Genomic DNA, 144179 nt, shown 5'->3' with positions numbered 1-144179 from the left:
ATCCAATTCAGATGGAACATACCACCGGATCCAGCTAAATGTTCTCTCTGCAGAACGTGACGCCCAGACGGCTCCTCACTATGTCAGCGAATTCTGATCCTCTATATGAATATAATAATTATTATTATAAACCTGCCGGACACTGTATCCTCTAAATATAATAAACTAGTATACACTAGGGCTGCACGATATATCGCAAAAACAATCGAATCGTGATTTCTGCTCTTTTGCCATATATCTATATGGCCCCCGGGAAAATTTGCGATTATCTGCCCGGGCGGATCCCGTGTGTGGTTGCAGCACGGGCCGGCCAGGGCAGATGAAAACAAATTTAAATATTAAAAGTCTGTTTCCCAACCAGGGTGCCTCCAGCTATTATGAAACTACAACTCCCAGCATGCCCGGAAAGCCAAAAGCTGTCCGGGCATGCTGGGAGTTGTAGTTTCACAACAGCTGGAGGCACCCTGGTAGAGAAACACTGATCTAAGTAAAGGGCACAGGGATGAAAAATAATAAAAACATTATGCTCACCTCTTACCGGTCCCTGCATCTGTACACCTCCGTGCGGTCCCGGTGTCTCTATACAAGCTGTAGGACCTTTACCTTCAGCCAATCACTGGCCGCAGCGGTGTCACATGTCAAGCCAGTGATTTGCTGAAAGGTCTGCAAACACACACAAACCTAGCGTGTGTGCTGTCGGGGAGGAGGAATGTGACGGGAATATGTGACAAGGGGTGGAGGGGGCAGAATGTGACAAGAAGGGGGGGAGATGTGAAATGGGCGGTGGGCATAAAATGGGTGAATAGTTGTAAAATTGAGGAGATTGGACATGAAATAAGGCGATTTCACTATTTATTACATTGCATCACATATCGAAATCACAATATTTAGGCCCATAATCGCAATCGCACATTTTTCTCATATCGTGCAGCCCTAGTATACACTACACTCTATGAATATAAACCTCACACACCGTGCCCCCAGCAGTAGCACCCCCATCATCCACCAGCTGATGCTATTACCACAGAACAGGGGGGTAGGGGGAATGGGGGGGGGGGCGGGGGGTTCATTGGCAACACCCCCCAGCAGTAGCACCCCATCATCCACCAACACCCCCCCATTCCCCCTAGGGTAATAGAATCAGCTGCTGGATTATGGGGGTGCTACTGCTGGGGAGGGTGCTGGTGGATGATGGGGGTGTTACTGCTGGGGGGTGCTGGTTGATGATAGGAGTGCTACTGCTGGGGGGGGGGGGTGCTGGTGCATGATGGGGTGCAGCCTCATCATCCACCAGCAACCCCTCCCCCAGAAATAGCACCCCCATCATCCACCATGACCAGCAACACCTCCCCCCAGAAATAGCACCCCCATCATCCACCAGCACCCCCCCCCCCTGCTGGATGAGGGATGATGGTGGTGCTACTGCTGGGGGGTGCTGGTGGATGATGGGGTGCAGCCTCATCATCCACCAGCAACACCTCCCCCCAGAAATAGCACGCCCATCATCCACCATGACCAGCAACACCTCCCCCCCCAGAAATAGCACCCCCATCATCCATCAGCACCCCCCCCCCCTGCTGGATGATGATGGTGCTACTGCTGGGGGGTGCTGGTGGATGATGTGGTGCAGCCTCATCATCCACCAGCAATAGCACCCCCATCATCCACCAGCAACCCCCCCTTGATGATGGTGGTGCTACTGCTGGGGGGGTGCTGCTGGTGTATGATGGGGTGCAGCCTCATCATCCACCAGCAACACCTCCCCCCCAGAAATAGCACCCCCATCATCCACCAGCACCCCCCCCCCCCATTCCCCCTATGGTAATAGAATCATCTGCTGGATTATGGGGGTGCTACTGCTGGGGGGGGGTGCTGGTGGATGATGGGGGTGTTACTTCTGGGGGTGCTACTGCTGGGGGGGTGCTGATTGATGATAGGAGTGCTACTACTGGAGGGGGGGCGGGTGCTGGTGCATGATGCTGGTTACTGCTGGCGGGGGGTGCTGGTGTATGATGGGGTGCAGCCTCATCATCCACCAGCAACACCTCCCCCTAGAAATGGCACCCCCATCATCCACCGTGACCAGCAACACCTTCCCCCCAGAAATAGCAACCCCATCATCCACCAGCACCCCCCCCCCCTGCTGGATGATGGTGGTGCTGGTGGATGATGGGGTGCAGCCTCATCATCCACCAGCAACCCCCCCCCCCTTCTGGATGATGGTGGTGTTACTGCTGGGGGGAGGGTGCTGGTGGATGATGGGGTGCAGCCTCATCATCCACCAGCAACACCTTCCCCCAGAAATAGCACCCCCATCATCCACCACGACCAGCAACACCTCCCCCCCAGAAATAGCACCCCCATCATCCACCAGCACCCCCCCCCTGCTGGATGATGGTGGTGCTACTGCTGGGGGGTGCTGGTGGATGATGTGGTGCAGCCTCATCATCCACCAGCAATAGCACCCCCATCATCCACCAGCAACCCCCCCCCTTCTTGATGATGGTGGTGCCACTGCTGGGGGGTGCTGGTGGATGATGGGGTGCAGCCTCATCATCCACCAGCAACACCTACCCCCAGAAATTGCACCCCCATCATCCACTGTGACCAGCAACACCTCCCCCCAGAAATAGCACCACCATCATCCACCAGCACCTCCCCCCCCCGCTGGATGATGGTGGTGCTACTGCTGGGGGGTGCTGGTGGATGATGGGGTGCAGCCTCATCATCCACCAGCAATAGCACCCCCATCATCCACCAGCAACCCCCCCCTTCTGGATGATGGTGGTGCTACTCCCGGGAGGGGGGGGTGCTGGTGCATGATGGGGTGCAGCCTCATAATCCACTAGCAACAACCCCCTCCTCCCCAGAACTCCCACAGCACCCCTTTTTCTCTGTACCTGGCTGACGCAGACTGGTTGCTGGCTCGGCTGCTCCTACTGTCCCCGGGCTCACTAGTGTGGGTGGCGGCGCGTCATGTTAGCGCCGTCCATCTAGCTCCACCCGCTGATGTCCCGTCACAAGCCGGGACGTGTGCTGGAGCTAGGATTGGGGAGGAGCTTGGTGCTGTCAGCGCTGAGGACCGGGGGGGGGGGGGGGTGTGATGGGGTGCTGTCAGAGGACCAGGGGGGGGGTTGCTGTCAGAGCTAACTGAGGACCGGGGGGGAGGGGCTGCTGTCAGCGCTGAGGACCGGGGGGAGGGAGTGCTGGCAGAGTGGTGTCACCCCATCAGCCTGGTGTCACCCGGTGCAGTCCGCAACCCCCGCACCCCTGTCACAACGCCACTGTGTAGAGAAAAGAAAAGCAAAAAAAAGTGTGTGCATACATATATATATATATATATATATATATATATATATATATATATACATACAGCAACAGAAGAATGCAGCAGCACACTGCCAGCACAAAGATATAGATGAAACATGAATATGCAGTTAAAACATGGAGAGCTATACAGCTCTGGTGTAATAGATGCAAATGTGAAACTATGAAATAGTGAGGCACTTAGCTCGCAAATTTGTCTCCGCCGGCGGTCAAATAGCTTGGACCGTCCCACCGCAATAAGGTGGCCTCATGGGACGGACCCTACACTGTGAATATGCCTCTGTGTGAACAGTTCAGTAAGCATGGCAGGGTCTGGAACATCCAAGGCACCTTATATACACACCTGATAGAGGTGGGTGGGGTGCAAGGCCAACATGGAGGTAGCCACTCCCCCGTATGTGCAATACAGACAAAGAATAAGTCAGCCAGCACTTTAGTTGATACCAAACTATTATATGGACCTGGCCTACAGGTGCACGCTACTAGGCTAGATATACAGCAACAGAAGAATGCAGCAGCACACTGCCAGCACAAAGATATAGATTAAACATGAATATGCAGTTAAAACATGGAGAGCTATACAGCTATGGTGTAATAGATGCATATGCGAAACTATGAAATAGTGAGGCACTTAGCTCGCAAATTTGTCTCCGCCGGCGGTCAAATAGCTTGGACCGTCCCACCGCAATAAGGTGGCCTCATGGGACGGACCCTACACTGTGAATATGCCTCTGTGTGAACAGTTCAGTAAGCATGGCAGGGTCTGGAACATCCAAGACACCTTATATACACACCTGATAGAGGTGGGTGGGGTGCCAGGCCAACATGGAGGTAGCCACTCCCCCGTATGTGCAATACAGATAAAGAATAAGTCAGCCAGCACTTTAGTTGATACCAAACTATTATATGGACCTGGCCTACAGGTGCACGCTACTAGGCTAGATATACAGCAACATGAGGCCACCTTATTGCGGTGGGACGGTCCAAGCTATTTGACCTCCGGCGGAGACAAATTTGCGAGCTAAGTGCCTCACTATTTCATAGTTTCACATTTGCATCTATTACACCATAGCTGTATAGCTCTCCATGTTTTAACTGCATATTCATGTTTCATCTATATCTTTGTGCTGGCAGTGTGCTGCTGCATTCTTCTGTTGCTGTATATCTAGCCTAGTAGCGTGCACCTGTAGGCCAGGTCCATATAATAGTTTGGTATCAACTAAAGTGCTGGCTGACTTATTCTTTGTCTATATATATATATATATATATATATATACACACACATGGTCTGAACGGGAGCAGAGAGAACACAAAAAAATTAGCGTGCGTATTCTATGGTCGTGTTCAGACCATTCGGCTTTAACGTGGATAAAGTAAATATCCAAAAGGACTCGCGATTAATGAGATGTTGGAACCGGTTTGGTCTGTCTGAAGGGACGGACTCTAGAATATCTAAATGTAAAGAAGATAAATCACTGTTGTGCACTAAAGTAAAGGGTTTCTTGTCATTTTACTTTAGTGCACAACAGTGATTTATCTTCTTTACATTTAGTTATTCTAGAGTCCATCCCTTCAGACAGACCAAACCGGTTCCAACATCTCATTAATCGCGAGTCCTTTTGGATATTTACTTTATTCACGTTAAAGCCGCATGGTCTGAACGAGACCATAGAAAACGCACGCAAATTTTTTTGTGTTCTCTCTGATCCTGGTCAGACCATGTGTGTGTGTATATATATATATATATATATATATATATATATATATATGTACGCACACCCTTTTTTTGTTTGTTTTTTTCCTAATTTTTTCACACTTTACAATTTCTTTATTCTTTTTCTATCTGTCTCTGTAATAATTGGTCTTTTCTCTACATAAAGTTAACACCGAGCACCGGTGTTTGGATATGCGTATACAACTCAAATTGAAAATTGCCTTACATCTATATATATGAAACTCAACGTGTGTGTGTGTATGTATGTATGTATGTATGTGTGTATGTTCCATTATCACGTCCAAACGGCTAAAGATATTAACATGAAACTTGGCACACATGTTACTTATATGTCAACAACAAACATAGGATAGGTGATTTAACCCTTACTCACCCCCATTTGCCAGGGGCGGGGTTTATGTTTAAACCCATACAAGTCCCATACAAGTCAATGGGAAATATATGTTACTGCATAACTTCCAAACGGCTGGAGATATTTCGATAATACTTGGTCACATGTTACTTATATGTCCACTTAAAATATATAGTATATAGTTAATTTAACCCTTAACTACCCTCATTTGTGAGGGTCGGGGGTTTTGTTTAAAGTCCCATGCAAATCAATGGGAAATGTATGTTCCCACATAACTTCCGTACGGCTGGAGATATTTCAATAACTGATACACATATTACGGATCGGGATAGGAGGTCGACATAGGAGGACGGGATAGGAGGTCGGGATAGGAGGTCGGGATTGGAGGACGATATAGGAGGTCGAGATAGGAGGACGATATAGGAGGTCGAGATAGGAGGACGGGATAGGAGGTTGAGATATGAGAACGGGATAGGAGGTCGTGATAGGAGGACGGGATAGGAGGATCTTTATAAAGATATATTTTTTTATTTCTATTTTATATTTTCAAAAATTTTTTGTTGTACGTTGCATTTTAAATATAGGATGCATATAGAGATTTTTACTATTGTGAAAATTAATCTTTTTAAACTGATTTACCTGTGAAGTACAATCTGTATGTGTTATACAAGTTGCCTGGTGTTTTGGATTGGTTCACTGGGGACCATCCCTCTGACGTACCTTCCCATTTCCCAGATAAATTCACTGTTCACGTGTCTCTAACTATGCCTGATGAAGCTGCTGTTGCAGTGAAATGCGTTGCATGATGGGACAATAAACTACCTTGCTTTTATCCTTTCGTGTGAATCACTTCTGTCCAGCGCCAAGCACAGACCGGTGATCCTCTTTGAAGCTATCCATCCGATTCCTACGTTTGACTGGTCAGCTGCGGACACCACCACTACATGCGCTCACCATTGTTGTGTATGTGGAAACACAACCTCCATAGGTGAGCGGTGAATTTACTCTATATACCTCCAGTGGCGTTGCTAGGGTTGGTGTCACCCGGTGCGGTAGAAAATGGTGTCACCCCATACCTACCCCCCCCCCCTCCACATAATAAAGTTTTTAGCCTGTTTTGACGGATACCACTAGTGTAGCGCATTGTGAAAAATTCCAGTATAATAATTAAATATACCAATTGCCACAGAATGGAAAAGCGCTAAAGAGGTTTTCACCATTTAAAACTACAACTCCCAGAATTACTTAAAGGGGTACCCCACTGGAAATGATTTTCTTTTGAATCAACTGGTGCCAGGAAGTTAAAATCTGAATCCTTCAAGTAAGTAATTTACAAACCTGTTTAACTTTCTGGCACCAGTTGATTCAAAAGAAAATGTTATGCAGCTGAGTACCCCTTTAAGCAGTGGTGAGGTTATGCTGGGAGTTAAGTTTCACTCATCTTAACTGCAGAACTTACAAGTGACTACAGCTCTGATAGGACATAGTGAGGAGAATACACAATGATATCAGTGATTACAGGTGACGTCTTCTCTATAGTGAGGAGAATACACAATGATATCAGTGATTACAGGTGACGTCTTCTCTATAGTGAGGAGAATACACAATGATATCAGTGACTATAGGTGACGTCTTCTCTATAGTGAGGAGAATACACAATGATATCAGTGACTACAGGTGACGTCTTCTCTATAGTGAGGAGAATGAACAATGATATCAGTGACTACAGGTGACGTCTTCTCTATAGTGAGGAGAATACAGAATGAGGTCAGTGACTACAGGTGACGTCTTCTCTATAGTGAGGAGAATACACAATGATATCAGTGATTACAGGTGACGTCTTCTCTATAGTGAGGAGAATACACAATGAGATCAGTGACTACAGGTGATGTCTTCTCTATAGTGAGGAGAATACAGAATGAGATCAGTGACTACAGGTGATGTCTTCTCTATAGGGAGGAAAATGAACAATGATATCAGTGACTACAGGTGACGTCTTCTCTATAGTGAGGAGAATGAACAATGATATTAATGACTACAGGTGACGTCTTCTCTATAGGGAGGAGAATACACAATGATATCAGTGACTACAGGTGACGTCTTCTCTATAGTGAGGAGAATACACAATGATATCAGTGACTACAGGTGACGTCTTCTCTATAGTGAGGAGAATACACAATGATATCAGTGACTACAGGTGACGTCTTCTCTATAGTGAGGAGAATACACAATGATATCAGTGACTACAGGTGACGTCTTCTCTATAGTCTTTCCTTATCTAATTCAGATGGAACATACCACCAGGTCCAGCTAAATGTTCTCTCTGCAGAACGTGACGCTCAGACGGCTCCTCACTATGTCAGCGCATTCTGATCCTCTATATGAAAATAATAATTATTATTGTAAACCTGCCAGACACTGTATCCTCTAAATATAATAAACTAGTATACACTAGGGCTGCACGATATATCGCAAAAACAATCGAATAGCGATTTTTGCTTTTTTGCCATTTATCAATATGGCCCCCGGGAAAATTTGCGATTATCTGCCCGGGCGGATCCCGTGTGTGGCTGCAGCGCGGGCCGGCCAGGGCAGATAAAAACAAATTTAAATATTAAAAGTCTGTGTTTCCCAACCAGGGTGCCTCCAGCTGTTATGAAACTACAACTCCCAGCATGCCCGGACAGCTTTTTGTAGTTTCACAACAGCTGGAGGCACCCTGGTAGAGAAACACTAATCTAAGTAAAGGGCGCAGGGATAAAAAATATTAAAAACATTATGCTCACCTCTTCCCGATCCCTGCATCTGTACACCTCCGTGCGGTCCCGGTGTCTCTATACAAGCTGTCCTTTACCTTCAGCCAATCACTGGCCGCAGCAGTGTCACATGTCAAGCCAGTGATTGGCTGAAAGGTAAAAGTCCTCAAAGGTCTGCAAACACACACAAACCTAGCATGTGACGGGAATATGTGACAAGGGGTGGAGGGGGCAGAATGTTAAAGGGGGGGAAAGGGGGAATGTGACAAGGGGGCAGATTGTGATGGGGGGGCAGAATGTGACAAGGGGGGGAATATGTGACAGGGGGAGCAGAATGTGACAAGGGGGGGGAATATGTAACAAGGGGGGATATGTAACAAGGGGGGGCAGAATGTGACAAGGGGGGGGGGGAATATGTGACAAGGGGGGGGGGTGAATATGTGACAAGGGGGGGGAGGGGGAATATGGGCGGTGGGCATAAAATGGGTGAATAGTTGTAAAATTGAGGAGATTGGACATGAAATAAGGGGATTTCACTATTTATTTATTACATTGCATCACATATCGAAATCACAATATTTAGGCCATAATCGCAATCGCACATTTTTCCCATATCATGCAGCCCTAGTATACACTACACTCTATGAATATAAACCTCACACACCGTGCCCCCAGCAGTAGCACCCCCATCATACACCAGCTGATTCTATTACCACAGAACAGGGGGGTAGGGGGAATGGGGGGGCGGGGGGTGCCCTGGCAACACCCCCCAGCAGTAGCACCCCATCATCCACCAACACCCCCCCATTCCCCCTATGGTAATAGAATCAGCTGCTGGATTATGGGGGTGCTACTGCTGGGGGAGGATGCTGGTGGATGATGGGGGTGTTACTGCTGGGGGGGCGGGTGCTGGTGCATGATGGTGGTGCTACTGATGGGGGGGTGCTGGTGGATGATGGGGTGCAGCCTCATCATCCACCAGCAACACCTCCTCCCCCAGAAATAGCACCCCCATCATCCACCATGATCAGCAACACCTCCCCCCAGAAATAGCACCCCCATCATCCACCAGCACCCCCCCATTCCCCCTATGGTAATAGAATCAGCTGCTGGATTATGGGGGTGCTACTGCTGGGGGAGGATGCTGGTGGATGATGGGGGTGTTACTGCTGGGGGGGGCGGGTGCATGATGGCGGTGCTACTGATGGGGGGGGTGCTGGTGGATGATGGGGTGCAGCCTCATCATCCACCAGCAACACCTCCTCCCCCAGAAATAGCACCCCCATCATCCACCATGATCAGCAACACCTCCCCCCAGAAATAGCACCCCCATCATCCACCAGCACCCCCCCCTGCTGGATGATGGTGGTGCTACTGCTGGGGGGTGCTGGTGGATGATGGGGTGCAGCCTCTTCATCCACCAGCAACACCTCCCCCCCCAGAAATAGCACTCCCATCATCCACCAGCACCACCACCCCCTTCTGGTTGATGGTGGTGCTATGCTGGGGGGGGGGGGGGTGCTGGTGTATGATGGGGTGCAGCCTCATTATCCACCAGCAACACTTCCCCCCCCCCAGAAATAGCACCCCCATCATCCACCAGCAACCCCCCCATTCCCTTTATGGTAATAGAATCAGCTGCCGGATTATGGGGGTGCTACTGCTGGGGGAGGGGTGCTGGTTGATGATAGGAGTGCTACTGCTGGGGGGGGGCTGGTGCACGATGGTGGTGCTACTACTGGGGGGTGCTAATGGATGATGGGGTGCAGCCTCATCATCCACCAGCAACACCTCCCCCAGAAATAGCACCCCCATCATCCACCAGCACCCCCCCCCCCTTTCTGGTTGATGGTGGTGCTACTGCTGGAGGGGGTGCTGGTGTATGATGGGGTGCAGCTTCATCATCCACCAGCAACACCTCCCCCCCCAGCAGTAGCACCCTCATCATCCACCAGCACCCCCCCTTCTGGATGATGGTGGTGCTACTGCTGGGGGGGGGGTGCTGGGGGATGATGGGGTGCAGCCTCATAATCCACTAGCAACAACCCCCCCCAGAACTCCCACAGCACCCCTTTTTCTCTCTACCTTGCTGACTGGTGCAGACTGGTTGCTGGCTCGGCTGCTCCAGCTGTACCCGGGCTCACTAGTGTGGGCGGCGGCGCGTCATGTTAGCGCCGTCCATCTAGCTCCGCCCGCTACGTCCCGTCACAAGCCGGGACATGTGCCGGAGCTAGGGTGGGGGTGGAGTTTGGTGCTGTCAGACGGGGGTGCTGTCAGCGCTGAGGACCAGGGGGGGGGGGAGGCTAGGTGCTGACAGCGGCTGAGGACCGGGGAGGGGTGCTGGCAGAGTGGTGTCACCCCATCAGCCTGGTGTCACCCGGTGCGGTCCGCACCCCCCACACCCCGGTCGCAACGCCACTGTATACCTCACAGGTTTATCTTTTAATACACCATGGAGCGCTGTATCTTTCTTTGTTTGTTTTAGCTCTTACTAGCCTGACTACGTCCAGTCTATTTCCTTCTGTGCCACGCTTGACCTCAGCCGCCAGTGTGGTCGAGTCGTGCCAGGGGTAGTGACCTGGGTGCCGCTTGCCACAGCAAGTCCATCCCGCTTTGCGGCGGGCTCTGGTGAGAACCAACGGCACCTTAGACTCCGCTCCCTGGCACGGCCCACATTAACTGCCACACAGGTACAGCGGATCCACTACATCTCCAGCTCCAGACCACCATGGCATTGCGGATCTACTACCTCCTGAGTTCCAGTCGACTGCAATGAGGCTTACAGTAAGATCCGGCCATGGACCCCGCTGAGGTACCTCTGCCAGAGGATTCGGATCTTCCTTCCGTTGTGGCCCGTCAGTCACAACAGTTGACCCATCAGATGCAGCAATTAAATCAACTGTCCGCCATGGCACAGCTACTTCTGACCAGGCAACAGCAGTCGCAACTTGCTCCAGCTTCTCCACCTGTTCCTTCAGTTCCTTTTGGATCAAAGCTTCATCTTCCCCTTCCCACAAACTTTGACAGAGATGGGCAGAGGCTGTGTAGAGGCTTTGTGACCCAGTGCTCCATGCACCTGGAGCTCATGTCAGATCTGTTTCCGACGGAGCATGCAATAGTGATGTTTGTAGTTAGTCTTTTGTCAGGAAAGGCACTGGCCTTGGATACTCCTCTCTTGGATCGTGTTGATCCAATTACCTCTAACCTCACGGCCTTATTAGCTTAATTCCGCAGCGTTTTTGAAGAACCCACATGTGCCTCCTCTGCCGAGACAGCTCTTCTTAACCTAAGACAAGGGACTACCTCCGTGGGAGGCTATGCAGTCCAGTTTTGCACCCTTGCTTCACAATTAGCATGGAACGATGAGGCTACATTTAAAAAAGGACTCTCCAGTGGAATAAAGGACGCTCTTGCTGCGTGAAATCCTCCGACTAACCTGTGTAAACTGATCCCTTTGGCAGCACGTAAATTTGTTTCTTTACTGTGCCAGTCCGGAGCACTTTCTCAAAGATTGCTCTTCCCATCCTCAGTGTCTGGTAAAATGCTTGCACCTAGGATATGTTGGAGAGGTGTCCCTGGGAGTGAATACGATCTCTCCTTTTTGAATATCTCTGTTCAAGTTCACGTTTCTGCTCAGACTTAATTTTTCGCTTGTGCATTTTTGTTCATCTCTTTCGTCACCGGACATAATCTGGACTGTAGAGTGCTTTACCGCACAGAGTCTCTTCTCTTGCAGTTGGGAGTCTTGCATATGGAAAGGATTGAATTCTATGTGCTTCCACATTGTACTTCACAGATACTTCTCGGTCTTCTTTGGCTCCAGTGCCATTCCCCGCAGCCTTGACTGGAAATCCCGCTGGGGACAGTGCTGTCAAAATCTTTGTCTTGTGCCGGTCCAGCCTAAAATTGTTTCTTCCTTTCCTCATATGCCTGGTTTGCCTTCCCCTTATCAAGATTTTTCTGATGTCTTTTGCTAAAAACAGGCAGAGACCTTACCTCCGCATCATCCGTACGACTGCGCAATTGATTTACTGCCTGGGACTATGCCCCCTCGTGGTAGAATCTATCAATTGTCAGTCCCAGAGACTCAAGCCATGCAAAAATACATCTAAGAGAACCTCCAAAAAGGATTTATCCGAAAGTCCTCTTCACCTGCAGCAGCCGGGTTCTTCCTTGTGAGCAAGAAGGATGGTACTCTCCGTCCATGTATTTACTACAGAGGTCTCAACAAAATCACAGTCAAGAATCATTATCCTCTTCCTTTGATCACTGAACTTTTTGGTCATCTTCAGGGTGCCACAGTCAAAATCTCGTGATGCCTTTCGGTCTTTGTAATGCTCCAGCTGTTTCTCAGGAATTCGTCAATGATATCTTCCATGACCTTCTCTATACCTATGTAGTCATGTATCTTGGAGGAGCATCGTACGCATGTTCGTCTGGTCCTTCGACGCCTCCGGAGGAATCATTTCTATGCTACACTGGAGAAATGCCTTTTTGAGAAATCCAGTCTCCCATTTCTTGGTTACATTGCCTCTCATCAAGGTCTGCAAATGGATCCAGTAAAACTGTCTGCGGTCTTGGATTGGCTTCGCCCTACCGGCCTTCGGGTTATTCAATGTTTCCTGGGATTTGCCAACTATTATCATCAGTTCATCCCACATATCTCTTCTGTGGTAGCTCCCATTGTAGCTCTCACCGAAAAAAGAACTCTTACCCTAAGTTGTGGCTTCCTGAGGCCGAAGAGGCTTTCTCCAGCCTAAAGTCTGCCTTTGCTTCAGCTCCCGTGCTATCAAGACCTGATCCGGTAAAACCTTTTGCCTTGGAGGTTGATGCATCATCCATTGGAGCGTGTGCCATTCTTACCCAGAAAAGCGCCAAGGGTAAAACTGTAACCTCTGGATTCTTTTTTAAAAGTATCTCACCAGTGGAAAGGAACTACTCCATTGGAGATCGTGAACTGCTTGCTATAAAACTCTCCTTAGAGGAGTGGCGACATTTGTCAGAGGGATCTCCTCATCCAATCAGTATCTATTCTGACCACAAGAATCTCATGTACCTTCAGTCGGCTCAACGTTTGAACCCTCGTCAGGCAAGGTGGTCATTGTTCTTTTCAAGATTACATTTTTTCATTCATTTCCATCCAGCTAACAAGAATATCAGAGCTGATGCCCCCTCCAGATCTTCTGACGTTGTGGGTTTGGATCCTACACCAAGACATATTATCCCTCTTGATCGTCTGATTTCAGCACCTCCTGCCAATCTTCTACATGTACCTCCTGGTAAAACTTTTGTACCAGTCAGATTGAGATGCAAAGACCTAAACTTGGGTCATTCTTCTTTATTGGCTGGCCATCCTTCGCAAGACTTTTCTTCTAATCTCCCGGCACTATTGGTGGCCTCGTCTGGAACATTATGTCTCTGAATTTGTTCGTTCCTGTATCACTTATGCTCGAGACAAGACCCCTCGACGGAGACCCACAGGACTCTTGCCGCCGTTGCCCATTCCTGAGACTTCATGGACTCACATTGCTATGGATTTTATTACCGATCTTCTGCCATCACATAATAAAACAGTCATCTGGGTGGTGGTTGATCGGTTTTCTAAAATGGCTCATTTCATCCCACTCCCCAGCTCCACAACTGGCAAAGCACTTCTTACTTCATATCTTCCGACTTCATGGTCTTCCAGAAAATATCATCTCGGATCGCAGAGTTCAGTTTGTGTCCAAATTCTGGTGAGCTCTCTGTTCCTGCCTTGGCTTTGGATTTCTCCTCTACCTACCACCCCCAGTCCAATTGCCAGGTGGAGAGGGTAAATCAAATCTTGGAGACTTATTTACGTCATTTTGTTTTAGCTCATCAGGACGACTGGGTTGATCTTCTCTGGGACGAATTTTCCTACAATCTTAAAGATTCTGAGTCCACGAAGACATCTCCGTTTTTTATTGTTTTTGGTCATCATCCCCGGTTTCCTCTTCCTGTTCCAGTTTCTTCCAGTGTCCCAGCTGTAGACGAGCTTGTCCGAGATTTCTCTTCCATTTGGCGACAGACTCGGCAGTCATTATTTCTGGCCTCCTCCGACATGAAAACCCAGGCAGACAAGAAAAGAAGACTTCCTCTATCCTTCTCTCCTAGAGATAAAGTTTGGTTATCTTCTAAGTACATTCAGTTCAAAATCCCAAGTTACAAATTAGGTCCTCGTTTCCTAGGACCATTCAAGGTAATACAAAAAATTAATCCAGTTGCTCACAAACTATGTTTCTCTACCCCTTTCTCTACGCATTCCTAACTCCTTTCATGTATCTCTCCTCAAGCCTTTGGTTATCAACCGTTACTCTCAAAGAAAAAATTCTGCTCCCACTCCTGTCTCTGGTTCCTCAGATATTTTTCAGGTTAAAGAGATCCTGGCTAGAGTTGAGCGGACTTTTGAAAAATTCGATTCGGCCGATTCGCCGAATTTTCCGAAAAAGTTTGTTTCGATCCGAATTTTTTCACGGCGAATCTACATTAAAAAAAGGCTATTTCTAGCCTAAAGACAGCCTCAATAGGGGTATAGAACACTTTGCTGTGTTCTAAAACGCATATGGAGTGTGCTGGGGTAGTGGAATAAAACTGTTATTCAGAATAACAGGCAGATTACCAGCAATGCTTTTAGAATCACTGCCGCGGAGCAGCACAATCACAGTGTGAGGAGACTATATAGTGGCTGAATGGCACAGCGAGAAGGTGTTGGCAGCATGAGGACACCATATAGTGGCTGAATGACACAGCTTGGAGGTGTTGGCAGCATGAGGAGACCATATAGTGGATGAATGGCACAGCCCGGAGTTGCCAGCAGCATGAGTAGGCACTAGGCCTTCACAATCCCTAAGATTAAAAGATGAATTTATAAATTTAAACCGAAGATTTTGGATAGCTGGTGCTACCTACCATAACAAAATTTTTATTCCCAGACCCAGGCACACCCGCGGCATCAGTAAACCATATATTGCCTGAATGACACAGCCTGGATTTGGCTGAAGCATGAGTACACACCAGTGCTTCACAATCCCCTAGAAAAAACAAAACAATTTTTTAAATTTAAAAATGAAGATTTTGGATAGAATGATAATTCCCAGACCCAGGCCCAGCAGCGGCATCAGTAAAACATATATTGCCTGAATGACACAGCCTGGAGTTGGCTGATGCATGAGTACACACCAGGGCTTCACAATCCCTAAAATAAAACACAACAATGTTTGACATTTTTGAAGAAGATTTTGGATAGCGGGTGCTACCTATGATAAAATTTGAATTTCCCAGACCCAGGCCCAGCAGCGGCATCAGTAAACCATATATTGTCTGAATGACACAGCCGGGAGTTGGTTGATGCATGAGTACACACCAGGGCTTCCCAATCCCTAAGAAAAAACACAACAATTTTTGAAGATTTTGGATAGCGTGTACTACCTATGATAACATTTGAATTTCCCAGACCCAGGCCCCACAGCGGCATCAGTAAACCATAAATTGCCTGAATGACACAGCCTGGAGTTGGTTGAACCATTGAAATGTGTGATTTTTTTAATTTGAAATTTAAATCAAAGTTTGAGTGTCCCGGACCCAGACGTGTGGGTACAAAGGACCAAATATAACCAGCCCCCACAGGGCTCATGTGGCCGTGAGATGTAGGCACAAAGTCTCCATTGCCCTGACCGGCCATTGTTTCCAAGACTTTTCGCCAAGGCAAACCATGTGAAGAGCAGCGTGACACCGCTGTGCCCTGCACACATGGTATGCTGAAGGGCCACTGAGACTTGTCCGGGCTGTGGAGGCTTAGGACACAGTGCGCCACAGTCGCACACTGTCACAGGACCAACGAGCTGACAGAGTGGAGCAGGAAACAGCATGAGTACACAAGAGGGGTTCACAACCCCTAAAATTAAAAGGTGAACGTTAAACCTCTATTGAAGATGCATGTTAGGAAGTGCTACTAGAGATGAGCGAATCGAAGTTGACGAACCCGAATTCATTTTGAATTTCATGAAAAATTTGATTCGTAAGGAATACGAATATCGCCGCGATTCTATCGCGCAAATCACTTCATTAAACTCCATTTTACAGCGTTCCAGGCTATTGGAGATCTAAGATGGCGGATCAACATGTGAGTACATGGGGCAGGGGATTATGGAAGGGCGGGAAACAGCGGCGGGAATGAAGATAGGCGGGCTGACCCTGAACCACATCTGAGATGCAGCCTATCAGTGTTCACTGACCCCTATGATGTCACAGGCCCTATATAATCGGCGGCCATCTTGCCTCTCTTCATTTCATCTATGCACTCAGATGGAGAGGACGGGACTGCGTGTGTGTGAATAGCTCATACCACAGCGTTACACTGCAACTGCTAGTCACATCAGCATTAGGGAAAGGCAGGAGTGCGGAGTGCTTTGCTGTTACACTGAGAAGGATCATTGATAGCTAAAGCTCCTATTCACATTATTGAGCATTGCGGCAGAGAGGGGCAAATAGCTGTCAGCTGCCTCATACAGATCTCCAAGCTGAACTTTCTGAAGCATCTTATCTCCTCATTTCAGCCCAATTGAGTTTTTTTTTTTTTTGCTCCACAAATCTTCTGCTGCTCAGAATTGCAATTTAGGGTTATATCCCTGGATTTTTTTTTTTTGTGATGCTGCACTGTTGGGTCCTGCTGCTGTTCAGAAATACATAATTGTTCAGTTGACTGTAGTGCATTTTGTACCATTTTGTACCTGTTGATCTGTCAAGGGGCTGGCTACATACTGTGCAAGTCCAAACAAGTCCAAACACCGGCTGTTTTTTTTTTTTTTAAATAGTTTTTTCTGCGTATATTTACGCATATATAACTGCCCTCATCAGTGCATACCGCATAGGTACATCCAAGTATTGTACCATTTAGTACCTGTTAAGCTGTCAAGGTGCTCCTTACCGTCAAAGTCCAAACAATAGTATCCACCGGCTGGTGTTTTACAAAAATCCAGATTTTTTTCTGCTAATAGTTAGGCATATTACTGCCCTCATCAGTGCATACCGCATAGGTACATCCAAGTATTGTATCATTTAGTACCTGTTAAGCTGTCAAGGTGAAGGTGCTCCATACCGTCAAAGTCCAAACAATAGTATCCACCAGCTGGTGTTTTACAAAACAACAGATTTTTTTCTGCATATAGTTAGGCATATTACTGCCCTCATCAGTGCATACCGCATAGGTACATCCAAGTATTGTACCTGTTAAGCTGTCAAGGTGCTCCTTACTGTCAAAGTCCAAACAATAGTATCCACCTGCTGGTGTTTTACAAAAATACTGATTTTTTTCTGCGTATAGTTAGGCATATTACTGCCCTCATCAGTGCATACCGCATAGGTACATCCAAGTATTGTATCATTTAGTACCTGTTAAGCTGTCAAGGTGCTCCATACCGTCAAAGTCCAAACAATAGTATCCACTGGCTGGTGTTTTACAAAAATACAGATTTTTTCTGCTAATAGTCAGGCATATTACTGCCCTCATCAGTGCATACCGCATAGGTACATCCAAGTATTGTATCATTTAGTACCTGTTAAGCTGTCAAGGTGCTCCATACCGTCAAAGTCCAAACAATAGTATCCACCGGCTGGTGTTTTACAAAAATACAGAGTTTTTTCTGTGTATAGTTAGGCATATTACTGCCCTCACCATGCATACCGCATAGGTACATGCAAGTATTGTACCATTTAGTACTTGTTAAGCTGTCCAGGTGCTCCATACCGTCAAAGTCCGAACATTAGTTTCCACTGGCTTGTGTTTTACAAAAATAGAGTTTTTTCTGCATATAGTTACGGATGTTACTGCCCTCATCAGTGCAGACCGCACTGCCGTGTCTGTGGGGGGTATGCGGCCCATAGACTGGTTTGAGTGGCATTGGGGCCGCTCTGCCAGTGGGTCCCCCCCCCCCCCGTGGGCACTGGTGTCGCGGCGGTGGTGGTTGCCGCCCAGTGCTACGCCATTTTATGCTAGGGACGTTAGGGACCCACTCTAAATAGGTGGCCTTGACGTGGCGAATGGGCTTGTACTTTTTGATCAAAAATGTATACTAACAACCTGTTAGTTTTTGATATTATGCTGAGAAGCAATTAGATCATTATACAAGATTGTAGATGTGCGACCATGTCTGTTTCTTCTACCTTAATTCACATTGTGTTTTCTATCCCCTCCTTTTTTTTGTTTGAACATGTGTCTGCACTCTTCCCCACCCCCTCAGCCCAACTCTATATAAGTAGTAGTTAGCTACACAAGGGCCATTTCTTTCCTATCAGCCTCCCAGTCTGACTGGGAGAGCATGGTAAGTGTGCTGTTACACCTTGTTCACACTGGTGTGGTGCTGTGCGGCATCCGTTACTGCCGTGGCGCCGTGTCTGTGGGGGGGGGGTGCGGCCCATAGACTGGTTTGAGTGGCATTGGGGCCACTCTGCCAGTGGGTCGTTCCCCCCCCCCCCCCCCCGTGGGCACTGATGTCGCGGCGGTGGTGGTCGCCGCCCAGTGCTACGCCATTTTATGATAGGGACGTTAGGGACCCCCTCTAAATAGGTGGCCTTGACGTGGCGAGTGGGCTTGTACTTTTTGATCAAAAATGTATACTAACAACCTGTTAGTTTTTGATATTATGCTGAGAAGCAATTAGATCATTATACAAGATTGTAGATGTGCGACCATGTCTGTTTCTTCTACCTGAATAAATATATATATATATATATATACATATATATATATATATGCACAGCGGGGGTCAGTATAGATATATAATCGCGTGAATTCGGGTAGAAAACAGACATGGCTCACATCTACAATCTTGTATAATGATCTGATTGCTTCTCAGCATAATATCAAAAACTAACAGGTTGTTAGTATACATTTTTGATCAAAAAGTACAAGCCCACTCGCCACGTCAAGGCCACCTATTCAGAGTGGGTCCCTAACGTCCCTAGCATAAAATGGCGTAGCACTGGGCGGCGACCACCACCGCCGCAACACCAATGCCCGCAGGGGGAACGACCCACTGGCAGAGCGGCCCCAATGCCACTCAAACCAGTCTATGGGCCGCACCCGCCCGCACACAGCGCCACGGCAGCAACGGATGCCGCCCAGCACCACACCAGTGTGAACAAGGTGTAATTGCTCACTTAACATGCTCTCCCAGTCAGACTGGGAGGCTGCTAGAAATGAAATGGCCCTTATGTAGCTAATTACTACCTATATAGGGTTGGGCTGAGGGGGTGGGGAAGAGTGCAGCACATGTAAAAAAAAAAGGAGAGGATAGAAATCACAGTGGGAATTCGCGTAGAACACAGACATGGCGCACATCTACAATCTTGTATAATGATCTGATTGCTTCTCAGCATAGTATCAAAAACTAACAGGTTGTTAGTATACATTTTTGATCAAAAAGTACAAGCCCACTCGCCACGTCAAGGCCACCTATTCAGAGTTGGTCCCTAACGTCCTTAGCATAAAATGGCGTAGCACTGGGCAGCGACCACCACCGCCGCGACACCAATGCCCGCAGGGGGAACGACCCACTTGCAGAGCGGCCCCAATGCCACTCAAACCAGTCTATGGGCCGCACCCGCCCGCAGACAGCCAGTGTGAACAAGGTGTAATGGCTCACTTACCATGCTCTCCCAGTCAGACTGGGAGGCTGCTAGGAATGAAATGGCCCTTATGTAGCTAATTACTACCTATAGATATAGATGTATAATAATGCTGGGGGGGCAGTACATTTATTCAAGCACAGCGGGCACTAAGTTTGATATAGCGCAGTAGGGGGAAAGATATATAGTAACGCTGGAGGGGCCAGATATGTACCCCCCCAGCCATTCTATACATCTTTGCCCACCACAGCGCTTCTATATTAAAACCCTGCCAGGAGCCCAGATTGGCTCCTCGGTCCATTCAGGGCTCCTGGTGGACTGGCGGGGAATTAAAAAATGAAAGTTTACTGTACATTGTAGGGGATGGGAATGTGGTGTCTCAGTGCCGCATTTCATGTGCTGCTTATTTGTCTATGGGTCCCCGTGGCTGGAGTCCCTGGGACTTGGTGGTCTCTGTTGGTCGGTCCGCCCCTGGTCGCCTCTATTGTAGTGTATAGATTCCTAATTTATCCATGGAATAATGTATATAGTGTTGTTTCTGCGTGTAGATGGTTGGTTGCTTGTTTCCATGGTGTCGCAGGGCCTTTGGGTCATGTAATGCGTTCCAAGCCTCATTCTGGATGCGTTCCAGGCCTCACTTTGGTATCTCTAGCCTCATTTTGGGTTTTTGCAATGTATATGGATCCTGTGATGTAAGCAATCCCATCATACCATGTTAAGTGAATGGCAGACATTCGGACCAATCAGATTCGCCACGCCCCCTGCCCATATAAGGGAGCGGCGGCCATCTTATCTTTCTCTTTCTCCTGGCTCTTGATGAGAGAAGACCTATATTGCAGTAATCGCAGTGAGTTAGGCCTGAGCCTTGCGGCAACGGCTGAATCATCTAAATTATAGAGTGTATCATCCCCTAAGCACTCTGCAGTATCACCAGACTCAATATTTCCCCTAAATCCGGACGGATCTGCACATCATTTCCTAAATTCAGAGACTATAAGTTTCATGCAAGGTCCGCAACTTCTGCCAGTCGCTAAGCAACCTAAGAACTGTTATATGAGACTGTTACTACGTATTGGATATTGCAAGCACTGCAGTAAAGTTATTCAAGTTCAAGTTAAATCTACTTGTGGACCTTAAGTCGTTTCATTGCACCTATCGCTTCTGGGAAGGGCGGCGATAGGCCGGAACATAGATTCAGCATACCGTCCCTCACCCTGGCATCACGAGTGACTGTGTTAATATTAACCCCTCATATACCAACATCATACCATCCCTACCATACACCCCCCCCCCCCCCAAGGGCTACCACAGGAACATGCCCACTCCCCTGCTTAATAACATCTGATCGGATCGGGTCTCAGAAGTGAGACCCGGTGCGATCAATCCCGCAGCCCCTCTACTACTACCCCAACATGGAACAGACCCTGTTCCATGATGGGGGTAGTAGTACAAGCACTAATGTAGTCAGAATTTGCAGAGACTTTTTTCTGTCGCACAGAATACATTTTGTGCGACAGAAAAAAAAACTGTGACAGAAAGAAAGGGAAATTGGGCGACAGATTAGTAAATAGCATCAGAAAAAAAAGGAGTAAAGGACTTGCAAAAACCCAAACCGACACTCCAGGAGGATTGCAAAGGATAGCAAGAGGAAGCATCACAGAAGTTCTTAGAGGCTACCTGAAGGGGCGGAGCCAGGACAAATCAGGGAGATAACTTAATGCAATAAGCCCATCCTTCTCTGCTTACCAGTTATGATTACAGACGTTCCCATGGACCCTAGGCAGCTATCTTTCTTTCATCCAGAAATACTCTTGGTAAGATTCACAGGTTTCTTAATCTCTTCAGGACGCCGGGCGTATGCATACGCCCTGCATCCCGAGTCCTTAAGGACGTGGGGCGTATGCATACGTCTGTGGGAATTCCGGTCCCCGCCACTAGCTGGTTAGGGACCAGACCGAGATGCCTGCTGAAATCATTCAGCAGGCATCCCGGCACATCGCCGAGGGGGGTCCTGAGACCCCCCATGTCGGCGATCGCAGAAAATCGCATGTCAATTCAGACATGCGATTTTCTGCTATTCCGGGCTGATTGGGTCTCTGGTGACCCGATCACCCGAAACATAGGGATGATCGGAGCTGTCAGTGACAGCCCTGATCATACTGAGGGATAGCAGCGAGTGCTGCGATCTCCTCCTCCTATCCCCTGCCATTGGTCAGAACCTATTTCTGACCAATGGCAGCGCAGGACAGTGGGTTGCCATGGCAACCCCCCATTCTGCCCACCCCTGGATGTCGGGCAGAATGGGGGGAGAAGATGGAGGCCGGTACCTTACCTGAAGATGGCGTGGGGACCGAAGATCATCCTGGAGACAGCGGAGATCCCAGCTCAGGTAGGGAAACGACGGGAGGGGGGGAATGAAAGTGAAAGTAAAGTGATCTTTACTGTGGCAACCACTAGGAAGGCACAACTGCAACTCCCAGCATGCCCAGACAGCCAAAGGCTCTCTGGGCATGCTGGGAGTTGTAGTTTTGCAACATCTGGATGGTCACAGTTTGGAGACCACTGTTACAGTGGTGCCCAAACGGTAGCCCTCCAGATGTTCCCAAACTACAACTCTCAGCATGCCTAGACTTCCCAGGTATGCTGGGAGTTGTAGTTCTGTAACATCTGACCCTTCAGATTTTGCAATTTTCATGAAATTTTTGAAAATTGCTGCTCTACTTTGAAGCCCTCTAAAATATGTCCATTTTATGATGCCAATATGAAGTGAACATATTTGTGAATAAAAATAAAATTTATTTGGAATATCCATTTTCCTTACAAGCAGAGAGCTTCAAAGTTGGAAAAATGCAACATTTTCAAAAATGTCATGAAATTCAGGGATTTTTGAACCAAAAAAGGATGCAAGTAACAACGAAAATTTACCACCAAAATAAAGTAGAATATGTCACAAAAAAACAATCTCAGAATCAGAATATTCGGTAAAAGCATTTTAGAGTTATTAATGTGTGAAGCAACGGTGGTCAGAATTGCGAAAAAGAGCTCAGTCCTTAAGGTGAAAAAGGGCTGCATCCTTAAGGGGTTAATTGATTAAGTTACCTCATGTTTAATGTGGACAGAATTATGTTATGTATATGAGCAAACCGGGCATGTATATAACCTCAATTATGAGATGTATTAGCAGTTTATAAGTAGGCATGAGTGAACTTCCAGTAATTCAATTCGTCACATACTTCTCAGCTTGGCAGTTGATGCCTTTACCCTGCATAAATTAGTTCAGCTTTCAGGTGCTCCGATGGGCTGTAAAAGGTGAATACAGTCCTGGAAGAGTCTCTCCTAGGACTGTATCCACCTTTTCCAGCCCACCAGAGCACCTGAAAGCTAAACTCATTTATGCAGGCTAAAGTCCGCAAACGCAGAGCCGAGAAGTCCGTGACAAATCAAATTCCTGTAAGTTCGCCCATTTCTATTTATAAGGCATACCCCCTTCTACTGCAGATGAACGGGGCACGACTTATAGGGATCAATGCAATGATCATATTGACTATTAGCATAGTCTAATGGGATTTCTCTCCTCCTCCACATGACATAATAATTTACACAAGGAAGCTTAATTTAAGTCTTCCTAATTATTAGCGTACTATAAATTATATATTTAGTACCGTATCTTACCAGAAATAGTTGTGGTTAGAACTAGGCCGGGTTTACTCCCATTTTAGACACGTAAAATGCCCATTAGATATTATGTGATGTAATGATCTCTACACAAATTAATCTATTGATATCTGGACTAACGTACTTCTGTGACTAAGTTTAATCTTTTTAAATAACTTAGTAATACATCATTGATTTATATCTGACATTATATCTAGAGATGAGCGAACTTTTTAAAAATTCGATTTGGCCGATTCGCCGAATTTTCCGAAAAAGTAAGTTTTGATCTGAATTTTTTCGTGGTGAATCTATATTAAAAAAAAGGCTATTTCTAGCCTACATACAGACTCAATAGGGGTATAGAACACTTTGCTGTGTTCTAAAACGCATATGGAGTGTGCTGGGGTAATGAAATATTACTGTTATTCAGAATAACATGCAGATTACCGACATTGCTTTTAGAATTACTGCCGCACAGCAGCACAATGACAGAGCCTGGTGGTGGCATCAGTGTCAGGAGACCATATAGGGACAGAATGACACAGCGTGGAGGTGTTGGCAGCATGAGGACACCATATAGTGGCTGAATGGCACAGCGTGGAGGTGTTGGCAGCATGAGGACACCATAAAGTGGCTAAATGACACAGCTTGGATGAGGCTGAAGCATGAGGACACCATATAGTGGATGAATGGCACAGCCCGGAGTTGCCAGCAGCATGAGTAGGCACTAGGCCTTCACAATCCCTAAGATTAAAAGATTAATTCAGAAATTTAAACCGAAGATTTTGGATAGTGGATGCTAGCTATGATAAATTTTGAATTTCCCAGACCCAGGCCCACCAGCGACATCAGTAAACCATATATTGCCTGAATGACACAGCCTGGAGTTGGCTGATGCACGAGTGCACACCAGGGCTTCACAATCCCTAAAAAAAACCACAACAATTTGTTAGAAATTTTTGAAGAAGATTTTGGATAGCGGGTGCTACCTATGAGAAAATGTGAAATTCCCAGATCCAGGCCCAGCAACAGCATCAGTAAACCATATATTGCCTGAATGACACAGCCTGGAGTTGGCTGATGCATGAGGAGATCATTGAAATATCTTATTTTTTAATTTGAAATTGAAATCCAACTTTGAGGGGCCCAGACCCCAGCGTGTGGGTACGAAGGACCAAATCCAACAAGCCCCCACAGGGCTCATGTGGCCGCGAGATGTAGGCGCAACGTCTCCATTGCCCTGACCAGCCCTTTTTTTTTTTTTGTACCTTTGTTTAAGAACAAGCGCATATCCAAGAGTCCAGAAGACTCTATAATGCAGGATGGTGGACCACAAAAAGACATTCTTCTTTAAAGTAATGTTTTCTGAAATAAAGAAGCAGAGTTCATCCATCTCCGTATAATTTTTGACAATTTTAATTAAAAAAAATCACACACAACAAGCGTGTAATGGTTATTATTCTGGAAAATTCTAGTTTATTACTGAGAAAATTATCATAAAATTTGAAAAAAACTGTACCCAAGAGGGTTTAATAACCCTATACATTGCACCATAAATGTTGAAATTTTAATTAAGCATGTATGTATCTATTTCACAAATCGTAAAATTAAAGGCCCAAACCCAGAAGCATCATGAAGGCAAGTAGTTCCTGAAAGACACAGGACCAGTCAGGAGTAGGCATCAGCAGTACCCAAGAGGCTTTCATAACCCCTTACATAGCACGATCAATCGCGAGTTCGAGCAGTAACAGGTGTGTGATGCCCTCAGATGTCCTGGGCTGCATGCGCGCTACACTTAACGGACCAGCGTGTGTCTATCCTTCACCGACAAGTGCGGGTAACCCATTCAACCCCGATCGTGATAGGGATCGGGGATTGCAATCATTTGCCATGAAAGAAGAATTCCAACTAAGTGTGGGTCATAAGCTTGGGTTCATTAAGTCCCTTGCCTTTGTACACACCGCCTGTCTCTACTACTGATTGGATGGTTTAGTGAGGTGCTCTGATCGGCCCAGGTGGGGTAGGGGATGGCCCTGGCAGAGCGCCGAGAGTTTAAAGATCATTGTTGAAATTAGCATTAAGCATGTATTAGCTACTGCTAAACTTCCAAAAATTAAAGGCCCAAGGCCAGAAGCATCAGTGAGGCAAGAAGTTCCTGAAAGACACAGGATGAGTCAGGAGCAAGCATTCGCAGTACCCAAGAGGGTTTCATAACCCCTTCACTAAAGATCAATGTTGAAATTTGCATTAAGCATGTATTTAGCTACTGCCAAACATCCAAAAATTTAAGGGCCAAGGCCCGAAGCATCTGTGAGGCAAGTTGTTCCTGAAAGACGCAGGATGAGCCAGGAGCAGGCATTCACAGTACCCAAGAGGGTTTCATAACTCCTTACATGTAAAGATCAATGTTGAAATTTGCATTAAGCATGTATTTAGCTACTGCTAAACATCCAAAAATTAAAGGGCCAAGGCCCGAAGCATCTGTGAGGCAAGTAGTGCATTCACAATATCCAAGAGAGTTTCCTAACCCCTTACATGTAAAGATCAATGTTGAAATTTGTATTAAGCATGTATTTAGCTACTGCTAAACATCCAAAAATTTAAGGCCCAAGGCCAGAAGCATCAGTGAGGCAAATAGTTCCTGAAAGACACAGGATGATTCAGGAGCAGGCATTCACAGTACCAAAGAGGGTTTAATAACCCTAATTGATAACCCAAGAGGGTTTAATAACCATAATTTGGAAGTGTTGGTGTAGCAAGCATGGCCAATCTACTCTGAGGCATCTGGCATTGGTGGCTGGAAATCCTGGCTGATCCATCCCGGATTCATCTTGACTAACGTCAGTCTCTCCACATTTTTAGCGGACAGACGAGTTCGCCTTGGGGTGACTATGGCCCCGGCCGCACTAAACACCCGCTCTGATGGCACACTACTGGCCGGGCAGGACAGCTTTTCTATGGCGAACTCTGCTAGTTGCGGCCATAAATCAAGTTTGGCTGCCCAGAAGTCCAGCGGATCTTCAATGTTTGTTGGCATGGCCATGTCAAGGTATGCCGCCACCTGCTGGTTCAGGCCCTGCTCCATGTCTACCTTCTGCTGATGAGTTGCTTCACTATGCGGGTGAAGAAAGCTGCTCATCAGCGACTGTAGACTCAGGCTGCTGCTGATTGAGCTGGTACTGCTCCTGCCACCCCTCCCCTCCCCAACAGCCATGTATAGAGAAGGGTATATAAAAGAAAAAGGAGGGCAGCGCCTCGTATAATCCTATGAGTAGGTAGGAGAAAGAAAAGTGAGCAGCTGTCTTGGAGACTCTCACCTATTATATGTAGGTCTCAGGCACGTAACCCCTGGCAACGGGGTGGTCTTTAGGGATGGCAGGCCAACAGAGCTTGACTGGACACTCAGGCAGGAGGTCCGGTAGAATGATGAATAGAGAAACAGCAAAAAAGGACTCCAGACCAAGGGCGCTATCCCAGATGGTAAATAAATAATCAATTGAATAAAATGGAAAAAATTAAATAAAAAGATGACTCAAATGGACTAGCAGAAATTGTACTTTATTGAAAACAAATAGTCTTCATATACATCCATAGGCAAGCAAGACGCATTTCGGGTAACATCCTACCCTTTTTCAATTGCAAATGTATAGTGTATCATGAGGGCAGCTTCTATTTATAGTTTGAAAAAAACGCCAAATGGCAAAAGGGCAAAGGGGGGCGTGGTTTGCCCAACAGAGTATATGCATGTTAAAACCAGAATAATCAGAACATAATATACATAAATATATACAGAGAGTTATTTCATAAACATACATATAAACAGCATTAAAATATTTGGATTTGTTAGGGGAAAGTTATATAAGAAACAGAAATTGAGTTATATAATGTGACCCGGATCTATATTAGACTGGGCTTCATAAGAGCAGTATGTATAAAAACACCTCTCAAATGAATAAAAGAAGAGCCCATGTAGGGTACGAGTCATAGAAATAAATTGCAACATAGATTCTCATTGCTGATAGCACCTTTGAAGTATAGTATAGTGTCAGCGAATCTAGCGCTGAGTTTTATGAGTGAGAAAGACTTGAGTGACGCAATGACGTCAGAGAATCTTTTACTACAGCGTAGAGACGGCTGAATTGTATGAATGGAGGGGAAAATCAGATGGTCAGAAAGGAGCGTAACAACAACTACGCCCGTGTAAGGGATATCCCATGGCAACGCTACTTGGTAACTGCAGCGTATTAAGCTTAAAAAGAGGTAAACTAATTGTAAGGGCAAAAAAAAAAACTACGGAAGGATCACCAATTCAGAAGGAAAAGGTCAGTAAAGTGTACCGGGAATGTATTTATGTAAAGAAAAGGACGGGGCAGCGCTATATGTGCATCTAGATAATTGAAATAAAATATATAAGTACTTTTCAGACATTTAAAATGTTTAAACACTTGTCAGGGTGTTAAACCCGACTGGGATGGTAAATTATCTTGTATATATATATATATATATATATATATATATATATATATATATATATATATATATATATAAAATAAATAGTGGCAATTGGGGTTGCTGGATCTATATTATACGGTAAGATGCAATAATAGCTTTAGAGGATTATCAATAAAGGAGAAGCCAGTGATTTAAAATATAAATAGCATAGTGACATCAAAATATTAAACAAATATGGTAGTATCACATGTATATGCACATAAAATTATGCACATATATAGATTATCTTTTTATATATATATATATATATATATATATATAAAGTGGTGAGAATAAATTAATAAAATTTGTACTAAATATTTTCAATGTATTCATTTAAACCAGACGGTACCAGAGTTTTTAGCCGATAAATCCAGTAATGTTCTCTCTTTTTAAGAGAGCTGAACCGTTGGTTTGTATCCTTAGATATATGTTCAATGGGGAAATATTTAAAAGCATTAAACTCGCATTTGTGTAGTTCCAAGGCATGTCTGGATACACTGTGCAATTTGTATCCGTTGGTAACCTTGGCACAGTGTTTATTAATTCTGCATCTAAATAGTTGAATGGTTCGACCAACATATTGGAGGCCACAGGAACACTCCATGAGGTAGATAACATAGGTAGTACTACAATTCATAAAGGATTTAATCTGAAACACTTCTCCCGTGATTTTTTATATGAATTCTTTTTTTGCATTAATGAAGTTGAGGTAGCACTTGCAAGTAGTGGTATTGCATTTAAAGGTGCCCAGAGGAACAGACAAAAAAAGAGTGTTCATTCGCATTCTGTTTAGTTGCTTGTTTCAACCTACTTGGAGCTAGCATATTTTTTTGTGATTTTGATTTCCGAAAATTGATGCGTGGTATGGAAGGGATTTGGCCTTTTAGATAGGGGTCTAACATAAGAGTGTCCCAGTGCTTGGATAATATTTATCTAATTCTTTTATGGTCGGAGCTAAAGTTAGTGATAAAATTGCGCCTAAAATTGTCATTAAAATTCTTAGATGGTAAAACCTTGTTTTCCTCCTTGGACAGTAAACATGTTGTTTGGTCTAGTTCGATTGCCTTTTGCCTGGCATTTAAAATTAGAGATTTTGGGTAACCTTTTTTGCTAAATCTTGACACCAGAGTATCACTCTGTTCCAAATACGTTTCTTTTTTAGTACAATTCTGACATATTCTTTTAAATTGTCCAAAGGGGATATTTAAAAGCCACTTATCATAATTTGCACTTTTAAAATCCAAATAACTATTGCTGTCGACGCGTTTAAAAAAAGTTCTTGTCTCCAATGAATTGTCTATATTATGATACCACCACATCTAAAAACTCTGCATCATTTAAAAATATATTGCTGGTGAATTCCAGGTACCAATCATTGGTATTGATATCCTTAACAAATGCGTCCAGTTTGTCTTTCGTCCCACTCCATACAATAAAAATATCATCTATGTATCTGTTGTATGAGATACATTTTTTAAAAGGCGGATGTGAATAAAAAGATATTTTTTCATAAAAACCCATAAAAAGATTAGCTAAACTTGGTGCAAAGCGTGAGCCCCTCACAGTGCCGCATTCTTGTTTATAGATACGGCCATTAAATTCAAAATAATTATGATTTAAAATAAACCGGATGCCTTCCAGGATAAATTTAAGTTGTGTGTGGGGCATGTTGGGGTCCAATTCTAAAAAATGTGACACTGACACCATCGCAAACCAACCGCCGGGAATACCATTTTGAGATGGGAAAGCGCACACCCTAAAACTCTACGTAAGGGGATACCCAAGGGTCAATTTTTACGGATAAGAAGAAATTGTTCATCAACTGAGGAATATAAAAAAGAGGCAGTGACCCTCTCAGCTCGCTTCTCAGAACGAGGGTACCCCAAGAAATACCTAACAGAAGCTATGCAAAATGCATTACAAACACCCAGGAATACTCTACTCACACCCAGAAACCGTGATACTGAAAACAAAATCACTCGGTTTATAGGAAAGTTTGACGACGCCTCAATGGAAATTCGCAATATCATTACACAGCATTGGAACATCCTCCTAATGGACCCGGACCTAAGAGACGCTCTCCAGTACTCCATTGATTACATACAGGAGAGGACGCAACTTGAAAGATAGATTAGTCAAAAGCCACTACGAACCACCAACTACATCAACATGGCTAGACCAAAGAAGACTAGGCACATTCAAGTGCGGTAAATGTCAGGCATGCTGCTTCATAAATACAGGCCCTAGCTATACTGATACGTACCTCAATGGAACCTTCTTGTCCAGGTCCTTTGCAAACTGCCGTACAAGATTTGTAGTATACATCTACATCTGCACATGTGGTGCTAGGTACATAGGAAAAACTATAAGGGAATTCAAAGTGCGCATCTTGGAACACATAGGAGATGTGAATAATCAAAGGGATAAACCAGTGGCCAGACATGTCAATGAAAAACATGATGGAGATCTGACATGTATTTCCTTTAAAGTACTGGAAGCAGTCCAAATGGGAGTAAGAAAAGGAGAGATGGACCAAATTGTTATGCAGAAAAAAACACAATGGATTTTTACCCTTGGCACGGTACATCCCAATGGACTAAACGAACAACTAAATTTCGCCAGCTTTATTTAATTACATATTACCACATTGTTTAACCAGTGCACCAATGGGAGAATCCAGGATTAATACAGGTATCCTCCACCACGCTGATGTTAAACACCAAGGTAATGGTCGGTCCCACTAATTCCCCTACCCCTGCCCCTTTCCCTGCCCCCTAACCTAGTTCCCTCTTGTAATACGCCTTTTTATTAATAAGTAGATACCAGTCACAACACTAATGAACAATATTAACTATTAGCCATCATTCTGGGTCCTTGTTTCTACCCTCATTACCTTTATAATTACTTTGAGGGCCACTACAATATTAATATTTAACCACCATTAATCCAATATCCCACCGTAATGTGCGCCTACTAGCGCACTATTCACGGACACCTTCCACACACGTGCCTTCTGTTTGCGTTCCACTGTGGAACACAGGCGAGACGCACAGACCTAATGCGCTCACAACTGAGGCACCGCCCCCTCCTCGATGTGCCTCTCGGCACTTGTTTGAGTTCCACTGTGGAGCGCAAGCGAGACGCATATACCTAATGCGCTTGCTACTGAGGCACACGCCTCCCCCCCTATGCGCTCCACGGTGAGGCGCTTGCTAATATCCGGTCTGCGCATGCACAGGGAAGCTCTTTATCCATGCGTTCCACTGTGGAGCGCAGACCGGAAGTCATTCCACCTCCGGTCTCTGCGCGCCCAATTGACAGACACCGGAGGTATTTAAAGGAGCAGGAGGCCGGCACTTGGCAGATGCCGCACCATCCTGGACTCCTGCACACACTGACCACCAATCCACCTAACTGTAAGTAAATACATTTTTTTTTTTTGTCTTCTTTTTACCCTGGGTCATTATATATACCCATATGTCTGACCTAATGGCTAATATTTATGTATCTTTATAGGCAGGTACCTAGCATCCATATGGCCCTATAAGCCATCCTAAAGACGCCATATGGTAGGAACATCTTTCTAACTATAATTATAGTTTATACCCAATTTGTTGAGGTTTTTATACATTTATGCAATGCTCCCTATAAATGATACACCCATACTATTTACCTGCAGATACGGCCCCAAGTGATATGTAGGACCATCATCCTGTGGGTGTAAACTCTATGCCCCCCCCCCCCCACATAAGGTAACTAAAAGGACCCCTTACCTCCCACTTACATCATACTCACCTACGGGAGGTGTACTAATATCCCCCTTCTTAATTTTGTTAGGTTTATTGTATCAACCTAATAATCCAAATGAGTATTTGTATCCGTGTATCTACCGCTCTGCACCGATATACTCATCATATCAACTTAAGGTAGGCGACCATTACTATCCTTTTTTTATAAACATATTATCTTAAATAACATGAACTTACTCTACATATAATAATATTATGTATCTACAGGACGGTATTTGTCTAAATACAAGAGGGAACATAAAGCTTGGACCATTACCTACATAACCCCATTTGGGCCTTTCTACCTAAGCACACCTAATACTTATCTATACCTCTATATGTCGTATCACGATCATACTACTATTCAGTGAAGGAGGCTACGGGAGAAAATAAACTCCTACCCTCTACACACTTGTCCCTGAAGAGTTGGGCAGCTTGAAAATGCGCCTCAACAAAACGCGTTGGATTTATGTGGCTTAAACTGTACAATATTTGTATGCAATCTTTGTATCCTATAATTGATGTGCCTACAATTTGTATACTGCCCGAATAATTAGGTTGAGGTTTTTACAAACCAGCTGAGTTTTTGCTGGTGACGTGCTATACTCACTGCACCCGACGCCTCCATTCCCTCCAGAACCAGGGAGAGACAGGAGGTTCCTGTTGCAGGTTGGCATTCTCTAGGAAGGCCTCCCTGCAGTAACAGGTAGGGGGTCCTATGCGACCAAGCAGGGTTAGTTTAGCCTCTACTCCAGCAATATCTCCAATACTAGGATAAGCTGGGTTTGCTATTTATATACTGTTTTGTATATCTTTTTGTTTTTGTGTGCCTATATTTTAATTGTACACCAATAAAAGTATGTTTTATGATCGTAGTGTTTTTCCTATTACATTTCAAAACTACACATAGGTCTACACACATCATTTGCTCCTTCCTATTCTCTAAAAAATGTGACACTGCAGAAATACCAAGTTCATGTTCAATAATGGTATATAAGGACGTCACATTCATAGTAAGAAATAAATAATCAGGTTGCCAGGGGATGCTGAGTATAGTTTTAATAAAGTGCGAAGTGTCTCTGGTATAGGATGGTAATGAGATAACAAAATGCTGCAGGATGATGTCAATATATTCAGATAAATTAGAAGTAAGGAAGTTAATACCCGAAATGATAGGGCGACCAGGGGGGTGTTCAGTATTCCTGTTGACTTTGGGCAAATAATAAAAAAGAGGTGTGTTGGGGTCTGTAACCGTTAAATAGCGTAGTTCCTTTTTATTGATGACTCGACTCAGAAAGCCATCTTGTAAAAATTCCTTAAGAGACGCGGTATATTTGGCTGTCGGATTAAAATCCAGAGGGATGTAAAATTTCTTATTTGATCCATTTTATTCAATTGATTATTTATTTGCCATCTGGGATAGCGCAATTGGTCTGGAGTCCTTTTTTGCTGTTTCTCTATTCCCCAGCAGCCATGGCAGTGAAAGGTGAGTGCAGAGGGCCCCCCGATTCAGACCTGTGAGTGGATGGACCATGTGGCCGATAGGCATCGGCCAACTGACTGTGTAAGATCTCTCTGTAGTACGTCCGTTTGTCCTCCCTCTCAGTGGGTGTAAAAAAGGCCCCCATTCTGGGACGGTAGCAAGGGTCCAATAAGGTGGAGATCCAGAAGTCCTCCCGCTGACAAATTTTGAAAATTCGGGGGTCACTACGCAAGCAACTGAGCATGCATTGTGCATTGTGCATTTGCGCCAGTGACTCGGAGGGACTACCTGCCTCCATCTCCACTGCATACAGCCACGATGTGTCTGGGTCCTCTGTTTTGACTTCTTCATAACCCTCCAGCTCCTATGGCTGCTCCTGCTCCTCCTCTCCTGTCCGATGACTAGAAACACCGGCCATCTCATCCAACCTAAACTGTGCTCCGCTCTGCCCCTCATCCTCCTCCTCCAGTTCAGCCCCCACAGGGCTCATGTAGTCTTGAGATGTAGGCGCAACGTCTCAATTGCCGTGACCAGCCATCGTTTCAATCATTTGTTGTAGGAAAATATAGGAGTGGAATTATGTCGTTCATGGCGTAATCCAGGCGACTTGCAAATAATGTGGCTTCCTCAAAGGCCCTCAGCAAACGGCAGGTGTCACGTATTCTTTATATGCCACTGGTTCACATTTAAGTTAAACAGGGGAGTAGTCCTATCTGCTTGGATCATCAAGAAATCGGTGATGGCTTTTCTTTGTTCGTATAGTCTGTCCAACATATGGAGGGTGGAATTCCAATTTGTGTCAATGCCACAAATAAGACTATGTTGTGGGATACCGTTCTGACACTGCAGCTCAATGAAGGTGCTTGGCGGTGTATGAGTGGCTGAAGTGCATGCACAGTTTCCTTGCCATTTTCAGGATGTTTTGCCACTCCCTTGATAAAAGTAGTTTTTCTTAATAGTTAATAACAGCTGTTTGTCACCAAGGATATGGACAGCAGGATTGGAGGTTTTCTTCAGTGCACATTGTGCCACATGTATACATCTCTGGAGCAGCAGCTTCAGGGTGAATACCGCTGTGACAAATGTGAGCATGTTGCCCACCTGGAAGCTCGTATTAGAGATCTAGAGGAGCAAAATGCAACATTGAGGGTGATTGACAATCTTACAGAGCAAGCAGTTAGTGGGCTAGAAATGGAGGTTGGAGAAACTAGCCAGGAGGCCCAAGTAGGGAGCTGGGTTAATGTAGTTAGAGGGACTGGAAAGGGGGCAAGGAAAAGGAAGGTCACTTCTGCTTCTGATCTCCCAAGTAAAATTGCCAAGTTGGGCGATGCTGCGAGGGCCTCAGTATCAGAGATGGCAACCCTAGTGGATACTGGTCTCCCTAACAGCCGGGGGAACAGCTCAACTAGTCGTGTGGGGGATGGTAACGCAGGTAGGCCAAGACAGTTAGTTGTGGTAGGGGATTCTATAATCAGGAAGACGGATAGAATAATTTGTCGCCAAGACCACCTCATCCGAACGGTTTGCTGTCTCCCTGGTGCCAGGGTTCGGCATGTGGTGGAAAGGGTGGACAAATTACTAGGGGGGCTTGGGATGACCCAGCTGTCGTGGACCATGTTGGAACCAACAACAGAATACATGGTAGGTGGAGGTCCTTGAAGAATAATTACAAGGAACTAGGTGCCAAGCTGAAGGGAAGGACCTCTAAGGTTGTGTTCTCTGGAATACTTCCTGTGCCATGCACATCACAGGATAGACATTGGGAGCTTAGGGAGTTAAATGCATGGCTTAAGTCGTGGTGTAAGGGGGAAGGGTTTGGGTTTTTAGAGCACTGGGCTGACTTTTCATTGGGGTACAAACTGTATTCTACGGATAATTTGCACCTGAATGGAAGGGGGTCCGCTGTGCTGGGGGAGAGAATCCTGGAAGGGGTGGCAGAGTATTTAAACTAGGTGAGTGGGGGGAGGATAATAAAGCAAAGAAAGCAGACAGTGGGATGGATAGGTTAGAGAGGGGTCAGGACATAATGGTGGGTGGAAAAGAGTCCTGTGGGGGTAGGTTAAGAGCAGTGGATAAGGAGATCCATGGGTTACAAACCAGCCGTAAAAATAAATGTAGCCCGAAAAATTGTAATCCCAATAATTAAAAAAATTCCATTAGCCCCAATAACTCAATAACTACAATAAGCCCCATTAAATAAAAAAATCCCATTAGCCCCAATAACTTAAATAATAACGTTAGACCCAATAACTCAAAAAATCCCATTAGCCCCAATAACTTAAATAGTACAATTAGCCCTTATAACTCAAAAAATAACATTAACCCCAATAACTCAGAAAATCCCATTAGTGAGACTATATGTGTAAAACCTAATGGAAATGTAAAGTGTATGTTCACAAATGCCAGAAGCCTAGCAAATATAATGGGGGAGCTTGAGGCCTTGATACTGGAGGAACATATTGATATAGTTGGGGTCACTGAGACATGGCTGCACTCCTCGCATGACTGGGCTGTTAATCTGCAAGGATAGAATGAACAGAAAAGGTGGTGGAGTCTGTCTGTATGTAAGAAGTGGTATGAAAGTCAGTGTGAACGATGCCATAGTGTGTGATGATTCTGAGGATGTGTAATCATTGTGAGTAGAATTACAAAAGGAGGGAAAAAATAGTATTTGGTGTAATCTACAGACCCCCTAATATCACTGAAGAGATAGAAGGTCAGCTGTATAAACAAATAGAGAGGGCCGCCCGGGCAGGTACAGTGGTAATAGTGGGAGATTTTAACTATCCAGATATAGATTGGGGCCGGGGGCTGGCTAAAACTACAAAGGGGAGAAAATTCCTAAATTTATTGCAGGATAATTTTATGGGCCAGTTTGTGGAGGACCCAACAAGAAGTGATGCCTTGTTGGATCTGATCATTTCCAACAACGCAGAGCTGGTTGGTAATGTAACTGTGCGGGAAAACCGTGGTAATAGCGACCACAATATAGTTACTTTTTACTTAAAATGTAGAAAACAAAGACAGACGGGGAAGGCAAAAACATATAACTTTAAAAAAAGGCAAATTTCCCTGGGCTGAGATCTGCACTACAGGACATAGACTGGGGGGAGGTGTTCTCAAATACTGATACAGAAGATAAATGGGACATCTTTAAATCAACTCTAAATAACTATACAGCTAAATATATACCAAAGGGGAACAAATATAAACGAGTAAAACTAAATCCTACATGGCTGACAAATGATGTTAAAAGAGCAATAAACAACAAAAAAAATAGCCTTCAAAAAATTGAAATCTGATGGGTCAGCTATAACATTTAAACAGTACAAGGAGCTTAATAAAATCTGTAAAAATGTAATAAAAACAGCAAAAATTCAAAATGAGAGACAGGTGGCCAAAGAAAGCAAAACTAATCCTAAATATTTTTTTAGATATATAAATACAAAAAAACCAAGGACAGAGCATGTAGGACCCCTTAATAATGATGGGGAGGTTGATCAAGAGAAGGCGGAGCTACTGAATGGGTTCTTTAGTTCTGTATATACTATGGAAGAAGGAGATGACATTGGACAGGTCAGTGCTGGTAACACATCATTAGTGTTGCTCGCGAATATTCGCAATTCAAATTTTATTCGCGAATATTCACGAATATAGCACTATATATTCGTAATTACGAATATTCTTTTTTTTATTTATTTTTTTTACAGTACACATCACAGTGATCATCCCTCTCTGCTTCCAGCTTGTGTGGTGTAAAGAAGGCTGGCGTGCGAATTTTCGCATATATGAAAATTTGCATATGCAAATTTTCGGTTATGCAAATTTTTGTATGTACTAATTTTCACATATGCAAATTCTCGCATATGCTATATTCACATACGCAAATTTTCGCATATGCGAAAATAAACGCAAATATTACGAAAATGCGAATGTAGCGAATATATGACGAATATCGCGAATTCGAATATGGCCTCTGCCGCTTAACACTACACATCATGTAATGTACTGAACTGGCTTAATGAAGAGATGGTACAAGGTAAGTTAAGTAAAGTAAATGTAAGCAAATCTCCAGGACCGGATGGACTACACCCAAGAGTTCAGTAATATCTGTACCCTTGTTCATGATATTTAGAGATTCTCTGGTGTCTGGTATTGTGCCTGGGACTGGCGCAAGGCGAATGTGGTACCAATCTTCAAGAAGGGCTCTAGGTCTTCGCCAGGCAATAATAGACCGGTAAGTTTAACGTGCATTGTGGGTAAATTATTTGAAGGACTTATACGGGATTACATAAAGGAATACATAGGGGATAATTGTATTATAAGTGATAGCCAGCATGGGTGTTACGCCGAGCGCTCCGGGTCCCCCGCTCCTCCCCGGAGCGCTCACAGCATTCTCCTATTCGCAGTGCCCCGGTCAGACCTGCTGACCGGGTGCGCTGCGATAATGTTCCCAGCCGGGATGCGATTCGCGATGCGGGACACGCCCGCTCGCGATGCGCATCCCGACCCGCTTACCAGACTCGTTCCCCGTCTGTGCTGTCCCGGCGTGCGCGGCCCCGCTCCCTAGGGCGCGTGTGCGCGCGCCGGGTCTTTGCGATTTAAAGGGCCGGTGCGCCACTGATTGGCGCATGGGTTTTAATCAGTACCTTCACCTGTGCACTTCCTATTTATACCTGACTTCCTCTGCACTCCCTTGCCGGATCTTGTTGCCATTGTGCCAGTGAAAGCGTTTCCTTGTGTGTTCCTAGCCTGTGTTCCAGACCTCCTGCCGTTGCCCCTGACTACGATCCTTGCTGCCTGCCCTGACCTTCTGCTACGTCCGACCTTGCTCTTGTCTACTCCCTTGTACCGCGCTTATCTCAGCAGTCAGAGAGGTTGAGCCGTTGCCGGTGGATACGACCTGGTTGCTACCGCCGCTGCAAGACCATCCCGCTTTGCGGCGGGCTCTGGTGAAAACCAGTAGCAACTTAGAACCGGTCCACCGACACGGTCCACGCCAATCCCTCTCTGGCACAGAGGATCCACCTCCAGCCAGCCGTATCATGACAGTAGATCCGGCCACAGCTTCAGCAACCATCTCCTCCGCCAGCTCCTGCACCTCCTCCGCAGCGAGTGGCCACATCCAGCCTCCGTTTATCATTGCCGGAAAAATTTGATGGGGACTCTAAATTTTGTCGTGGTTTTCTTTCACAATGTTCCCTGCATTTGGAGATGATGTCGGACCAATTTCCTACTGAAAGGTCAAAGGTGGCTTTCGTAGTCAGCCTTCTGTCTGGGAAAGCCCTGTCATGGGCCACACCGCTCTGGGACCGCAATGATCCTGTCACTGCCTCTGTACACTCTCTCTTCATGGAGATTCGAAGTTTCTTCGAGGAACCAGCCCGAGCCTCTTCTGCCGAGACTGCCCTGCTAAACCTGGTCCAGGGTAATTCTTCTGTTGGCGAGTACGCCATCCAATTCCGTACTCTCGCCTCCGAATTGTCCTGGAATAACGAGGCCCTCTGCGCGACCTTTAAAAAAGGCCTATCCAGTAACATCAAAGACGTGCTGGCCGCACGAGAAATCCCTGCTAACCTGCATGAATTTATTCATCTTGCCACCCGCATTGACATGCGTTTTTCCGAAAGGCGTCAGGAGCTCCGCCAGGATATGGACTTTGTTCGCACGAGGCGGTTTCTCTCCCCGGCTCCTCTCTCCTCTGGTCCACTGCAATCCGTTCCTGTGCCTTCCGCCGTGGAGGCTATGCAAGTTGACCGGTCTCGTTTGACACCTCAAGAGAGGACACGACGCCGCATGGAGAACGTTTGCCTGTACTGTGACAGTACCAAACACTTCTTGAAGGATTGTCCTATCCGACCTCCACGTCAGGAAAGACGCACTCCGACTCCGCACAAAGGTGAGACAGCTCTAGATGTGAACTCTGCTTCTCCACGTCTTACTGTGCCTGTGCGGATTTCTTTTTCTACCTTCTCCTTCTCAGCTGTGGCCTTCTTGGATTCCGGATCTGCAGGAAATTTTATTTTGGCCTCTTTCATCAACAGGTTCAACATCCCGGTGACCAGTCTCGCCAGACCCCTCTACATCGCCTCTGTTAATAATGAAAGATTGGACTGTACTGTGCGTTACTGCACGGAACCCCTCTTAATGTGCATTGGACCCCATCGCGAAAAGATTGAATTTCTGGTCCTCTCTAACTGCACTTCGGAAATTCTTCTTGGACTATCGTGTCTTAAGCCTGCTCCCAGTACTGTCAGTCAAGACCCTGTGGCTCCTCCGATATCAGGTCTCCCCAAGGCCTATCTGGACTATGCTGATGTTTTTTGAAAAAAACAAGCAGAGACTTTGCCTCCTAACAGGCCTTATGACTGTCCTATTGACCTCCTCCCTGGTACTACTCCACCCCGGGGCAGAATCTATCCTCTGTCTGTTCCGGAAACACAAGCCATGTCGGAGTACATCCAAGAGAATTTTAAAAAGAGGTTTATCCGCAAGTCTTCCTCTCCTGCCGGAGCTGGATTTTTCTTCGTTTCCAAAAAAGACGGCTCCTTACATCCTTGCATTGATTACCGCGGACTTAATAAAATCACTGTAAAAAACCGCTATCCCCTACCTCTTATCTCGGAACTCTTTGACCGCCTACGAGGCGCCAACATCTTTACCAAGCTGGACTTAAGAGGTGCATATAATCTCATCCGCATCAGGGAGGGGGACGAGTGGAAGACCGCGTTTAACACCAGAGATGGACACTTTGAATATCTGGTTATGCCCTTTGGGCTTTGCAACGCCCCTGCCGTCTTCCAAGACTTTGTAAATGAAATTTTTCGTGATCTTCTATATACCTGTGTTGTGGTCTACCTGGACGATATTTTGATTTTTTCTGCTAACCTACAAGAACACCGTCCGCATGGTTCTTCAGAGACTTCGGGACAATCAATTATATGCCAAAATGGAAAAATGTCTCTTTGAATGTCAATCTCTTCCCTTCCTAGGATACTTAGTCTCTGGCCAGGGACTCCAAATGGACCCAGACAAACTATCAGCCGTATTGGATTGGCCACGCCCCTCCGGACTCCGTGCTATCCAATGTTTCTTGGGGTTTGCCAATTATTACAGACAATTTATTCCGCATTTTTCCACTATTGTGGCCCCTATCGTGGCCCTAACCAAGAAAAACGCCAACCCTAAGTCCTGGCCTCCTCAAGCGGAAGATGCATTCAATCATCTCAAAACTGCCTTTTCTTCTGCTCCCGTACTCTCCAGACCTGATCCATCTAGGCCCTTCTCGCTGGAGGTAGACGCCTCCTCGGTGGGAGCTGGAGCAGTACTCCTACAGAAAAATTCTTCCGGACATGCTGTTACTTGTGGTTTCTTTTCTAGGACCTTCTCTCCGGCGGAGAAAAACGAATCCATTGGTGATCGAGAACCTCTTATCTTCAGTCTGCCCAACGGCTGAACCCTCGCCAGGCTAGGTGGTCGTTGTTCTTTGCCCGTTTTAACATTGAAATTCATTTTAGCCCTGCTGACAAGAACATTAGGGCTGACGCCCTCTCTCGTTCATCGGATGCCTCTGAAGTGGAAGCTTCCCCGCAACACATTATTCCTCCGGACTGTCTGATCTCCACTTCTCCAGCCTCCATCAGACAAACTCCTCCAGGGAAGACTTTCGTCTCTCCACGCCAGCGCCTCAGGATTCTCAAGTGGGGACACTCCTCACACCTCGCAGGCCATGCTGGCATCAAAAAATCCATCCAGCTCATCTCTCGATTTTATTGGTGGCCTACCCTGGAAGCCGATGTTGTTGATTTCGTGCGGGCTTGTACAGTCTGTGCCCGGGACAAGACCCCTCGCAAGAAGCCTGCTGGTCTCCTCCATCCTCTGCCCGTTCCTGAGCGACCATGGTCTCAGATTGGTATGGACTTTATTACTGACTTACCTTTATGCCATGGCAACACAGTTATTTGGGTGGTCGTTGAGCGATTCTCCAAGATGGCACATTTCCTCCCTTTTCCAGGTCTTCCTTCTGCGCCTCAGTTGGCGAAACATTTTTTATACACATTTTTCGCCTTCACGGGCTTCCTACGCATATCGTCTCGGATAGAGGCGTTCAATTTGTGTCAAAATTCTGGAGGGCCCTCTGTAATCAACTTAAAATCAAATTAAACTTCTCGTCTTCTTATCATCCCCAATCCAATGGGCAAGTGGAAAGAATTAATCAGGTTCTGGGTGACTATTTTCAACATTTTGTTTCCTCCCGCCAGGATGACTGGGCCGATCTTCTACCATGGGCCGAATTCTCGTACAATTTCAGAATCTCTGAGTCTTCCGCTAAATCCCCATTTTTTGTGGTGTATGGCCGTCATCCTCTTCCCCCCCTTCCCACTCCCATGCCTTCTGGTTTGCCCGCTGTTGATGAGGTGACTCGGGACTTCTCCACCATCTGGAAAGAGACTCAAAATTCTCTCCTACAGGCCTCATCCCGGATGAAGAAACATGCCGATAAAAAAAGAAGAATTCCCCCCGTTTTTTCTCCCGGAGACAAAGTGTGGCTCTCCGACAAGTATGTCCGCTTTCGTGTCCCCAGTTATAAACTGGGACCACGTTATCTTGGTCCTTTCAAAATCAAGTGCCAAATCAACCCTGTCTCTTACAAACTCCTTCTTCCTCCTTCTCTCCGTATTCCCAATGCTTTCCATGTCTCTCTCCTTAAACCACTCATCCTTAACCGCTTCTCTCCCAAGGTTGTTGGTCCCACTCCTGTTTCCGGGTCCTCTGACATCTTTTCGCTGAAAGAAATTCTGGCATCCAAGACGGTCAGAGGTAAAAAAAAAATTTCTTGTTGATTGGGAGAATTGCGGCCCAGAGGAGAGGTCATGGGAACCCGAGGACAACATCCTTGACAAGAACCTTATCCTCAAATTCTCAGGTTCCAAAAAGAGGGGGAGACCCAAGGGGGGGGGGGGGTACTGTTACGCCGAGCGCTATGGGTCCCTGCTCCTCCCCGGAGCGCTCACAGCGTTCTCCTATTCGCAGCGCCCCGGTCAGACCTGCTGACCGGGTGCGCTGCGATAATGTTCCCAGCCGGGATGCGATTCGCGATGCGGGACGCGCCTGCTCGCGATGCGCATCCCGACCCGCTTACCAGACTCGTTCCCCGTCTGTGCTGTCCCGGCACGCGCGGCCCCGCGTCTTTGCGATTTAAAGGGCCGGTGCCCCACTGATTGGCGCATGGGTTTTAATCAGTACCTTCACCTGTGCACTTCCCTATTTATACCTTACTTCCCCTGCACTCCCTTGCCGGATCTTGTTGCCATTGTGCCAGTGAAAGCGTTTCCTTGTGTGTTCCTAGCCTGTGTTCCAGACCTCCTGCCATTGCCCCTGACTACGATCCTTGCTGCCTCCCCTGACCTTCTGCTACGTCCGACCTTGCTCTTGTCTACTCCCTTGTACCGCGCTTATCTCAGCAGTCAGAGAGGTTGATCCGTTGCCGGTGGATACGACCTGGTTGCTACCGCCGCTGCAAGACAATCCCGCTTTGCGGCGGGCTCTGGTGAAAACCAGTAGCAACTTAGAACCGGTCCACCGACACGGTCCACGCCAATCCCTCTCTGGCACAGAGGATCCACCTCCAGCCAGCCGTATCGTGACAATGGGTTTACTAAGGATAGAAGTTGTCAAACCAATCTAATTTGCTTTTATGAAAAGGTGAGTAGAAGCCTTGACAGAGGAATGGCTGTGGATATAGTGTTTCTGGATTTTGCAAAAAACGTTTGATACTGTCCCTCATAGACATCTGACAGGTAAGTTAAGGTCTTTGGACTTGGAAACTTTAGTTTGTAACTGAATTGAACACTGGCTCATGGATCGTACCCAGAGAGTGGTGGTCAATGATTCGTACTCTGATTGGTCCCCGGTTGTTAGTGATGTACCCCAAGGTTCAGTACTGGGCCCGCTGTTGTTTAATTTATTTATCAATGATATAGAGGATGGTATTAACATGGCATTTGCAGATGACACCAAGCTTTGTAGCACAGTACAGTCTATAGAGGATGTGCATAAGTTACAAGATGACTTGGATAGTCTAAGTGTCTGGGCATCCACTTGGCAAATGAGGTTCAATGTGGATAAATGTAAAGTTATGCATCTGGGTACTAATAACATGCATGCATCGTATGTCTTAGGGGGGATTAAACTGTCAGAGTCACTGCTAGAGAAGGATCTGGGTGTACTTGTAGATCACAGAATACAGAATAGCATGCAAAGTCAGGCTGCTGCTTCCAAGCCAGCAGGATATTGTCATGTATAAAAAGAGGCATGGACTCAAGGGACAGGGACATAATACTCCCCCTTTATAAAGCATTGGTACGGCCTCACCTGGAATATGCTGTTCAGTTTTGGTCGCCTGTTCATAAAAGGGACACTGTGGAGCTGGAGAGGGTGGAGAGACGCGCGACTAAATTAATATGGGGCATGGAACATCTTAGCTATGTGGAGCGATTAAAGGAGTTACAATTGTTTAGTCTTGAGAAGAGACGTTTAAGGGGGGATATGATGAACGTATATAAGTATATAAATGGCCCATACAAAAAATATGGAGAAAAACTGTTCCAGGTTAAACCCCCCCAAAGGACGAGGGGGCACTCCCTCCGTCTGGAGAAGAAAAGGTTTAGTCTAAAAGGGCGACACGCCTTCTTTACCGTGAGGACTGTGAATTTATGGAACGGTCTACCTCAGGAACTGGTCACAGCAGGAACAATTAACAGCTTTAAAACAGGGTTAGATACATTTCTGGAACAAAATAACATTAATGCTTATGCAGAATTCTAAAACTACATCCCTTCCCCTTATCCCCTTACACCCTTCCCTTCAATTCCCTGGTTGGACTTGATGGACATATGTCTTTTTTCAACCATACTAACTATGTAACTATGAGGTGAAGACTTGAGGAAGTGCTTGACAACCAGATTCAACATGTGTGCCATGCAGCGCGCATGTTTCACACTTCCTTGTCGCAGCGCAGACACGATGTTCTTCCCATTGTCGGTCACCATGGTTCCCATTTCCAGATTTCGTGGAGTAAGCCATACACAGATTTCTTTATGAATGAACTTTAGCAGTTCCTCCCCTGTGTGACTCAGTTTGCCAAGGCAAACCATGTGAAGAACAGCTTGACACCGACGTGCAGTGGAGGCCGAGGACACGGTGGAGGATGAGGAGGCGTCGTCGCACACTGTAACAGGACCAACTGCCTGAGAGCGAGAGCGTGGAGAAGGAAGCGGTGTGACCTGTCCAAGTTGCTGTTGTGGCTGTGCAGGAACCACATTTACCCAGTGAGCCATAAAAGGCAAGTATTGTCCCTGCCCGTAGTTACAGCTCCACACATCGGCGCTGCCGTGCACTTTTGAACACACCAACAGGCTCAAGGACTGGCCCACCTTCTCTTGTACAAACTTATGCAGGGCTGGTACTGCCTTCTTCGCAAAGAAATTATGGCTTGGGACTCTCCACCTCGGCTCGGCACAAGCCATCAATTCTCTGAAAGGTGCAGAGTCCACCACTTGAAAAGAGAGGGACTGCAGCACCAGCAACTTGGACAGGAGCACATTCAACTTCTGCGCCGTTGGATGAGTGGGCACATACTGTTGTCTCTTGGACATGGCTTCGCCGATGGATTGTTGGCGGAATGGCTGACTAAAAGCAGGAGAAGCATGAACATCTGGAGCGACAGAAGGAGGGTTTGACACACAGCTCCCTTCGGCTGAGGTGGTGGAGCCTTGGCTGGATGAAGGAGGGAGCGGATGGCCACTGGGTGATGCAGCAGGCTGGACCACTACAGCGGAGCCACAGTTCTCCCAGGCTGCTTTATGGTGGCGAAGCATGTGTTGATGCAGGGCCGTGGTGCCGACATTGGGACCCTGGCCACGCTTCACCTTCTGCCTACAGATCTTGCATGTGGCTATGTGAACGTCCTCCGGATGCCTGATGAAAAACTTCCACACCGCTGAGTAGCTGATTTTCCCACCTACAGTCTGCACTAATTGACTGCTACTGGCGCCGTCTCCAGGAACCCCTGTTCCACTACCTCTCGGAAAGGTAGGCTGCCGTGAAGCAGGTGGTCTCCCCCGGGCACGTTTGGCTCCTGAGTTTCTACTTCTGCCACCACGCTGACTGGCAACCGTGCAACTCTCAAGGGCAGCCTGCAACTCTCTTCTCTTGATGATGATGAAGCCCATTTTGCACGTCACTGATGTGTGCACGTCACTGACATCCTCCTCAGGTTCCCCAACAGTGTCTGCTACAGGACCCTGAAACCTTGCAACACCGCCTCCCACGTTACTCTCCACATCACCACTTGGCCGCCTAGCGGAGCAAGCGGCGCATGTCTCCTCCCGCGGCGCATGTCTCCTCCCCTTCTTGGCTGAGCAGTAGCTGCTGACTGTCCTCTATTAGATCGTCCTCAGTGAATAGTGGAGCTGAACCCACAGCATAAGATACTTCTCTAGGAGAGGGAACAGCATAGGACAAAGGCAATGGGAGGACAGAGACTGCTCCCGGGCCATGCCAACTGAGGGTTGTGTCTGAGGAACCCACCGACTGTTGACTGGGGGTGTCAGATGTCACTTGTGATGAAGTGGATGAAAGTGTTAACCAATCGACGACAGCAGATGGGTAGCTGGTCGAGACATGACCTCTGGCTGATAACGGGAGCTCAGGCCTCTCGATGTGACTCCTGCTGCCACTCGCCCCTAGTCTGCTGCCAACTCTGCCTGAAGTATTTAGGCCTCTGCCACTCCTCTGTGCATGCCCTGGCACTTCTCTGCCTGACATACTTAGTGTGTATATGAGGGTATTACAATACGCTACACTACTCTTTAAACAGTATTTGTCTAGAACAGCAGCCGGTGATTACTTATGGCTGTCCTTTCACAGTATGTAGGCACTTGACAGATTAACAGGTACAAGATGGTACACTACTTGGATGTACGTATGTGGTATGCACTGATGAGGGCAGTAATATGTGCAACTATACGCAGAAAAAAATGTTTTTTGTTTTTTTTAAACACCAGCCGTTGAATACTATTGTTTGGACTTTGACAGTATGTAGCCCCTTGACAGATTAACAGGTACAAAATGGTACAATACTTGGATGTACGTATGCAGTATGCACTGATGAGGGCAATAATATGCGCAACAATATGCAGAAAAAATAAATATTTTTTAAAAACACCAGCAGGTGATTACTTTTGTCAGGAGTCAGGACTTTCCCTGTATCTAGACTTGTTACAGATACAGAATAGTAGACTGCTTTGATGTAGGCATCTGTTATGCACGTATGAGGGCAGACAAAGGCACTACAGTCTGCTGAAAAATAACGTATTTGTGACCAGCAGCAGGACCCAACAGTGCAGCACCGCAATTAAAAAAATACAGGGATTAAACCCTAAATTGCACTCTGTCACACAATTCTGAGCAGCAGTTGATTTGTGGAGCAAAAAAAGAACCACTGAATTGCGCTGAAAAAATGAGGAGATAAGATGGTTCATAAAGTTCAGGAAGCTTGTTGATCTGTATGAGGCAGCTAACAGCTATCTGCCACACCTTCTGATGTCACACCTTCTGGGTAATGCCCCTTCCCAGTCTGGTAGAAAACGGAAAAAGAATAAAAAAATGGGGAGCTCTCTTTCGTGTGATATCGCAAAAAAAAAAAAAGGGAAAGGGGACCCACCACCTCACCTAATGTGTTGTACCAACCTGCTGGGAGGGTGCAACAGTGCAAGCCCAACACTGTTGGGAGGTATGGGTGGAGAACGGTGGATGCAGTATGCAGCTCTATCTCCCCTATCTGTGTCCTCTAGGGTACGGAATAATGGAGGAAGAGTAGGTATACAAAAGAGGGGAATTTGGAGAGCGCTCCTGCTAGCAAAGGACGGACTCAAGATGCCACTGTTGCACAGGACGATTTATTGGAAGACTTATTGTGGTGCAACCGTGGCGTCTTGAGTCCGTCCTTTGCTAACTAAAAAATAATAAAAGTAAAGGCAGGGTGTGAACTGGGAGGATTATAAAATGTTACCAGAAAATTTTAACCAGATCATGACAGGTAGTCTTTGAGGCCAAATGGACTAAGTCCTTAAGGGGTTAAAGTCAGGTTCACACAGTAGAAAAATCAGCAAAGTATTTTTTTTTACACACTTAACCAGGAGTGAGACCTTTTAATATTTAGGAGCAAGATATCAGCAATATATATATATATATATATATAATTTTTTATTTTTTTATTTACTTACTTACAAGTTAAGTATTTCTACAGTATTTGAATTTTCGATAACAATTATTGTCAGAAAAGTAGTGCAGTTTACACACCAATGTAGTATACAACTGTGCAACTTATTAAATATTGCAAATACTATTATACCATTTCCTTCAACAAAAAGCTAGGAAAAGGATATTTTCCAGCCTCTAGTCTGATTTCAGCCAGCCGTAATATTTTGGTGTATAGCCAAATTTTCATTTTTCTGGGCAATTAAAAAATAATGAACATTTGTATTCTGCAGAAATTTTCTCTGCAATTTCATCCACTTAAAGAAAATATAATACATTCTTGAGCTAATTACCTATTGCCTGACCACTAATTCATCTTACGTGACCTGCTTTGTGTCTTGTGCTTGAACTCTAGTATTGATCTATTATCCTCTTCATCTGTTTAGCAACCTAGTGCTCTTTGCTATTGTGTTACATATCTAAGTATATATATAGATGAGAGGAGAGCAGCACACCAGGTGGCACAAACGTTAGTGGACCCAGGTCCTGGGTCCAACACAGTAGATAGACAAAAAAGGATTTGACTGCATCACACCAGCGTATCCAATAAAAAGTGTTGTAGCCTTATTTCATAGATACATGGACTACGTTTTTGTGGTCTCACACCACCATTGTCAAGTCAAAGTACAAATGATCCAATGGGATTTAAATATAAGTGATCATATGACATAAAAAATTGCATATCCAAAATCGAAATATAGACATAAAAAAGATAACATAACATAAACAATCGTGTACAATAATGTGCATATAAGAGACATAGTATATAGCTCAATAAGGTGCTGAGTGCATATATATATATATATATATATATATATGTATATGTACATACAATAATAAATGTACAATACAGTTAAAAACACAAGAAAATACAAACTGGGGCGTAACCACATTAGTTAATGGAGCTGTGCATAGCCAATCATATCAGTCCGTGATAGGAATAGGGAGGCGGCAGATAGGACTTACCCCTGGCATGGTCACAACATATGCCCCATGGAGCGGCGGGTCCGTGCAGGCCTAAACAGCGCTTCCGTGTTGGTAAGAGTGAGCCAATGAGTGCATGAATACCAAAAATTGCATCACAGATCATGTGGCGAAACTCACTCCGTGCATGTGCAACGAAAGGATGCTGTGCGGCCATAATAGGAGAGGGCAGGGTTAAGCGATGCTAGGATTGGCTAGATGATCGAGTCACATGGCCAAACACTAAGGTCACATGGCCAAACAAAAGCACATGGCTAAGTTCTGAGGTAAATTAGTGGGTGAGAAGTCAAAGTACAATAAGGTAAAAATATAGGGGACAGAAATACAGTATGTATCACACCGCAAAGAGTGACAAAAGGCCAAGGGAATATATGGGATCTCTGCTACACAAATACACCGGGCAGATTAAAGAGTGTGTGCCCAGGGTAACCCAGCCAATGTGGGTCCTACCAAATGGGGAGGACACAGGTGGCAATGGGAGCCAGGGTCCAGCAACTGAATGCTGGTGACCCGGACAGATCCGGGGAGGACCGTGGGGGGGGGGGGGGGTAAATACTAGGTAAAAGATATTAATGAATTACTGCCCCACACATGTAACACATACATTGCAGAGATCCTAGTAGTAAATGTTTGTGATATTACTATTAATAATTATATTAGGGCCCAAAAGAAAACGGGGGAGGGAGGACACAAAAATAAAATAGAGTAAATGTAAATCTAGAGACTCACTGGCTAGCTAAATATTGTCACAGTTAACGGACAAAAAAGAAAAAATGTATGTAATATAATATAAAATTTTATGTAATAAGTATATATATATATATATATAGATATATGTATATATATATACTAGCTGAGTACCCGGTGTTGCCCGGTTTTTCCTTCCTAATCCAATAAACAAGAAAAATAAACAAAGGAGGAAGCTTTTGACTTCATATCCCGTCCTCATATATTGTTGTCATATCCCAACCCCATATCCTGTCCTCATATCCCGTCCTCCTATCCCGACCTCCTATCCTGTCATCATATCTCGACCTTCTATCCTGACCTCCTATCCCGTCCTCATATCCCGTCCTCATATCCCGTCCTCATATCTCATCCTCATATCCCGACCTCCTATCCCGTCCTCCTATCCCGACCTCCTATCCCGACCTCCTATCCCGTCCTCATATCCCGTCCTCCTATCTCGACCTCCTATCCCGTCTCCCTTTCCAGTCCATCTATCTCGACCTCCTATCTCGACCTCCTATCTCGACCTCCTATCCCGACCTCCTATCCCGACCTCCTATCCCGACCTCCTATCCCGACCTCCTATCCCGTCCTCCTATCCTGTCCTCCTATCTCGACCTCCTATCCAGTCCTCCTATTTCGACCTCCGATCCCGTCCTCCTATTTCGGTCTCCTATCCCGACCTCACGTAATATGTGTACCAGGTATTGAAATATCTCCAGTCGTACAGAAGTTATGTGGGAACATACATTTCCCATTGATTTGCATAGGACTTTAAACAAAAACCCCGACCCTCATAAATGGGGGTAGTTAAGGGTTAAATTAGCTATCCTATATTTTAAGTGGACATATAAGTAACATGTGACCAAGTATTATCATAATATCTTCAGCCATTTGGAAGTTGTGCAGCAACATATATTTCCCATTGACTTGTATGGGACTTCGCCCCTGGCAAATGGGGGTGAGTAAGGGTTAAATCACCTATCCTATGATTGTTGTTGACATATTAGTAACATGTGTGCCTAGTTTCATGTTAATATCTTTAGCCGTTTGGGCGTGATGCTGAAACATACACACATACATACACACACACACACACACGTTGAGTTTTATATATATATAAATATACACACAGCATATATATATATATATATATATATATATATATATATATATGCTGTGTGTATATTTATATATATATATATATATATATATATGTTACAGTTAACCCCTTAACGACAATGGACGTAAATGTATGTCATGGTGCTGTGGTACAGTGGCACCATGACATACATTTACGATCCACTATGACTGCGAGCACCGGACCGGTGTTCGCATCATGTGTGGCAGGTCCCGGCTGCAATCAGCAGCCAGGGACCTGCCGGTAATGGCGGACATCCGCGATGGCACGGATGTCCGCCATTAACCCTTCAGATGCCGTGATCACTACAGTACAGTGCGGTAATTTAAATGGATGATTGGATCGCCCGCAGCGCTGCCACGGGGATCCGATCATCCATAATGGCGGACAGAGGTCCCCTCCCCTGCCTCCAGCCATCTCCAGGGCTCTTCTGCTCTGGACTGAGATTGAGCAGACCAGAGCAGAAGATGACCGATGATACTGATCAGTGCTATGCCCTATGCATAGCACTGAACAGTATTAGCAATCAAATGATTGCTATAAATAGTCCCCTATGTGGACTAATGAAGTGTAATAAAAAAAAGTTAAAAAATATTTTTAAAAAAAGTTAAAAAAAATTTGAAAATCCCCTCCCCCAATAAAAACGTAAATCATCAGTTTTTCCCATTTTACCCCCCAAAAAGTGTAAAAAAAAAATTAATAAACATATTTGGTATTGTCGAATGCATAAAAGTGTGAACTATCAAAACATATTGTTAATTATCCCGTATGGTGAACGGTGTAAACATAAAAAAAAAAAAATCCAAAATTGCAGCATTTTTGTCACATTTTATTCCAAACAAATTTAATAAAAAATTTATAAAAAGTAAAACCTAAGCAAAAGTGGTACCAATAAAAACTACAGATCACAGCGCAAAAAATGAGCCCTCATACTGCCCGTGTATGGAAAAATGGGAAAGTTATAGGTGGTCAATTGTAGCAGTACAATTATAGAAAAGCATATATCATGTGTATCATTTTAATCACATTAACCCACAGAATAAAGAAAACATGTCATTTTTACCATAAAGTGTACACTGTGAACACAAAAAATTCTAAAATTTGCTAAATTGCGGTTTACTTTTCAATTTCCCCACATAAATAATATTTTTTGGGTTGCGCCGTACATTTTATGGTAAAATAAGTGATCTCATTACAAAGTAAAATTGACGCAAAAAACAAACCCTCATAATGGGTCTGTGGATGGAAATATAAAAGTTATGATTTTTAGAAGGCGAGGAGGAAAAAACGAAAATGCAAAAATAAAATTGTCCTGGTCCTTAAGGCCAAAATGGTCCTGGTCCTTAAGGGGTTAAAACTAGCTTTTAGTTAAAACTAGTTTTCCCTAGTGAAAAATAGTTTTGACTAAATGCCTTTGTAAAAACTAGTATTGACTGCTTTTCCCCAGTAAAAATTAGTTTTGATTGAACGTCTTTGTGAAAACTAGAATTGACTGCTTTTTCCTACTTGAAACCAGTTTTTACTAAACTCCACAGGGGTCAAAGTTCCTCTAGCTTACACGTGGCGCTCAAGATCAAAGTTCATCTAGCTCACACGTGGTGCTTGAGAAGGATTCTTATTGGTTGTGCTATGTCACCTGACTAGTGGTTGACCACGCCGCCTCCGCATACCCGTGTATCCCTCTGCTTAGCACACTCATTGGGTTGACCACGCTGCCTCCACATGCTGGTGTGGGCCAACCACGTCTCCCTTGCATACCCATGTACCCATCCGCTAAGTACCAAAACAACATTTTTGATATGCTGTACATTTTGGCAAAACAACAGTTTTTCTGATATACTTTCACATTTTATAAAAGAAAACTGTCTTTGAAAATCATGTCACTAGGGGTCCCAATACCTCCTGGGACACTGACAAGTCCTACAGCAGCATCAGCTTGTCCATATGTCATTTATGGGACAGCTATTTGGGGGATTTACGGATTTCATTATGTTTTGTTATGGTTTTTTTTTTTTTTTTTAGAGTACCTGTCACCAAACTAAACTTTTAATATATTGTTGCTTATGTAATTATAAGACACTTTTCTATTTACTTTCTGTAAAAATTCTCAACCTTTATATGTTTTAATGTGAACAAAGGGAAAGGTATGATATAGAGCTTTTTAAAGCTCAGAATGTTTTTTAAGGGCAGGAGGGGTGTTAGTCGTAGTTAGGGAATATAATCTGAGTTACCGTATATACTCGAGTATAAGCCGACCCGAGTATAAGAGGAGACCCCTAATTTCAACCCAAAATCCCAGGAAAAGTTATTGACTCGAGTATAAGCCTAGGGTGGGAAATACATCATCCCCCCCTGTCATCATCCAGACCCGTCATTAACATCCTCATCATCATCATCCCCTTGTCATCATCCAGACCCTCATCATCATCACCTGTCATCATCCCGTTGTCATCATCCCACACATCCCCCCTTCATCATCCCCTTGTCATCATCCCACACATCCCCCCTTCATCATCTCCTTGTCATCATCCCACACATCCCCCCTTCATCATCCCCTTGTCATCATCCCCACCCCCTTTATCATCCCCTTGTCATCATCCCCACCCCCCTTCATCATCCCCTTGTCATCATCCCCACCCCCCTTCATCATCCCCTTGTCAACATCCCCACCCCCCTTCATCATCCCCTTGTCATCATCCCCCCCCTTCATCATCCCCTTGTCATCATCCCACACCCCCCCTTCATCATCCCACACCCCCCCTTCATCATCCCCCCCCTTCATCATCCTCTTCTCATCATCCGCCCTCAGTGGTCTTCAACCTGCGGACTTCCAGAGGTTTCAAAACTACAACTCCCAGCAAGCCCGGGCAGCCATCGGCTGTCCGGACTTGCTGGGAGTTGTAGTTTTGAAACCTCCGGAGGTCCGCAGGTTGAAGACCACTGCGGCCTTCGACATCATCCAGCCCCCTCTCACCCCCCTTTAGTTCTGTACAGTACTCACCTCCGCTCGGCGCTGGTCCGGTCCTGCAGGGCTGTCCGGAGAGGAGGTGGTCCGGTGGGATAGTGGTTCCGGGCTGCTATCTTCACCGGGGGCGCCTCTTCTCCACGCTTCCGGCCCGGAATAGAGGCGTTGCCTTGACAATGACGCAGAAGTACGTTGGCAATGAACGTACCTCTGCGTCGTTGTCAAGGCAACGTGACTATTCTGAGGCCGGGCCCGAAGCGCTTAGAAGAGGCCTCCCCGGTGAAGATAGCAGCCCGGAACCACTATTCCACCGGACCACCTCCTCTCCGGACAGTCCTGCAGCACCGGACCAGCGCCGAGCGGAGGTGAGTACTGTACAGAACTAAAGGGGGGTGAGAGGGGGCTGGATGATGTCAAAGGCCGCAGTGGTCTTCAACCTGCTGACCTCCGGAGGTTTCAAAACTACAACTCCCAGCAAGCCCGGACAGCCGATGGCTGCCCGGGCTTGCTGGGAGTTGTAGTTTTGAAACCTCTGGAGGGCCGCAGGTTGAAGACCACTGCGGGTGGAGAGTTCACTCGAGTATAAGCCGAGGGGTGTGTTTTAAGCACGAAAAATCGTGCTGAAAAACTCGGCTTATACTCGAGTATATACGGTAGTTTAGAAAATATGGTTTGATGACGGGTACTCTTTAACATAAAAAAAACCCTTCCCTAATAAAAACTGAAAACACCCCTTTTTCCCATTAAAAAAAACTGTCACATAAAATTTTAAATAGCAAACAAAAAAAAAGGTTCTCAGCTCACCTCAGTATGCTGCAGGACCATACCTAGATAAATACAAAAAGGAAAACTGTCCAGCGCAAGATTGGAAAGCGTTCATTTAGAAGGCATAGAAGACATCAAGATACAGGTCCGGGTAGTCCGTTTCGGCCTCTCCAAGAGGCCTTAGTCATACCTTCTAAATAAATGCTTCGTTCCAGAGTCTTGCGCTGGACAGTTTTCCTCTTAACATTTAAAAAATATCGTAGTTGGTATCGACGAGTACTTATCAAAAATACTCTTACTCCATCTTGTAATGGTATCAGGACATCCCTAATAACGAGATTTATTTGGCATGACTATCCCTGTTACAAGTAGAGAATTTCAAATCCAGAAAAATGCAAAAAAAACACTGCAATTATGAACAAACTTTACTACTAATATAAAGTACAATATGTCACAAAAAAACAACATCATGCAAAGAAAGAAAATGTCATTTCTAGTTTTCACAAAGGCATAAATTCTAGTTTGTACGAAGGCGTCCAGTAAATATTCTAGTTTGTACGAAGGTGTATAGTAAAAACTGGTTGTTCAACAAAAGTATTCAGTTAAAGCTGGTTTTAAGTAGAAAAAACAGTCAATTCTAGTTTTCAAAAGGCATTCAGTCAAAACTAGTTTTCACTGGGGAAAAGCTGTCAATTCTAGCAGTCAATTCAAGTTTTCACAAAGATGTTTAGTCAAAACTAGATTTTACTGGGGAAAAACAGTCAACACTAGTTTTTACAAAGGCATTTAGTCAAAATTAGTTTTCACTAGGGAAAACTAGTTTTAGCTAAAAACTAGTTTTAACTGTAACTGTAACATCAAGTTTAACCTATATGCCTAATGATTCCCTACGGAGTTGACCCAGACGAAGGAAAAAAAAAAAAATATGGCAATCAGAATAAATCCCTGGATCAAACTTCTGTCCCTATAAATCTAGTATCCATAACCTGTAATGTTATTACTCTCCAAAAATGCATCCAGGTTCCTTTAGAACTCTTTTACCTAGTTCACCATGACCACCTCCTCCAGGAGAGAGTTCCACAGTCTCACTGCTCTTACAATAAAGAACCCCCGTCTGTGCTGGTATAGAAACCTTCTTTCCTAAAAATGAAGAGGATGCCCACTTGTTATAGATACAGTCCTGGGTATAAATAGATCATGGGAGAGATCTCTGTACTGCCCCCTGATATATTTATACATAGTTATTAGGTCGCCCCTAAGCCTTCTTTTTTCTAAACTAAATAACTAGAGATGAGCAAATTGAAGCTGATGAACCCGAATTTGTCACGAATTTCATGAAATATTCGATTAGCAACGAATGCGAATATCGCTGCGATTCTATAGCGCGAATCGCTTCATTAAATTCCATTTTACAGCATTCCCGGCTAAAGGAGACCTAAAATGGTGGATCCACATGTGAATACATGGGTCAGGGGATTATGGGAGGGCGGGAAAGTACGGCAAGAAGGGAGGTAGGCAAGATGACCCTGAATCACATGCGAGATCCAGCCTATCAGCATTCATTGACCCCTGTGATGTCACAGCCCTACATAATCGGCAGCCATCTTGCTGCTGCTCATTTCATTCATGCACTCAGAGAGAGACGGACTGCGTATGTGTGAATTGCTTATACCACAGCGTACCACTGTCAACTGCTAGTCACATCAGCATTGTGGCATTGTGGACAGACAGAAGTGCAGTGCTTTGGTGTTCTCACGGAGAAGGATCTTACGATATATAAACCTCCTATTCACGTTATTGAGCATTTCATCAGAGAGGGGCAGATAGCTTTTTCGTTGCCTCATACATATCAACAAGCTGCCTCAACTTTAACAACTGTGACAGAGTGCTATTTAGGGTTTAATCCCTTTTTTTTTTTTTTTTTTTGTGGTGCTGCACTGTTGTGTCCTGCTGCTGTTCACAAATAAGTTTTTTTAGCGGACTGTAGTGCATTTGTCTGCCCTCATACGTGCATACCACATACCCACATCAAAGCAGTCTACTATTTTGTATCTGTAACAAGTCTAGATACAAGGAAAGTCCTGGCAAAAGTAATCACCTGTTGGTGTTCTACAAAAATACAGATTTTTTTCTGCGTATTGTAGCGCATTTTTCTGCCCTCAACAGTGCATACCGCATAATTACATCCAAGTAGTGTACCATTTTGTACCTGTTAATCTGTCAAGGGCCTACATACTGTGAAAGTCCAAACAATAGTTCTCACTGGCTGGTGTTTTACAAAAATACAGATTTTTTTGCGTATTGTTGCACATTTTTCTGCCCTCATCTGTGCATACCACATACGTATATCCAAATAGTGTACCCTTTTGTACCTTTTAATCTGTCAAGGGCCTACATACTGTGAAAGTCCAAAGAATAGTACTCATCCGCTGGTGTTTTACAAAAATTACAGAGTTTTTAGGCTCATTGGAGCACATTTTTCTGCCCTCATCAGTGCATACTGCATATGTACATCCAAGTAGTGTACCATTTTGTACCTGTTAATCTGTCAAGGGCCTACATACTTTGAAAGTCGAAACTATAGTACTCACCGGATGGTGTTATACAAAAATTCAGATTTTTTCTGCGTATTGTTGCGCATTTTTCTGCCCTCATTGTCACGATGCCGGCTGGCAGGTAGTGGATCCTCTGTGCCAGAGAGGGATTGGCGTGGACCGTGCTAGAGGATCGGTTCTAAGTCACTACTGGTTTTCACCAGAGCCCGCCGCAAAGCGGGATGGTCTTGCTGCGGCGGTAGTGACCAGGTCGTATCCCCTAGCAACGGCTCAACCTCTCTGGCTGCTGAAGATAGGCGCGGTACAAGGGAGTAGACAGAAGCAAGGTCGGACGTAGCAGAAGGTCGGGGCAGGCAGCAAGGATCGTAGTCAGGGGCAACGGCAGAAGGTCTGGAATCACAGGCAAGGAACACACAAGGAACGCTTTCACTGGCACTAGGGCAACAAGATCCGGCGAGGGAGTGAAGGGGAAGTGAGGTGATATAGGGAAGTGCACAGGTGTAAACACTAATTGGAACCACTGCACCAATCAGCGGTGCAGTGGCCCTTTAAATCGCAAAGACCCGGCGCGCGCGCGCCCTAGGGAGCGGGGCCGCGCGCGCCGGGACAGAACTGACGGGGAGCGAGTAAGGTACGGGAGCCGGGGTGCGCATCGCGAGCGGGCGCTACCCGCATCGCGAATCGCATCCCGGCCGGAGGTGGTAACGCAGCGCCCCGGGTCCGTGGAACCGACCGGGGCGCTGCAGTGAGGGAAGTGTAGCGAGCGCTCCGGGGAGGAGCGGGGACCCGGAGCGCTCGGCGTAACAGTACCCCCCCCCTTGGGTCTCCCCCTCTTCTTGGGGCCTGAGAACCTGAGGATCAGACTTTTGTCCAGGATATTGTCCTCAGGTTCCCAGGACCTCTCTTCTGGACCACAACCCTCCCAATCCACTAAAAAAAAAGTTCTTCCCCTGACCTTTTTAGAGGCCAAAATCTCTTTGACAGAGAAGATGTCCGAGGAGCCGGAAACAGGAGTGGGAGGAACAGATTTAGGAGAAAAACGGTTGAGGATGAGAGGTTTAAGAAGAGAGACGTGAAAGGCATTAGGGATACGAAGAGAAGGAGGAAGAAGAAGTTTGTAAGAGACAGGATTAATTTGACACAAAACTTTAAAAGGGCCAAGATAGCGTGGTCCCAACTTATAGCTCGGGACACGGAAACGGACATATTTAGCGGAGAGCCATACCTTGTCTCCAGGGGAAAAAATGGGAGGAGCTCTTCTTTTCTTATCTGCGAATCTCTTCATGCGAGAAGAAGCCTGTAAGAGAGAATTTTGGGTCTCTTTCCATATGGTGGAAAGATCACGAGAAATTTCATCCACAGCGGGCAGACCAGAGGGCAAGGGAGTAGGGAGGGGGGGAAGAGGGTGACGGCCGTACACCACGAAAAACGGAGATTTGGAGGAAGATTCAGAGATTCTGAAATTATACGAGAATTCGGCCCAAGGTAGAAGATCTGCCCAGTCATCCTGGCGGGAGGAAACAAAATGTCGTAAATAGTCACCCAAGATCTGGTTAATTCTCTCTACTTGTCCATTGGATTGAGGATGGTATGCAGAAGAAAAATTTAATTTAATCTTGAGTTGTTTACAGAGAGCCCTCCAGAATTTAGACACAAATTGGACGCCTCTATCCGAGACGATCTGTGTAGGCAACCCGTGAAGACGAAAAATGTGTACAAAAAATTGTTTAGCCAACTGAGGCGCTGAAGGAAGACCAGGAAGAGGGATGAAATGTGCCATTTTGGAGAATCGATCAACGACCACCCAAATAACAGTGTTGCCATGGGATGGGGGTAAGTCAGTAATAAAATCCATACCAATCAGAGACCAAGGTTGTTCGGGGACAGGTAGAGGATGAAGAAAACCAGCGGGCTTCTGGCGAGGAGTCTTATCCCGGGCACAGATAGTGCAGGCTCGCACAAAGTCCACCACATCAGTCTCTAGAGTCGGCCACCAATAGAAGCGAGAGATGAGTTGCACAGATTTCTTGATGCCCGCATGACCTGCGAGATGGGAGGAGTGACCCCATTTGAGGATCCCAAGGCGTTGGCGTGGAGAAACAAAGGTCTTTCCTGGAGGAGTTTGCCTGATGGAGGCTGGAGAAGTGGAAATCAGGCAGTCAGGAGGAATGATGTGTTGAGGAGAGAGTTCAATTTCAGAGGCATCTGAGGAACGAGAGAGAGCATCGGCCCTAATGTTTTTATCAGCAGGCCGAAAGTGAATTTCAAAATTAAATCGGGCAAAGAACAGAGACCACCTGGCCTGACGAGGATTCAGCCGTTGGGCAGACTGGAGGTAGGAGAGGTTCTTGTGATCGGTGTAAATAATAACTGGAAATCTTGATCCCTCCAGCAGATGCCTCCATTCCTCAAGTGCTAATTTAATGGCTAGAAGCTCTCGATCCCCGATGGAGTAGTTCCTCTCCGCCGGAGAGAAGGTCCTGGAAAAAAAACCACAAGTAACAGCATGCCCGGAAGAGTTTTTTTGTAGAAGGACAGCTCCAGCTCCCACTGAGGAGGCATCAACCTCCAATAGGAAGGGTTTAGATGGGTCAGGTCTGGAGAGCACGGGAGCCGAAGAAAAGGCAGACTTGAGTCGTTTAAAGGCGTCTTCCGCTTGAGGAGGCCAAGACTTGGGATCGGCATTTTTTTTTGTTAAAGCCACAATAGGAGCCACAATGGTAGAAAAATGTGGAATAAATTGCCTGTAATAATTGGCGAACCCCAAAAAACGTTGGATGGCACGGAGTCCGGAGGGGCGTGGCCAATCTAAGACGGCAGAGAGTTTATCTGGGTCCATTTGTAGTCCCTGGCCAGAGACCAAGTATCCTAGAAAAGGAAGAGATTGGCATTCAAACAGACATTTCTCTATTTTGGCATAGAGTTGATTATCACGAAGTCTCTGAAGAACCATACGGACATGCTGGCGGTGTTCTTCAAGATTGGCAGAAAAAATCAGGATATCGTCCAGATATACAACAACACAGGAGTATAGTAGATCACGAAAAATTTCATTAACAAAGTCTTGGAAGACGGCAGGGGCGTTGCATAGACCAAAGGGCATGACCAGATACTCAAAGTGTCCATCTCTGGTGTTAAATGCCGTTTTCCATTCATCCCCCTCTCTGATGCGGATGAGATTATAAGCACCTCTTAAGTCCAGTTTGGTAAAAATATGGGCACCTTGGAGACGATCAAAGAGTTCAGAGATGAGGGGTAGGGGGTAGCGGTTCTTAACCGTGATTTTATTAAGACCGCGGTAGTCAATGCAAGGACGTAGAGAGCCATCTTTTTTGGACACAAAGAAAAATCCGGCTCCGGCAGGAGAGGAGGATTTACGGATAAAGCCCTTTTTTAAATTTTCTTGGACGTATTCAGACATGGCAAGAGTCTCTGGGACGGACAGAGGATAGATTCTGCCCCGGGGTGGAGTAGTGCCCGGGAGGAGGTCAATGGGACAATCATAAGGCCTGTGAGGAGGTAGAGTCTCAGCTTGTTTTTTGCAAAAAACGTCCGCAAAGTCCATATAGGCCTTAGGGAGACCGGTTACATGAGGAAGCACAGGGACACGGCAAGGTTTACTGGGAACCGGTTTTAAGCAGTCCTTGGAACAAGAGGGCCCCCAACTCTTGATCTCCCCAGTGGACCAATCCAGGATTGGGGAATGGAGTTGAAGCCAGGGAAGTCCAAGAAGGATTTCAGAAGTGCAATTGGGGAGGACCAACAGTTCAATCCTCTCGTGATGAGATCCGATGCACATTAGAAGGGGCTCCGTGCGGAAACGTATAGTACAGTCCAATCTTTCATTGTTTACACAATTGATGTAGAGGGGTCTGGCGAGACTGGTCACCGGGATGTTGAACCTGTTGACGAGAGAGGCTAAGATGAAATTTCCTGCAGATCCAGAGTCCAAGAAGGCCACAGCAGAGAAGGAGAAGGCAGAGGCAGACATCCGCACAGGCACAGTAAGACGTGGAGAAGCAGAGTAGACATCAAGGACTGTCTCACCATTGTGCGGAGTCAGCGGACGTCTTTCCAGGCGGGGAGGACGGATAGGACAATCCTTCAGGAAGTGTTCGGTACTAGCACAGTACAGGCAGAGATTCTCCATGCGGCGTCGTGTCCTCTCTTGGGGTGTCAGGCGAGACCGGTCGACCTGCATAGCCTCCACGGCGGGAGGCACAGGAACAGATTGCAGGGGACCAGAGGAGAGAGGAGCCGGGGAGAAGAAACGCCTCGTGCGAACAGAGTCCATATCCTGGCGGAGCTCCTGACGCCGTTCGGAAAAACGCATGTCAATGCGAGTGGCAAGATGGATGAGTTCATGTAGGTTAGCAGGGATTTCTCGTGCGGCCAGAACATCTTTAATGTTGCTGGATAGGCCTTTTTTAAAGGTCGCGCAGAGTGCCTCATTATTCCAGGATAATTCTGAAGCAAGGGTACGGAACTGTACGGCATACTCGCCAACGGAAGAATTACCCTGGACCAGGTTCAACAGGGCAGTCTCAGCAGAAGAGGCTCGGGCAGGTTCCTCAAAGACACTTCGAATTTCCGAGAGGAAGGAGTGTACAGAGGCAGTGACGGGGTCATTGCGGTCCCAGAGCGGTGTGGCCCAAGCCAGGGCTTTTCCAGACAGCAGGCTGACTACGAAAGCCACCTTAGACCTTTCAGTGGGGAACTGGTCCGACATCATCTCCAAGTGTAATGAACATTGGGAAAGAAAGCCACGGCAAAACTTAGAGTCCCCATCAAATTTATCCGGCAAGGATAGTCGTATTCCAGAAGCGGCCACTCGCTGCGGAGGAGGTACAGGAGCTGGCGGAGGAGATGATTGCTGGAGCTGTGGTAGTAACTGTTGTAGCATAACAGTCAGTTGAGACAGCTGTTGGCCTTGTTGCGCAATCTGTTGTGACTGCTGGGCGACCACCGTGGTGAGGTCAGCGACAACTGGCAGAGGAACTTCAGCGGGATCCATGGCCGGATCTACTGTCACGATGCCGGCTGGCAGGTAGTGGATCCTCTGTGCCAGAGAGGGATTGGCGTGGACCGTGCTAGAGGATCGGTTCTAAGTCACTACTGGTTTTCACCAGAGCCCGCCGCAAAGCGGGATGGTCTTGCTGCGGCGGTAGTGACCAGGTCGTATCCCCTAGCAACGGCTCAACCTCTCTGGCTGCTGAAGATAGGCGCGGTACAAGGGAGTAGACAGAAGCAAGGTCGGACGTAGCAGAAGGTCGGGGCAGGCAGCAAGGATCGTAGTCAGGGGCAACGGCAGAAGGTCTGGAATCACAGGCAAGGAACACACAAGGAACGCTTTCACTGGCACTAGGGCAACAAGATCCGGCGAGGGAGTGAAGGGGAAGTGAGGTGATATAGGGAAGTGCACAGGTGTAAACACTAATTGGAACCACTGCACCAATCAGCGGTGCAGTGGCCCTTTAAATCGCAAAGACCCGGCGCGCGCGCGCCCTAGGGAGCGGGGCCGCGCGCGCCGGGACAGAACTGACGGGGAGCGAGTAAGGTACGGGAGCCGGGGTGCGCATCGCGAGCGGGCGCTACCCGCATCGCGAATCGCATCCCGGCCGGAGGTGGTAACGCAGCGCCCCGGGTCCGTGGAACCGACCGGGGCGCTGCAGTGAGGGAAGTGTAGCGAGCGCTCCGGGGAGGAGCGGGGACCCGGAGCGCTCGGCGTAACACTCATCAGTGCATACCGCATACATATATCTAATTAGTTTTGTACTTGTTAATCTGTCAAGGGCCTACATACTGTGAAAGGACAGCCAAAAGTTATCACCTGCTCCTGTTCTAGTCAAATACTGTTTAACCCCTTAAGGACCTGGGGTTTTTCCGTTTTTGCATTTTCGTTTTTCCTCCTTACCTTTAAAAAATCATAACTCTTTCAATTTTGCACCTAAAAATCCATATGATGGCTTATGTTTTGCGCCACCAATACTTAGTAATGACATTAGTCATTTTACCCAAATATCTATGGCAAAACGGAAAAATAAATCATTGAGAGACAAAATTTTTTAAAAAATGCCATTTTGAAAATTTGGGGACTTCCGTTTCTACACAGTACATTTTTCGGTAAAAAAGACACATACTCTTTATTCTGTAGGTCCATAGGATTAAAATGATACCCTACTTATATAGGTTTGATTTTGTCGTGCTTCTGGAATAAATCATAACTACATGCAGGAAAATTTATACGTTTCAAATTGTCATCTTCTGACCCCTATACCTTTTTTATTTTTCCACGTATGGGGCGGTATGAGGGCTCATTTTTTGCACTGTGATCTGAAGTTTTTAGTAGTACCATTTTTGCATTGCATTTTATGATATAAAAAGTGACCAAAAATGCACTATTTTGGACTTTGGAATTTTTTTGCACGTACGCCATTGACCGTGCGGTTTCATTAACGATATATTTTTATAATTCGGACATTTCCACATGCGGCAATACCAAATATGTTTATTTTTATCTACAGGTTTTTTTTGTATGGGAAAAGGGGGGGGGGTGATTCAAACTTTTATTAGGTGTTAAATGTAGATTTTTTTTTTTTTTTGCAATGTTATAGCTCCCATAGGGAGCTATAACACTGCACACACTGATATTTTACATTGATATGTGGTTTCTCATAAGAAACAACTGATCGATGATTCTTCCGCTTGAATGCTCATGCCTGAATCTGAGGCACTGAGCAGTCATTTGGCGATCGGAAACCAGGAGGCAAGGTAGAAGACCCTCCTCATGTGTTACAGCTGTTCCGGATGCCGCAATTTCGCCGCAGCAATACCAAAAGCTCCCTGAGCTAACCGGCATGGTTTTACTTCCACTTTAGACGCGGCGTGCAACTTTGAACGCCGCATCTAAAGGGTTAATAGCTTGCGGAACCGCGATCAGTGCTGCGCGCTATTAGCCACGGGTCCTGGCCGTTGTTAGAGGCCAGGCCCAACCTGCTATGTCGCTGGGCCATGCCGTGGCCCCGCGTTATAGAACGGGAGCGGACTCATGACGTAACGGTACGTCATGGGTCTTTAAGAGGTTAAAGAGTAGTGAAGCGTATTGTAATACTCTCATATACGCACTAAGTATGTCAGGCAGAGAAGTGCCAGGACGTGCACAGAGGAGTGGCAGAGGTCTAAATACTTCAGGCAGAGGTGGCAGCAGACTAGGGGCGAGTGGCAGCAGGAGTCGCAGCGAGAGGCCTGAGCTCCCGTTATCAGCCAGCGGTCGTGTCTTGACCAGCAACCCATCTGTCGTCGTCGATTGGTTAACACGCTCATCCACTTCATCACAAGTGACATCTGACACCCCCAGTCAACAGTCGGTGGGTTCCTCAGACACAAGCCTCAGATGGCATGGCCCGGGAGAAAACCCTGTCCCCCATGGCCTTTCTCTCCTAGAGAAGTATCTTATGCTATGGGTTCATCTCCACTATTCACTGAGGACGATCTAATAGAGGACAGTCAGCAGCTACTGCCCAGCCATGAAGGGGAGGAGACATGCGCCGCTTACTCCGCTAGGCGGCCAAGTAGTGATGTGGAGAGTGACGTGGGAGACGGTGTTGCAAGGATTCAGGGTCCTCAAGCAGACACTGTTGGGGAACCTGAGGAGGACATCAGTGACATGCACACACCTGTTGATGATGATGAAGCCGATCGCAATTTGGAGCCTGGTGCAGAAGGGGCTTAACCATCATCAGGAGATGAGAGTTGCAGGTTGCCCTTGAGGCAGCAGCTGAGCCAGCAAGGCAGTAGCACGGTTGGCAGTCAGCATGGTGGCAGGAGCGGAAATTCTGGAGCCAAACGTGCCCGGGGGAGACCACCTGCTTCGCGGCAGCCTACCTTTCCGGGAGGTAGTGGAACAGGGGTTCCTGGAGACGGCGGCAGTAGCAGTCAATTAGTGCGGACTGTAGGTGGGAAAATCGGCTACTCGGCGGTGTGGCAGGTTTTCATCAGGCATCCGGATGAGGTTAACGTAGCCACATGCAACATATGTTGGCAGAAGGTGAAGCGTGGCCAGGGTCCCAATGTTGGCACCACGGCCCTGCGTCAACACATGCTTTGCCACCTTAAAGCGGCCTGGGAGAACCGTGGCTCCGATGTAGTGGTCCAGCCTGCTGCATCACCCAGTGGCCATCCGCTCCCTCTTCATCCAGCCAAGGCTCCACCACCTCAGCTGAAGGGAGCTGTGTGTCAAACCCTCCTTCTGTCGCTCCAGATGCTCCTGCTTCTCCAACAATCCATCGGCGAAGCCATGTCCAAGAGACAACAGTATGCGCCCACTCATCCAACGGCACAGAAGTTGAATGTGCTCCTGTCTAAGTTGCTGGTGCTGCAGTCCCTCCCTTTTCAAGTGGTGGACTTTACATCTTTCAGAGAATTGATGACTTGTGCCAAGCCGAGGTGGAGAGTCCCAAGCCGTCATTTCTTTGCAAATAAGGCAGTACCAGCCCTGCATAAGTTTGTACAAGAGAAGGTGGGATAGTCCTTGAGCCTGTCGGTGTGTTCAAAAGTGCACGGCAGTGCCGACGTGTGGAGCTCTAACTTCGGACAGGGACAATACTTGTCTTTTACGGCCCACTGGGTAAATGTGGTTCCTGCACAGCAACTACAGCAACTTGGACAGGTCACACCATTTCCTTCTCCACGCGACAGTTTGACAGTGTGCGACTCCGCCTCCTCATCCTCCACCGTGTCCTCTGCCTCCACTGCACGTACAAATCTCAGAGGCCTTCATCGTACCAGGTGTGTAAGGCACGGCGGTGTCTGTTCTTCACATGATTTACCTTGGCGAATGGAGTCACACAGGGGAGGAACTGCTAAAATTCATTTGTCAAAAAATCGAAGTATGGCTTACTCCATGAAAACTGGAAATGGGAACCATGGTGACCGACAACGGGAAGAACATAGTATCCGCTCTGCAACAAGGAAGTGTGAAACATGCGCCCTGAATGGCACACGTGTTGAATATGGTTGTCAAGCACTTCCTGAAGTCTTCACCCCATTTGCAAGACATCCTAACAATAGGAAGGAAACTGTGCATGCAGTATACTGCAAAGCACACCCTCCTTGAGTGTCAGAACGGTATCCCACAACATAGTCTTATTTGTGACATTGCCACACGTTGGAATTCCTCCCTCCATATGTTGGACAGACTATACAAACAAAGAAAAGCCATCACCGATTTCTTGATGATTCAAGCAGATAGGGGTTCTCCCCTGTGTAACTTCAATGTGAACTAGTGGCAGCTCATACGTGACATCTGCCATTTGCTGAGGCCCTTTGAGGAAGCCACATTATTTGTAAATCGCCTGGATTACGGAATGAACATCATAATTCCATTCCTACATTGCCTACAACAAATGATTGAAATGATGGCTGGTCACGGAAATGGAGACGTTGCACCTACATCTCATGGCTACATGAGCCCTGTTGGGGCTGAACTGGAGGAGGAGGATGAGGGGCAGAGTGGAGCACAGTTTAGGTTTGATGAGATGGGTGGTGTTTCTAGTCATTGGACAGGAGAGGAGGAGCATGATCAGCTAGAGGAGCTAGAGGGTTATTATGAGGAAGGCGGGACAGAGGACCCAGACACACCGTGGCAGTATTCAGTGGAGATGGAGGCAGGGAATCCCTCCGAGTCACTGGTGCAAATCGCACAATGCATGCTCAGTTGGTTGCGTAGTGACCCCCGAATTGTCATAATTCGTCGGCGGGATGACTACTGGCTCTCCACTTGATTGGACCCTCGCTACCGTCACAGAATGGGGGCCTTTTTGACACCCACTGGACAAACTGACCTACTACAGAGAGATCCTACGTAGTCAGTTGGCCGATGCCTATCGGCGACATGGTCCATCCACTCGCAGGTCTGACTCGGGGGGGCCCTCTGCGCTCACCTTCCACTGCCATGGCTGCTGGGGAGGGGTGGCAGGAGCAGTACCAGCTTCATTATCAACAGCCTAAGTCTACAGTCGATGATGAGTAGCTTTCTTCGCCCGCATAGTGAAGCAACTAATCAGCAGCAGGTAGACATGGAGCAGGACCGGAACCAGCAGGTGGTGGCATACCTTGACATGCCCATGGCAACAAACCTTGAAGATCCGCTGGACTTCTGGGCAGCCAAACTTGATTTATGGCCGCAACTAACGGAGTTTGCCCTGGAAAAGCTGTCCTGCCCAGTAGCTAGTGTGCCATCAGAGTGGGTGTTTGGTGTGGCCGGGGCCATAGTCACCCCAAGGTGAACTCGTCTGTCCACGAAAAATGAATGGAGAGACTGACCTTTGTGAAGATGAATCAGGCATGGATAAGCCAGGATTTCAAGCCACCAATGCCAGGTGCCTCAGAGTAGATTGACCATGCTGCTACACCAACACTTCACAATTATGGTTATGAAACCCTCTTGGATTATTAATTAGGGCTATGAAACCCTCTTGGGTACTGCAATTGCCTGCTCCTGACTGATCCTGTGTCTTTCAGGAACTACTTGCCTCACTGATGCTTCTGGCCTTGGGCCTTTCATTTTTGGATGTTTAGCAGTAGCTAAATACATGCTTAATGCGAATTTCAACAGTGATCTTTAAATGTAAGGGGTTATGAAACCCTCTTGGTTAATGCGAATGCCTGCTCCTGATTGATCCTGTGTCTTTCAGGAACTACTTGGCTCACTGATGCTTCTGGCCTTGGGCCTTTCATTTTTGGATGTTTAGCAGTAGCTAAATACATGCTTAATGCAAATTTCAACATTAATCTTTAAATGTAAGGAGTTATGAAACCCTCTTGGGTACTGCGAATGCCTGCTCCTGACAGATCCTGTGTCTTTCAGAAACTACTTGCCTGACTGATGCTTCTGGCCTTTAATTTTTGGATGTTTAGCAGTAGCTAAATACATGCTTAATTCTAATTTCAACATTGATCTTTAAATGTAAGGGGTTATGAAAGCCTCTTGGGTACTGCGAATGCCTGCTCCTGACTGCTGCTGTGTCTTTCAGGAACTACTTGCCTCACTGATGCTTCTGGCCTTGGTCCTTACATTTTTGGATGTTTGCACTAGCTACATAGATGCTTAATTGAAATTTCAAAATTGATCGTGCAATGTAATGGGTTATGAAAGCCTCTTGGGTACCGCTGATGCCTGCTCCTGACTGTGTGTTTCAGGAACTACTTGGCTTATTGATGCTTCTGTGCTTGGGCCTTAAATTTTTGCATGTTTAGCACGAGCTAAATACATACTTGATAGAAATGTCAACATTGATCTTTCAATGTAAGGGGTTATGAAACCCTCTTAGGTACTTCTGATGCCTGCTCCTGTGTCTTTCAGGAACTACTTGGCTTACTGATGCTTCAGGGCTTGGGCCTTTAATTTATGGATGTTTTTCACTAGCTTACATACATGCTTAATTGAGATTTCAACATTGATCTTTCAAACTTAGGGGTTATGAAATCCTATTGTGTTCTGCTGATGCCTTTTCCTGACTGTGTCTTTCAGGAACTACTTGGCTTACTGATGCTTCTGGGCTTGGGACTTACATTTTTGAATAGTAGCACTACCTAACATGCATCTTCAATAGAGATTTCAACATTCACCTTTCACTTTTAGGGGTTGTGAACCCCTCTTGTGTACTCATGCTGCTTCCTGCTCCACTCTGTCAGCCCGTTGGTCCTGTGACAGTGTTCGACTCCACCTCCTCATCCTCCACCATGTCCTCAGCCTTCACTGCCTGGACAAGTCTCAGACTCTCAGTGGCCCTTCAGCATACCATGTGTACAGGGCATGGCGGTGTTACGCTGTTCTTCACATGGTTTGCCTTGGCGAAAACTGTTGGAAACAATAGCTGGTCAGGGCAATGGAGACATTGCGTCTACACCTCACGGCCACATGAGCCCTGTGGGGGCTTGTTAGATTTGGCCCTTTGTACCCACACGTCGGGGTCCGGGACACTAAAACTTGGGAGTTAAAAGTTAAATTTCAAAATCATTAAATAAAATTTCAACTTCTCATGGTCTCCTCATGCTTCAGCCAACTCCAGGCTGAGTCATTCACGCAATATAGGGTTTACTGATCCCGCTGCTGGGCCTGGGTCTGGGAATGAAACATTTGTTATGGTAGGTAGCACTAGCTATCCAAAATCTTCATTTTAAATTTCAAAAATTCTTTGTTTTTTTGGGGGGGATTGTGAAGCCCTGGTGTGTACTCATACTTCAGTCAACTTCAGGCTGTGTCATTCAGGCAATATATGATTTACTGATACCGCTGCTGGGCCTGGGTCTGGGAGTAAAAATTTTGTTATGGTAGGTAGCACTAGTTATCCAAAATTTTCGGTTTACATTTCTGAATTCATCTTTTAATCTTAGGGATTGTGAAGGCCTAGTGTCTACTCTATGCTGGTGCCAACTCCTGTCTGTGCCATTCAGCCACTATATGGTCTCCTCATGCTGCCAACACCTCCATGCTGTGTCATTTAGTCAATATATGGTCTCCTCATGCTGCCAACACCTCCACGCTGTGTCATTCAGCCACTATATGGTCTCCTCATGCTGCCAAAACCTCCACGCTGTGTCATTCAGCCACTATATGGTCTCCTCATGATGCCAAAACCTCCATGCTGTGTCATTCAGCCACTATATGGTCTCCTCATACTGATGCCACCTCCAGGCTCTGTCATTGTGCCACTCTGCGGCAGTGATTCTAAAAGCGATACCGGTAATCTGCATGTTATTCTGAATAACAATATTATTTCACTACCCCAGCACACTCCATATGCGTGTTACAACAAAGAAAAGTGTTCTATACCCCTATCTGTTGGCCAGAAATAGCCGTTTTTAATATAGTTTTTCCGTGAATAAATTCGGATCAAAGCAAAGTTTTGGGGAAAATTCGGCGAATCTGCTGAAACAAATTTTTGAAAAGTTCGCTCATCTCTAATAATAACCAGCAGTTCAGTTTTTTTTTTTTTTGTGGTGCTGCACTTTTGTGTCCTGCTGCTGTGCAAAAATAAGTTTTTTTCAGCGGACTGTAGAACATTTTTCTGCCCTCATACGTGCATACCACATACCTACATGAAAGCAGTCTACTATTTTATATCTGTAAATCTGTCACAAGTCAAGATACTGGGAAAGTCCAGGCAAAAGTAATCACCGGCTGCTGTTTTACGAAAATACATTTTCCAAGTGTGCTGTAGCGCATTTTTTGCCCTCATACGTACATACCACATGCCTACATCTAAGTAGTGCACTTTTTTGTACCTGTTAATCTGTAACAAGCCTACATACAGTGAAAGACCAGGAAAACTAATCACTGGCTGTAGTTTTATGAAAACATGTTTTCCAAGTGTGCTATAGTGCATTTTTTTGCCTTATAGTACATACCACATACCTACATCTAAGTAGTCTACCATATTGTGGTGTGCCAGTACCGCATTCTATACGGTACTTGTTTGTTTATGGGTCCCCATAGCCAGAGTCCCTAGGACTTAGGGATCCCTCTTAGCCAGTCTACCCCTAGTCGCCTCTATTCTAGTGTATAATCAGTAATTTATGCATAGGCTAATGTAAATAGGATAATATATATGTAAATAAATGATTAATTACTTGTTTCCAGTAGCGTTGCAGGACCTGCGGGTCATGTGACGAGGTGAACTCTATGGTATTTCGCTTAAGGAGCTTTGGAGGCCCTGTGACATAAGCAATCGCATCTCACCATGTAATGGTGAATGGCAGACGTTCGGACCAATCAGATTTGCCACGCCCCCTGCCCATATAAGGGAGTGGTGGCCATGTTTCTCTCTCTTACCTCGTGGGCTGTCAAGCAAGAAAGACCTGTACAGCAGTTAACGCAGTGAGTTAGGCCCGAGCCTTGCGGCAACGGCTGAACAATTATAACTATAGAGTGTATCACTTCTCAAACACTCTGCAGCATCACCGGACCTAATAACCCCCCCTAAATCCGGATGGATCTGTAAATCTCTTCATAAATTCAGAGACTTTGTCTACCTCAAGGTCCGCAACTACTGCCAGTCACTAAGCAACCTAAGGACTGTTTGTATGAGACTGTTACTGTGCCGTGGATATTGCAAGCACTTCAGTAAAAGTTATTCAAGTTCAAGTTCAAATCTCCTTGTGGACCTTCAGTTATTTTATGCACCTATCGTTACTGGGAAGGGCAGCGATAGGCCGGAACACTGATTCAGCATACCAGCCCTCAACCTGGTGTCACGAACTCTAGGGTTAACATTAACCCTTTATATACCTATAACATACCACCACTACCATACACCCCCAAGGGCTACCACAATATTGTAGCTGTTAATCTGCCAAGGGCCTTCATACTGTGAAAGTCCAAGCAATAGTACTCACCGGCTGGTGTTTTACAGAAATACAGACTTTTTAATGCGTATTGTATCGCATTTTTCTGCCCTCATCAGTGCATACCGCAGACGTACATCTATGTTGTGTACTATTTTGTACCTGTTAATCTGTCAAGGGCCTACATACTGTGAAAGGACAGCCAAAAGTAATCACCTGCTGCTGTTCTAGACAAATACTGTTTTAAGAGTTGTGAAGCGTATTGTACTTCCCTCTAAGTGTTTCAGGCAGAGAAGTGCACACAAAGGAGTGTTAGAGCCCTAAATCCCTCAGGCAGAGGTTGCAGCAGACTAGGGACGAGTGGCAGCAGGAGTCGCAGCGAGAGGCCTGAGCTCCCATTATCAGCTAGCGGTCGTGTTTCGACCAGCAACCCATCTGCCGTCGATTGGTTAAAACGGTCATCCACTTAATCACAAGTGACATCTGACACCACCAGTCAACAGTCTTGGGGTTTCTCAGACACAACCCTCAGTTGGCATGGCCCGGGAGCAGTCCCTGTCTTCCCATTGCCTCTGTCCTATGCTGTTCCCTCTCCTACAGAAGTATCTTATACTGTGGGTTCAGCTCAACTATTCACTGAGGACGATCTAATAGAGGACAGTCAGCAGCTACTGCCCAGTCAAGAAGGGGAGGAGAAATGCGCCTCTTCCTCTGCTAGATGGGCAAGTAGTGATGAGGAGAGTGACATGAGAGGCAGTGCTGCCAGGGTTCAGGGTCCTGAAGCAGAAACTGTTTAGGAACCTGAGGAGGACATTAGTGACGTGCAGACATTTGATGATGATGATGATGAAGCTGATCGCAATTGGGAGCCAGGTGCAGATGGGGCTTCCTCATCATCAGGAGAAGAGAGTTGCAGGTTGCACGTGAGGCAGCAGCTGAGCAAGCAAGGCGGTAGAATGGTTGGCAGTCAGCGTGGTGGCAGAAGTGGAAATTCTGGAGCCAAACGTGCAGGGGGAGACCACCTGCTTCGCGGCAGCCTACCTTTCCGGCAGGCAGTGGAACAGGGTTCCTGGAGACGTCGGCAGTAGCAGTGAATTAGTGTGGACTGTTGGTGGGAAAATCAGCTACTCGGCGGTGTGGCAGTTTTTCATCAAGTTTACATAGCCACATGCAAGATATGTCGGCAGAAGGTGAAGCGTGGCCAGGGTCCCAATGTTGGCACCACGGCCCTGCGTCAACACATGCTTCACCACCATAAAGCGGCATGGGAGAACCGTGCCTGCTGCATCACCCAGTGGCAAGCCGCTCCCTCCTTCAGCCAGCCAAGGCTCCACCACCTCAGCCGAAGGGAGCTGTGCGTCATACCCTCCTTCTGTCGCTCCAGATGCTCCTGCTTCTCCCACTGTTAGTCAGCCATTCCTCCAACAATCCATCTGCAAAGCCATGTCCAAGAGAAAACAGTATGCGCCCACTCATCCAATGGTACAGAAGCTGAATGTGCTCCTGTCTAAAGTGCTGCAGTCCCTCCCTTTTCAAATGGTGGACTCTGCACCTTTCAGAGAACTGATGGCTTGTGCCAAGCCGAGGTGGAGAGTACCAAGCTGTCATTTCTTTGCGAAGAAAGCAGTACCAGCCCTGCACAATTTTGTAAAAGAGAAGGTGGGCCAGTCCTTGAGCCTGTCGGTGTGTACTAAAGTGCACAGCAGCACCGACGTCTGGAGCTGTAACTACGGTCACGGACAATACATGTCCTTTACGGCTCACTGGGTGAATGTGGTTCCTGCACAGCCACAACCCCAACTTGAACAGGTCACGCCGCTTCCTCCTCCATGCTGTCAGTCCGTTGGTCCTGTGACAGTGTGCAACTCTGCCTCCTCATCCTTCAATGTGTCCTCAGTCTCCACTGTCCGGACAAGTTTCAGTGGCCCTTCAGCATACCATTTGTGCAGGGCACAGCGGTGTCATGCTGTTCTTCACATGGTTTGCCTTGGCGAAAAGAGTCAAACAGGGGATGAACTGCTAAAAGTAATTCATAAAGAAATCGGAGCATGGCTTTCTCCACAAAAACTGGAAATGGGAACCATGGTGACCGACAACGGGGAGAACATTGTGGCCGCGCTGCGACAAGGAAGGGTGACCCATGCACCCTGCATGGCACACGTGTTAAATATGGTTGTCAAGCAGTTACTGAAGTGTCTCCTGCCCCTTTTGCAAGACATCCTTAGAATGGGAAGAAAACACTTCCCATTCTAAGGATGCACTTCAGCCACTCGTACACTGAAAAGCACACCCTCCTTGAGTCAGAATGGTATCCCCCAACATAGTCTGATTTGTGACGTTGCAACATGTTGGAATTCCATCCTGCATATGTTGGACCGACTGTAAGAACAGAGAAAGGCCATCACCGATTTCTTGATGACCCAAGCGGATAGGGGTAATCTCGTGTGTAACTTCAATGTGAACCAGTGACAGCTCATGTGTGACACCTGCCGTTTGCTCAGGCCCTTTGAGGAAGCCACATTATACGTAAGTCGCCAGGATTACGGGATGAACGACATCATTCCACTGCTTCATTTCCTACAACAAGCGTTGGAAAAGATGGCTGGTCAGGGCAATGTAGATGTTGCGCTTACATCTCAAGGCCACATGATCCCTGTGGGAGCTGAACTAGAGGAGGAGGATGAGGGGCACAGTGGAGCACAGTTTAGGTTTCATGAGATGGGCGGTGTTTCTAGTCATCTGACAGGAGAGGAAGAGCATGATGAACTAGAGGAGCTAGAGGGTTATGAGGAAGGCAAGACAGAGGACCCAGACACACTGTGGTTGTATTCTCCGAGTCACTTGCACAAATGGCACGATGCATGCTTACTTGCTTGCATAGTGACAGCAGAATTGTCACCAAAATGGGTGCCTATTTTACACCCACTGAGAGAAAGAACAAACTGACCTACTACACAGAGATCCTACATAGTCAGTTGGCTTTTGCCTATTGGCGCCATCGTCCATCCACTAGCAGGTCTTACTCGTGGGGCTCTCTGTGCTCACCTTCCACTGCCATGGCTACTGGGGTGGGGTGGCAGGAGCAGTACCAGCTCCATCAACAGGAGTCTACAGTCGCTGATGAGTAGCTTTCTTCACCCGCATAGTGAATCAGCTCATCAGCAGCAGGTAGACCTGGAGCCGGACCTGAACCAGAAGGTGATGGAATACCTTGACATGCCCATGCCAACATACCTTGAAGATCCACTGGACTTCTGGGCAGCCAAACTTGATTTGTGGCCGCAACTTGCAGAATTTTCCCCGGAAAAGCTGTCCTGCCTGGCCAGTAGTGTGCCATCGGAGCAGATGTTTAGTGCGACGGGGGACATAGTCACCCCAAGGAGAACTCGTCTGTCCACGAAAAATGTGGAGAGACTGACCTTTGTGAAGATGAATCAGGCATGGATCAGCCAGGATTTCCACCCACCAATGCCAGATGCATCAGATTAGATTGACTATGGTGCTACACCAACACTGCACAACTATGGATAGTGCCAAACAGATGTAAGGCACTGCTCCACAGTTACAAACATTCCAGCCACCTTCATCACCAGGTACTGGTATTGCCACCCACCGCACCACTCTGTCACCAGGTCACTTTCAGGAATCCTGATTCTGCTTCCACCTCCAGGCTGTTTCATTCAGTCACTATTTTGTCTCCTTATGCTTCTGCCAACTCCAGGCTGTGTCATTCAGGCAATATATACTATCCCAGCATTATTGCCATGTTGATACCAGACCAGTAATAAAAGGAATATTGCCAGGGAATAGCTGAAACAGGGAATTGATACTGACCCCAGGCTGTTGGAATTGACTGACTATCCCAGGTGGTAGATTTACCATTTTGAAGTTCCTCAGTTCCAGTAGGCTTTAAGTCTTTCATTCTTTGTTGTGGTTCTTCAGTTGCAGAATTAAGTTGTATCATGTTTTCCTGTTCCTCCGATGAGCTAATGTCACTGGAACACACAATATGCATATTGTCATCTAATGAAGGATCCTTTTCTTGAGATAACATATCTATCATTTTATTATTTTGAATGTCAGGTGGTATTCTGACAATTTTTGTGAAGCCCTAGGGGCTCCTCATGCTTCAGCCAACTCCAGCCTGTGCCATTCAGACACTATATGGTCTCCTCCTACTGATGATACCTCCATGCTCTGTTATTGTGCTGACATGTGAGATGGGACTCCTTGTTAGATTAGGTCCTTTGTCCCCACACGCCAGGGCCACTACAACTTGGGAGTTAAAAGTTCCATTTCAAAATCCTCAATTTCAATTTCAAAATCTTAGATTTCTATTTAAAATTCTTGTATTTCAATGGTCTCGTCATGCTTCAGCCACCTTCAGGCTGTACCATTCAGACACTACATGGGCTCATTATGCTTTCCCCACCTCCAGGCTGTATCATTCAGCCAATACAAAGACCGGGATCGCCGATCAGTGTGTTGTCTTCCTGGCGCTAGAGTTTGGCACATCACGGATCGGGTTGAGAGGTTGCTGGGTGGGGCTGGAGAGGACCCAGTAGTCATGGTACATATTGGCACTAATGACAAATTAAGAGGTAGGTGGAGTGTCCTTAAAATGATTTCAGGGACTTAGGCCACAAGCTTAAGGCAAGGACCTCCAAGGTAAAATTTTCTGAAATATTACCTGTACCACGCGCCACACCAGAAAGGCAGTGGGAGATTAGGGAGGTAAACAAGTGGATCAGAAGCTGGTGTAGGAAGGAAGGGTTTGGGTTCATGGAGAACTGGGCCGACATCACTGTCGGATAACGGCTCTACCGTAGGGACGGGCTGCACCTCAATGGGGAGGGTACAGCTGTGCTTGGGGAGAAGATGGCTAGATGGCTAGAAGGATGGAGGGAACCTACAACATAGAGGGGGAAGATGGTGTAGATAGGTTGGGGGGACTTAATAATGTACCTCGGGGTGGAGCGGAAGGAGGGGTTAGAATAGTTAATAGGGATAGGAATTATAGGGGAAAAAAACATGCACCATTGAATTGCATGTTGACTGATGCCAGAAGTCGGTCCAATAAAACTGATGAACTGGGATAGAAAATTTCTGAGGAGGATTATGACATAGTGGGTATAACAGAGACGTGGTTGGACAATAGCTGTGACTGGGCGGTCAACATACAGGGTTATTCAGGAAGGATCAGACAAAATTGAAAGGGGGAGGAGTTTGTCTTTATGTAAAGTCTAGTCTGAAGGCTGCACTGGAGGGAGGGAATGTTTGGGAGGGAAACAATAATGTGGAGTCACTATGGGTAGAAATATATGGAGATAAAAAAAAAAATTCTGATAGGGGTTTGCTATAAGCTACGAAACATAATGGAAGAGCCAGAAGATCAATTATTGAGGCATATGAACAAGGCAGCAAAGCGAAATGATGTGATAATTATGAGGGACTTTAACTATCCTGATATAAACTGGGAGACTGAGACCTGTGAATCTCATAAAGGAAACAGGTTTCTGACTTTAGCTAAAGACAATTCTCTGTCCCAAATGGTGCAGGGCCCGACAAGAGGGGGCACCCTACTAGACATAATATTAACCAACGTACCTGACAGAGTAATTAATGTGCAAGTAGAAGGAAACCTAGGAAATAGTGATCATAATACAATACATTATAACTTGTTCTTCAATAGGGGAATCTTTCGAGGGGCCACAAAAACAATGAACTTTAGGAAGGCAAAGTTCGATCAACTCAGAGAAGCCCTTAACAATATAAAATGGGATAATGTCCTCAAAAATAACAATACTGACACTAAATGGGAGACTTTTAAAAATATCTTAAATTCTCACTGTAAGATGTATATACCTTATGGAAATAAAAGGGTCAGAAATAAGAGAAAACCAATATGGATGAATAAAAATGTTAAGGGGGCAATAAATGACAAAAATAAAGCATTTAAGCTACTAAAACAGGACAGCAGTGAAGAAGCATTAAAAAGCTATAGAGAAAAATGTCAAATATGTAAAAAAAAAAAACTAAAAGCCGCAAAAATAGACAGAGACTCGATGCCAAAGAGAGTACAACTAACCCCAAAACTTTTTTTAAACTATCTAAATAGCAAAAAGGTCAGAAATGAAAGTGTTGGCCCTTTAAAAAATGATAAGGAAGAAATTATAAACGGGGATCTTGAAAAAGCAAATATATTGAACAAATTCTTCTCTACTGTATTCACAGAGAAAAATGAAATGCCAGGTGAAATACAGCGAGATAAGGTAAACTCCCCAGTACAGGTCACCTGTCTAACTCAGGAAGAAGTACAGTGCCGCCTACAAAAAATCTAAATAGACAAATCACCAGGACCAGATGGCATTCACCCCCGTGTTCTAAAAGAATGAAGTAATTTTTTTTATTATTCAGGGACTCTATAGTAACAGGGACTGTTCCCTAGGACTGGCGCATGGCAAATGTGGTGCCAATATTTAAAAAGGGGTCAAAAGATGACCCCGGGAGTTAGAAACCTTTTAGTTTAACCTCCATTGTATGAAAATTGGTTGAGGGTTTTCTAAGAGATGCTATTTTTTATATGAATTTTTGATATGAATATCTTGATAAAAATAAATGTATGACTCCATATCAGAATGGCTTTATGAGGGATTGGACCTGTAAAACTAACCTGATCAGCTTTTATGAGGAGGTGAGCTCCAGACTAGACCAGGGGCAATCCCTGGATGTCGTATATATGGATTTCTCCAAAGCATTTGATAGGGTGCCACATAAAAGGTTGGTGCATAAAATGAGAGGGAGAATGTGTGTAAGTAGGTAAGTAACTGGCTCAGTGAAAGGAAACAGAGGGTGGTCATTAATGGTACTTATTCTGATTGAGTGACTGTTACTAGTGGGGTACAACAGGGGTCAGTCTTGGGTCCTGTTCTATTTAATATATTTATTAATAACCTTGTAAAGGATTTGAATAGTAAAGTAGCAATCTTTGCACATGATACTAAACTCTGTAAAGCGGTAAACACTATAGAGGACAGTGCACGGTTACAAATGGATCTGGATAGGTTGAAAGTTTGGGCTGGGAAGTGGCAGATGAGGTTCAACACTGATAAATGTAAGGTAATGCACATGGGGAAGAAAAATTAATTATGTAAAATGGTAGAACACTTGGGACGACTGATATGACTTGGGAGTCTTAGTTAACAGTAAATTTAGCTGTAGTCACCAGTGTCAGACAGCTGCTGCCAAGGCTAATAAAATCATGGGGTGCGTCAATAGGGGAATAGATGCCCACGACAAGGATATAATTCCACTGCTGTACAAATCACTAGTCAGACCACATATAGAATACTGTGTACAGTACTAGGCACCAGTGTACAAGAAAGATATAGTGAAGCTGGAGAGGGTTCAAAGACGGGCAATCAGGGTAATACGGGGCATGGGAGGACTACAGTACCCAGAAAGATTATCAAAATTGGGGTTATTTAGTTTAGAAAAAAGAAGGCTTAGGGGCGACCTAATAACTATATATAAATATATCAGGGGACAGTACAGAGATCTCTCCCATGATCTATTTATACCCAGAACTGTATCTATAACAAGGGGGCATCCTCTACATTAAGAGGACAGAAGGTTTTTACACCAGCACAGATGGGAGTTCTTTACTATAAAAGCAGTGAGACTGTGGAATTCTCTCCCGGAGGAGGTGGTCATGGTGAACTCTGTAAAAGAATTCAAAAAGGGGCTGGATGCATTTTTGGAGAATAATAACATCTGGTTATGTATACTAGATTTATAGGGACAGAATGTTGATCCATGGATTTATTCTGACTGCCATATTTGGAGTCAGATAGGAATTTTTACCTCTAGTATGAGGGTTTTTCGCATTCCTCTGGATCAACTCAACTCAGTAGGGACTTATTAGGGGTATAGGTTGAACTTGATTTAGTCTTTTTTGAATCTTATGAACTATGTTATACCGTATGTTGCACTAGATAACATAAATGCTTAATTGAGATTTCAAGATTGATCTTTCAATGTAAGGGGTTATGAAACCCTCTGGTGTACTGCTGATGCCTGCTCCTGACTGCTCCTGTGTTTTTCAGGAATTACTTAGCTTACTGATGCTTCTGGGCTTGGGCCTTACATTTTTGGATGTTTAGCATGAGCTAAATACATGCTTAATAGAAATTTCAGCATTGGTCTTTCAATGTAAATAGGTTATGAAACCCTCTGGTGTACTGCTGATGCCTGTTCCTGACTGCTTTTGTGTCTTTCAGTAACTACTTGGTTTACTGATGTTTCAGGGCTTGGGCCTTACATTTTTGGATGTTTTGCACTAGCTAAATACATGCTTAATAGAAATTTCAACATTGATCTTTCAATGTAAGGAGATGCATTTAAGAAGCCCCTATGGTGCCAGAACAGCAACAAAAAAAATCCCCACATGGCCTACTATTTTGGAAACTACACCCCTCAAGGAATGTAACAAGGGGTACAGTGAGCCTTAACACCCCACAGGTGTTTGACGACTTTTTGTTAAAGTCGGATGTGTAAATGAAGAAAAAAATGTTTTCACTAAAATGCAGTTTTCCCCCCAAATTTTACATTTTTACAAGGGGTAATAGGAGAAAATGCCCCCCAAAATTTGTAACCCCATTTCTTCTGAGTATGGAAAACCCCATGTGTGGACGTCAAGTGCTCTTCTGGCGCACTACCATGTTCAGAAGAGAAGGACCGCCATTGGGCTTTTGGAGACAGAATTTGTTTGGAATGGAAGTCAGAGGCCATGTGCCTTTACAAAGCCCCCCAGTGGACCCCCCCACACATGGGACCCTATTTTGGAAACAACACACCTCACAGAATATAATAAGGGGTGCAGTGAGCATTTGCACCCACTGGCGTTTGACAGATCTTTGGAACAGTGGGCTGTGCAAATGAAAAATGAAATTTTTCATTTTCACGGACCACTGTTCCAAAAATCTGTAAGACACCTGTGTGGCACAAATTTTGGGGGGCTTTTTTTTCCTATTTTCCCTTGTGAAAATGAAAAATTTAGGGTAACTCCAGCATTTTAGTGAAAATTAATTTTTCTTCATTTTCCCATCCAACTTTAACGAAAATTCGTCAAACGCTTGTGGGGTGTTGAGGCACACTATAGCCCTTGTTACGTTCCGTAAGGGGTGTAGTTTCCAAAATGGGGTCAGATGTGGGCATGCTGGGAGTTGTAGTTTTGCAAGATCTGAAGGGCCACAGATTGGAGATCACTGTGCAGTGGTTTCTAAACTATTGCCCTCCAGATGTTGCAAAACTACAAATCCCAGCATGCACTGACAGACCGTGCATGCTGGGAGTTGTACTTTTGCAACAGCTTAAGGCACACTGGTTGGAAAACCTTCTAACTCAGTATTTTCAAACCAGTGATCTACCACCAGCAAATTATTGCAGTCATCTCCAAACTGTGGCCCTCCAGATGTTGCAAAAATACAAATCCCAGCATGCCCAGACATCAAACTGCTGTGTGGGCATAATGGGAGTTGTAGTTTTGCAAGATCTAGAGGGCCACAGTTTAGAGACCACCGCACAGTGATCTCCAAACTGTAGCCCTCCAGCTGTTGCAAAACTACAAATCCCAGCATGCCCACACAGCAAACAGCTATCTGGGCATGCTGGGAGTTGTAGTTTTGCAACATCTGGAGGGCTACAGTTTAGAGACCACTATATAGTGGTCTCAAACTGTAGCCCTCCATATGTTGCTGGGCAACTCACCGGCTTCCGTAGGATCCAGGGAGCCGCATCGCCGTCCTCTTCTTCCGTCGATCCCCGCCGCCGATGGTCCACTCCACCGCTGTTGATGGGCAAGTAGATCTTCGGCGCCGGTCCCCTTCGGTTTCCCCGTTCTGCCCGGCTTATTGTGGGTGGGCAGAACAGGGAAACCGAAAGTTAACCGCCCCCTGCCCCCGATCTGCTATTGGTCGTCGCTTCTTGACGACCAATAGCAGGGATATGAGGGGTGGCACCCCTGCCACCTCACTCCTATCCCTTCATGGGGATCGTGGGTGTCTTGGACAACCCGGCTCCCCCTTATTTTCAGGGTTACCTTAGACCCGTATGACCTGGGATAGCCGCAAATCGCTGGTATGAGGACCCACCTGGGCATTGGACCGGGATGCCTGCTGAATGATTTCAGCAGTCATCCCGGTCCGATCACCGCCCGGCGAGTGGCAGTGATCGGAAATGCGGAGGGAGTACAGGTACGCCCTCCGTCCTTAAGTGACGAGACGCGAGGGCGTATCCATACGTCCTCTGTGCCCAGCGGGTTAATATAGATTTGCAGCAAATAAATTTGTATCAAAACCAATTTTGGGGGAAAGTTCGGCAAATCGGCCGAATCGAATTTTTGAAAAGTTCGCTCATCTCTAATAAATATATAAAGGCAATAGAAATATTTGAATGTTTTTAAATTTTTTAATTGTATTCAGCATGTGAAAGGGTGTTTAGTACTTTCCATATTATCAACAAGAAAAGAACAGTGGCACCGGTACCTTGTGTATGCAGCTCCTCAAGATGGACAATATACAAATGGCAGGTAACCAGATATGTATAGGTACAGCGGTGCTAGGACAAACAAATACAGTAGTCAATAATGTGTAAATAGAAGAAGAAGAAAAAACAGGCGTCCTAACTCACCGTCTAAATTCTGATTATTCGCCTCCCATCTCGGGCTGCTCTTCCGGAGGAGCAGCCCGATATGGGAGCCGAAAAATCAGAATTTAGACGGTGAGTGCAGGACGCCCGTTTTTTTTCTCTTCTATTTACACTTTTCATATTATGACTTTATTAATATCAGCCTGGAAGAAGGGTTGATCAGGCATGACTTTTCTTTTTTGATCCATATTTTGGCCTATGGGTATATGTAAGGTACATAAAATATCCTATTTCACAGTTACTTTTATTGCTAAAGTAGGTCTTGTAGCCTGTCTGTGGATGACTGCATCTTGCCTGACCTTGGTTTGCAGAAAGTCTATCATTATACTGCTTATGTACAACGAGGATTAGAACTGTTTGGATGCAAAGATTGTCATCTCAGTTCATATGTGCTTGCCAATTTCCTAATAAATTTCCCACTGTTTCTGCCTTTGTTGTATAGCATTCGTAATGCATGCAGAGTTAATGTTTAGTTGCTTTCTTTCTTTCTTTTTTTAATTATTGTGTATGTAAAGCTAGCTTCTCATGTGATGGCTGAGATGTAGTCAGTCATTTTCAAGTTGACTTCCTTTTATCATACACTATTAACCAGTAAGCAGACGATATTAAAATTAACTGTATAAATTGCATATTTTAAGGCAAACTTTAATATATATCATAACCTCGCTATTCGCCGCTCTTGAAATCTTATTTTTCTAATTCAATTATTCTACAAAATATCTCTACACAAACATTGGGTATAGATTAAAAAAAATGTGTCTGACTACTCAGTTATTCTTGTTGGTGTCTCCTAAAACTGAAATAAAGTTGTCAACAGGGTATTCAAAGAACACTATAGAATCAGGAACACAAATGTGTATTCCTGACCCTATAGTGGCACCCCACATCCCCTTTAAATTTAGAAAAAAAGGTACCTTAATTCTAGAGTTGCACAAGTCCGCCAGCACTGGATGCGCCAAATTGGCTGGCATAATCTAAATTGATGATCTCAGTCAATCACAGTGCTTTCCCATAGGAAAGCATTGGGTTGGCTTAAAACTTAAATTTTGATGTCAGCCAAGGAGTCAACTTTTTATTGCTCCCCTTTCTCGGCCGCACAAAGATATCAGTGACTACAGCACTGATGGGACACAGTCAGGGGAATACACAACTATATAAGTGACTAATAGTGTTGCTCGTGATTATTTGCAATGCAAATTTTATTTGTGAATATTGCATATTCGCGAATATTCGCGAATATAGCACTATATATTCGCAATTATGAATATTCGTTGTTTTTTTTTTTTTCTCACAGTACACATCCCTCTCTGCTTCCAGCTTGTGTGGTGTAAAGAAGGCTGTAATACTACTGTGTGAGTCTGGCGTACGAATTTTCACATATGCGAACATTTGCATATGCTAATTTTTGCATATGCGAATGTTTGCATATGCAAATTTTTATATGCTACTTTTGGCAGATGCTAATTTTCACATACGTGAATTTTCACATACGCCAAAATAAAACGCAAATAGGCGAATTTAGCGAATATATGGCGAATATTCGACCATATATTCGCGAAATATCGGGAATTTGTATATGGCCTATGCCGCTCAACACTAGAGACTAACAGGCAGGGCCGGACAGACAAAACATAGGGCCAGGCATTTCAGAATAAGCAGACCATTTTTCTAGTAGGGGTCCAACTGTTGGGACCCCCATCAATCATCTTGGTTCCAGTTTCTCTCCAGCTGTTGTAAAACTATAACTCCCCTCGTGTCTGGAGAGCCTCAGGCATTATGGGAGTTGTAGCTTTGCAACAGCTGCAGAGCCACAGATTAGGCTACATCGTCACCTATCATCACTGCAGAACTAACAAGTGACTACAGCTCTGATGGGTCCTGAGTGACGTCTTTTCTTTTCTTCTCCAACTGGTTCAGATGTCAGAACATCTTCTAGCTCCATCTTCTCTGCAGAGTCTGACACCCGGACATCATAGGTTCTCACTTTGTCAGTAGATCCTTATCCTCTGTATGAAGAAAATAATCATTATTATTCTGCTAAATACTGTACCTCCCTGAATATAAAACTACCATCCACTGTACCTCCTGCATACTGCCCCCTACTGTACCCCCTGAATATAAAACTACCATCAACTGTACCTCCTGCATATAATACTGCCACCCACTGTACCCCCTGAATATAATAATGTCTCCTACTATACCCCTGAATATAATACTGCCACCTACTGTACCCCCTGAATGTAATACTGCCACACACTGTGCTCTCTGACCATAATACTGCCACATACTGTACCCTTTGAATACAATCCTGCCACACACTGTACTCTCTGAATATAATACTGCCACACTGTGCCCATGAACGTAATACTGCCACCCACTGTATCCCTGAATATATATAATAATAATAATACTAATACTGTTACACACTGTTCTTCTCAGTTTAGCTGAATCACACCTGTCCTCCTCAAGACCCCTCTGTCCTCCTTCTTGCTCCTCTGTTCCAACCCCCCTTCCCCCCCCCCAGACCCATAAGTCCTCCTACATGCTCCTCTTCCCCCCTCCCTAGACCACTAAGTCATCTCCAGGCTCCTCTGCCCCCTCCCCAGACCCCCGAATTCCGCCCTAGGCTCCCCTGCCAAACTCTCCAGGCCCCAAAGTCCGACCCATACCCAATCACCTCCTGGCCCCCCACATTAATGAACAGCATATGTATTTATGTATGAGGTCTATGAGACTGGTGTATGTATGATATTTGTGTGTATGATTTATGTATGATAAATTTGCACATCATACACTCATATACACATCTATCATTCATGCATACATCTATCATACACATACATCATACATACACACAAACATCGTACATACACACACAAGCATCATACATCCACCCATCATAGATACATCCATCAACCATACATTCATAACATACATACACACATCACAAATACACACACATACACGCACACATCTAGCTTACACACATCTATCAAACATACACACATCATACATAAGAACAGAAGCAGGAAAACAAAAAAATAATTTCCGGCGCCAACTGTCGGAGAAACTTCAAGGTAGACTGGTATATAATATAAGTATTGCTTTATTTTGATTTTCCAGACGCATTTCGAGGTCTGCTACCTCTTTTTCAATGACTACAGCAATTGTACATACATGCACAGCATGTTATATATAGGTAAAAAGGCGGGCGCCAAAATCAGACGGTGCAAACTTAGTAAGGTGTCATAGGTATGCGCTGTTGTAGCGCTCCTCACTGAAGTGTATTACACACACACGTCCGTGATCTTGTTTAGTGGTTCATTCATAAAAATACATTGTTTAGTGATTCATTCATAAAAATGCATAAAAGGTTCCACTGCTAAAAACTATTAAAAAAAAGTTCATATACAGTTTTCTTAGATAAGAATAACCATTTGAGATACCTCAGAGTTATGTTATGTAGGGGTTTTTAGATATATTGCATAGCTGTCGTCTTGCTGACACCGTGCATGTAATCGGTTGTATACATTCTGATTTGCGCAGCTGTTATATTACTGTCAGTGCATGTGTGGTCTATTAGTGAGGGAAGATTTTCTTAGATAGGGGGACTGCAATGTTGCGACTCTGATGTTTGTGATTTATAAACTAACATAGTACCGTCAGCGCATGGAACTGCTGGCTTTAAAAGGTTTCCATGCACAAGGGGACTGCAGCGCTTGTGACTCAGGTGTCGGGCGTTATTTATCTTGGCGCGCCCGGAGGGCTCTGCTTGCTACATTGTCTCTCAACCGGACAGTTTCTAACCCTATGTATCAGTAATATTTTTGAGGTGTTTTATACATAATGCATTTGGTGATGGTATTTCTGCTAGTATTTAGGAAGTAATCTATGTGCATATATAAACGGTGATGATATATGTGCCTACATAGACGGCGATTTGTAACAGTGACGGTATTTCCACTAATATTAAAGTGGTAATATATGTACATATTGTATATGTATATATTGCCAAAATGATATATTTTTTACATATCTTGATGTTTGTAACCACCATAATTACATTTTTTCTGTTGTTCTTATCAGGTCTGGTATATTACAATGTTATTCGTTGGTAATAAAAAGTATTCGTGATTTATATATATATATATATATATATATATATATATATATATTACATCTATACACTTATATCTGTGTGAATGACTGTTTAGAGGGTAAGCCCTAATTTATAGAAAGTGTATAAAATCGTTATCATTAAGAAATATATGTATGTATTCAACTATATTAAAAAAGACTGACTTTATCGACGATTATAACATGCATGAGTCTCATGCCACAGTGATTTGTGGTTAAATAAAAACATATTCCAGTAACACTATTATTTTACTGTTTTGGGTCATGTACACTTCAACTCACTCACAGACATGGGACATAAAAGCCTGTGAGTGCGTCGATGTGTCATAACCATATCAATCAGCAGATTCATATTGTATTTGTTTGTGACCGTAACTATGTGCGGATTTAGACTATGGGGTGTATAGAAATTTATCAGTTAATGTGTTATTTTAGATATCAATGTTTTCATTCAGACCCAGTGAAAATAATGAGTTCATTATATATATCCAGAAGGATTCCCTTTTACATAGATTTCCAAATCTATCGTTGCTGTCTTCTGCTATTTGTTTGATCGCGGGGACTTTAAAATCTCTGAAATTGCTATTATGTTTTTCTAACACGCCCCGGAAGAAGCCTACTGGTGGCGAAACGTTGGGCAGTGGCGCTCCTCATTTGCACTTTCATACCACTAGGTAATATGAACATGCTTAATTCATGCCTTATCTATGGTTGGCTTTAACTCATTTGAGTGATCCCTATACCGGTCATTTGTTCCCTATTTTTTTTGGGTTCCTTCTTGAGGTAGTGCCCTTTTTGTGCAGTCTCTTATCTTTGTGCATCCAGTTTTAATTCTGTGTCATTGGATGTATATGTTGTTCACGGCCTTCACCAAATACTTAAATAAGAACTCCTGGCACCTGATACTATCAGGAAAATGTAACGCCAAATCTATAGAATATCTGGATCTAGAACTTACATCCGAAGGGTCCAAGATTATTACCAAGACTTTTTTCAAAAGCGTGGACTGTAATAGTCTATTAGAATATAACAGCTGCCACTTTCATAACTGGAAGAAAAATATTCCATTCGGCCAATTCCACAAAGTAAAATTATGAAAAAAAGGCTTAAGGAAAAAGGCTACCCAAAGAAAATAATTCAAGATGCGTACCAGAAAGCATATACCTCAAACAGCAGTATAAGAGAAGAGGAAAAAACTGGAAACAAATCCAAGACATCAAATAGAGAAGAAAAAGGAGGTGGAGGATTTAGGTTCAACTTTATTACGGATTATGTTGCAGATAGGTACAAAATTAATAGAATAATGGAGAAACATTGGAAAGTTCTGCTACAGGATCCAATCCTTAAATGGGCGCTGTCACCAACTTTTTTTTTTGATATGTTGTAGTACATATGTACTACAACATATCTCTAATATAGTTTCATTATTTTTTTTATTTTATTAACATGGTGTAATTTACATTTGAAAACCGGCCACTAGGGGTCTCCCTCCTAGTGGCCGGCTGCAGCCTGGCGTGACGTCACGCCTGAAAAAGGACTGATTTTGGCCTGGCAATCAGTCCTTTTTCATTTAGGCTACTCTCGCTCCCTGCCTGTCAATCAGACAGGCGGGAGCGAGTGCATTGGCTTCCCGACCACTGGCTGGGAGGCCACTCCTCCTGCACGTGTCGTTGCCGCTGCTGCCCCTGCATGCCCGCTGCCGGACTCTGCAGTATCTGTAAGTAAGAGGGAACGGGGTATGCGGGTGGGGGGTTTGTGATGGAGGGAACGGGGTATGCGGGCGGGCGGTTGTGATGGGAAAAGGCGCTTATCTGCAATTTAGGTGTTTCTGCGTGCTGCGCCTGCCCAAAGAGTGCCCGGCTGAAAACGACAACGCAGGCATGGGGGGAGGGGCTTTGACGGAGGGAACGGGCTAGCGCCGCAGCACCGCATGGCACTAACTTATAGTTTATCTATACAGGGTGCCTCTAGCTGTTTCACTACTACAACTCCCAGCATGCCCTGACAGCCTATAGATGTCAGGGTAAGCTGGGAGTTGTAGTGATGAAACAGCTGGAGGCACCCTGTGTAGATAAACTAAGGGCGGAAGTGTTGTCCCTAGCAGGCATCAGTGACGTGGTGCCTGCTGGGGAAGTTGGCCTGGTAGTGAGCACACTACCAGGCAGACATAAAGTTATTTTTAATATAGTAAAAAGAAAAATTAAAAGCAGGGAGGAGGTTAGGGATAGATTGGCAATAGGCAGGGACAGAAAAAAAAATAGGATTGTGGGAGCTACCCTTTAAAGAAACTCTACCCAAAAAAAAAAATTACCTACAGAAGAGGAAAGACAATCAAAAATATGGTAGCCCCAAGCCGCCTGAGAGGAAAAAAACAACCAAGATCAGAGAAGGGGAACACAAAGAACAATGAAAATGGTTGTTTCAGATGCAGAGCAAAAACCTTTAAATCATGTAAAAATATAAACCACAATGCCAAAACCTTTACAAGCAATCAAACCGGAGAGAACTTCAGAATTAATAACAAATTAGATTGCAATTCGTCATTTGTAATCTACCTAATTGAGTGTGGATGCCACCTGCAATACATAGGACGCACCTCCCAGACAATAAAAAACCGAATGAGCGGATATTGCTATAATGTGACACACACATTTCTGAAACACAGTGTGTCCAAGCATGCAGCAGAAAAACATAATAGCAATTTTGGAGATTTTAAAGGAAATCTGTCATCAGAATCACCCGCACTAAATCTGTTACACAGGCTTGTAGTGCGGGTTATCCTGATTAAAACGCTTCTTACCTCATTAAAAACTGTGCAGCAGTTCGCCAGATATCTTCATTTTTAGTTATATGGTATTCCCAGGCTTGGGACTCAGTGGGAGGTCCGCAGCATCAGCGCGGACTTGCTTACGTCATTTTTGCCGGGCGGAGCGGCTGCCCGGCTCATGAATATTCATGGCTGCCTCATCGCAGTCTTCCTCCTGGTGTAGGTCACGTGGGTAGCGCCTCGCATGTGCCACGTGCCAAACACCCGGAAGCGGCGTTCTCCTGCATAGATAGATATGCAGGAGAATGCCGCTTCCGGGTGTACGGCGCGCGGCACATGCGCTGCGTTACCCATGTGACCTACACCAGGAGGAAGACTGCGATGAGGCAGCCATGAATATTCATGAGCCGGGCAGCCGCTCCGCCCAGTGAAAATGACGTAAGCAAGTCCGTGCTGATGCTGCGGACCTCCCACTGAGTCCCAAGCCTGGGAATACCATATATATCTAAAAATGAAGATATCTGGCGAACCGCTGCACAGTTTTTAATGAGGTAAGAAGCGTTTTAATCAGGATCACCCGCATTACAAGCCTGTGTAACAGGTTTAGTGTGGGTGATTCTGATGACAGATTTCCTTTAAAGTCACCGCGATCTAACGAATACCAGAAGACAGCAACGAAAGATTTGGAAATCTATGTAAAAGGGAATCCTTCTGGATATATAAAGTGAACTCATTATTTCCACTGGGTCTGAATGAAAACATTGATAACGTCTAATTTTCTATACACCCCAGAGTCTAAATCCGCACATAGTTACGGTCACAAACAAATACAATATGAATCTGCTGATTAATATGGTTATGACACATCGACGCACTCACAGGCTTTTTGTCCCATGTCTGTGAGTGAGTTGAAGTGTATATGACCAAAAACAGTAAAATAATAGTGTTACTGGAATATGTTTTTATTTAACCACTATTGACTGTGGCATTAAACTCATACATGTGATAATCGTCGATAAAGTCAGTCTTTTTAATATAGTTGAATAAATACATATATTTCTTAATAACCATTTTATTCACTTTCTATAAATTAGGGCTTACCCTCTAAACAGTCATTCACACACATACAAGTGTATAGATGTAATATATATATAAATAAACTATAAATCACGAATACTTTTTATTACCAATGAATAACATTGTAATATACCAGACCTGATACGAACAACAGAAAAAATATATAATCATGGTGGTTACAAACATCAAGATATGTAAAAAATATATCATTTTGGCAATATCTTTATATGTACATATATTACCACTTCAATATTAGTGGAAATACCATCACTGTTACAAATCGCCATCTATATAGGCACATATACCATCAACGTTTATATATGCACATAGATTACTGCCTAAATACTAGCAGAAATACCATCACCAAATGCATTATGTATAAAACACCTCAAAAATATTACTGATACATAGGGTTAGAAACTGTCCGGTCAAGAGACAATGTAACAAGCAGAGCCCTCCGGGCGCGCCAAGATAAATAACGCCCGACACCTGAGTCACAAGCGCTGCAGTCCCCTTGTGCATGGAAACCTTTTAAAGCCAGCAGTTCCATGCGCTGACGGTACTATGTTAGCTTATAAATCACAAACATCAGAGTCGCAACATTGCAGTCCCACTATCTAAGAAAATCTTCCCTCACTAATAGACCACACATGCACTGACAGTAATATAACAGCTGCGCAAATCAGAATGTATACAACCGATTACATGCACGGTGTCAGCAAGACGACAGCTATGCAATATATCTAAAAACCCCTACATAACATAACTCTGAGGTATCTCAAATGGTTATTCTTATCTAAGAAAACTGTGTATGAACTTTTTGAGCCGTTGGCTGTCCGGGCATGCTGGGTGTTGTAGTTTTGCAACACCTGGAGGTCCGCAGGTTGTAGACCACTGTTAGAGAAAGTTGCACTCACCTGTCCCCGCCGCTTCGGACCGTCACCGCTCGTCACAGCTGCCCGGGATGTCGCCGTCCATCGCTGTCGCCGCGCCCCCGAGGTGTCCCCGACGCTCCGGCAAGGCCTCTGCTTCTCCGGCATCCGCGCTCTCCGTTGCCACCATCACGTCGCTACGCACGCCGCTCCTATTGGATGACGGGACGGCGTGCGCAGCGACTTGATGACGACGATGGAGAGCGCCGAAGATGCAGAGGATCCCGAAGAGGATGCGCCAGAGCCCCGAGGACAGGTAAGTGATCGTCAGCAAAGGGCACCGTAAAAAGCTATCCGGCGGCAGCTGAAGCAGTCAGCGCTGTCGGATAGCAGTTTATGCGATGGCCCCGACATACAAAAGCATTGTATGTTGATGCTGCCTTCAACATGCGATGGCCTCTGAGAGGCCATCGCATGTTGAAATTATCGTATGTCGGGGCCATCGTAGGTCGAGGGGTCACTGCACTTGGATTATATACCAGTCTACCTTGAAATTCCTCCGACGGTTGGCGCCGATTACCCAGCAACTTTTTTTTTCCTGATTCTGTTCTTGATAATTACCCATCGAGTGTGGAGGAAGTCCACCTCAAAAAATCCTGACGGCTGCACTGCTACCCAAATATGATATAAAGCTACTAAAGTTGTTGTATGCTCCATACAACACCATAAGGTGAGTGGCTAGTCTATACTACTCACCCTGAACATCTATATGATCAAACGTACCGCACAATGGGAAGCTCTGTCTTGTGTTTTTCCTGCTATAGTATACACATCATACATACACACACCTGGCGCCTCCGCCCCCCCCCCCCCCTCCCACACACAAACATGCATAATACATACATACACACGCATATCATACACATCAAACATACATCATACAAAAACACATATCATACATACACCCACCACCTCCAGATCTCCCCTGCATAATACATCCATCCTTCTAGCTTACACACATATATCATTCATACACACACATTATTCATACATCATACAAACAGTACATACATACACATCATTCATAAATACATTATATGCACACATCATACATACACACGCCATCTCCACCCCCCCTCCCACCCATGCATAATACATACATACATATACATCCTACATAAACACATCATATATACATCCGCCACCTCCAGATCCCCCCGCATAATACATCTCCACACATCATACATACATCCTTCTAGCTTACACACATCATACACCCATGTTGCTTACACACATCTATCATTCATACATACAGTACATACACACACATTATTCATACATCATACAGTCATAGGCGTGCACACGGGGTGTGCCGGGTGTGCACAGGCACACCCTAATCACCGCAGCCGCGGCCTGCTGCTGCAGGACTTTTTTTTTTTTCCTCACTACTAAACCCCAGCCCCACCGGACATCCCCGACATCACCAGCCGGAGGACGGGGGATAGATTGGCCGGAGCCGCAAATTAAAAAAAAAAAATGCATTTTTAATCATCCGGTGTGCCCTGAAAGACTTTCAGGGCACACCAGATGTTTAAAAATGCATTTTTTTTTTATTTGAGGCTCAGGCCGCTCTATCCCCCGTCCTCCGGCCGCTCTATCCCCCCTTCCTCTGGGCCGCTCTATCCCCTTCCTCCGGGCCGCTCTATCCCCCGTCCTCCGGCCGCTCTATCCCCCCTTCCTCTGGGCCGCTCTATCCCCTGTCCTCCGGCCGCTCTATCCCCCCTTCCTCTGGGCCGCTCTATCCCCTGTCCTCCGGCCGCTCTATCCCCTGTCCTCCGGTCGCTCTATCCCCCTTCCTCTGGGCCACTCTATCCCCCCTTCCTCTGGGCCACTCCTCCCCCTTCCCCGGCCGCGCACACTGATGCGCTAACTGCAGACGCAGGGGCTGCCCCGCAGCTGCGCACGTCTGCTTACACCTCCTGGGATGATCCTGGCCGCAACTCCTGGCACCGAGTGTCCATTCCTCGGCATGAGGAAGAAGTGGGCGATGGTGCAAAGTGTGCAGCAGATAGGAGTGGACGTGCCCGGTCTCTGACCCCAACATGGCTGCCGCAGGTAAGAAAAGTGCACAGACCGAGGACGGGAGGGGGGTGGGATGTGTGTATTATGTATGTATGGTGTGTGTAATATGTATGTATGTATGGTGTGTGTAATATGTATGTATGATGTGTGTAATATGTATGTATGGTGTGTATTATGTATGTATGATGTATTTATGTATGATGTGTGTGTATATATAATGGATTTGTGTATGTATTATGTATGGTGTGCATATGTATGTATTATGTATGTATTATATATGTATGATGTTTGTATTTATGCATTATGTATGTATAATATATATACATATATATATATAATGCATAAATACAAACATCATACATATATAATACATACATAATACATACATATGCACACCATACATAATACATACACAAATCCATTATATATACACACACATCATACATAAATACATCATACATACACACATCATACATACATAACATACAGTAGATACATAACATATATGTTATGTATGTATGATGTATTTATGTATGATGTCTATGTATATAATGGATTTGTGTATGTATTATGTATGGTGTGCATATGTATGTATGATGTATGCATGTATTATATATGTATGATGTTTGTATGCATATAGTATGTATTTATGCATTATGCATGTATGTGTGTGTGTATATATATAGAATATATATATATATATATGTGTGTATGTTATGCATGTATGATGTGTGTATGTATGTATGACGTATGTATATATGTATTATGAATCAGAACAAAAGAAAAAATAAAGTTTCCTCCAGCTCTTCCAAGGATAACGGTGCTTGTAGTATTAAACCATCAAACCTTTAATCTGTATACATTAAAAATAGAAAAAGGTGACATCATAAAAGAGAAGTGAAACTCCAGTGCGTTTTGGGCTACATATAGCCATGATTAAGAGTTACATTTTGCTCAAAACGTGTTGGCGTTTCACTTTTCTTTAATGATTGATGTCACCTTTTTCTATTTTTAATGCATACAGATTAAAGGTTTGATGTTTTAATACTACAAGCACCTTGAAAGAGGCAACTTTCTTTTTTCCTTTGTTCTGATACACTGGACACGGCCTGTTCTCTGCAGTCCCTGCTCTTCTACCAGCAAAAATACTAAAAACGACTACAGCACCGACCCGGTAGCTGAAATAAACATTTTTTTATTTTTTTTATGTATTATGTATTTTATATTATGTATGTATTATGTACGCAATCCCCCACACAGCACCCATAGCACCCCTCAAACACACAGCACCCCTCAAACACACACACACAGCACCCCCCCCCACACTCACACACAGCACCCCCTTCACACACACACACAGCACCCCCCCACACACACTCACACACAGCACCCCCCCCCACACTCGCACACAGCACCCCCTCCACACACACGCAGCACCCCCCCCCACACTCACACACAGCACTTCACACACACACACACACAGCACCCCCCCACACTCACACACAGCACCCCCCCCCCACACACACACAGCACCCCCCCACACTCACACACAGCACCCCCTCCACACACACACACACACAGCACCCCCCCCACACACACACAGCACCCCCTCCACACACACTCACACACAGCACCCCCCCCCCACACTCACACACAGCACCCCCCCCCCACACTCACACACAGCACTTCACACACACACACACACACACACACAGCACCCCCAGTGCAACATAATGGGAGTTGTAGTTTTGGTCACCATATATTGTATCAGGGCATGCTGGGAATTGTAGTTGGTAACTGCAAATCCCAGCATTGCATTCATAGTTAGTACGGTCGAAAAAATGCTGGGAGGTGCAATGCTGGGAGGTGCAGTTACCAACTACAATTCCCAGCATGCCCTGATACAATCTATGATGACCAAAACTACAACTCCACACATCTATATAGGAGTACAATTTAGATTATGGTGTAACATGCTGGGAGTCCTAGTTTTGGGTCAGCTGCAGACCCAAAACTACAACGTGCACACTGCTCCAAGCTTGCTGGGTGCCGCATCACTTTTTCAACCAATCTGGTGCAAAAAAAAATTCTATTTGGAATATTCCCCCCTCTGTGCCCCCATCTTATAGTAAAATCGTTCTTCTGTTTGCCAAGTAAAGAAAAACATTCAACTTTTACCATTCAACTTACAATTTTTTTTTCATATCCACATCAAATGCCTCCCTATAAACACCAGCAAACATACACACGAGTGGGAGGTCTAGTCAGGGCTGGTGCATGGATTTTTGACACTCTAGGCAAAACCTAATTTTGACAACCCCTTGGCAAATATAAGATCAGGGGTAGAATTAGTCCCGTAAGCCTCATGGTAAATTCTAGACTTGTCCTCCTCCCTACAATTATAACTATACTGCACCTAATGTGGAGAACTATACTGCACCTAATGTGGGGGAACTGTACTGCACCTAATGTGGGAGAACTGTACTGCACCTAATGTGTGGGAACTGTACTGCACCTAATGTGGGGGAACTGTACTGCACCTAATGTGTGGGAACTGTACTGCACCTAATGTGGGGGAACTGTACTGCACCTAATGTGGGAGAACTGTACTGCACCTAATGTGGGGGAACTGTACTGCACCTAATGTGGGGGAACTATATTGCACCTAATGTGGGGGAACTGTACTGCACCTAATGTGGGGGAACTATATTGCACCTAATGTGGGGGAACTGTACTGCACCTAATGTGGGGGAACTATATTGCACCTAATGTGGGGGAACTATACTGCACCTAATGTGGGGGAACTATATTGCACCTAATGTGGGGGAACTGTACTGCACCTAATGTGGGGGACTATACTGCACCTAATGTGGGGGAACTGTACTGCACCTAATGTGGGGAACTATACTGCACCTAATGTGGGGGAACTGTACTGCACCTAATGTGGGGGAACTATATTGCACCTGTGGGGGAACTGTACTACTAACCTAATGTGGAGGAACTGTACTACTAACCTAATGTGGGGGAACTATACTGCCAACCTAATGTGGGGGAACTGTACTACTAACCTAATGTGGGGGAACTATACTGCACCTAATGTGGGGGAACTATACTGCCAACCTAATGTGGGGGAACTATACAAAAATATAAAATTGTACTATTTTGATCCCTATAGCACTTTTATTTTTCTGTATATGGGGATGTGAGGGTCATTTTTAGCGCTGTGATTTGTAGTTTTTATCGGTACCATTTTTTTTTTTTTGCTTTTTAGATATTTTTTATGGTATTTGAAGTGACTAATAGTGCTAATCTGATTAGTGCACTATTACGACTTTTGGGACCCCACTTCTGATTTTGCCCATGGCCATGTTAAGCATAAAACCGGCCCTGGATACAATCCTCCTACACTATGCAAGCAAGAGTGTATGTGTGTGTATATATATATATATATATATATATATATATATACACATACATAAACACACACACACACACACGCATGCGCGGAGTGAGTTTGTGCTTTAGGGTGCACACCCTAATGCAATAGGCTGCGCACGCCTATGCATACAGTACATAAACACACATCATACATACACACACCGCCTCTGCCCCCCACATGCATAATACATACAAACACACAGATCATACATACACATCATACATAAAAACATCCTACATACACCCGCCACCTCCAGATCCCCCCGCATAATACATCTCCACACATCATACATACATCCTTCTAGCTTACACACATCTCCACATATCATACATACATACATGTATGTTGCTTACACACATCTATCATTCATGCACACACACATGATTCATATATCATACATACCCCTACCCTTCACCCCTACCCTTCAATTCCCTGGTTGAACTTGCTGGACGTATGTCTTTTTTCAACCGTACTAACTAAGTAACATACATACACACATATCATTCATACACACGCCGCCTCCGCCACACATGCATAATACATACATACACACATCATACATATACATACATCATACATAAACACATCATACATACACCCGCCACCTCCAGATCCCCCTGCATAATATATCTCCACACATCATACATACATCCTTGTAGCTTACACACATCTCCAAACATCATACATGTTGATTACACACATCATTCATACATCATACAGTACATACACATCATACATACACCATACATACAGTACATACACCCACATCATACATAAACACACACCATACATACAGTACATACACACATCATACACCATACATACAGTACATACACAGACATCATACATACACCATACATACAGTACATACACACACATCATACATACAGTACATACACAGACATCATACATACAGTACATACACATCACATCACACACACACATTATACTTACACACTCTGCCTCCGGACCTCAAATCTATCCTACCCCCCACTCCTCCGGACCCGAAAATAACCCCAGACCCCCCACCCCCCCGCCACTCCTCCGGACCCGAAAATACCCCCCCTACCCCCACCAGGCCAAAATGTAAGCCCCTGCCTCTCCTCCAGACCCCAAACTAAATTAACCCCTCCTCACTCACCTGCGGCCATTATGAAGATCAGCGAGGAGGGTTCCGGCAGAGGCAGCACTGCGCTCACTACAAGGGAGCGTGCCAGTAGTGCCTGCGCTGCGTGCGCTGTGTACGCTAAGAGGGGGAGGGTGCATGTCTCGGCAGCAGGTGGTAGAAGCTAGCACCGGGGGGGGGAGGGATGGAATGGGGGTTGAGACTAGCGCCGGGCCTGGTACTGGCAGCATCGCTACCACAGCAACAAGCCTCCCCTTTAGGCCCAGGACCGCGGGCTGTGCCTGAGGGCCCGACCTGTGGCCATAGTATAGTATAGTGTCAGGGGGGCCTGCAGGTCTCTAATTACACCATTTAGGCGGCCGCGAGGCCCCTTTTAGCGCAAGGCTTTAGGTGGCCGCCTAAATCGCCTAATTAGAGAGCCGCCTCTGCTGTTAACAATTAAACTGCCTATTTCTGAAATTAGTTTGAAATCTACATTGCAGCCGCTATGTGAGAACCCAGAGTAAATGTTTTAGAATATGGTAGATGATGGTCATATACATTTTTTTTTATATAATCTCATATTAATTGACTTTAGATGAGCAAACTTTTCAGAAATTCAATTCGGCCGATTCGCCGAATTCTCCGATAAAGTTTGTTTCGATCCGAATTTTTTTGCGGCAAATGTATATTAAAAAAGGCTATTTCTAGCCTACATACAGCCTCTATAGGGGTATAGAACACTTTGCTGTGTTCTAAAATGCATATGGAGTGTGCTGGGTTAGTGAAATAATACTGTTATTCAGAATAACATGCAGATTACCAGCATCATTTGTAGAATCACTGCCGCACAGCAGCACAATTACAGAGCCTGGTGGTGGCTTCAGTGTCAGGAGACCATATAGTGACTGAATGACAGCGTGGAGGTGTTGGCAGCATGAGGAGACCATTTAGTGGCTGAATGGCACAGCGTGGAGGTGTTGGCAGCATGAGGACACCATATAGTGGCTGAATGACACAGCTTGGATGAGGCTGAAGCATGAGGACACCATATAGTGGCTGAATGACGCAGAATGAAGGTGTTGGCAGCATGAGGACACCATATAGTGGCTGAATGACACAGCTTGGATGAAGCTGAAGCATGAGGACACCATATAGTAGCTGAATTACACATGGTGGAGGTGTTGGTAGCATGAGGAGACCATATAGTGGCTGAATGGCACAGCGTAGAGGTGTTGGCAGCATGAGGACACCATATAGTGGCTGAATGACACAGCATGGACATATTGTCAGCATGAGGAGACCATATAGTGGCTGAATTACACAGCATGGAGGTGTTGGCAGCATGAGGAGACCATATAGTGGATGAATGGCACAGCCCGGAGTTGCCAGCAGCATGAATAGGCACTAGGCCTTCACAATCCCTAAGATTAAAAGATGAATTAAGAAATTTAAACCGAAGATTTTGGATAGCGGGTGCTACCTATGAGAAAATTTGAAATTCCCAGACCCAGGCCCAACAGCGGCATCAGTAACCCCATATATTGCCTGAATGACAAAGCCTGAAGTTGGCTGATGCACGAGTAGACACCAGGGCTTTGCAATCCCCCCCAAAAACACCACAATTTTAGAAATTTTTGGAAAAGATTTTGGATAGCGGGTGCTACCTATGAGAAAATTTGAAATGACCAGACCCAGGCCCCACAGCAGCATCAGTAACCCATATATTGCCTGAATGACACAGCCTGGAGTTAGCTGATGAACGAGTACACACCAGGGCTTCACAATCCCCCCCCCCCCCCAAAAAAAACACCACAATTTTAGAAATTTTTGAAAAAGATTTTGGATACCGGGTGCTACCTATGAGAAAATTTGAAATTACCAGACCCAGGCCCAGCATCGCCATCATTTTTTTATTTGAAATTAAAACAAACTTTGAGTGTCCCGGACCCCATCGTGTGGGTACGAAGGACCAAATCCAACAAGCCCCCACAGCAACATCAGTAAAGCATATATTGCCCGAATGACACAGCCTGGAGTTGGCTGATTCACGAGTAGACAGCAGGGCTTCTCAATTCCCCCCAAAAAACACCACAATTTTAGAAATTTTTGAAAAAGATTTTGGATAACATTTTTAATTACCAGACCCAGGCCCCACAGCGGCATCATTAACCCATATATTGCCTGAATGACACAGCCTGGAGTTGGCTGATGCATGAGTTCACACCAGTGCTTCACAATCCCCCCAAAAAACACCAGAATTTTAGAAATTTTTGAAAAAGATTTTGGATAGCAGGTGCTACCCATGAGAAAATTTTAAATTCCCAGACCCAGGCCCAGCAGCGCCATCATTTTTTTATTTGAAATTTAAAACAACCTATGCGTGTCCCGGACCCCAGCGTGTGGGTACGAAGGACCAAATCCAACAAGCCCCCACAGGGCTCATGTGGCCGTGAGATTTAGGCGAAATGTCTCCAGTGCCCTGACCGGCCATTGTTTCCAAGACTTCTCGCCAAGGCAAACCATGTGAAGAACAGCGTGACACCGCCGTGAACTGCACACATGGTGTGCTGAAGGGCCACTGAGACTTGTCCGGGCAGTTGAGGCTTAAGACACAGTGGAGGATGTGGAGGCGGAGTAGCACACTGTCGCAGGACCAACGGGCTGACAGAGTGTAGCAGAAAGCAGCATTGAGTACACACCAGGGCTTCAGAATCCCAAAGAATAAAACAACCATTTTTAATATAATTTTAAGAATATTTAGGACAGCGGGTGCTACCTATATGTTGCTTGAATGACACAGCCTGGAGTTGGCTGATGCATGAGTACACACTAGGGCTTCACAATCCCTCCAAAAAAACACAACAATTGTAGAAAATTATGAAGAAGACTTATGGAGAGCGCGTGCTACCTATGAGAAAATTTGAAATTCCCAGACCCAGGCCCAGCAGCACCATCAGTAAACCATATATTGCCTGAATGACACAGGCTGGAGTTGGCTGATGCATGAGTACGCACCAAAGCTTCACAATCCCTAATAAAAAAGACAAACATTTTTGACGAAAAATTTTAACGAAAATTTAAGACAGCGAGTGCTCTCTATATATTACCAGAATGACAAATCCTGGAGTTGGCTGCAGCATGAGGAGACCATTGAAATGTGTGATTTTTTTATTTGAAATTTAAATCAAAATTTGTGTCCCGGACCCCGCCGTGTGGGTACAAAGGACCTAATCTCACAAGCACCCACAGGGCTCATGTGGCCCTAAGATGTAGGCGCAACGTCTCCATAGCCCTGACCGGCCATTTTTGTTTTTTGTACCTTAGTTTAAGAACAAGCGCATATCCAAGATTCCAGAAGACTCTATAATGCAGGACAGTGGACCACCAAAAGACATTCTTCTATAAAAGAATTTTTATGAAATAAAGAAGCAGAGTTCATCCCTCTATGTATTTTTTTTAGAAAATTTTACTTAAAAAATCACACGCAACAATCTTTCAATGGTGTAATGGTTATTATTGTGGAAAATTTTATTTTATTACTGTGATAATTATCAGAAAATTTGAAAAAAACACTACCCTATGTTGAAATTTTAATTAAGCATGTATGTATCAGGGATGTGGAATTCCTATCGCCCAACGCCCGGGACTAGCAGTTTTGGGTGCCGGGCAGGTGAATTTGTCCGGCCCTTAGCTTCGGGCAAGCAGGGCCGGACCTGACAAGTGCAGTGGCGATCTGCAGTCTGTATGGAGCGGGCTGCCGCCTCCGACAATAAAAAAACTGTATCCTCGGAAGCAGAGCAGGGTAGATGAGAAGCTGTGTATTTGTCTTCTCTCTCCTGCTCTGCAGACGTGCGGGGGGAGATGAGGGGGCGTGGCTTCTTGTTCCCCGTGCAGACCTGCGTCCTCTGCCTTCATTCGAGGAGGCATGTCTGCACGGGGAGATGCATGCGGCGCTCTGCACTATGTATGGAGCGGGCTTGGGATTCCTGCCCGCTCCATACTCTGCAGCCCCTGGCTGTTCACAGTAGCCGGGGGCTGCCGCTAATAGCCCCCCCCGCAGCGCGATCGCAGGGGGGGCGATCCACTATAGAGGTAGCCGGAGGGCTTACCTCTGCTTCCTCCTGTCCCGGCTCTGTCATTGATAGAGCCTGGCTGGACCAGGCTCTATCAATGGATCACAGAGCACACAGATTAATAGAGTTCAATAGAACTCTATTTATCTGTATGAGGAATCTAATGATTCCTCATAAGTCTAATAAAGTGTAAAGAAAATAAAAAAGTTTTAATAAAAGTTTGAAAGACACATTAACCTAGTGGTCTTCAAACTGTGCCCCTCCAGATGTTACAAAACTACAATTCCCAGCATGCCAGGACAGCCGTTGGCTGTCCGGGCATGCTGGGAGTTGTAGTTTTGCAACATCTGGAGGGCCACAGTTTGAAGACCGCTGCATTAACCCCTTCCATGTTAAAAGTTCAAATCACCCCCTTTTCCTATATAAAAACATGCAAACATAATAAAAAATACACATATTTGGTATCTCTTCGTGCGTAATTGTACAACCTATTAAAATATAACATTATGTATCCCGTACGGTAAATGTAAAAAAATATCAAACCACAGATTTGCAATTTTTATAATATCCCAGAAAAAAAAGTTAAAAAGCGATTAAAAAGTCAGATCAATGCCAAAATGGTACCGATACAAAAAACAGATTATGGCGCAAAACATGAGCCCTCATCCAGCCTGGTATGCGGAAAAAAAATAAAGCTACAGGGGTTAAAAAATGGCTATTAAAAAAATTAGAAAATGTTCAGAATTAGTAAAACATGACGTAAACGATACAAATCTGGTATTGCTGTAACCAGGCGCCTAAAGTATAAAACTAACATGTTACCTCAACCACAAGGTAAATGGCGCAGAAAAGAAAACCACCAAATCTGCAAAATTATCTTTTACTATTTCAATTTCACTTCCCCAAATATATATATATATTTTGGTTCAGAGAATGTTATTGAAAAATTAAAAGGTATCATTATAGTAGGTAGTTATGGCTATTATGGGGCGAGGAGGAAAAATGAGTGCGTAAAAGCGAAAATTGGCCGGGACAAGTGGATTGTCATGAGGGACAAGTAGATTTTGCTCCATTTTAGTCCCGTGGACAAGTAGTTTTTTGTAAAATTTCCACACCCCTGTGTATGCATTTCAAAAATCTTAAAATTAAAGGCCCAAGCCCAGAAGCATCATGAAGTCAAGTAGTTCCTGAAAGACACAGGAGCAGTAAGGAGTAGGCATCAGCAGTACCCAAGAGGCTTTAATAACCCCTTATATTGCACGATCACTCGCGAGATCGAGCAATAACAGGTGCATTATGCCCTCAGATGTCCAGGGCTGCACGCGCGCTACACTGAACGGACCAGCGTGTGTCCATCTTTTACCGACAGGTGCGGGTAACCCGCTGAACCCCGTTCGCGATAGGGTTCAGGGGTTGCAATTATTTGCCAGGAAAGAAGAATCACAACTAAGCGCCGGTCATAAGCTTGGGTTCATTAAGTCCCTGCCCTTTGTACACACCGCATGTCTCTACTACCGATTGGATGGTTTAGTGAGGTCCTCGGATCGGCCCCGGCAGGGTAGGAGAAGGCCCTAGCAGAGCGCCAAGAATTTAAAGATCATTGTTGGAATTTGCATTAAGCATGTATTAGCTACTGCTAAACTTCCAAAAATGTAAGGCCCAAGGCCTGAGACATCAGGGAGGCAATTATTTCCTGAAAGACACAGAATGAGTCAGGAGCAGTCATTCGCAGTACCCAAGAGGGTTTCATAACCAACCCCTTACATTTAAAGATCAATGTTGAAATTTGCATTAAGCATGTATTTAGCTACTGCAAAACATCCAAAAATTGAAGGCCCAAGGCCTGAGGCATCAGGGAGACAAGTAGTTCCCGAAAGACACAGAATGAGTCAGGAGCAGTCAAGAGCAGTACTCAGGAGGGTTTCATAACCATCCCCTTACATTTAAAGATCAATGTTGAAATTTGCATTAAGCATGTATTTAGCTACTGCTAAACATCCAAAAATTGAAGGCCCAAGGCCTGAGGGCCGGGAGGCAAGTAGTTCCTGAAAGACACACAATGAGTATGGAGCAGGCATTCACAGTACCCAAGAGGGTTTCATAACCCCTTACATTTAAAGATCAATGTTGAAATTTGCATTAAGCATGTATTTAGCTACTGCTAAACATCCAAAAATTAAAGGCCCAAGGCCAGAAGCATCAGTGAGGCAAGTAGTTCCTGAAAGACACAGGATGAGCCAGGAGCAGGCAATCGCAGTACTCAAGAGGGTTTCATAACCAACCCATTACATTTAAAGATGAATGTTGAAATTTGCATTAAGCATACATTTAGCTACTACTAAACATCCAAAAATTGAAGGCCCAAGGCCTGAGGGCAGGGAGGCAAGTAGTTCCTGAAAGACACAGAATGAGTATGGAGCAGGCATTCGCAGTACCCAAGAGGGTTTCATAACCCCTTACATTTAAAGATCAATGTTGACATTTGCATTAAGCATATATTTAGCTACTGCTAAACATCCAAAAATTTAAGGCCCAAGGCCAGAAGCATCAGTGAGGCAAGTAGTTCCTGAAATACACAGGATGAGCCAGGAGCATGCAATCGCAGTACCAAAGAGGGTTTCATAACCCTAATTGATAACCCAAGAGGGTGTCATAACCAACCATAATTGGGAAATGTGGGTGTAGCAGCATGGTCAATCTACTCTGAGGCATCTGGCATTGGTGGCTGGAAATCCTGGCTGATCCATCCCTGATTCATCTTGACAAACGTCAGTCTCTCCACATTTTTGGTGGACAGACGAGTTCGCCTTGGGGTGACTATGGCCCCGGCCGCACTAAACACCTGTTCTGATGACACACTACTGGCCAGGCAGGACAGCTTTTCCAGGGCAAACTCTGCTAGTTGTGGCCATAAATCAAGTCCAGCAGATCTTCAATGGTTGTTGGCATGGCCATGTCAAGGTATGCCACCACCTACTGGTTCAGGTCCTGCTCCATGTCTACCTGCTGCGGATGAGTTCCTTCACTATGCGGGTGAAGAAAGCTACTCATCAGCGACTGTAGACTCAGGCTGCTGCTGATTGAGCTGGCACTGCTCCTCCCACCCCTCCCCTCCCCAGCAGCCATGGCAGTGGAAGGTGAGCGCAGAGGCCCCCCGAGTCGGACCTACGAGTGGATGGACCATGTGGCCTACTGACTACGTAGAATATCTTTGTAGTAGGTCAGTTTGTCCTCCCTCTCAGTGGGTGTAAAAAAGGCCCCCATTTTGGGACGGTAGTGATGGTCTAATAAGGTGGAGATCCAGAAGTCATCCCGCTGACGAATTTTGACAATTCGGGGGTCACTACGCAAGCAACTGAGCATGCATCGTGCCATTTACGCCAGTAACTCGGAGGGACTACCTGCCTCCATCTCCACTGCATACTGCAACGGTGTGTCTGGGTCCTCTGTCTCAACTTCCTCATAACCCTCCAGCTCCTCTGGCTGCTCCTGCTCCTCCTGTCCGAAGACTAGAAACACCGGCCATCTCATCCAACCTAAATTGTGCTCCGCTCTGCCCCTCATCCTCCTCCTCCTCCAGTTCAGCCCCCACAGGGCTCATGTAGCCTTGAGATGTAGGCGCAATGTCTCCATTGCCGTGACCAGCCACGGTTTCAATAATTTGTTGTAGGAAATGTAGGAGTGGAATTACGTCGTTCATGGCGTAATCCAGGCCACTCACAACTAATGTGGCTTCCTCAAAGGGCCTCAGCAAATGGCAGGTGTCACGTATGAGCTGCCACTGGTTCACATTGAAGTTACACAGCGGAGTACTTCTATCTGCTTGGATCATCAAGAAATCGGTGATGGCTTTTCTTTGTTCGTATAGACTCTCCAACATATGGAGGGTGGAATTGTGGGATACCGTTCTGACGCTGCAGCTCATGGAAGGTGTGCTTGGCGGTGTACAAGTGGCTGAAGTGCATGCACAGTTTCCTTGCCATTTTCAGGATGTTTTGCAAATGGGGTGAAGACTTGAGGAAGTGCTTGACAACCAGATTCAACACGTGTGCCATGCAGGGTGCATGTTTCACACTTCCATGTCACAGCGTGGACACGATGTTCTTCCCGTTGTCGGTCACCATGGTTCCCATTTCCAGATTTCGTGGAGTAAGCCATACTCGGATTTCTTTATGAATGAACTTTAGCAGTTCATCCCCTGTGTGACTCCGTTTTCCAAGGCAAACCATGTGAAGAACAGCTTGACACCGCCGTGCCCTACACACATGGTACGATGAAGGGCCACCGAGATTTGGACGTGCAGTGGAGGCCGAGGACACAGTGGAGGATGAGGAGGCGGCGTTGCACTCTGTAACAGGACCAACTGCCTTGGAGCGAGAGCGTGGAGGAAGAAACGGTGTGACCTGTCCAAGTTGCTGTTGTGGCTGTGCAGGAACCACATTTACCCAGTGAGCCATAAAAGACAAGTATTGTCCCTGCCCGTAGTTACAGCTCCACACGTCGGCGCTGCCGTGCACTTTTGAACACACCGACAGGCTCAAGGACTGGCCCACCTTCTCTTGTACAAACTTATGCAGGGCTGGTACTGCCTTCTTCGCAAAGAAATGACGGCTTGGGACTCTCCACCTCGGCTCGGCACAAGCCCTCAATTCTCTGAAAGGTGCAGAGTCCACCACTTGAAAAGGGAGGGACTGCAACACCAGGAACTTGAACAGGAGCACATTCAACTTCTGCACCGTTGGATGATGGGCGCATACTGTTGTCTCTTGGACATGGCTTCGCCGATGGATTGTTGGCGGATTGGCTGACTGAAAGTGGGAGAAGCAGGAGCGACAGAAGGAGGGTTTGACACACAGCTCCCTTCGGTTGAGGTGGTGGAGCCTTGGCTGGATGAAGGAGGGAGCGGATGGCCACTGGGTGATGCAGCAGACTGGACCACTACATCGGAGCCACGGTTCTCCCAGGTCGCTTTATGGTGGCGAAGCATGTGTTGACGCAGGGCCACGCTTCACCTTCTGCCGACAGATCTTGCATGTGGCTACGTGAACCTCCTCCAGATGCCTTATGAAAAACTTCCACACCGCCGAGTAGCTGATTTTCCCACCCGAAGTCCGCACTAATTGACTGCTACTGGCGCCGTCTCCAGGAACCCCTGTTCCACTACCTCCCGGAAAGGTAGGCTGCCGCGACGTAGGTGGTCTCCCCCGGGCACGTTTGGCTCCTGAATTTCCACTCCTGCCACCACGCTGACTGCCAACCGTGCTACCGCCTTGCTGCCTCAAGGGCAACCTGCAACTCTCTTCTCCTGATGATGATGAAGCCCCTTCTGCACCCGGCTCCCAATTGCGATCGGCTTCATCATCATCAACAGTTGTGTACACGTCACTGATATCCTCCTCAGGTTCCCCAACAGTGTCTGCTTCAGGACCCTGAACACTTGCAATACCGCCTCCCACGTCACTCTCCGCATCACTACTTGGCCACCTAGAGGAGCAAGCGGTGCATGTCTCCTCCCCTTCTTGGATGTCCAGTAGCTGCTGACTGTCCTCTATTAGATGGTCCTCAGTAAATAGTGGAGCTGAACCCACAGCATAAGATACTTCTTTAGGAGAGGGAACAGCATAGGACAAAGGCAATGGGAGTACAGGGACTTCTCCCGGGCCATGCCAACTGAGGGTTGTGTCTGAGGAACCCACCGACTGTTGACTGGGGGTGTCAGATGTCACTTGTGATTATGTGGATGAGCGTGTTAACCAATCGACAAAGGCAGATGGGTTGCTGATGGAGACACGACCGCTGGCTGATAACGGGAGCTCAGGCCTCTCCCTGCGACTCCTGCTGCCACTCGCCCCAAGTCTGCTACCAACTCTGCCTGAAGTATTAGGGCCTCTGCCACTCCTGCATGTCCTGGCACTTCTCTGCCTGACATACTTAGTGCATTTGTGAGGGTATTACAATACTTGTATTACAATACAATACTGGGCTTGGAAACTTTAGTTGGGCTTGGAAACTTTAGTTTGTAACTGGATTGAACACTGGCTCATGGATCGTACCCAGAGAGTGGTGGTCAATGATTCATACTCTGATTGGTCCCCGGTAATTAGTGGTGTACCCCAAGGTTCAGTACTGGGCCCGCTGTTGCTTAATTTATTTATCAATGATATAGAGGATGGTATTAACAGCTCTGTTTCTATCTTTGCAGATGATACCAAGCTTTGTAGCACAGTTCAGTCTATAGAGGATGTGCATAAGGTACAAGATGACTTGGATAGACTAAGTGTCTGGGCATCCACTTGGCAAATGAGGTTCAATGTGGATAAATGTAAAGTTATGCATCTGGGTACTAAGAACATGCATGCATCGTATGTCTTAGGGTGGATTAAACTGGCTGAGTCACTGGTAGAGAAGGATCTGGGTGTACTTGTAGATCACAGACTACAGAATAGCATGCAATGTCAAGCTGCTGCTTCCAAAGCCGGCAGGATATTGTCATGTATAAAAAGAGGCATGGACTCGAGGGACAGGGACATAATACTCCCCCTTTATAAAGCATTGGTACGGCCTCACCTGGAATATGCTGTTCAGTTTTGATCGCCTGTTCATAAAAGGGACACTGCAGAGTTGGAAAGGGTGCAGAGACGCGCGACTAAACTAATATGGGGCATGGAACATCTTAGCTATGAGGAGCGATTAAAGGAGTTACAATTGTTTAGTCTTGAGAAGATACTTTAAGGGGGGATATGATAAATGTATTTAAGTATATAAATGGCCCATACAAAAAATATGGAGAAAAACTGTTCCAGGTTAAACCCCCCCCCAAAGGACGAGGGGGCACTCCCTCCGTCTGGAGAAGAAAAGGTTTAGTCTAAAGGGGCGACACGCCTTCTTTACCGTGAGGTCTGTGAATTTATGGAACGGTCTACCTCAGGAACTGGTCACAGCAGGAACAATTAACAGCTTTAAAACAGGGTTAGATACATTCCTGGAACAAAATAACATTAATGCTTATGCAGAATTATAAAACTACACCCTTCACTTCAATTCCCTGGTTGGACTTGATGGACGTATGTCTTTTTTCAACCATACTAACTATGTAACTACACTACTCTTTAAACAGTATTTGTCTAGAACAGCAGCAGGTGATTACTTACGGCTGTCCTTTCACAGTATGTAGGCCCTTGACAGATTAACAGGTACTAAATGGTACAATACCTGGATGTACCTATGCGGTATGCACTGATGAGGGCAGTAATATGCCTAGCTATTAGCAGAAAAAACTCTGTATTTTTGTAAAACACCAGCCGGTGAATACTATTGTTTGGACTTTGACAGTATGGAGCACCTTGACAGCTTAACAGGTACTAAATGGTACAATGCTTGGATGTACCTATGCGGTATGCACTGATGAGGGCAGTAATATGCATAACTATACTAAAAACTCTATTTAAAAAAAAAAAGCAGCCAGTGAATAGTATTGTTTGGACTTGCACAGTATGTAGCCAGCCCCTTGACAGATTAACAGGTACAAAATGGTACAAATGCACTACAGTCCACTGAACAATCACGTATTTCTGAACAGCAGCAGGACCCAACAGTGCAGCACCACAAAAAAATCCAGGGATTAAACCCTAAATTGCACCCTGTCACACAATTCTGAGCAGCAGAAGATTTGTGGAGCAAAAAAAAAAAAACACAATTGGGCTGAAAAATTAGGAGATAAGATGCTTCAGAAAGTTCAGGCAGCTCTGATCTGTATGAGGCAGCTGACAGGTATCTGCCCCTCTCTGCTGCAATGCTCAATAACGTGAATAGGAGGTTTAGCTATCAATGATCCTTCTCAGTGTGAACGGCAAAGCACTCTGCACTCCTGTCTTTCCCTAATGCTGATGTGACTAGCAGTGGCAGTGTAACGCTGTGGTATGAGCTATTCACACACACACGCAGTCCCGTCCTCTCCATCTGAGTGCATAGATGAAATGAAGAGAGGCAAGATGGCCGCCGATTATATAGGGGCTGTGACATCACAGGGGTCAGTGAACACAGATAGGCTGCATCTCACATGTGATTCAGGGTCAGCCCGCCTACCTTCATTCCTGCCGCTGTTTCCCGCCCTCCCATAATCCCCTGCCCCATGTACTCACATGTGGATCCGCCATCTTAGGTCTCCAATAGCCTGGAACGCTGTAAAATGGAGTTTAATGAAGCGGTTTGCAGCGATATTCGGCGGCGATTTGCGGCGATATTCGTAGCGAATCAAATTTTTCATGAAATTCGTAACAAATTCAGGTTCGTCAACTTCGACTCATATCTAAACATACATATTCTAAACAGATTTCAACATTAACATAATGTTAGGGGTTGTGAAGCCCTTCTGTAAACTCATGCTGATGTTTGCTCCAGGCTGTGTGTTTCAGGAACTACTTGGCTTAGTGATGCTGCTGGGCTTGGGCCTTACATTTTTGGATGTTAGCACTAGGTTACATACATCCTTAATTGAGATTTCAACATTGATCTTTCAATCTTAGGGGTTATGAAACCCTCTTGTGCACTCCTGCTGCTGACTGCTCCTGTCTGTGTCATTCAGCAACTACATGGTTTAGTGATGCTGCTGGGCCTAGGACATTAATTACCTATATATGTTTACGGTAGCACTAGGTACCATACATCTTCGATGGAAATTTCAAAATTCATCTTTTATTCTGAGAGATTGTGAGGCCCTATTGTCTCCTCATCTGCCACCAACTCCAGGCTATGCCATTCAGACACTATATGGTCTCCTCATGCTTCAGCCACCTCCAGGCTGTGTCATTCAGCCACTATATGGTCTCCATTTATTGACTGTGTATTGTAGGAAACATGTGGCTATCCTTGAGTTACTCTCCCAGCATTATTGCCATGTTGATACCAGACCAGTAATAAAAGGAATATTGCCAAGGACTAGCAGAAACACTGAACTGTGGATACTGGCCACCGGCTGTTGGAATTGACTGACTATCCCAGGTGGTAGATTTACCATTTTGAAGTTCCTCAGTTCCAGTAGGCTTTAAGTCGTTCATTCTTTGTTGTGGTTCTTCAGTTGCAGAATTAAGTTGTATCATCTTTTCCTGTTCCTCCGGTGAGCTAATGTCACTGGAACACACAATACTCATATTGTCATCTAATGAAGGATTCTTTTCTTGAGAGAATGTATCTATCATTTTATTGTTTTGAATGTCAGAGGCTGTCACGGAGCTGGAAGTGGAACCTCCACCTGTGTGGCTGATGACTCGGACAGTATCAGGGAGCGAAGTCTAAGGTGCTGCTGGTTTTCACCAGAGCCTGCCGCAAGGCAGAATGGGCTTGCTGCAGCAGGCGACACCCAGGTCGCTACCTGCCGACACGGCTCAACCACACAGGTAACTGGGCTAGATGAGGTACCGAAGGCTGAGGCTGTAGCATAGTCAAATGTAGCACAAGGTCAAGGCAGGCGGCAAAGGTTTGTGGTCAAAAAACGTAGCAGGAAGGTCTGGATACACGAGAATGGCAAAAGAGGCAATGAGAACACTTTCTCTCAGGCAAATGGCACTGAAGATCCAGCAGAGAAGTGTGGGAGGTGCAGGGACTATATAGAGTAGTGTCAGGTGTTACACATAATTATGGGCGCACTGGCCCTTTAAATTTCAGAACTCCAGCACCGCGCACCCTAGGGACATGTGCGCCGGAGCTGAGACACAGTGGAGGAGGTGGCAGAGGAGCTAGGTAAGTGATGGGCCGGGATTTGCATGTGGGTGCGTCCCGTGATGCGTATCCCAGCCCCGCCAGGAGCAGGGACAATGCACTCCCGGCTGACATGTGCAGTAACAGTCAGGTGGAATTCTGACAATTTTGTGAAGCCCTGGGGTCTCCTCATGCTTCAGCCAACTCCAGGCTGTGCCATTCAGACACTATATGGTCTGCTCCTACTGATGCCACCTCCAGGCTCTGTCATTGTGCTGACATGTGACTCCTTGTTAGATTAGGTCTTTTGTACCCACACGCCGGGGCCCGGGCCCTTAAAACTTGGGAGTTAAAAGTTCCATTTCAAAATCCTCAATTTCAATTTCTAAATCTTAGATTTCTAATTAAAATTCTTGTATTTCAATGGTCTCCTCATGCTTCAGCCACCTTCAGGCTGTACCATTCAGACACTACATGATCTCCTTATGCTTTCCCCACCTCCAGGCTGTGTCATTCAGCCAATACATCATTTTCTGATGCTACTGGGACTGGGATATTAACTCCAAATATGTTCTGGTAGCATTAGCTAACATAAATGCTTAATAGAAATTTCAACATTGATCTTTCAATGTAAAGGGGTTATGAAACTCTCAGGTGTATTGCTGATGCCTGCTCCTGACTGTGTGTTTCAGTAACTACTTGGCTTATTGATGCTTCTGGGTTTGGGCTTGAAGTTTTTGATATGTTTAGAACTAGCTAAATACATGCTTAATAGAAATTTCAACATTGATCTTTCAATGTAAGGGGTTATGAAACCTGTGTGGTTGAGCCGTGTCGAGGGGTAGCGACCTGGGTGTATACTGATGCCTGCTTCAGACTGCTCCTTTGTCTTTCAGAAACTACTTGGCTTACTGATACTTCAGGGCTTGGGCCTTACATTTTTAGAAGTTTTGCACTAGCTTACATACATGCTTAAGTTAGATTTCAACCTTTCAATCGTTGGGGTTATGAAATCCTCTTGTGTACTGCTGATGCCTTTTCCTGACTGTGTCTTTCAGGAACTACTTGGCTTACTGATGCTTCTGGGCTTGGGCCTTAAATTTTTGGATGGTAGCACTACCTAAGATTCACCTTTTAATTTTAGGGTCTGCTTCCTGCTCCACTCTGTCAGCCCGTTGGTCTTGTGACAGTGTGAGACTCTGCCTCCTCAGTCTCGACAAGTCTCAGTAGCCCTTCAGCATACCATGTGTGCAGGGCACGACGGTGTCATGCTGTTCTTCACATGGTTTGCCTTGACGAAAAGTGTTGGAAACAATGGCTGGTCAGGGCAATGGAGACGTTGCGCCTACATCTCACGGCTACATGAGCCCTGTGGGGGCTTGTTAAATTTGGCCCTTTGTACCCACATGCCGGGGTCCGGGACATTAAAACTTGGGAGTTAAAAGTTCAATTTCAAAATCATTAATTTAATTTTCAAAATCTTAAATTTAAATTAAAAAATCATACATTTCAATGGTCTCCTCATGCTTCAGCCAACTCCAGGCTGTGTCATTCAGGCAATATATGGTTTACTGATACTGCTGCTGGGCCTTGGAATAAAACTTTTGTTATGGGAGGTAGCACTAGCTATCCAAAATCTTCATTTTAAATTACAAAAATTCTTGTGTTCTTTCTTGGGGATTGTGAAGCCCTGCTGTGTACTCATACTTCAGCCAACTCCAGGCAGTGTCATTAGGGCAATATATGGTTTACTGATACTGCTGCTAGGCCTGGGTCTGGGAATAAAAATTTTGTTATGTTAGGTAGCACTAGCTATCCAAAATCTTCGGTTTAAATTTCTGAATTCATCTTTTAATCTTAGGGATTGTTAAGGCCTAGTGTCTACTCATGCTGCTGCCATTCTGGCTGTGCCATTCAGCCACTATATGGTCTCCTCATGCAGCCAACACCTCCACACTATATGGTCTCCTCATGCTTCAGCCTCATCCAAGCTGTGTCATTCAGCCACTATATGGTCTCCTCATGCTGCCAACACCTCCACGCTGTGTCATTCAGCCACTATATGGTCTCCTCATGCTGCCAACACCTCCACGCTGTGTCATTCAGCCACTATATGGTCTCCTCATGCTGCCAACACCTCCACGCTGTGTCATTCAGCCACTATATGGTCTCCTCATGCTGCCAACACCTCCACGCTGTGTCATTCAGCCACTATATGGTCTCCTCATGCTGCCAACACCTCCACACTGTGTCATTCAGCCACTATATGGTCTCCTCATACTGATGCCCCCTCCAGGCCCTGTCATTGTGCCGCTCTGCGGCAGTGATTCTAAAAGCAATGCCGGTAATCTGCATGTTATTCTGAATAACAGTATTATTTCACTACCCCAGCACACTTCAAATGCATGTTAGAACACAGCAAAGTGTTCTATACCCTCTATATTGAGGCTCTCTGTAGGCCAGAAATAGCCATTTTTAATAAAGATTCGCCGTGAATAAAATCGGATTGAAACAAGCAAATCGGCTGAATCGAATTTTTGAAAAGTTCGCTCTTCTCTAATAGCAGCCCGGGAAACTTGTAAAGAGCAGAGGGAGAAGAGTTGTCAGTCTCCCTCTTGCTCTGCAGGATCTCTCCAACACACATTCCTTCAGTGTCCTCTCCTCTTTTCTGCTGTCTCACCACAGACTCCACAGACTGCGCAGCCTATCAGAGGTCCAAAACAGAGGGTGTAATTAACTGATTACACCCTGCTGCCTGTGTCAGACCTTTCATGTCATCAGAGCATGCTCCTGCAGGTATAAACAAGCCTGTGGCCATAACTGAGAGAGGGGTGCAATTGGCCCTACCAGGGCCTGAAATATGATAAATCCAACTCTTGAGCTGCAGTCCAAGGGTTGTTTGGATGCAGAATTGTAAGATTATAAAATAAAATAAGAAGGAATTAAGGGGCAGGCCCTTGTGTGCACTTCCCTGTCTGTTGGAGAGTCAGGAGCAGGGCCAGTTTTAGACTGGCCCTGGGCAAAAATAAAAATGGGGCCCATGGGTCACATCACCAAAGATCACCATGTGGAATTGTGCTGCATCTCATCTGAAGGCCATAACACAAATGCATTATAGGGTCCAAATCTAAGCTATATAGGGGGAGATTTCTGAAAACCTGTGGTGGAGTTGCCGTAGCAACCAATCAGAGGCCTTTTTAAAAATGAGAGTAGCATCCTCTACCTAGGCTTTCATAAATCTCCCCCATAGTGAATACTTTTTGTTTAATCGCAACTGTCACATAAAAATAGGTCAATAATCTGTCACAGGTGTACTGCAGCCATACATTTGTTTTGGCACTCCATGTCTTCTATGCTGTAAAAATTACTTTTATCTACAGTTGCCAAGAATCAGAGAGGCGTAGTCAGGGATCTGCAATATTTGTTCCGACATCGCAGCACCGCTCACTGACTGAGAAAGAAACAGAGCTGCGTGCCAGTCAGACTGGGGCAGTGCTGTGACACCAGAGAAGAGAGGCTTGGCAGCCCTGGGGCATTGTAGATCCCTGGTCACTCCTCTCTGACTTTTGTCAACTGTTGGTAAAAATAATTTTTACAGCATAGAAGACACAAAGTGACAAAACAGAGAGATGGCTGTAGTTTACCAGTGATCAGCTCGTAGGCCGCAGTATACCAGTGATCAGCTCGTAGGCTGCAGTATAACAGTGATCAGCTCGTAGGCTGCAGTATACCAGTGATCAGCTCATAGGCTGCAGTATACCAGTGATCCGCTCGTAGGCTGCAGTATACCAGTGATCCGCTCGTAGGCTGCAGTATACCAGTGATCAGCTCGTAGGCTGCAGTATTCCAGTGATCAGCTCGTAGGCTGTGCTGATGGTTAATGACTTATTTTTATGCAACAGTTGCGCTTTAACCATTAAAATAAATCAAACCCTAAAACGCTCCTGTATTGTGGCCATGTTAGAGCAGCTCTCACCTGATCAGAAGCAGTCACAGCATATAGGACTATTAAATCCAGTGACCCTAGGAGGCATCTTCTCTGATTGTATATGTTCTCTTCTCCATTAAGCCCAGGCAAATATTATAATGTCTCCTGATGACTGAAGACTATACCAAGACATCTGTGGCCCCTTCTGCAGTCTACCTAAAACTCTATAGTAACACAACCCTCAATGCTGTGCTTGCTGCTGCCCCATTACCATGCCTACAGCTTACCTAGGGGACAGTGTAAAAATCTAACAGTAGGATCCGACCACTGGAACCCCTGGGTGATTGGAGCAACAGCACATGATCCGACGTCACTCCATTCATTCTCTATGGGGTCTCCATGCATTTGAGTGCAGCGATCAGCAATGTTTATAAAGAACAAATGGAGCGCCAGGTGATCATGTGCTGCTGCTCCATTCATTTAGGGGACAAGGGACCTCTCCTCATTATCAGTGGTGGACCCAGGAGTCAGGTCTCACCGATCAGATATTCTGTGTATAGGTGATGACTTTGGTGTACAGACCCCAGACTGGACCAAAAGACCCTCCCCCTTCACACATTGCTCCCCATGGCCCTCTCTCATATATACTTTTCTATATGACCCCATATTTCACATATACTGCTCTGTATGACCCCTATCTCACATATACTGCTCCGTATGTTCCCTATCTCACATATACTGTTCTGTATGACCCATATTTCATATATCTACTGCTCCCTATGACCTTCTATCACATATATACTGCTCCCTATGACCACCTATCACATAAATCCTGCTCCTATGACCCCCTATCACATATATATGGCTCCTTATGACCCCCTATCACACATATATGGCTCTTTATTACCCCCTATCACATATACTGCTCCCTATGGCCCCTTTCTCCCATTATACACTGCTTCCTATGCTCCCCATATACTGCTACCTATACCCCCATATATTTCTAACTTTACATCCTAGATAGAGTTTATATGCCCCTCATCACATGTACTGGTCTCCCCACCTTCCTCACAGACGCCTCCCACTCCCTCCCCCCATGCTTTTCCCTTTTACCTCGTCCTCTTTGTACACTGTATGACATCATCAGGAAGGTCCTTCACCATACAGTGTGAGTGTCTATTCTGCTCTGTGGGCTCTCTGAAGCCCGAGCTTCCACATGGCCACTCTCACATTACTGTAGTCTGACGCAATTTGCATAAAATCACTGCATCATTGCCACAATTTTACAGCAATTTTGCGCAAATCGTGGCAGAATGCAGTAATGTGCCTTAGAGTTCAGGGGGCCCTTTTGGACATTGGGGTCCTGGGCAATTGCCCACGTTGCCCCCCCCCCCCCCCCCCAAAACCGGCCCAGGTCAGGAGGCCACCTTACATATTCATTCGATTTTTGTTTAGTGTTTGGGGACCTTTTCTTGTCTCAAAGGAAGGCTCAAAATATTTTAAACAAAACAAAAGTTAATAGTTATGTATTATACCTAGAGCATAATATGTCAGGGCCAGTTCTAACTTTTTTTTGGCTGGAGCACATGGTAGGTGTTTACACTGCTGTGGTGCTCTGTGGTGGCCATGGTTTCTGTGATGCTTTGTCTCTGGGGTGGGGTGGGGTGGCCCACCCACTGGGTTATTCCCGCCCACTGGGTTATTCCCGCCCACTGGGTTATTCCCCCTGTGTGCTTGGTGTCTCGGGGACAGTGGTCACAGCCCCGCGCAACGCCAGTGTTAGGTTAGGGACCCACTCTGACTAGGTGGCCTTGACGGGGCGAGTGGGCTTGTACTTTTTGATCAAAATGTATAATAACAAGTAGATCAAAATACAAATGGTGGACGGGCAGCTATGTTTCTCCATTTTTGTTGTACTAAGGTAAAAATTTGACAGGTAAGGTAAGATATGACAAATATCTTAGGCTCCTCACTTTTCCAAAACCATCCTCACCTTTTGCCCAACAACCATGTTCAAAATGGTAGAAATGCCCCAGTAGATAGTTGGCCGTGAAGAATAGACAGCTGCACCCCCAGCAGGTAGATAGTTGCCCCACTGGCATCCTAGTTGTAGAAAGCTTTAGATTGCTGCTCTTCTCATGGCAGATGTGGCCCTGTGATATGTAATATAATATAAGCCAGTAAAGGTTTTTTTGTGGATGTTTTGTTACCAGGTTTATTGTGTTTTTCAAAGTTGCCTTTGTTTTGTGTGTATAATGTGTTTGAGGTGAACTCTGCTTGAAATTATGTTGACAGTGATAAAATGACAGAAACAAGAGCCAGTCAGTGAAGCGTAACCTGCTGAGCACATTGCTGTTCACCAAATGTATGTTACTTTAGTAGAAACATTATAGTATCTGCTTTATGTTAACACAAAATTCTGATGCCTTGGAATGACCAGACAACTCCCAGGTAAAGTTCTTTGAAGCTGTTGCCCTTATGGAAAAGTTTCATCTGGCTGTCATGTGTTTAGCACATGAATTGGTATATGTGACTTGCAGACATGTATATTAGCAGCCCCCGAGAATCCTCTTGGAGGAGGAAAAAGCTATTTCACGCTTTTATTTTACAGTAATCATATATATATATATATATATATATATATATATATATATATATATAGGGGAATATGCAAAGCAGCTCATTACACAACCTTTTCAGGTAGTGTTCCCTGGTATCAGCTTAGCTCCTGTTAAGGAATATAAAAAGCTGAACGGGATATATGCCAAGCCAGACTACTCCCCAAAAGGGAAGTTTCGACCCATCTGCAGACAGCTGTTTCGGGGTTTTTGCCCCTACCCAGAATGCCTGCGGAGTGCTAAATGGCCTAACCTGAATCTCCGTTACACCTGAAGAGGTGTCCTCTCCCTGAGGAAAGTACTGACCCCTTTTATATATATATATATATATATATATGTATATATATATATGAAATCTTATAGGTCGTAATGTATTCTGTAATGCTTTGTATCATTTCTCAGAGCTATTAATGGCATTTTGCTTGTCTTTGTGTTTAGCTCTTCGTTAATCTTTACAATGAATTCCACCAATGTTATATTGAAATAAGGCTCTGCTCAAACAGCACACTATGCACATTGAGTAAAGTAATTTAAAAGGTTAAAAATTGTTACGTTATGTGCTCCAGGCCTTGAGTGCATGGTCCCGTTACCTTCTGCTGCCTGCGGAGCCTGAGTCGGTCCCTCACCCTAGGGCACGCGCGCCAGAGCTTTAAGATTTAAAGGGCCAGTGTGCTCATTAGTGTGATTCACCTGTGGCTCATTTATATATTCCTCCACCCTCCTCACTCCCCTACCGGATCTTTGTTGCCTTGAGAGAAAAAACATTCCTGTTTCTGCCTTGCCATGTATCTGATCCTTCGCTTTGCGACCCGACCTTGCTTCTTTGCCGCCAGCCTATTTGACCTCCTGCTACGTCCTGACTACGCAACCGTGCCGCCTGCCCTGACTTTCTGCTATCCAGACTAAGAGCTGCCTTATCCCTCCTGTGCCTCGCATCTCCTAAGCCGCCTGTGTGGTCGAGCCATGCCAGGGGTAGCGAGCTGGGTGGCGCCTGCCGCAGTAGATCCATCCCGCTTTGCGGCGGGCTCTGGTGCAAACCAGTGGCACATTAGACTCTGCTCCCTGGTACGGTCCGAGTCATCTGCCACACAGGTCCAGCGAATCCACATCCACCGGGGTCTTCTGAAACGTGAGTGTTACAGTAAGATCCGGTCATGGATCCCACTGAGGTACTCCTGCATGAAGTCGCGGATCTTCCCTCTGTTGTGGTACATCAGTCACATCAGTTGTCCCGACAGGCACAGCAACTTTCTCAACTTTCAGCTATGATGCAACAGCAGCAGGTTCCCACAACCTGGCCCACTCCCACCACCAGCTCCTGCAGTGTCTTCTGGCTCCCAGCTACGTCCAAGTATGATGGGGATTCCAAGTCATGCAGAGGCTTCGTTACACAGTGCTCCATGCACTTGGAGCTCATGTCTGAACTGTTTCTGACTGACAGTGCGAACGTGCGAACGTATTGGTAATAGTACTGTCAATATATAGGATTTGGTCAGTAACAGTATCATGGTAATATGTATTGTGACAATTTTCCTCCTTGTATACTGGCATTATTGGTAATATTGCTATCAATATACCAGATTTTCACATATAACCTTTTTCAAACATTGCTGCCATTTTTCATTATAAGGGAGTGTTGTGCCATTTTACTTTTTGAATTTGTGGTTGACTGTGATCGGGTCTTGGACGCTGACACCATTTTATTGAATCATTTGGCAATATATATATAGCCATGTAAAGTGATACGCCCGTGCTCGGTGGCCGTTTGCTGGCACAATGACACAATGCTGTGGGGCTGGTTTTCATCCCCAGTCCAGCCCTGACTACTGGTGGCCCCATTTTGAAAGTGATGTTTCTGATTTTGTTTGTTCCTGTGAAACTTGTGCCCGCGACAAAACTCCTCGACAGAGACCTGCAGGACTCTTACAGCCTTTACCCATTCCAGAGACTCCCTGGTCCCATATCGCCATGGAATTCATCACCGATTTTCAACCATCTCATAATAACACTGTCATCTGGGTCATTGTAGATCGGTTTTCCAAGATGGCTCATTTCATTCCTTTACCAGGTCTTCCTTCTGCCCCGCAGCTGGCGAAGTACTTCTTGTTGCATGTCTTTCCTTTACATGGTCTTCCTCAGCATATCGTTTCAGATCATGGTGTGCAGTTTGTCTCTAAGTTCTGGCGAGCCCTTTTTAACCGTCTGGACATCAATCTGGACTTCTCCTCGGCCTGCCATCCTCAGTCCAATGGAGAGGGTTAATCAAATCCTAAAGTCTTTTCGTTGGCATTTTGTTTCAGCTCGCCAAGACGATTGGGTCGACCTTCTCCCCTTGGCTGAATTCTGATATAATCATAAGGATTCCAAGTCCTCAAGGTCACATTCAAAGTGCAATCTCCAGTATCCAAGTGGAGATTTCCTCCCTGGGGGCCCGCACCTCTCACATAGAGAACAAAATGGCTGAGCTTACCCCGTCCCACAACATGGTGGTAGATGTGGCCCATTCACTGGAGGATGAGGTGGCGGCACTGAAGCTCAAAATTGCAGATATGGAGGACCGATCCCACAGTAATAACTTGAGGGTACGCGGAGTACCGGAAACGGTTAAAACGGAGGACTTAAATGCTTACCTCACCGACTTCTTTGCTCTCCTTCTACTCAAAGCTAGTGCCATGGATTTACTAATGGACAGAGTGCATAGGCTGCCCAAGCCCAAGGCGCTCCCTGCTGCAGTGCCGAGGGATGTGATCCTCAGAATGCATTTCTTTCATGTCAAGGAAAGGCTGATGCAGGGAGCACGCATGGCCGTTTCATTGCCGGACCGGTTTGCTGAGTTGCAGCTATTCACAGACTTGTCGGCGGCAATCCTAGCCAGGAGACGTGAATTTAGTGCCGGAGCTAAAGTTTTGCATGATAATAACATCCCCTATAAATGGGGGTTTCTCGTTAAAATGATAATTTCCCGCAACGGGAGCAAGTTGGTGGTCTCCTCACCGGAGGAACTTGTTCGCCTATGTACAGAATGGAACTTGCTTGCTCCGTCCTCTTCACCCCGTTCCACCGGAGCGTCGCCTATCCCTGGAGTTGAGGAGAATGGCACCTGGTTACCAGCAAGAAACGCAAAAGTCATTAAAGACTATGCTGGTACTGTTGAACTATGGCGGTTGTTCTTCATGTGACAAGTATGCTCCGTTGTTAATAGGGTATTGTGCTAACTTTCATTTTAAAGGCCTAGCTGCGGACTCTCTCTGTTTATTTATCCCCACACTAGGCTTACCACATGGCCCTTATGCACATGTCTATATGTTGTTTCTGGTTTGTCGTGTTTGTTCTGTATGTGAGTTTTTGTCGTCCTCTCTGGTCTGGTATATCCTGCACGCTTACAACTAGAAGTACGTGCACTAACACAGTTTTCCTTCTTAATATGCTTACCATGGTGTTGATTGAAATGTATGGATTAAGGGGTCCTTTAATGCAAATCCTTATACTTCCTTATGGTTATTAATGTAGTGTCTCTGAATGCCAATGGTCTTAATTCTCCTTATAAGCGTTCGCTGCTCTGGAAAGAGGCAAAGCGTCTACATGCAGACGTGATGTGTGTGCAGGAGATGCACTTAAATGTAGGAGACGCGTACCGACAGAAGCATAAAAATTATCCCCACATATTCCATTCTCATGCCCTACACAAGAAGAAAGGGGTGTCTGTGGCAGTTAGAGATACGCTTGCTTTTTCTACGTAGAGGGTGGTGGTAGATGGGGGCGGAAGGTACATTATCTTGGTCTGTCTTCTTAACAATGTCAAGTACACATTAGTAGCTTTGTACTCTCCCAATAGAAGACAATGCATATTTCTCAAATCACTGTTTAGGAAGGTGGACAGACTGGCTGTGGGGCATGTGGTTTTTATGGGTGACTTTAATGTAACTATATGGCCACATATGGACTCTACATCCCCCGCTCCGAGAAGGGGGCCCACAGGCTTCTTTTCTCTTGCATCTAAATATGACCTATATGATGCGTGGAGAGTGCACCACCCCACCGAAAGGGACTTTACCTTTTACTCCAGTGCCCATCACTCCTATTCCCGCATCGACTATGCCCTTACCTCCAGATCCCTCCTGCCCCTGATAGTTAATGCTAAAGTTCTCCCGATTGAATGGTCTGACCATTCCCCCATTAGCCTCACCATTAGGGAAAAATACCTCCAGACTTAAATCCATGATCCTGAACCATCCGGAGTATGCTGACGCCACGTCCTCTATGGTCTCAGCGTATTTCCAGGTGAATGACACTGGGGATGTTAGCGATCCTATTCTGTGGTGCACCTTTAAGGCCACAGTCAGAGGACATTTTATTAGTCAGTCAGCACACGAGAAAAAACAACGTTTGGCCCAGACATTAGATCTACAGCAGAGGATTGCTGAGTTACATTGTAAAAATAAAGCCTCTTTCTCTCAGGAGCGTGCCTCTGAGCTCTCGCAGTTGAGTGCTCAACTCCATTCACTTTCACTCCACACTTACGAGTTAGCCCTCCGTAGGTTAAAGATGTCCTACTATTGGCAGGGCAATAGGACAAGTGCACTTCTGGCCAAACAGCTCAAGAAACGGACTGCACGATGGCTACTTTGAAATTCCTAACTTACAATGTTAAGGGGTTTAACTCACCAAATAAGAGGCACAACCTGATTTCATTGTTGAAAAGAGAAAATACATCTGTGTTGTTTTTACAGGAAACACACTTTAAGACTGGCAGGATCCCATCCCTCCCTACTAATCATTTTTCCCATTGGTTTCACAGCGGCAGCACAAACTCCTCGTCCAGGGGCGTATCCATCGCGCTAGACAGAGATGTCCCCTTCACTTTTGAGTCCAGTTACGTGAGTAGTGACGGCAGAGCCTTATTTGTGCGGGGCAGGATTGGGGTTGTGTCATACACTCTGGCGAGTCTCTATGCTCCTAACAAGAGGCAGGTCCCGTGGCTTCTCGATACTCTTGAGAGGCTGCGCTCCTTCGCGGAGGGCCCCATTATTCTAGGGGCGGATATGAATTTAGTATTACATCCCATGTTAGACTCCTCCACCAACAGGTCCACGACCCCGCCCCTTCTGCTCCGCACCTTACGGAACAAACTACACGAACTGGGTCTAGTAGATGTGTGGCGTACCTTTCACCCGGGTGACAGATCATACACTTTCTTCTCAGCCCCACATCGCTCCCATCACAGAAAAGACACAGAATCTGTTTTGTCATGATAGCGTTCTGCAGTCGGTCAGCAATACTGATATAGGCCCCAGGACACTCTCGGACCATTCACCTGTACACGCTGACTTGGCACTGACGCACCTACCACGTAGAGACTGGACGTGGCGTCTCAACGAGTCGCTATTGACGGACCCTCTTCACTTGCAGTCTCTCACCACACACCTGACTTCCTACTTTGACACCAATACAACTCCTGACGTCTCCATGCCGACTATTTGGGAGGCTCATAAGGCATACATTCGGGGTATACTTATTGCCCTTGGCTCCCAATTGAAAAAGGACCGTTCTAAGCAAGTAACCGACCTGCTATCTAGGATAGCCACCCTTGAACAGCAACAGGCAGTCGCGGGCTCCAGTTTTGATGACAGGGAACTCACGTCCCTTAGGGACAAATTGAAAGACCACCTCAATAAAAAATATGCTGAAAACGTGATAAGGTTCCAACAGAAGCTCTTTCTCCATGGGGATAAGGGGGGTAGACTCATGACGGCTATGATCAAAAAGAGGAAGGAGAGGGCATTCATTCATTGGATAGTAGACGGCCAGGGGCGCGTATGTACCTCCACCGCCGACATCATAGAGGCATTCACCGCCTTTTATCGATCCCTTTATAACCTTGACCCTGCGGACCCGCCCCTAGGTACCCGAGACCAGGCCATCAAAGAATTCCTATCGACCCTGAAGCTGCCCTCAATCACTGAGGAAGAGGGCCTGGCACTGCTCAGACCGTGCACTGTAGATGAGCTGGCCTCGGTCGTTAAGTCCTTTCCCCTGGGGAAGAGTCCAGGCCCTGATGGCCTTGGCCTCTTTTATTACAAAAAACTGGGTGATGTTCTCCTTCCCCAGCTTACAAAGTGGTGTAACTCCCTTATGTCTGGGGAACCCCTCCCGCCTCAAGCCCTAGGAGCACATATCACTATTTTGCCTAAAGAGGGAAAGGATCATGCACTTTGCCCCAGCTATAGGCCCATCTCTCTATTGAATTTAGATGTTAAAATCTGGGCTAAACTTCTTTCACTACGAATAGGTGACCTCTTGCCCTCCATTGTGCACCCCGATCAGACGGGCTTTGTAAAAGGGAGGGAGGGACGTCATAATGCCCTGCGGGTCATGCATGCTGTCCACTATGCACGGGCTCATGGAAAACCATTACTCCTTCTCGGCACAGATGCCGAGAAGGCGTTTGATAGGGTTGCATGGGACTATATGCAACTAGCACTTGGGAAGTTTGGCTTCCCTCAACCCTTCATATCGGCTATCATGTCTTTGTACCGGGGCCCTAGCGCACAGCTGAAGATCAATGGCACCTTATCACCCAATTTTTCCATACACAACGGCACCCGACAGGGCTGCCCCTTGTCCCCCTCCCTGTACATAGTCGTCATGGAGACGCTCCTACAGGCACTGCAACAGAACAGTGCTATTAAGGGTCTCACGATTGGGGGCCACACTCACCTCACGGCTGCGTTTGCAGACGACCTCCTCTTACTGGTATCTAATCCCATTGACTCCCTACCCTCCATCTTAGCTTTAATAGAACACTATGGACTACTGTCCAACTTCAAAGTCAATTATGCCAAGTCGGAGATATGAACATCTCTATTCCTCCCAGCCAGGTGAGGCGCTTGCAGGTGTCATCACAGTTTCGGTGGCCCTCTGAGTGCATCACATACCTAGGTATAGCCATCCCTCCCTCCTTGTCGGACTTGTATAGATTGAATTACGTCCCTCTCTTGGCGAAAATTAAGACGCAGCTATCTAGCTACAAGCTTCCTTATTTGTCATGGCTAGGCAGGCGCAATCTGCTCCAAACTTATATCATCCCTTCAATTGTTTATGTTCTACGGATGGTTCCACTGAAACTGCCTGTTTCCTTCCTGTCCCAGTGGAGACGAATGTTTTCTGCCTTCCTGTGAGCTGGTCGGAAACCTAGACTCTCTCATGCGCTTCTGACAAGGAGGAAGGGAGATGGGGGCATAGGCATTCTGAATGTTGACCACCTCTACATGGCCACCCACTTGCAGAGATGGACTGAAATAGCCTCTAGGACGAGCCTGTTACAGGGACACTCACTTGAGGGTGATCAACTGGGGTCCTCTCGGTCTATGGCCATGGGGAACATCTGGCTTCCCACTCTTGGGAGCTTGTCTGCAGTCTCCAACCCCATTCTTAAAGGCACATTGTTAACCAAGATGAAATATGACCAATCTCATGCTGGATGTGGTCTGGATAGGAAGGTGTTGCCTATCTCGTAGCCCTCCTCACTAGCCCCGTACATAGTGTCTCCCACACTGGAGTGCCATGCAGACATTTGGGACAGGTTGACAGACACGCCTCTTCTATCCCTCTGCACTGACAGACGACCCCCCACACCTGAACACATCAGAACCCTACTCCCGGATGTCCCGATTAACTTTCTCCAGATACGCCTTGTTAGGAGCACATGCATGGAGGTTCTCAGAGTGTGGGACATAGCGGGTGATCATACCTGGCTGGAGAGGTTGCTCCTGACTGCCCAATCCTCGAAGCATAGGCTCTCAGTGTTCCGCTCACGCCTCCTGGACGCAGGCGCTACACACATCCCCGCGTACCTAGATTCGTGGGAGAGGGAGCTGGGTATTCACCTAACAGACTCGTACAAGAACACCATTCTACGCAACTCGCACGGTTTCTCAAGGTGCATTAAACTCCAAGAGAACCATTTTAAAATACTTTCACGCTGGTATAAGACTCCAGAACTCCTCCACAGGTGGGGCCTGTCGCCCTCCGCCCAGTGTTGGAGATGCAATTCTGAGTGCGGCTCCCTCTCCCACATTTGGTGGTATTGTGTGAACATACAGCCTTTTTGGAGTGAGGTTGAGAGACTGATCTCTACCATCCTGGGCCGCGAGGTTTCTCTTACGCCAACCCTGGTCCTTTTAGGTCTCCCAGATAAAGAGAATCCCTTAAATAAACGATCCCTCCTCGCACACTTGGTCTCGTCGGCTAAATGCCTAGTTCCCCTCCATTGGAAGAAAACGGAGCCACCCACAGCCTCACACTGGCTACTTAGAGTAGCACACATATGTAGGATGGAAGAATTATCTAGCTGGAGCACGCGCTCCTACGACACATATTATGCAACCTGGCAACCATGGCTTGCATATAAATCCAACAACCCTGCTTTTCTTTGATCTCCGCTTAGCACTTATATACGCCTCTTCATCCATACCCCTCCCCTTAATCCTACTTCCCTTCCCTCACCTCCCTCACCCCCCCCCCTTTCTACTCCCTTCCCCCTTCCCTCCCCAATACCTCACTTCCTCACATCCCCACCGGAGAACTGCGGTCACTCACTGTATCTTCTCCCTCATTCCTACTCTCTATCTATCCCTCTCTTCTACCCCACTTTTCTCCATTCTCCTCCTACCTACCCTCCTCTTCTCTAGTTTACTTCTCAACTTGACCTCTTTTCTTTCCTTATTCTGTTTCTGTATCTTCATGACAACCTGATATACCGGATTCCATACCGCCTTGGTTTTCTATCCTCCTTCACCTACCCCAGGGCCCTACCCTTGGACCTCCCATAGGGGGCTCACCTCTACTGATACACTTACTTATAAAGACTCTCCCCTTTTCTTCTTTTTCTATACATAACTGCTTTTACTCTCTTCTGCTCATTTGTTCACATCACCATTTTAAGCCCTATGGGACCACCCGCACACCCCAACACGCACACCTCTGTGTTGAACTCTATCCTGACCGCTATACTCTGATCTCACGTAGTGTAGTGGTTCTGTTACTTTGACTACACCCTGATGTGACACACTTGAATGTACTGTTGTTCCTGTTAATTTGGTTCTATGTTCATGCTTATACCCCACGGCTTAGGCTGCGACCTGAATCCGGGGAATATTTGTTAACTTTGCTTCTAAAAAAAAAAAAAAAAAACACAAAATAAAGATTTGAAAAAAAAAAGAAACGGACTGCAAAGTCTAGAATAGCATATATGACTGATAGTTCAGGCACAAAGGTGACGGATCCCCAGGGTAAAGCCAATTGTTTTGCCAGATATGAGAAACTCTACAATCTGAATACCGATGAGGCCACACATCAACCGTCTGCTGCCACTATCTCTTGTTTTCTCTCCTCTGTGACCCTCCCTTCTTTAACCCCAGAACAGGTGGAGGAGTTAGATAGGGCTTTTACAGTAGAGGAAGTACTTACCTGTATTCGTTCCCTCAAGTTACATAAATCTCCGGGGCCTGATGGTATATCAAATGATTTCTATAAGAAGTTCGGACCCTTAGTTGCGCCGTTCTTGGTACGGACTTTTAATTCTATAGCGGATCTTGGCCGACCTCCTAAGGAGATGCTGGAGGCTTTGGTGGTTACCATCCCCAAGGCGGGCAAGCCTGCTGAAGAAGCCACTTGCTATAGGCCCTTATCGCTGTTAAATGGCGACATTAAATTATATGCTATGCTGCTGGCTTCGCGACTAAATCTCCTTCTGCCCACCCTAGTAGCAAGAGACCAGGTGGGCTTTGTTAGGGGTCGTCAGACCTTGGACGGCACGAGGCGACTCGTAGACCTGATCGCTAGAGCGCACTCCGGTCAGGCGCCTTCTCTGCTCCTCTCATTGGGTGCGGAGAAGGCGTTCGATTGGGTGCATTGGGAATATCTTGAAGCGGTGCTCTGCAAATTCCAAATTCCCTCCCACTTTAGGGGTGCTATAATGGCCCTTTATTCGGATCCCTCAGCAAGGGTGTTTGTTACTGGAGCCCTTTCAGAAGCCTTCCTCTTAAGTAATGGGACCAGGCAGGGCTGCCCCCTTTCCCCTGTCATTTTTACCCTGGTGATGGAACCCTTTGCGCAGCGTATAAGGACGTCATCGGTGATTGAGGGCATACGAGTGGGTGATATCGATCACCGTATTGGGTTATTTGCAGACGACGTCATTATATGTCTTTCTCGCCCGCAGACTTCCCTTCTAGGGGTAGTGTCCATAATAGATGAATTCAGTAGAGTGAGCTACTATAAAATTAATTCCTCTAAATCTAGTATTTTAGCTTTAAATGTCCCCACGCCAATGGAATGTATAATTAAAAATAAGTTCCCTTTTACGTGGGCGGAGGGACAGATCCCGTATCTAGGAATTGTACTGACCTCTGTGCCTGACCGCTTGGTAGGAGTGAATTTTACCCTGCTTAGAGCACAACTTTGCAGAGAGGTGGAAAGTTACGCTAAACTACCTATCTCATGGGCAGGCCGAGTGGCTGCGGCTAAGATGATGTTGTTGCCCAAGATACTCTATTTCTTTAGGAATCTCCCAGTAATAATACCTGCAACTTATATAGCGCAACTCCAAAAATTATTACTAAATTTTATATGGGCAAATAAACCTGCTAGAGTAGGGGCTGCTCTGATGTATCAACCCATTGACCGCGGAGGTATGGGAGTCCCTAATTTACGTGCCTATTATCAGGCCGTCATTTTGGATCAGCTTAAGAAGTGGTTGTTGCTGATGGACCCGCCTCACTGGGTTGACATTGAAGCAGAATTCCTGGCCTAACCCCCTCCTTATGTCACTTCTTATTAGACATGTGCAGAACCGAAAATTTAGTTCTTCTCGTTTTGTTCGTTTAGTTTTTAAAAAAAATTGGTTCTATGAATATTCGGAATGCTGTGCATTCGTCATATTCGGTTTTCGTATGCATCCGCAAAATTTTTTTCCGTTTTCGGATGCATTCGTTTAAAAAACGGATGCATTCGTTAAAAACAACGAATGCATTCGTTAATTTCAATTTTTTTGTTCTGCACATGTCTAGTGATCCCTCAACATACGATGGTAATTCGTATGTTGAGGGATTTGTGCAATGTAAAAAAAGTAAAGTCCTACTCATCTGTCCCCGTTGCTCCCGATGGTGTCCCTGGGCCTCCGCTGGGCTCTTCTAGTCCTCTTCGGTACTCCGCTGGGCTCTCCTGGTCTTCTCCGGTCCTCCGTTGTCTGCCGAAAGGCCTTACTGGGCCTCCGTAGCGACGTCATCACGTCGCTGCCGCACGCCGTTCCTATTGGATGACGGGACGGCGTGCGCGACAGCGTCATGACGACGTCAGAGGGAGAGCCGTATGAAGTCCCCGGACCAGCCCAGGACCCACCAGAGGAAGGCCCAGAGCAGCGCGGAAAGGTGAGTGAACCTGCCCGGACTGCTTCAACTGCTATCCAGCAGCAGCTTAAGCATTATGTGCTGCCGGATAGCAGTTGATGCATGGCCCCGACATTCGGTATACTGATAACGAATGCATTAGTTGTTCGTTAACATGCAAATTCGTTATGCGTTAGTTAACGAATGCATTCGTTAACTGTATATTCGTATTCGTATGCTTTTTCGGTATTTTGTAATTTTTTTTATCGTGCATTCTTTTCGTAACGAACATCCGAAAACGGGAAAATTCGTTTAGTTATGTGTTCGTTACGAAACAAATTGCACATGTCTACTTCTTATGGTCTCTCCGATTTAAAGGGGTTCTCCCTTGTTTATACTGTTTTTTGTTATTATGTTTGTGTGTTATGTGTGTATAAGTATGTGTTTTTTTATGTGTGTTGTGATTATGTATATATGTATTTTCTTACCTTTTGTGAAGATCCGGAAGCTGGCCCCTTTTTCTTCCAGTGGCTTGCTGTGCACCTCGGCCTCCGCCATGTTGTGTTCGGTAAGTGGGATGTCGGGGGGTGTGTTCTTGCTTCTGTCCTTCCTATCTTCTGACGTCTGAGGCGAATCTTTTCTTCCTGTTTCTTCCGTGGCTCAGCGACCAATCTGCGGCCTCTTCCGGTGCATGCGCAGGTATTTTTTTTTTTTACCAATAAAGTTTTGTCTAATTGACAAACTGTCTGCGCTTGCGCGAAGCTACGCTATTAGCATAGACCTAACGTACGCTACGCTGTTAGCGTAGCACTTGCATACTCGCGCATGTGCAGACAGTTTGTCAATTAGACAAAAAAAATGTTATTGGTAGAAAAAACAAACTACCTGCGCATGCGCTGGAAGAGGCCGCAGATTAGTCGCTGAGCCACGGAAGAAACAGGAAGAAAAGATTCGTCTCGGACGTCAGAAGATAGGAAGGACAGAAGCAAGAACACACCCCCCGACATCCCACTTACCGAACACAACATGGCGGAGGCCGAGGTGCACAGCAAGCCACTGGAATAAAAAGGGGCCAGCTTCCGGATCTTCACAAAAGGTAAGAAAATACATATATACATAATCACAACACACATAAAAAAACACATACTTATACACGCATAGCACACAAACATAATAACAAAAAACAGTATAAACAAGGGATAACCCCTTTAACTCGCTCCCTCTTCTACTTACTCTACTGTGGCAGCGGCGATTAGATTGTGGAGCAAATCCAATATTAGCCTCTCTCTGATCCCGCCCCGACGTAACAACATTCCATTGGACGCAATAGAGACTTATTTGACTGACATAGACTTACGTTCTTGGATGGTGAACGGGATTGCCAATGTGCAGAATATGGTGGACTCGGATGGGGTTGTTCCTTTCTCCACCTTAGTCTCTAAATTTGGCATTCCTCAAATAATAATAATAATAATAATAATTTTCACATAATTCATAGGGGGGAGAACCCCTCACAAATATCCTAAAATGATTATTATGTAAAGTTTTTATTGTTTGTACACCTCACGGCCGGGCTAGAGACTGTGTTCTCTGAATAGCCTAATTGATTGTGACCTTTAAAAAAGACTGTCAATTTAACCTGCCGCCATTTTATGTTTGTATAAGCACATTTGCCTGAGGAAGTGCCTGATACGGGCAAGAAACGCGTTGCCACTGTGTGCCGAATAAATTTTAGTATGAAATATTGATGACTACTGCTACCTGCTTATGACTTTGCAACTGCGCCGAGAAAGGATCTTTTTTCTACCTTCCCTGATATTGGTTTTCATAAATCATAACAGGAACAGTATGAATGAAATCAAGAAGACAACTTTTCTGTAGGTAGATATGCTTGAAGTTGGATAACAACTGTAGATGAGCTGAAGAGGAAATGACAAATCATCCAAGAAGTCTTAATATGCTGTAACAAAAGAGAAAAAAATATATATACAAAGTGAAAGGGAAGGGATAAATGGGAGGGATAATATTTGTCTCCTGTCTTTAATAATATCCATATTTTCCGTCATAAGGACTAGGAAAATCTCCAATTTTATTAGAAGATGAAGACTTCACATTATGCAAGTTTAAAGCTTAAGATAAGCATAAACAAAATACAATTAGAATAAAATGAACAATCACGTTTTAATTATAGAATAGAAATAGAAACATGTAGAGTATCAAGTTTAAAATAAAATGTCAGCTTTGAGAATGTCTGAAAGAAAAGCTCCGGATTCAAATAATTTAGTGGACATGGCTCCTCTAGTAGAATGGGCAGAAAAAGATTAAACATTAATTCCAGCCAAAGATATGGATTTTTTTGACCCATCTAGCCAGAGTAGCGGAAGAAACAGGTTAGTGGGGTTTACAGTAGGAAATAAGGAGTTGTGAAGAAGATTGTCGTCTGATAGAAGTTCTGGATTCGTAAGGTCTTAAACAACATTCAATACACAGTTTATCATGGTGAGGAAAAGAAGGATAAAAGATAGAAGACAGATTAGCCTTAGTCAGTCGAAAAACAGAGAATTGAACTCCATTAGGAAGAAATTGTCTTTGAGAAATATCCAAAGCTTTAACATCGGAAAGACAGGAAGAAAAAGAATGAGAAGAATATTGACATCCCAGGTAGAATTACCGTATTTATCGGGGTATACCACGCACCGGCCCATAACACGCACCCTAATTTTACCAAGGATATTTGAGTAAAAAAAGTTTGCGTGTGTGCGTGTGTGCGCGTGTATACCCCGATACACCCCCAGGAAAGGCAGGGGGAGAGAGGCCGTCGCTGCCCGCTTCTCTCCCCCTGCCTTTCCTGGGGTCTAGAGCCCTGCCGCTGCCCGTTCTGTCCCCCTGACTATCGGTGCCGGCGCCCCATTGCCGGCGCCCATAGCCAGGGGGAGAGAAGCGGCGCCGACAGCCAGGGGGAGAGAAGGGGCAGCGGCACCCATTGCCGGCGCCGCTGCCCCGTTGCCTCCCCCCATCCCCGGTTGCATAATTACCTGTTGCCGGGGTCGGGTCCGCACTGCTTCAGGCCTCCGGTCATGCGCCGCGCCGTGCAGCGCATAGCAACGACGCAGGGGACGCACACCGGAGGCCTGAAGCAGCGCGGACCCGACCCCGGCAACAGGTAATTATGCAACCGGGGATGGGGGGAGGCAACGGGGCAGCGGTGCCGGCAATGGGTGCCGCTGCCCCTTTGAAGGGTCCTGCCCCTGAATTGAAGGGTAGGGGTGTGGTGGGATATTGGGGGAAGGGATGGGATTTTATATTTCTGCATAAGCATTAATGTTATTTTGTTCCAGGAATGTATCTAACCCTGTTTTAAATGTATTAATCGTTCCTGCTGTGACTAGTTCCGTAGGTAGACTATTCCATAAATTCACAGTTCTTATGGTAAAGAAGGCGTGTCGCCCCTTGAGAGTAAACCTTTTCTTCTCCAGACGGAGGGAGTGCCCCCTCGTCCTTTGAGGGGGCTTAACCTGGAACAGTTTTTCTCCATATGTTTTGTATGGGCCATTGATATATTTATATACGTTTATCATATCCCCCCTTAAAGTATCTTCTCAAGACTAAACAATTGTAACTCCTTAATCGCTCCTCATAGCTAAGATGTTCCATGCCCCCATATTAGTTTAGTCACGCATCTCTGCACCCTTTCCAGCAACACAGTGTTCCTTTTATGGAGTGGTGACCAAAACTGAACCGCATATACCATACCAGTGCTTTATAAAGGGGGCGTATTATGTCCCTGTCCCTCAAGTCCATGCCTCTTTTGATACATGACAATATCCTGCTGGCCTTGGAAGCAGCAGCCTGACATTGCATGCTATTCTGTAGTCTGTGATCTACAAGTACACCCAGATCCTTCTCTACCAGTGACTCTGCCAGTTTAACACCCCCTAAGACATACAATGCATGCAGGTTATTAGTACCCAGATGCATAACTTTACATTTATCCACATTGAACCTCATTTGCCAAGTGGATGCCCAGACACTTAGTCTATCCAAGTCATCTTGTAACTTATGCACATCCTCTATAGACTGTACTGTGCTACAAAGCTTGGTGTCATCTGCAAAGATAGAAACAGAGCTGTTAATACCATCCTCTATATCATTGATAAATAAATTAAACAACAGTGGGCCCAGTACTGAACCTTGGGGTACACCACTAATAATCGGGGACCAATCAGAGTATGAATCATTGACCACCACTCTCTGGGTACGATCCATGAGCCAGTGTTCAATCCAGTTACAAACTAAAGTTTCCAAACCCAAAGACCTTAACTTACCTGTCAGACGTCCATGAGGGACAGTATCAAATGCTTTAGCAAAATCCAGAAACACTATGGGGGAGATTTATCAAAACCTGTGCAGAGGAAGAGTGGTGCAGTTGCCCATAGATACCAATCAGATTGCTTCTTTCATTTTCCACAGGCCTCTAAAGAGGCCTGTGGAAAATGAAAGAAGCAATCTGATTGGTTGCTATGGGCAACTGCACCACTCTTCCTCTGCACAGGTTTTGATAAATCTCCCCCTATATCCACAGCTATTCCTCTGTCAAGGCTTCTACTCACCTCTTCATAAAAGCAAATTAGATTGGTTTGACAACTTCTATCCTTAGTAAGCCTATGCTGGCTATCACTTATAATACAATTATCCCCTATGTATTCCTGTATGTAGTCCCTTATAAGTCCTTCAAACAATTTACCCACAATGCACATTAAACTTACCGGTCTATAATTTCCTGGGGAAGACCTAGAGCCCTTCTTGAAGATTTGTACCACATTTGCCTTGCGCCAGTCCCTTGGCACAATACCAGACACCAGAGAATCTCTAAATATCATGAACAGGGGTACAGATATTACTGAACTTACCTCTCTTAGAACTCTTGGGTGCAATCCATCTGGTCCTGGGGATTTACTTACCTTTACTTTACTTAACTTACCTTGTACCATCTCTACATTAAGCCAGTTCAGTACATTACATGATGTGTTACCAGCACTGACCTGGCCAATGTCAGCTCCTCCTTCTTCCCTAGTATATACAGAACTAAAGAACCCATTCAGTAGCTCCGCCTTCTCTTGATCTCCCGTGACAACCTCCCCATTATTATTATTAAGGGGTCCTACATGCTCTGTCCTTGTTTTTTTTTGCATTTATATATCTAAAAAAATATTTAGGATTAGTTTTGCTTTTTTTGGCCACCTGTCTCTCATTTTGAATTTTTGCAGTTTTTATTACATTTTTACAGATTTTATTAAGCTCTTTGTACTGTTTAAATGTTATAGCTGACCCCTCAGATTTGTATTTTTTGAAGGCAATTTTTTTGTTGTTTATTGCTCTTTTAACATCATTTGTCAGCCATGTAGGATTTAGTTTTAATCGTTTATATTTGTTCCCCTTTGGTATATATTTAGCTGTATAGTTATTTAGAGTTGATTAAAAAATTTCCCATTTACCTTCTGTATCAGTATTTGAGAACACCTCCCCCCAGCCTATATCCTGTAGTGCAGCTCTCAGCCCAGGGAAATTTGCCTTTTTAAAGTTTTGTTTTTGCCTTCCCCGTCTGTCTTTGTTTTCTACATTTTAAATTAAAAGTAACTATATTGTGGTTGCTATTACCAAGGTTTTCCCGCACAGTTACATTACCAACGTTGTTGGAATGATCAGATCCAACAAGGCATCACTTCTTGTTGGGTCCTCCACAAACTGGCCCATAAAATTATCCTGCAAAAAATTTAATACTGCTGCTATATTGTCCATGCAGAGAAGAACACAACAGTGAGAATGATGCATCATGAAACTCTTCAGAGCAAAAAATCCTGAGAGGAGAATTTATGTGGAGAAGAGATTCTGAAGGAGGCCATTTTCCTCCTGTAGATTGGTGAAGACCAAGAGCACCCCACCCGTTGAGATTGGCATCGGATTCCACTATAAAATCTGGATTGGAATGGAAAATAGTTTTTCTATTTCAATCCTGAATGTGTTGTAACCACCAAATCAATTCTTCCCTGGCTTCCGGAGAAAGAAGAATTCCATCCGAATAAGCCAGAACGCCTCTTAGATGTTGAATTTTGAGTCTTTGAAGAGCCCTGTAATGAAAAGAGGTTGGAAATATAGCCTGAATAGAGGCCGAGAGTAATCCTACTATTCTGGCAATGTTTTGTAAAAAGGTAAAATTTTTGTTGAGGGTAGATCAAATTTCCTTTCGAAAGTCTACATTTTTGGGACTCAAAAGTGTTAATTGGGTGTCCACCATGAACTCTAGAAATTCTAGATTTTATCATGGGGATAGAATGGATTTTTCTTGGTTGATAAGAAAACCCACATGATGAAGAAGGGGTAATGTCCATTTTGTGTGAAGATGGAGGAGAGGGAGAGAAGGAGCCATGATCAGAATGTCATCTAGATAAATGATCAGACAAACACCCCGAGATCGAAGGGCTGCAACCACAGGTTTTAAAATCTTTGTGAAGCACCAAGGTGCTGCAGAAAGGCCAAATGGGAGGCAAGTGAACTGCCAAAGTTGATTCCACCATAAGAATTGGAGATAAGGTTGGGAATAAGGGTGAATTGGAACAGTGAGATGGATATTCTTGAGGTATATCTTCACCAACCAATCCCCTTGCAATAAAATGTCCCTCAACAAGTAGATACCCTCCATTTTGAAGTGGTGTGACAAAATCGTTCAATAGTCTTAAATTTATAACCGATCTGTGACCGCCATCCTTTTTCTTGACTAGAAGGAATCGTTGAGAATGATGGGGAACAAGTAAAACAGCATTTTTTTAAATCATTTCTTTTATTTCTAGATCTACTAATTGTTGATCTTGGAGGGAGAAACGGATAGGTGGAGAAGATGATGTTGTGTTGGAGAGTAAGCAAAATCTATTTGATACCCCAATATTGCATTCAGAATCAGAGTCTGATGTCAACATGTTACAATTTTGGATAAAAAACGTGAGTCTCCCTCCTAGTGGAATGTGAGAAGGTGGATATATTTGGCTTACCTGAAGAGGGACCTCCATGGCCGACCTCTGTAAGGGAAGAATGGGGTGGGTTGGGAGAGGAAAATCTGTCTGATTGTGTGGGACCTCTTTGAGATGATCTATTGTTTGAGGCACGGCTAGTAAAGTGCCACCAACCTTTCCCCAACCTTTAATCTGTCAAGGGCCTACATACTGTGAAAGTCCAAGCAACAGTACTCACCGGCTGGTGTTTTACAAAAATACAGAGTTTTTTGGCGTATTGTTGCACATTTTTTCGCCCTCATACGTGCATACCACATACGTACATCTAAGTAGTGTACCATTTTGTACCTGTTAATCTGTCAAGGGCCTATTTACTGTGAAAGTCCAATCAATGGTACTCACCGGCTAGTGTTTTACTAAACTTACAGAGTTTTTAGGCTAATTGTAGCGCATTTTTCTGCCCTTATAAGTGCATACCACATACCTACATCAAAGCAGTCTACTATTTTGTATCTGTGAATCTGTAACAAGTCTAGATACTGGGAAAGTCCAGTAATCAAAAGTAATCACAAAAATACAGAGTTTTTTGGCGTATTGTAGCACATTTTTCTGCCCTCATCAGTGCATACCGCATACGTACATCTAATTAGTGTACCATTTTGTACCTATTAATCTGTGAAAGGCCTACATACTGTGAAAGTCCAAGCAACAGTACTCACCAGCTGGTGCTTTACAAAAATACAGAGTTTTTTTGCGTATTGTTGTGCATTTTTTTGCCCTCATCCGTGCATACCACATACGTACGTCTAATAAGTGTACCATTTTGTACCTGTTAATCTGTCAAGGGCCTACATACTGTGAAAGTCCAAGCAACAGTACTCGCTGGCTGGTGCTTTACAAAAACACAGAGTTTTTTGGCGTATTGTTGCGCATTTTTCTGCCCTCATGAGTGCATACCACATACATCTAATAAGTGTACCATTTTGTACCTGTTAATCTGTCAAGGGCCTACATACTGTGAAAGTCCAAGCAACAGTACTCACCGGCCGGTGTTTAACAAAAATACAGTTTTTTGGCGTATTGTTGCCATTTTTCTGCCCTCATTAGTGCATACCGCATACGTACATCTAAGTAGTGTACCATTTTGTACCTGTTAATCTGTGAAAGGCCTACATACTGTGAAAGTCCAAGCAACAGTACTCACCGGCTGGTGTGCTACATACTGTCAAGGGCCTACATACTGTGAAAGTCCAAACAACAGTACTCACCGGCTGGTGTTTTACAAAAATTACAGAGTTTTTTTGGCGTATTGTTGCACATTTTTCTGCCCTCATCAGTGCATACCGCATACATCTAATTAGTGTACCATTTTGTACCTGTTAATCTGTGAAAGGCCTACATACTGTGAAAGTCCAAGCAACAGTACTCACCGGCTGGTGTACTACAAAAATATTGAGTCGTATGGTGCATTGTTGTTACGCCGAGGGCTCCGGGTCCCTGCTCCTCCCCGGAGCGCTCGCGGCGTTCCTCTCTCTGCAGCGCCCCGGTCAGACCCGCTGACCGGGAGAGCTGCACTGACTCTGCCGGCGGGGATGCGATTCGCATAGCGGGACGCGCCCGCTCGCGAATCGCATCCCAAGTCACTCACCTGTCCCGGCCCCCGGCTGTCACGTCCTGGCGCGCGCGGCTCCGCTCCTTAGGGCGCGCGCGCGCCAGCTCTCTAAGATTTAAAGGGCCAGTGCACCAGTAATTGGTGCCTGGCCCAATCAGCCTAATTGGCTTCCACCTGCTCCCTGGCTATATTACCTCACTTCCCCTGTACTTCCTTGCCGGATCTTGTTGCCATTGTGCCTGTGAAAGCCTTTCCTTGTGTGTTCCTAGCCTGTGTTCCAGACCTCCTGCCGTTGCCCCTGACTGCGATCCTTGCTGCCTGCCCTGACCTTCTGCTACGTCCGACCTTGCTCTTGCCTTATCCCTTGTACCACGCCTATCTCAGCAGTCAGAGAGGTTGAGCCGTTGCCGGTGGATACGACCTGGTTGCTACCGCCGCTGCAAGACCATCCCGCTTTGCGGCGGGCTCTGGTGAATACCAGTAGCAACTTAGAACCGGTCCGCCGGCACAGTCCACGCCAGTCCCTCTCTGACACAGAGGATCCACCTCCAGCTAGCCCAATCATGACAATTGTAGATCATTCTTTTGCCCTCATACGTGCATACCACATACCTACATCTAAGTAGTGTACTATTTTTTTTACAGATTTTTTTTTACCTTTAATCTGTAAAGGGCCTACATACTGTGAAAGTTCAAGCATCAGTACTCACCGGCTGGTGTTTTACAAAAATACTGAGTTGTATGGTGTATTGTAGATCATTCTTTTGCCCTCATACGTGCATACCACATACCTACATCTAAGTAGTGTACTATTTTTTTTACCTTTAATCTGCAAAGGGCCTACATACTGTGAAAGTTACATAGTTACATAGTTAGTACGGTCGAAAAAAGACATATGTCCATCAAGTTCAACCAGGGAATTAAGGGGTAGGGGTGTGGCGCGATATTGGGGAAGGGATGGGATTTTATATTTCTTCATAAGCATTAATGTTATTTTGTTCCATAAATGTATCTAATCCTGTTTTAAAGCTGTTAATTGTTCCTACTGTGACCAGTTCCTGAGGTAGACCGTTCCATAAATTCACAGTCCTCACGGTAAAGAAGGCGTGTCGCCCCTTGTGACTAAACTTTTTCTTCTCCAGACGGAGGGAGTGTCCCCTCGTCCTTTGGGGGGGTTTAACCTGGAACAGTTTTTCTCCATATTTTTTGTATGGGCCATTAATATACTTATATACGTTTATCATATCCCCCCTTAAACGTCTCTTCTCAAGACTAAACAATTGTAACTCCTTTAATCGCTCCTCATAGCTAAGATGTTCCATGCCCCATATTAGTTTAGTCGCGCGTCTCTGCACCCTTTCCAACTCCGCAGTGTCCCTTTTATGGACAGGTGCCCAAAACTGAACAGCATATTCCAGGTGAGGCCGTACCAATGCTTTATAAAGGGGGAGTATTATGTCCCTGTCCCTTGAGTCCATGCCTCTTTTTATACATGACAATATCCTGCCGGCTTTGGAAGCAGCAGCCTGACATTGCATGCTATTCTGTAGTCTGTGATCTACAAGTACACCCAGATCCTTCTCTACCAGTGACTCTGCCAGCTTAATCCCCCCTAAGACATACGATGCATGCATGTTCTTAGTACCCAGATGCATAACTTTACATTTATCCACATTGAACCTCATTTGCCAAGTGGATGCCCAGACACTTAGTCTATCCAAGTCATCCTGTAACTTATGCACATCCTCTATAGACTGTACCGTGCTACAAAGCTTGGTGTCATCTGCAAAGATAGAAACAGAGCTGTTAATACCATCCTCTATATCATTGATAAATAAATTAAACAACAGCGGGCCCAGTACTGAACCTTGGGGTACACCACTAATTACCGGGGACCAATCAGAGTACGAATCATTGACCACCACTCTCTGGGTACGATCCATGAGCCAGTGTTCAATCCAGTTACAAACTAAAGTTTCCAAGCCCAAGGACCTTAACTTACCTGTCAGACGTCTGTGAGGGACAGTATCAAATGCTTTGGCAAAATCCAGAAACACTATATCCACAGCCATTCCTCTGTCAAGGCTTCTACTCACTTCTTCATAAAAGCAAATTAGATTGGTTTGACAACTTCTATCCTTAGTAAACCCATGCTGGCTATCACTTATAATACAATTATCCCCTATGTATTCCTGTATGTAATCCCTTATAAGTCCTTCAAACAATTTACCCACAATGCACGTTAAACTTACCGGTCTATAGTTTCCTGGGGAAGACCTAGAGCCCTTCTTGAAGATTGGCACCACATTCGCCTTGCGCCAGTCCCTTGGCACAATACCAGACACCATAGAATCTCTAAATATCATGAACAGGGGTACAGATATTACTGAACTTACCTCTCTAAGAGGCATCAGTACTCACCGGCTGGTGTTTTACAAAACTTACAGAGTTTTGGGGCTCATTAGAGCGCATTTTTCTGCCCTCATAAGTGCATACCACATACCTACATCAAATCAGTCTACTATTTTGTATCTGTAACAAGTCTAGATACTGGTAAAGTACAGGCAAAAGTAATCACTGGTTGGGGTTTTACAAAAATACATTTTCCAAGTCTACTATAGAGCCTTTTTATTCATATGTGCATATACCACATACCTACAAATAAGTAGTGTGATTTTTGTACCTGTTAATCTGAAACAAACCTACATACAGTGAAAGGCCAGGGAATAGTAACCACCGGCTGGTGTGTTATGAAAATATGTTTTCCAAGTGTACTATAGAGCCTAATTATTCTGTCATATGTGCATACCACATAGCTACATCTAAGTAGTGTGCTTTTTTAAACCTGTTAATCTGCAACAAGCCCACATACAGTGAAAGGCGTGTAGTGAAGCGTATTTTACTCCCTTTGTATACACACTAAGTATGTCAGGCAGAGAAGTGCCAGGACATGCTCAGAGGAGTGGCAGAGGCCTAAATTTATCAGGCAGAGGTCGCAGCAGTCTAGAGTCAAGTGGCAGCAGGAGTCGCAGCGAGAGGCCTTAGCTCCCGGTATCAGCTACCGGTCGTGTCTCTACCAACAACCCATCTGTCGTCGTCGATTGGTTGACGCAGTCAACCACTTCATCACAAGTAACATCTGATACCCCCAGTCAACAGTCGGTGGGTTCCTCAGACACAACCCTCAGTTGGCATGGCCCAGGAGCAGTCCCTGTCCTTCAATTGCCTCTGTCCTATGCTGTTGCCTCCCCTAAAGAAGTATCTTACGCAGTGGGTTCAGCTCCACTGTTCAGTGAGGAAGATGTATTAGACGACAGTCGGCAGCTACTGCCCAGCCAATAAGTGGAGGAGACATCTGCTGCTTCCTACAATAATGATGAGAAGGGGGGCGTGAGAGGTGGTGTTTCCAGCATTCGGGGTCCTGAATCATACACTGTTGAGGAACCTGAGGAGGACATCAGTGACGTGCAGACAGAACTCGATGATGATGAAGCCGATCGCACTTGGGAGCCGGGTGCAGAGGGGGCTTCAGCAGAATCATCAGCAGCAGAAGAGGGTTGCAGGTTGCCCTTGAGGCAGCAGATGCGCCATGGTTGGCAGTCAACCGCATGGTTGGCAGTCAGCGTAGTGGCAGAAGTGGAAATTCGGGAGCCAAATGTGCCCGTGGTAGGCCACCTGCTTCGCAGCAGCCTACCTTCCCGGGAGGTAGAGGAACAGGGATTCCTGGAGACGGTGGCAGTAGCAGCCAATTATTGCACACTGTTGGTGGTAAAATCATATACTCTGTGGTCTGGTCGTTTTTCATCAAGCATCCGGAGGAAGTTAACACAGCCACATGCAAGATATGTCAGCAGAAGGTGAAGCATGGACAGGGTAGCAATGTTGGCACCACGGCCTGCGTCAACATATGATGCGCCACCATAAAGTGGCCTGGGACAACCGTGGCTCAGATGTGGCACGCCACTCCCTCCTTCGGCCAGCCAAGGTTCCACAACCACAGGTGAAGGGAGCTGTGTGTCAAACCCTCCTTCTGTCACTACAGATGCTTCTGCTCCTCCTACTTGTAGTCAGCCATTCCGCCAACAATCCATAGGCGAAGCCATGTCCAAGAGACAACAGTATGCACCCACTCATCCAATGGCGCAGAAGCTGAATGTCCTCCTTTCCAAGTTGCTGGTGCTGCAGTCCCTCCCATTTCAAGTGGTGGACTCTGCACCTTTCAGAGAATTGGTGGCTTGTGGTGAGCCGAGGTGGAGTGTCCCAAGCCGTCATTTCTTTGCGAAGAAGGCAGTACCAGCCCTGCATAAGTTTGTACAAGAGAAGGTGTTCCAGTCCTTGAGCCTGTCGGTGTATTCAAAAGTGCACGGCAGCGGCGACGTGTGGAGCTGTAACTACGGGCAGGGACAATACATTTCTTTTACGGTCCACTGGGTAAATGTGGTTCCTGCACAGCCACAACAGCAACTTGGACAGGTCACACCGATTCCTTCTCCACGATCTCGCTCTCAGGCAGTTGGTCCTGTGACAGTGTGCGATTCCGCCTCCTCATCCTCCACCGTGTCCACTGCACGTACAAATCTCAGTGGCCCGTCATTTTACCATGTTTGTAGGGCACGGCGGTGTCACGCAGTTCTTCACATGGTTTCCTTGCCGAACGGAGTCACACAGGGGAAGAACTGCTAAAATTAATTTGTCAAGAAATCGGAGTATGGCTTTCTCCAATGGGTATGGGAACCATGGTGACCGACAACGGGAAGAACATCGTGTCCGCGCTGCGACAAGGGAGTGTGAAACATGCGCCCTGCATGGCACACGTGTTGAATCTGGTTGTCAAGCACTTCCTGAAGTCTTCACCCCATTTGCAAGACATCCTAACAATGGGAAGGAAACTGTGCATGCACTTCAGCCACTCGTACACTGCAAAGCACACCCTCCTTGAGCTGCAGTGTCAGAACGGTATCCCACAACATAGTCTTATTTGTGACGTTGCCACATGTTGGAATTCCACCCTCCATATGTTGGACAGACTATATGAACAAAGTAAAGCCATCACCGATTTCTTGATGATCCAAGCATATAGGGGTACTCCCCTGTGTAACTTCGATGTGAATCAGTGGCAGCTCATACGTGACACCTGCCATTTGCTGAGGCCCTTTGAGGAAGCCACATTATTTGTAAATCGCCTGGATTACCGGATAAATGACGTAATTCCACTCCTACATTGCCTACAACAAATGATTGAAACAATGGCTGGTCACAGCAATGGAGACGTTGCGCCTACATCTCACAGCTACATGAGCCTTGTGGGGGCTGAACTGGAAGAGGAGGATGAGGGGCAGAGTGGAGCACAGTTTACGTTCGATGAGATTGGTGGTGTTTCTTGTCATCGGACAGGAGAGGAGGAGCATGAGGAGCTAGAGGGTTATTATGAGGAAGGCGAGACAGAGGACCCAGACACACCGTATGGCAGTATGCAGCGGAGATGGAGGCATGGAGTCCCTCCGAGTCACTGATGCAAATGGCACGATGCATGCTCAGTTGCTTGCGTAGTGACCCCCGAATTGTCATAATTCATCTGCGTGATGACTTCTGGCTCTCCACCTTATTGGACCCTCGCTACCGTCACAGAATGGAGACCTTTTTTACACTCACTGAGAGGGAGGAAAAACTGACCTACTACAGAGAGATCCTATGTAGTCAGTTGGCCGATGCCTATCGGCGATATGGTCCATCCACTCGCAGGTCTGACTCGGGGAGCCCTCTGCGCTCATCTTCCACTGCCATGGCTGCTGGGGAGGGGTGGCAGGAGCTGTTCCAGCTCCATTATCATCAACCTAAGTCTACAGTCGATGATGAGTACCTTTCTTCACCCACATAGTTAAGCAACTCGTCAGCAGCAGGTAAACATAGAGCAGGACTTGAACCAGTAGGTGGTGGCATACCTTGACATGCCCATGCCAACAAACTTTGAAGATCCGCTGGACTTCTGGGCAGCCAAACTTGATTTATGGCCGCAACTAGCAAAGTTTGCCCTGGAAAAGCTGTCCTGCCCGGCCAGTAGTGTGCCAACAGAGCGGGTGTTTAGTGTGGCCGGGGCCATAGTCACCCCAAGGCGAACTCGTCTGTCCATAAAAAATGGGGAGAGACTGACCTTTGTGAAGATGAATCAGGCATGGATCAGCCAGGATTTCCACCCACCAATGCCAGGTGCCTCAGAGTAGATTGACCATGCTTCTACACCAACACTTCACAATTATGGTTATGAAACCCTCTTGGGTTATCAATTAGGGTTATGAAATCCTTTTGGGTACTGCAAATGCCTGCTCCTGACTGATCCTGTGTCTTTCAGGAACTACTTGCCTCACTGATGCTTCTGGCCTTGGACCTTTAATTTTTGGATGTTTAGCAGTAGCTAAATACATGCTTAATGCAAATTTCAACATTGATCTTTAATAGTAAGGGGTTATGAAACCCTCTTGGGTACTGCGAATGCCTGCTCCTGACTCATCCTGTTTCTTTCAGAAACTACTTGCCTCAATGATGCTTCTGACCTTGGGACTTAAATTTTTGGATGTTTAGCAGTAGCTAAATACATGCTGAATTTCAAAATTGATTGTGCAATGTAAG

This window comes from Hyla sarda, chromosome 1 (assembly GCF_029499605.1).
Source record: "Hyla sarda isolate aHylSar1 chromosome 1, aHylSar1.hap1, whole genome shotgun sequence".
Classification (NCBI taxonomy): Eukaryota; Metazoa; Chordata; class Amphibia; order Anura; family Hylidae; genus Hyla; species Hyla sarda.
This window is presented reverse-complemented; position numbering follows the sequence as displayed.